We start from the raw sequence: 144,179 nt of genomic DNA, 5'->3' as shown, positions 1-144,179 counted from the left end.
TTACTTCTTTCTTCTTCTCTGTTATTTCGATGTTGGATCTCCTGACTGGGCTCCACTTTTCTTCTAATTTCTCTTCTATTTTCTTTCTTTTTTTTTTTTTTTTTTTTTTGCTCTATTTTCTGGAGAATTTTCTCGAATTTATATTCCACATTTCTAGTGACTTTTTTCATTGCTGTTATCACGTTTTCAATGTTTAAGAGCTCTTTTTTTGTTGTTTTTTGAATTTTTTCACAGCACTCTATGTGCAAGATCTTCTCTTGTCTTTCTGAGGATATTAATATACTTTTAAAAATATATAGTTTATTTTTCCTAAAAGGCTCTTTGTTCTAAGTTGTCTTTTTTCTATTTGTTTGTTGTGATGTTCATTTTCCATGTTAGGGTCTTTCCTCAGATGTCTGGTAATCCTTGGTTTTCTGTTCATGATTTAAAGTGAGGAACTAATTTTCTCGGGTGTTGGAAATGTTCCATATCCTGGTAGGGATGTGAGTTACATGGGTGTACACATTTGTCAAAACTGCTTAAACTGTATACTTACAATCTGTGCATTGCACTACTGTATAAATTATACCTTAAAAAACCCACCCAATTTAAAAAAAATAAAACTAAAAACAAGTGAGGAATGAAAACACTAGAAGCTCTGAGCAAGTGAGTGGGCCTTACCAATCTAGAAATTTACCTTTGGCCCATCTGGGTGAACCATTTGTTGGTACAGAACCCAGCCCTCAGTGGGGCCTGACATTCCCCTGTCCTAATACTCTCTTTTTCCTTCAAAATGAGTAAACATCCAGGCTATACTAGGATACAGGAGGACAGTTCCCCAGCAGTATCGAGTGGGGGAAGCAGCTTTAAGGGCTTCACTACTTCTCAATCATCTTTCACCCAATCCTCCTTATATCAGCATGATGCCCCTTCACCACAATTCCATTGTTACCTGGTATAAATAGTTGTTGAAACTTTTGAGACTTTTGCAATGTAAATTGATTTGTTTCTTTGCTTTCTTCACTGCCACTATCCAGCTTCTGAAATATTGTTGTTCTTGTCTCTACTCTTGTTCACCCAGTTCCAGAGGGATTACATCTTTTTTAGAAAATAAATCTCTTTATTGTACCTTGTGTAGGATTTCAAGAGGAAGAGAAATAAGATGTGTATCCAATCTACTACCTTAGAATTCAGGAAATCAGAAATGTGGTTTTAAGCTCTCCAGCTTCTGCAATACAGGAAGATCCTCTATAAGGAGTTTGGAATCAATGCTAAAAATGACCCACCAACACTAACATATTCCACTCCTTTGGCCAGTTAACATCTCTACATATCCTTCTGTCCATACTTTAATTTCTAAACAACAGTAGCAATCCAAACATGCTCTCACCTAACAAAATGCCATGATCCTTTGTGCAAATGAAAACATGCTCAGTATCTCTATTATTGGTTATTATCTATAATTATGTGTGTGTTGAGTGGTTTCTGCAACTGATCATGAGGCCACAATTTGTATTCATAACTTCCTTCCTTTGTACCAGCAATACTGCTGTTTGGGGTTCATTTTGTCTGTTAATTCAATTAGTGGTTGGACTAGACATTTTGAACTGCCAAGAAGAAAATTTCAAATAAGTCTTCCCTATCCTTCATTATTTTCAAATGCAGATCTCCAGCCTTCTGGCATTGCAGGGATAGTTTTGATATTACTGAAAAGAGAAAAGCAAAAAAGGGTCATGTGTTGCACTTTTCTGTGAAGATGAGGGTCCCAGGTGAAAATCACAGCTAGACACCTGAGCACTTTTAAAAAGTTAAGCAAATATGGATTCATTTACTGATATAAGGAAGATGGACATGCCTTGGATTCAAGGCCAGCAAGTGGTAAGGTTGCTATGTTTGTTATCCAAGTTAAGAAGCCTGACTGATATGGTTAGGCTTTGTGTCCCCACCTAAATCTCATCTTGAGTTGTAATCCCCATAATCCCCACGTGTCAAGGAAGAAACCAGGTGGAGGTAATTGAATCATGGGGCCGTTTCCCTCATGCTGTTCTCGTGATACTGAGTGAGTTCTCAGGAGATCCGATGGTTTTATAAGGGGCTCTTCCCGCTTCACTCGGCATTTCTTCCTGATGGCTTGTGAAGAAGGTGTCTTGCTTACCCTTCGCCCTTCTCCGTGATTGTAAATTTCCTGAGGCCTCCCCAGTCACGCTGAACTGTGAGTCAATTAAACCTCTTTCCTTCATAAATTACCCAGTCTTGGGCAGTCCTTTATAGCAGTGTGAAAACGAACTAATACACTGACTTTCTGTTCAAGAAAGCCATCAACCGTGATCCAGAGATGGTCAGCAGGGGTAATTGCAAGTAGAATTAAGTTGGTCCTCAACAAGCAGTTTTGTAAGGGTAACACATTTTTTTTCAGTGTCCTCCTTCCTCTCTCATCGGCCCCAGTTTTTCCTTCTCTCCCCAGCCTGTATTGCATTTGTACCTGTCTCTGCTCAAATACAAACTGTTTATAATGTCAACTGATAAAAGACTGGTATAACCCCTTTAAGAGTTATTTGCATTTCAATAGAGGATTCATCGAAACTGAAAAGGTTTCAAAATTAAAGAGTAGAACTTTACTGATAAAATAACAGATGGTGAAATTAATCTGCCCCACCTCCACCTGATTTTGAGCAGAAGGTCCCATTAGCCTACCATTCCACTGAATTGCTCTGTAATATAGATTATAATTAATGATGGGGCAGTATTATATTCACATCTCTTGACAGTCAGCCCATGTTCAGACTCTATTGTCATAGAGCTGAAAGGTGAGCTTTATTAATTTATATTTCTATTATTAAGCCTAGAATATGTGCATAGTGGTCAGCTTGTATGTTTATGATACAGAGCTCTAGTCTGTCAACACAGGTTACATCATCTGCCAAATTTATACCTGGTCACTAGGAAAACTGACTTGGGGAACTAATGGTAATTTTCCCAGGTCTCTTTCATCTGGCAATTTTAACCACTTTTTTTTTTAAATTTTTGTGGGTACATAGTAGGTATATATATTTATTGGGTACATGAGATGTTATGATACAGGTATGCAATGCATAATAATCACATCATGGAAGATGGGGTATCCATCCCCTCAAGCATTTATCCTTTGTGTTACAAACAATCCAATTATATTCTTTTAGTTATTTGGAAATGTACAATGAAATTATTATTGACTATCGTCACCCTGTTATGCTATTAAATACTAGGCCTTATTCATTCTAACTGTACTCATTAATCATTCTCACCTCCACCTCACTCTCCCACTACCCTTCCCAGTCTCTGGTAACCATCTTTTTACTCTCTATATCCTGATTTTTAGATCCCACATGTAAGAGAGAACATTCAATGTTTGTCTCTCTTTGCTTGGCTTATTTCACTTAACATAACGACCTTTAGTTCCATCCATGTTGTTGCAAATGACTGAATCTCGTTCTTTTTTATGGCTGAATAGTACTCCATTGTGGAAAAATGCCACATTTTCTTTATGCATCTGTTGATGGACATTTAGGTTGCTTCCAAATCTTGGCTATTGAGAACAGAGCTGCAATAAACATGGGAGTGCAGATATCTTTTTAATATATTGATTTCCTTCCTTTTGGGTATATGCCCAGCAGTGGGATTGCTGGATCACATGGTGGCTCTATTTTTAGTTTTTTGAGGAGACTCAAAGCTGTTCTCCATAGTGGTTGTACTAATTTACATTCCCATCAACAGTGTGATAGCAGTGTGAAAAGGGAATCCTTTTGATTCCCTTTTCGCCACATCCTTGCCAGCATTTGTTAAAACACTTCTTGGTGCCATTCTTGCTGTTGGGTCTGTGTGGCTATACATTAAAAATAACAATAATAATAATAAAGAAAAAAACACTTCTTGGTGCCATCTTCACACTGGGAAAATTTTCAGGAAGATTGACTTGAGAAGCCAGTACATTTTAGGTATGAAGTAGAGTTAAACAATAGGTATTTTCCATGAGAAAAAAGGGTAAATACTGAGTAATGCCCTAGACTCCAAGGCCCAGAACAAGAAGTGGTGAAGTGTAAAGTGATTACTTTAGGTCGCTTTAGGGATAGGATAGGGGGAAGCCTTTAGTGCTCTTTGTAAAAACTAAAATGCACACCTCATCTCTGCCTTGGGCAGTCAAAGGATGCCTCCAGCTTTTAGATTCAGAATCTGCTATTTTGGAGTTAGTGATCTTTTGACTTTGCCTTTGCACTAGTGATGAGAATAAAATTTATTAAATACAGTCATGCATTGCATAATGATGAGAATACATTCTGTTGTTAGGCTATTTTGTCATTTGGGAACATCATAGAATGTACTTATACAAACCTAGATGGTATAGCCTCCTACACACCTAGGTTACACGGCAGAGTCTATTGCTTCTAGGCTACAAACCTATACAGCGTGCCTACTAAATACTGGTAGGCAACTGTAATACAATGGTAAGTATTTGTATATCTAAACATAGAAAAGGTACAGTAAGATTAAAAACGGCACACCAGTATAGGACACTTACTATGAATAGCACTTGCAGGACTGGAAGTTGCTCTGGGTGAGTCAATGAGTGAGTGGTGAGTGAATGTGAAGGCCTGTGACACCACTGTACACTAGCGTAGATTTTATAAACACTGTACACTTAGGCCATATTAAATTTATTTTAAAAATTTATTTTTTCATGCTGGACATGGTGGTTCACATCTGTAATCCCAGTCTTTGGGAGGCCAAGGCGGGTGAATCACTTGAGCCCAGGAGTTTGACACCAACCTGGGCAACATGGAGAAACCCCATCTCTATGAAAAATACAAAAAGCCAGACATGGTGGCACATACCTGCAGTCCCAGCTACTCAGGAGGCCTAGAGGCTGCAGTGAGCCATGATCATGCCACTGTACTCCAGCTTGGGTGACACAGTGAGACTCTGTCTCTCAAAAAAAAAAAAATATATATATATATATATATATATTTCTTTAATAATAAATTTTGGCCGGATGTGGTGGCTCACACCTGTAATCCTAGCACTTTAGGAGGCCAAGGTGAGTGGATTGCTTGAGCCCAGGAGTTTGAGACCAGCCTGGGCAACATGGCGAAACCCTGTCTCTTACTAAAAATACAAAAACTGAGGTGGAGGATCACCTGAGCCTGGGGAGGCTGAGGCTGCAGTGAGCCATGATTGTACCACTGCACTCCAACCTGAGCAGCAGAGGGACACCCCATCTGAAAAATAAATTAATAACAATAAATTTACCTTAGCTTACTATAGCTTTTATTTTATAAACTTATAAAATGAAAAAAAACTTGTTGACTTTTTTGTTATAACACTTAGCTTAAAATGCAAACATATTGTACAGCTGTATAAAAATATTTTTTCTTTATAATCTGTATTTCTGTTTTCAAGGTTCTTATTTATTTATTTTACTTTTTAAACTTTTTTTGTTAAAAACTAAGATGCACACACATTAGCCTAGGCCTATGCAAAGTCAGCATCATCAGTATTCCTGTCTTCCACTTCCACAACTTCTCCCATTGGAAGGTCTGCAGGGGCATCACCATCCACACGTAAGTAATGAGTTGTGCTATGAAGTCCTGATGTCTACAGTGTCAGTAGGCAATAGGAGTTTTTCAGCTCCATTATAATCTTACAGGACCAGTGTCATATATACTGTCATTGACCCAAACATAAATTACGTAGCACATGACTGTAATTGACTAAAAGGAGAAGTTTTCAGAGGAAAATAAGAAAACCATTTTATTGTATTATTATTACTTTTTTTTGAGATGGAGTATTGCTCTTGTCGCCCAGGCTAGAGTGCAATGGCACGATCCTAGCTCACTGCAGCCTCCGTCTCCTGGGTTCAAGCAATTCTCCTGCTTCAGCCTCCCAAGTAGCTGGGATTACAGGTGCCCACCACCACACCTGGCTAATTTTTGTATTTTTAGTAGAGATGGGGTTTCACCATGTTGGCCAGGCTGGTCTTGAACTCTTGACTTTAGGTGATCCTCCTGCCTAGGCTTCCCAAAGTGCTGGGATTACAGGCATGAGCCACCGCACTTGGCCAGAAAACCATTTTAGAGAATGAACTCTTTTCGCAGAAACAAGTGACACACTAAATGAAATGAATGATGCTTACCTGTTAATTATAACAGGCCTAGAAGGCCCGTCCCTTGAAATGTTTTATTAACTTTAAACCCTGTTCTTCTAAGTGCTCACAATTATGTTACATAATTGTGTAACATAAACTCTGTAACTGAGTTTATAATTCATACTGTCCCCCAACCAGCAGTTCAAAAAGGGGAGTTTTACTAAGAGCTATTAACTGAGACTGAGTAGTGCAGAGTCCAGCTTGAAGAAAACCTTGGATCCTTGCTCAGGAAGAGAGACGTGAGCTCTCTGAAAGAGGGCGGTGGTCGCAGTAAAAAAAGCTTTCAATAGGAAGGAAGCAAATGACTTAGGTAAAATATTGGTATAGTCATCAAATAACAAACTAGAGGAAATTGTGGGGTGGGTCAGGAAAAAGGTTAACTGAAAAGACCTTCAAAGTGGATGTAAACAACCTGACTAGAGTAAATGAACTTGTGGGTCTGGGTTGCCATAAGCAAAAATCTGATGAGTATGAGAAAATGGACAGCACAAGTACTTAAAAGACCTGGTGATATTCACGCTTTTGATAGCTTTTGGTCATTTTGTAAGCTTTAAATCTTGCAGAGGAGGTTGGCCCCAGAGAAACTAAATACAGATATCTGGAGCAGGTTTACCCTGAAACTTGCAGATAGAATGGAGACACATTAACGTTAGCCTGGCCTCATAATGGGGTGGGAAACCTGTTTTACTATATGGCAGTTCTGCCAGTAAGTACCCCTGTTATCTTGGTCTAAAAGCATTTTATACTTCAATTAAAAAACACATATTTGCCGGGCACGGTGGCTCATGCCTGTAATCCTAGCACTTTGGGAGGCCAAGGCGGGTGAATTACTTGAGGTCAGGAGTTCGAGACCAGCCTGGCCAACATGGTGAAACCCCATCTCTACTAAAAATACAAAAAAAATTTAGCTGGGCATGGTGGTATGTGCCTGTAATCCCAGCTATCAGGTAAACAGAACTGGTATAGTTAATTATAGCAGTAAATAGGAGGCTGAGGCACAAGAATCCCTTGAACCCAGGAGGCGGAGGTTGTAGTGAGCCAAGATTGAGCCACTGCACTCCAGCCTGGGTGACAGAGTGAGACCTTGTCTCAAAAAACAAAACATAAATAAACAAAAAAACCACATATTTGCTTTAGTTCAGGTTGAAAATATATCTGTTAGCACCTTTAAGTAGAATTTTTGTTTTAAAAGATGAAGTCAAAACAAAACAAAATATTGTAATTTCTGTATTTATCCATAAACGCTTTGCTAATAGTCCATGAGCATGTAGATGTTTAGCTCCGTGCCAAGGAGGCCCACAAAGAAGAGATGGGGAAACCAGGGCACTTGCTTGTTAAAATGTTTACTCAAGAAATAATTTTAATAACCAAGTAAATAGGAGGCAGAAAAAGATTCCCTCTGTTTTTGTTCACTTTTCAGATCCAGGAGACTCTATTCATTTCTGTTACGGAAACAACCATTGATAATCCTGGAAATTAGCTCAATTATGCTAATTACATTTTTAAAAAGATTTAAAATGTGTGATTTTCCACTTGGGATGCTTTATTTTGGCCCTGAAATTTTATACCAGCCTGCTTGTTCGGTTGTTCACAAATGTCCACCGAGCTTCCGCACCCCCTCCAATCTCCCGCCTCCAAGCTAGACTGGAAGTTCTTTGGGTATAAATTTTCATCCTTGTAACCCTGGAGATGCTCTGCCCCCTCTCTTCCCTATAAATCAACCATGAGTATATTTGGACAGTGCTTTAATGCTGCCGGTTGTAAAGGCATTGTCTTGGTATTAGAAATTGCTGGAAGGCAGCCATAGTCCCAAATAGCAAAAATAAGCTGGTTTCTCAAGTTGTTACTTAGGCATTACCCTAGTCACATTAGAATGCTTGAACAACTTGCAAGAAATTATAAGAAAAGTGCAAAAGTAATCAAGTCTTCAGGGAAGCATGCCAAGGTGCAGATGAAAAGAAGGCCTTCTCTGCTGACTGCCCCACCACCCATAGCTTAGGACATCTGCTGATAGATGCCATAAACCTGGAAATGGTTACCCCCATGGGCTGTGTGTTTTGGAAAGCACTCTATTAACACTACTGTCTCTGGAACATCACAGAAAAAATGCATTTCAAAAACAGCCCATGAATAAATACAATCATGTACTCTTTTGACTACTTGAATGATTTTCAACTTGGACACAGAATCGATGGATGTCAGTAGAGAAAATTGCACTGTGTTCTGATCTGTAAATCAGATCAGGCACAAATCTAAAGAGCTTGAATGGCTTTCAGGTGCTCCAGCTGATGATCCTAGAGGAAGCCAGGACCATCTGAAAGCCCAAAGACAATCCTATCAGGCAAACAGAACTGGTATAGTTAATTATAGCAGTAAATAGAGCTCAGAGCACCTGACTTGTAGAAGCTATGCTGAATGGTACTTCATCTCTCTAACTGATGTCTGGCAAACCTGGCTGTGTGGCTGTTTCATTAGGAATGACAGTAATTTTATTTTCTCCCTCTGTAGCTGGAGATTGTTTAAACTGCAATTAAAAACTTTTTTTTTCCTGGTTAATTTTTTTTCTTTTTCTTTTTTTTTTTTTTTATTATACTTTAAGTTCTAGGGTACATGTGCACAACGTGCAGGTTTGTTACATATGTATACATGTGCCATGTTGGTGTGCTGCACCCATTAACTCGTCATTTACATTAGGTATATCTCCTAATGCTATCCCTCCCCCCTCCCCTCACCCCACAACAGGCCCCGGTGTGTGATGTTCCCCTTCCTGTGTCCAAGTGTTCTCACTGTTCAATTCCCACCTATGAGTGAGAACATGCGGTGTTTGGTTTTTTGTCCTTGCGATAGTTTGCTGAGAATGATGGTTTCCATCTTCATCCATGTCCCTACAAAGGACATGAACTCATCCTTTTTCATGGCTGCATAGTATTCCATGGTGTATATGTGCCACATTTTTTTAATCCAGTCTATCATCGATGGACATTTGGGTTGGTTCCAAGTCTTTACTATTGTGAACAGTGCCGCAATAAACATACATGTGCATGTGTCTTTATAGCAGCATGATTTATAATCCTTTGGGTATATATCCAGTAATGGGATGGCTGGGTCAAATGGTATTTCTAGTTCTAGATCCTTGAGGAATTGAAAAAAAAATTTTCTTTGAGACAGGGTCTCACTCTGTCACCCAGGCTGGAGTGTGGTGGCATGATCTCAGCTCACTGCAACATCCGCCTCCCAGGCTCAAGCAATCCCCCCACCTCAGCCTCCCAAGTAGCTGGGACTATGAGAATGTGCCACCACGCCTGGCTAATTTTTGTATTTTTTTGTATAAACAGGGTTTTGCTATATTGCCCAGGCTGGTCTCGAACTCTTGAGCTCAAGAGATCTGCCTGCCCCGGCCTCCCAAAGTGCTGGGATTATAGGCATGAGCCATTGCGCCTGGCCTAAACTGCAATATTTGGAGAACTGGTGAACTCAGCAAGCCCCTTCAATATTTCTTGTTTAATTTTCCTTGGCTGTGAAGTTCTTTGCTCCCCAGTACCACCACCTGGCTACCTGAGCAAGAGCTTCAAAACTGCCCCAAGTCTGTCTCCCTTCATTCAGCCTTGCTATCCTCTGATACATCAAGAATGGTCTGTATACACTATTCTCATGTCATCCCCCAGCAGAAAACTGTTGCTTAGTGTAGTGGTTTTCAAAGTGTGGTCTTTGGACCAGCAGCTTTGACATCACCTGGAAACCTCAGAAATGCAGGTTCTTTGTCGTCACCTCAGACCTACTGAATCAGAAACTCTGAAGATGGGCCCCAGTAATGAGTGGTTAAACCAAGCCCTTCCCTGTGGGTGATTCTGATTCATGCTGAGGTTGAGAACCTCTGGCCTATTGGATCCACTGGAATCTCTTTTTCTATCTTTCTGGGTTCTTTGTTCCCTCTGGTCTATCAACTCAGTTCTGCTTGTAGTTAGTAAGCACCTATTATGTGTTGGGGATGTACATTTGCTCTCTGGCTAGGTTTGAACTTGTCAAACTTTGTATTGCACACTAACTTTATTTACTGACAATATCAAGGAATAAGTTGTTCTACATGAATGAAAATCTCCTATGACCAAGACATTCTTTGATGTGCCAACATGTTAAAAACTAGTAAAATTTTTTTCACAAAGCCTTTTTGTATTATCCTTTGCTAGGTAACAAATTTAACCCCCAAAATTAGCAACCTAAAACAACGTTTATTATCTTATAGTTTCTGTAGAGCAGGAATTTAGTTGCAACTTAACTGAGTCTCTTACAAGGCCTCAATCAAGGTGTCATTTGGTGCTGTTGACTCATTTGCTTCCAAACACGCAAGCATTAGTGGCAGGATTTGGTTCCTTGTGAGTTGTTGGCCTGCGGGCCTCAGTTTGCAATGGCTGTTGGCCAGAGGCCTCCTTCAGTTCCTTGCCATGTGGGGCTCTCCGTAGGCGGCACAAACATGGCAGCATGCTTCCCCCAGAGTCAGCAAACAAGAATGAGCAAGCAAGGGTGAGCGAGACAGAGCCAGTCTTTTTGTAACCTAATCTCATAAGTAACATCCCATCATCTTTGCTGTATTCTTTTTGTTAGAACCAAGTCACTAGGTTCACCTGTTTCATTCTTAAAGTATTTGGACCTGCCCCTGAGGGTCTGTGGCAAATATCTTCTCTCTAAGTTTTTAACAGAAAACATGATTTTGAATTATGTGCGGTCCACTCATTATTATTATTATTATTGTTATTATTTTGAGTCAGAGTCTCCCACTGTCACACAGGCTGGAGTGTAGTGGCATGATCTTGGCTCACTGCAACCTCCATCTCCCAGGTTTCAAGTGATTCTCCTGACTCAGCCTCCCCATTAGCTGGGACTACAGGTGCGTACCACCACACTCAGCTAATTTTTGCATTTTTAGTAGAAATGGGTTTCACCATGTTGATCAGGAGGATCTCAAACTCCTGACCTCAAGTAATCTGCCCACTTCGGCCTCTCAAAGTGCTAGGATGACAGATGCGAGCCACTGTGCCCGGCCCCACTCCTTATTTTCATTTTTTTGAGACACGGTCTTGTTCTGTTGTCCAAGCTAGAGTGCAGTGACACAGTCTTGGCTAACTGCAGCCTCGACCTCCTGGGCTCAAGCCTTCCTTCTGCCTCAGTCCCACCCAAGCAGCTGGAACTACAGGCACACACCACCATCCCTGGTGAATTTTGGTGTTGGTGTTTTTTTTTTTTTTTTTTTTTTTTTTTTTTTGAGACGGAGTCTTGCTCTGTCGCCCAGGCTGGAGCACAGTGGCACGATCTCGGCTCACTGCAAGCTCCGCCTCCTGGGTTCACGCCGTTCTCCTGCCTCAGCCTCCTGAGTAGCTGGGACTACAGGCGCCTGCCACCACGCCTGGCTAATTTTTTGTATTTTTAGTAGAGACGGGGTTTCACCATGGTCTCAATCTCCTGACCTCATGATCCGCCCGCCTCGGCCTCCCAAAGTGCTGGGATTACAGGCATGAGCCACCATGCCCGGCCGAATTTTGGTATTTTTATAGAGACAGGGTTTCACCATGTTGCCCAGGCTAGTCTTGAACTCCTCGCCTCAAGTGATCCTCCCACCTCAGCCTCCCAAAGTGTTGGGATTACGGACATGAGCCACCACACCCAGTCCCTTATTTTTTAAAACACCCAAAGGGACTGTGATGTGGCAGGTCTGTGAACCAGCATTTGAGAAACCCCAGTTAAGAGCTGTGGTTTTGGAAATGTCAGTGTTCATAAGAATTACCTGGAAACCTGTTAACAATGTATATCCCCAGCCTTCAACCCGAGAAAGTCTGATTCGGAAGGGTTGGGTGGTGAATTGATGGCCTCTTGAGCACCACTTTACATCTTTACCTCCTCCAGCCACTGCCACAGAGTCCAGTTCCACAGCTTCCACAACTCTGTGCATGGTGACCTTGCACTGAGCCTGTGTACCTGTACCTCTTACTTTCTGCTCCGGGGTACCTCTAAACACCAATGTGAGGGATGCCCACAAGAACCCTTAGCACTCAACTGACCATAAAACTTTACTTGGTGCACACATTTGTGTGTTCATTATAAACTTTTTTTTTTTTTTTTTTTTTTTTCTTAATGAGACAGTGTCTTGCTCTGTTACCCAGGCTGGAGTGCAGTGGCATGATAATGGCTCACTGCAGCCTCAACCTCCTGGACTTAAGTGATCATCCCACCTCAGCCTCCCGAGTAGCTGGGACCACACGTGCATGCCACAATGCCCAGATAATTTTTTAGGGTTTGTTTTTTTGTTTTTGTAGAGACGGGGTCTTGCTATGTTGCCCAGACGAGTCTCAACCTCGCAGGCTCAAACAATCTTCCCACCTCAGCCTCCTGAATAGCTGAGACTGTATGCGCTTGCCACCCACAAATAATTAATATGCTCAGCTAATTATTTTAATTTTTGTAGAGATGGGGTCTTACCATGTTGCCCAGGTTGGTCTTGAACTCCTGGGCTCAAAGTGATCTTCCCACCTTGGCCTCCCAAAGTGCCGGGATTACAGACATGAGCCACTGTGCCTGGCCAATTTTTTATTTGGATAGTGAATTTTCATAAACATTTAAACCAGACTTTATATAAATATTTAGATTGCTAGAGTTCACATGGTAAGGGATCTCCATACCTGTGGAACCCTCCCATAATCCCAGGGCCTTGTGTGTCCTTGTATGACTGTCACTCCCCTTGGATTTTATTTTCTTGCTCTTCTCTTCCAACATGACCTCTTTAGCTATTTATTTTATCATTTAGTGTTATTTGTTTATAAGTATTCTTACATCTTATGTGGAATGAATAAAACAGAAAATTATTTTAAATAAATGGATGCTTCCATATTTAATCCCACTAAGCCCTGGGGTTGATATTACAGGTGGACTTTAGTAAATAATAAAAAGTGGAACTTAAGCAAACATAGCCATAGAGCTTGGAGAAGATAATTGGAGATCACTTGTGTGCCAAACACTATGTGTAAGAAGTTTTATGCCAAAGATTTCTTCTACTAATAATTATCCCTGGTAAATATTTGTCTTGCAGATGTTCAGAATCATATTTCTTAGTGAAGTCTGGTCCATCTCTGTGGTAGATACTGGGTCATTAGCCAGTACTCATCCTTACTCCCCTCCTTACTGATATGATCTTGATTTTGTTTAGGGTAGCCATGTGTATTAGTCCTTTCTCACACAGCAGTATAAAGATACTACCTGAGACTGGGTAATTTATAAACAAAAGAAGTTTAATTGACTTACAGTTCTGCGTGGCTGGGGAGGCCTCAGGAAACTTACAGTCATGGGGGAGGTGAAGGGGAAGCAAGGCATGTCTTATGCGGCGGTGGGGAGGGGAGAGAGGACCAGTCATTTATCAAAAAACCAGATTTTGTGAGAACTCCCCCATTCTCACTAGAACAGCATGGAAGAAACTGCTCCCATGATCCAATCACCTCCCACCAGGTCCTTCCCTGGACATGTGGGAATTACAATGCAAGATGAGATTTGGGTGGGGACACAGAGCCAAACCGTGTCATCAAATACGGTCCAGTTCTGGCTATTGAGTTGTAAGTGGAAATTGTTGGGTGAGGCTTTTGGGAAAACTGTTTAAAAGGAGGCAAACTGGCCAGGCGTGGTGGCTCACACCTGTAATCCCAGACGTTTGGGAGGTCAAGGCAGAAGGATTACTTTGAGCCCAGGAGTTCAAGTTCAAGACCAACTGGGGCAACATAGCAAGATCCTGTCTCTACAAAAAGTTAAAAAATAAGCCAGACATGGTGACACATGCCTGTATTCCCAGCTACTTGGGCAGCTGAGTTGGGAGGATTGTTTGAGCCCAGGAGTTCAAGGCTGCGGTGAGCCAAGATCACACCATTGTACTCCAGCTTGGGTGATATGGTAAGACTCTGTCTTAGAAGAAGAAAAAAAAGGAGGCAAGTTTTACCCCTTACTCTTTACGTCTGTCTACCTGAAACGTTCCCTCTTGCAACAATGAATCCACAAGTGTATGGTAAAGATGGTTGAGGGTGGCCTTCCCTGAGGCATTGTAGTGCCAGACTAGCCCGGGAGCAACTGGGTTTGGACTCCTGATTCATGAGAAAAATAAACCCCTTATTATTTTAGCCACTATTATTAGTATTTCTGCATTACATACAGCCAAACATATTTCCTCATTCTTTTTTTCTCCCTCCATTCTTCTCCATGGATGCTGTGTGTGCCCGACTGAACCCTCAATCCTTTCATTTAAGGTTTCCTATAGAGTCAGGCATGGTGGCTCACACTTGTAATCCCAGCAGTTTGGGGGACTGAGGCGGGAGGATCACTTGAGGCCAGGAGTTTGAGACTAGCCTGGGCAACATAGTAAGACCTTGTCTCTACTGAAAAAAAAAAAAATTAGCTGGATGTGGTGGCATGTGCTTGTGGTCCCAGCTACTTGCGGGCTGAGGCAGGAGGATCACTTGAGGCCAGGAGGTAGAAGCTGCAGTGAGCTGTGACTGCACCACTACACTGCAGCCTGGGTGAAGGAGCAAGACCTTGTCTCAAAAAAAAAAAAAAATCCTTTCATATTTACTATGATTATAATACTTCTATTTTTAAGAAGTACAAACTAATTTACAGGTATATTTGAGAGATAGATAGGCACTTAGTATTTGTCATTGCACCCTAATCTTCACAATAGTTCCATTTCACAGATTACAAGACTGAGTATCAGTGGGCTAAGTAGGTTTGCTTGAGGTTTCCCAGCTACTAAGTGTTAAGACTGGGCATATCTCATTGTAAAGTGTGTGCCCTTCTTAATGGAGCAAATACTACTTTAATGATTATAATTTGTAAAGCATTTAATACATGTAAATTATATTGCCTACAACTTGAATATAACTGACTTCATCAATCTCAGAAGCATAGTGATATTTATATCTAATAAAAAACACTCCTGCTACCTTAAAAATGAATCCACATTTTTAACTGTAGACAGATGCTCCTGGTTAGGCAATTTTCAAAGTTAGAATATGAAACATTATAAGGCAAGACATTTGAAAATTTTCTTCCGTTCCTGTTCGTGCATGAAATCTACAATTTCTTGACCACATAAGATTTGTACAGTCTGTACACTTGGGTAAGTTAGCTAGTGGTTTAGAAAAAAGAGAAGTGTGAATTCAGAAAAGCAGCTGCTCCTAAATGGAATGATATCACACGGTCTCAAAATAAAGCTTGGTTCAAGATTGCTTATTCTCCTGTGAATTGGTTGGTACTTCCTAAAACTTCCTCTCTTTGCAATGATTATATTAAATCACCTCTCTATTTCTGTAAGATTAGACTATCAGCGGTTTTAAACCTCTTTGTAGAAGTCATGCCACTTTTTCAAATGAAATCTTATGTGGAATATTACTATGTAAATCAGGCAAGAAGAAAAAAATCTCTGGCTATTGCAATGGGAGCCTAGAGGCATGTCAACTTCACTCCAGCTTGAGAGGAGGCTGCTGAGGTCCCCCTGAAGAATTCCTACCTAAGACAATCCCTGAGGTCCTTTCCAAGTCTAAAATTCTATGAACCAATGGCTCTTTTGGGTATGTGTAGGTTATCTTATTGCCATGAAAACCAGTCATATTCAACAAGGGGAAAATAACAATAACTGCCTTTCTCTGGGAACATCTGGTCTGGAAATTAGAATATTTTAGTTTTAGTCCCTGTTCTGCCATTATTTTGGTCTGTTACCTTGGATGCCGTTTGCCCATCTATGAAATGAGGATAAAACATGCCCTACCTACTTTATTTTTAAACACATTTGCTTGTGAGGTTAAAAATTTCCTTTGACAAAAATAAAATTAGAGTACAATTGTGAAGTATTACCTTCAGGAAGATGTACGACAAGAGGTGGGGATATTGACTTCTTATTCCAAAGTTGCTATTGTGCAGTTACTACCTCTGTTCATGATTATAGCAAAATCAAAATCTTGGGACATAATTTCTGTTAGTGCCTGGTTATGGAAGCAGGTATTCATTTTCATTTGTGCATAGTTATAAAACTTTTCCAGAAGAAAGTGGGAGAATTCCTTTGTTTAAAAAAAATTGGCTTTACAGAGTTGATCTATTTTATCAAAATAGTACATGATCCTTATTAAAACATGCAAACAAAAATAAATTCCACCATTCAGACTCACACAAAATGATGTTTGTTGAAGATCTGTCAAAACCTTCTACGTGCTTCTAAGATATAGACAGAAAGATGAGGAGGTAAGTAGGTAAATATAGGTAGAATGATAGATTGGCAGACAAAAATGAGAATCTTACTCTATATGCTATTTCAAAATAAGGTATAATAACTTTAGTTATACTTGCATTTAAGAAAGTCAAAGAAAATTGAAGTGAAACTGTAAGAATTACTGAACTTTAGAAAAATGCTTCTTCAGTATGGAAGTTCCAAGATATTTTTCAAAAAAATTATTTAAAAAACTAGGAATCATTTAAAAAAACTTTTAAAATTCAATTTTTAACTGTATTTATTGACCCAATGTGATGCAAGATGAAAAAATCAGCATATTCACCATTGTACCATACTCTCAATTTTATCACCTTTCGTCTGTAATCATAATTCTCATTTAATCTTAGTTTTATATTTAAGTAAATTAAATTTTCTTTATTAATACTTCCCTAATGGCTTCTATAGTCCCTATTTCTATATTATTTTGATTTGACTTTTTTTGGCTGAGTTTCATCATTTAATTTTCCTCCCAAATTTGAGAAGGCCTGTCCCTTAAATATATATATATATATATATTATATATATATATATATTTAGATGATATATATATATGATCTAAATGGCAGCCACTGTCATAATTATTGTATTTAATTTGGCTGATTATAAGGAGGCTTCCAACACTTACATACAGAGTTTAACAAGTTGGAAGTTTATTTACTCCTCACATAGAAGAAGTCCAGAACTGGCCTGATGCTTCCATGAATTCATCACAGACCTACAGCCCTTTCAGTTCACCGCTCCACCATTTCTTACAGAATGGTCCTTGTCCTTGTAGTCCAGAAGGCTGCTTGAGTACCAGCCGTCAGGCAGCAGGATAAAGGAAAAATAAATGGGCCTACCCCTTTATTAAGGAAACATCTCTGAAGTGACACACAAGATTTCTGCTTGTATGTTATTGGTTAAAAATTACATGGTTATGGAATATGTGATCTTTTTGCTGATGGCAATTTTCTAGTTAAAATCTTGGTTCTTTTTTAAGGAGTTTTTTTTTAAGGAGTTGAAGCTCCTTTGTATACTTTCTCTATCATTTATATATATTTTTTGTTTCATTCTGTCTGTCTAGCCTTTCCCTCATGTCTTAACCTGCTTTCTATCATACTTTCCTATTTTTGGTTGTTGCTAATGTAGCATTCATTTATAAGATGTTTTCATTTTTTCTTTAATTTATTCCTGTACCAATTTGCTTTATCTTCTTATGTTGTATTTTTAAAATCCCTGTAATATTCTTTAGGATCCATTTTTAGAGCAATGATTTATATCTAATACATTTTATTCCCCTGATCATTTATGTGTTTGTTTATTTGGTCAGTTACTTTTAAATAATGTAATAAACACTTGAAAATCCAAGATGAAAACTAGGTCCTTGTATCTTGTATACGGTAATCTGTATCTAATGGCACAGCTCCCTCATTGCATCCCAGTGTCTCTCCACATTAAAAAAAAAAAAGCATTATCTTAACTCCTGTGTTCATCATTCCTTTGTTTCTTAAATATTATGATATTATATCAACACATATTCCTTAAAATTATATATGTACACACACATATATATATCTTCTTAATGTTGGCTATTTCTAACTTTATAAAAAGGATACCATTCTGTATGTAAGAAACTTTTTAATTTCTGTTATATTGCAGATATCCATATTGCTGTATGGTAGTTCACCTGTTTTGGCTGCTGTATACTATTTTATAGCATGATTATACCATAGTTTATTATCTACTTTCCTGTTCATGGGCAGTGTGAATTATTTCCCATTATTGGTTATTGCTATTGTTTTTGTTTGTTTGTTTTTTGAGACAGCCTTGCTCTGTTGCCCAGGCTGGAGGGCAGTGGTGCAATCTCAGCTCACTGCAACCTCCACCTGCTAGGTTCAAGCGATTCTCCTGCCTCAGCCTCCTTAGTAGTTTGGATTACAGGTGCACACCATGATGCCCAGCTAACTTTTGTAATTTTGGTAGAGACAGGTTTTCACTATGTTGACCAGGCTGGTCTTGAACTCCTGGGCTCAAGCGATCCTCCTGCCTCAGCCTCCCAAAGTGCTGGGATTACAGGCATGAGCCACCATGCCTGGCCTGTTATTGCTATTGTGAATAATGTTACAATAAACCTTCTTCCATACATATCTTGTTGTACGGGTCCGAGAATTTCCTTGGGGTTTATGCCTTGGAGTGGAATCGTTGAAGTATAGAATATGTCCAAAACAGAACTTATTGTGTTACCCTCAAAACATGACTTCTTTCTACTTCTCTGTTTCTGTAACACCCCAATCACCAATCCTTTGACTCCCAGCCTCCCTTGTTGCCTATATCCAATTGATTGCTGAGCCTGAGAAGCTTTTGCTTTCCCATTATATCACCCATCTCTCCTGTTCAAGCTTCATTAATTCTCTCCCCTGTGCTTCCTATTCTTTCTAAATATCGTCGTTAATAATTTCAATCACATGCTTTTCTTGTTCAACTTCTTTCTGTGGCTGCCTATTGACTATGAGTTTAAGTAAACTCCATAATCCAACATTCAAAGCTCTCAACAGAGAAGGTGAGAGTTGGAAGGGACCTTAGAGATCATCTTGTCAGATACACTTACCTACAAATGAGGAAACTGAGGCGCAGATAGGGAAAAGGATTTTATCAAAGTCACAAGGTGATCTGTTTGAACAATTTTATGAGTTCTGCAAGCATTCCAGGAAGAAAGCGAAGAGATGCTTGTGATATTCCGTCTTGAATTAAGGACAGAGGAGTGGAACAGTTGTAGTTGGGACAATTAGCATGATTATATCACAGTGAGAAAAAATATTGAGACTATTGGACTGGTAGAAATGAACCATTAGAAAAATGGACTCTTTTGTTACTATGTTGAGTGTAACAATTGTTGCACTACATTAGGATGTAAGTGTTGTTTGGGACTGAAAGAGTAGAGCTGTGCTCTTTAGTCATTGTGCATGAGAGTCATGTTTTTAAAAGAAGAAACTAGAAAGAGGTGGTGGAGGTGCCCTAGATGAGTGGTATGGGTAGTAGGGTTAAAATTGAAATGTCTCTCTGTCTCTCTCTCCCTGTCCCTAACCCATTTTTTTTTTTTTTTGAGATGGAGTCTCACTGTGTCGCAAGGCTAGAGTGCAGTGGCGTGATCACTGCAACCTCCACCTCCCAGGTTCAAGCGATTCTCCTGCCTCAGCCTCCCGAGTAGCTGGGACTACAGGCATGCACCAGCATGCCCAGCTAATTTTTGTATTTTTGGTAGAGATTGGGTTTCACCACATTGGCCAGAATGGTCTTGATCTCTTGACCTTGTGATCCACCCGCCTCGGCCTCCCAAAGTGCTGGGATTACAGGCGTGAGCCACCACAGCTGGCCAAACCCACTCTTTTCTCAACCACAGGTCAGTTTTGTCAGTCTTGCTTGTGAAATAGTAATGAATAGTATTTACTGAATGCTTTCTGAATGCTAACTGCTATACCTGGATTACCTCATTCAATCCTCACATCAGCTTTATAACTATCCTCGTTTTATAGATGTGCCACATTGGGCAAATAGAGAGTGTAGGACATATGGCCAAAAAGGGAATAGTGGGTCATAAAATGTCACACTTCAGCCTGACACAATTTGGAGAATAGGAAACAAGACCCTGAGTATGCCTAAAATTTTTGCTGTCATTATTTGAGGATAGACTATAGACACTGTAGATGCCTTGTAAAATAGGACAAGTCCTGAGAACCTTGGGATTGAGTTCATGTTAGAAGGACTCAAAATTTATATTAGAGGAGTCTGTCTTTATTTTGTTTTTCTTTGCATTTGTTTCTCTTTTGGCCTCCCTTAGTGTCCAATAAAGCCTGTCTGTTTTGTGGGAAGGTGGTCCAAGGGAAGGCCTTTTGTGTTTGTTTACCTTGAGCCAGAGTGTTTAAGAGGCACCAGCATGCTCATGGAGGGAGAGGACATCTACAGATGAAAGGTGGAAGTCATGGAGATAGCCATCCTAGTACTACAAGAGCTTCCTTCTCTCTCTCTCCTGGAGTGTTCCCTTTCTGTGCAAAAACCTGGAATTCCACACAAGTTCCAACCAGAAAGAACAATGTTGGCTCTTCCAACTGGAATGGTTCATGATACAAAGCAAGTAGGGAAGGTTGTAAGAAAAGATGAAAGCAAAAAATTTTCCCCTTTAATTAAAAAAAAAAAAAATTTTGAGAGAGGATCTAGCATTGTTGCCCAGGTTGGAGTGCCCTGGGGTAATCTCGGCTCACTACAACCTCGACCTCCCAGGCTCAAGCAGTCCTCCTACCTCAGCCTCCAGAGTAGCTGGGACTATAGGCATGTGCCACTATGACCAGCTAATTTTTATATTTTTTTAGAGATGGGGTTTTGCTATGTTGTCCAGGCTGGTCTCGAACTCCTGGGCTCAAGCAATCCACCTGCCTCTGCCTCCCCAGGTTTTAGGATTACAGGCATGAGTCACTGAACTCTGCCTCCTCTTTAAACTGTCAATTAGTTGAAATTAGTAAGTATTGTGAGTCATGATGTGCTAATACAATGGTAGATATGATCCTTGACCTTAAAGTTAAACATCAAAGTTGAAAAGGTAAATATGTACATGAGCAGAATAGAAAACAAGTTAAAAATACATACAAAGCCTGTCATAAGACAACACGCCAAATGATGGGAGCAGATAGCAAATAGGTGATGCAAATATAGCAGGGAGGAAGAGCTCCCTGGCTCTGTAATCTTCCATTATGAGGGAGGAAGGACTTGAGCTAGGTGTTTAAAGAATTGTAACTGTTGGGTAAGTGGAAAGGAAGGAAAAATGACAGAAGCAGAGATGAGGATCAGGAAACATATAAGATATTTTGTAAAAGCAGTGATCGGATCTCTCTGGCTTGAACTATGAGTTCCTTTAGGAGACTAGTAGGCAATAAGACCTAACGGTGAAGGGCTTTGAATGCTAGGGTAAGGAATCTGACTTTACCCTGAAGACATGAGCACTCTTAAAGATTTTTTTTTTTTTAAATAGCAATGAGGTTTAATTTATTTTTATTTTCTTAGAGACAGAATGTCACTAAGTTGTCCAGGCTGGAGTGCAGTGGCTATTAACAGGCATGATCATTGCACACTACAGCCTCGAACTCCTGGGCTCAAGTGATTTTTCCTGCCTCAGCCTCCCAAGTAGCTGGGACTACCAGCATGTGCTACCACACCTGACATGTAAAGACGTCTGAGGCAGGAAGTTAAATAATGAAAGTTACTTTTATCTATTCTTTTCTTTTTTTTCTTTTTGAGATGGAGTCTCTCTTTGTCGCCCAGGCTGGAGTGCAGTGGAGCAATCTTGGCTACTGCAACCTCCGCCTCCCAGGTTCCAGCGATTCTCCCGACTCAACCTCCCAAGTAGCTGGGATTACAGGCACCTGCCACCATTCCCAGTTAATTTTTTTTGTATGTTTTCAGTAGAGACGGGGTTTCACCATGTTGGTCAGGGTGGTCTCAAACTTCTGACCTCAGGCGATCCACCTGCCTCGGCCTCCCAAAGTGCTGGGATTACAGGCATGTGCCACTGCGCCTAGCTGAAAGTTACTTTTTAAGATGACTGGTCAGGAGGGAGGTGTGTTAAGGAATTGTGGTAGAAAAACCTCAACATTTCAACAGCAAATGAGTTTTGAGACTTTTAATGTGTCAAATGTTTAGAAAATTCTGGATTCTTTTTTCTTATGCTAACTGCTGACTTGTGTTAGGGAGAAAGGAGAAAAAAGATCAGGTAGAATTTTATCTAAAGCAGAAGACAGCTACTTTGCTAGCATTTACCCACATTGCTGACATTTTGGGGACAACCAGGGCAGGGGCCACTTCCCCAGGAAAAGTAAAACACAGTTTTCAATACACAGATTGAATACAGGACCTTCAGAATTGGGGAAAAGTAAAGTCCTCAAAAGCCAGAGTGCTGTTCGTTCCTCTTTTAAAATAAATTTCTGTTTCTTTTTTAAAAAGAGAAACTGGTTTAAAATGTCTCATTGTAGTTATATGACCAGGACATTTCATATATAGAGAACTGGTTCTCTTTTCTTAGCTAGAAGTTTCTATAGGCCCAACATGCACCAAGATTCCCTTTGGAAATTAAACACCTCAGATGGGGGCCTCAGCTGCTAAGGACACATGCTATTTGCTCTCAGGAATGGAAGTGTTGCCAAGATCACTAATGGTGATTGCTTGTCAATAATCCCGGGAATGCTCCCTTACCAAGCAGATCTAAAGGGGCCAAATACCTACTCTAGGCCATCAAAGTCAGGTGGAGGACTGATGTAGAACAAACTTCTGCTTGCTAAATTGAAAGCAAGAAGACCCCACTGGGCAAGGTTTGGGATCAGGGTGGAGGTTTCTGGAATAAGGGACATAGAGAGGAGTTCAGGACCATACTCAGGTCTACATACCTAGTCAAGTGCTTTCTTCACTACACCAAGCTGCATATGTACCTACTATTAGGTTTAGAACCTTCTGCCACTCCCTTGCTCCCTCTTTAGCCACCTATAATTGTTTAGTTGAGTGAGAAGTTTTGAGCATAGTTCAATTCGGATCACATGCTGCCTTGGCAATGTGTGATCTGGGGCAGACTTTGCCTCAGAATCAGATTTATATATCACAGGACTCTGATTGCTTAACCTGACATATCCTTGATCTGTCCTAACCTCTGACAGTTGTTATCCATTAACCTACCTGCCCTCTTTTTCTGACATCTGATAACAGGGCCTGTACTTGTATTGGCCTGATACTGTCCAAATATTTGTACCATTGGTGTTCATTGCTCTGAATTAAATTTGCAACAATATGGTGATCCACTTTTTATGTGGTTTCAGGTTAGCTGTTTTCACAGACAAGTCACTCTAGGCAGAAACTGCTATCTAACTTGACATATGAATTTCATATAGCAACCAGCTTATGAGGCCCCATAGGGTGTGGTTCCCTTTGGTTAACAGTATTGACCTGGGAAGCTGGGATCTAGAGGCCAGAACAAATCAATGGGGGGAAGACTCACTGGAGAGCTGATAAAGTTGCAGCTGCTAGCAGTGAATCCAGTCCTGCAAAGGCATCCCAAAAATATGGCCACACAATGCTGGTTGTTGGAGGTACATGCATGTACTTCATGATTGGTGGGAATCGGAGGCCTTCAGAAATTTAGGCAGGGTGGTAGGCAGCTCAGGGAAGTCTGAGACTGGGTAGCAGGGGCCCAGCCACGTGATTCAGTTCAGGGCTGGGTATTGGTGATGGCAATCATGCTTGGAAAGCGAAGGAAGAACCAGGGATCTGGAATTTCCCCAACCAGTGGCTTGCTTACTGACTCTCCTTTAAAACATTCTTCAATTCTTTTGCCTCTGGGGACATCACTAGTTTACCTCCTCCAAACCTGCTCCTCTATCATCTCTGTACTTTGCTATCAACACAAACCTTAGGGCTCTGGTTTTACATTTAGCTCACCCCTTGGAACTGACCATTGAATTATTTTTCCTTCCCAGGATGTCCAGCTCAAAGGTAAGGAAGGAGCTGTTGGCCAGCTTTGTGCATGCTTAGGGCCATCCTGCTTCCAGATACCTTGACCTGGGACCCCTATATACCTGGAAGAAGAGATTGGATGTGATGGAACTAAGTAGTTTACTGAGACAAAAATGAGGTAATAGGGATAGGAACCTAATTATTAGAACTAAGGTACTAGGACTGGTAGACTTGGTTTGAAAACAAGATAAAATTCTATCTGTTGGAACTAGGGCAGCAGATCTCAAAAATGTTCCTCAAATTTTTTCTCCCTAAGGTTACTAAACTTCAGTAAGCTTCAGAACCAGTGCTTACACAAATTCTGCCTCAGTAGGTCTGGGGAAGGGATTGCAGTCTAGAAATCTTACATTTTTCTTGTATACCTTTCCAGAAATATTCTACGCATATTAAGCAAAAACTGCATTTCTCTTTTCATTCACATGGTAACATACCATATACACCATTCTCAGCCTTACTTTTTTCCTCTACTTAACAATGTTTCTTTGAGATTAAGCTGTACCAGTATATAAATTTTCCTCCTTTTGTTGATAACATATAGTATACTATTGTAGGAGTATACATAATTCATTTAACAATCCACTGCTGGTGAGCATGTAGGTTCTTTCTAATCTCTTCCAACTGTAAACAATGTAACAATGAGTAACCATGTATATATGTAATTTCACAAACTAGTGATTATATCTGGATAAATTATTAGAAGTGGAATTGCTGGGCTAAATGACAAGTGATTCTGTAACTTTGATAGATATTGCCAAATTGCCCTTCACAGAAGTTACATCAGTTTACACTCCTACAGGCATGAGTGCCGCTTTCCCACAAGCTTAAGCCAACAAAGCCAACAAAGTGCGTTATCAAACTTTTTATCTTTGCCAATATGGTCAAAAATAGTATTTCAGTGCTGTTTAAATTTACATTTCTTTTGTTATGAGAAAGGAGAATGAGCATTCTTTGATATGTTTAAGAGTAATTAATATTTTCTTTTTGTGAAATCTGTTCCATTTTCTTTTACCATTATTTTACTGAATCTTTCTTTTTTTTTTTTTTGCTCTTGTTGCCCAGGCTGGAGTGCAGTGGCACGATCTTGGGTCACTGCAACCTCTGCCTCCTGGGTTCCATCTATTCTCCTGCCTCAGCCCCCCGAGTAGCTGGGATTACAGGTGCGTGCCACCATACCCGACTAATTTTGTATTTTTAGTAGAGATAGGGTTTCACCATGTTGGTCAGGCTGGTCTCAAACTCCTGACCTCAGGTGATCCACCCACCTTGGCCTCCCAAAGTGCTGGGATTACAGGTGTGAGCCACTGCGCCCAGCCATATTTTACTGAATCTCTTGAGAGCTTGTTTGGAAGTTCTAGCAGGGGAGTACAGCTGCTCATACACCCTTGACCGAAGACTGTTCCTCCTCTATTGGTGATGGTCATTCTTTTTGACCGAGCGCGTAGCTTTGGGAGAGATGCACATGGAGCGGTGAGGGAGGAAGGGGACACCTGCCTAGCCAGCCAGATCAGCCAAATCAACCCTGGAGATCAATGGGGTGACGGATGTCACAGCCAGATCACCCTCACATCTATTTTACTGAATATTTTGATAGTATTTTATTGGCTTGTAGGAGCTCTTTATATATTAGGAAAATTAAGCCTTTGGCTGTGATATGAGATATTTTTCCTAGCTTGCCATTTATGTTTTCACTTACCTTTTGATGACTTCTGCAGGGCAGTTTTTTATAAAAAGTTTATTATTGAATTCATTAATATTTTATTGAATGACTTCTGGGTTTTATGTAATACTTAGAAAGGGCTTCCCCACTCTGAGATCACAAAAAGTTATCCTACAGATTCTTCTAATGCCTTTACAGATTTTTAAAAAATATTTAAAACTTCATACAGAATTCATTCTAGATATAGAATTTGTTTCCAACTTATTTTTTTGGCAGATGGCTACCCAGTTTCCCCAATAGCATTTATTGAATAATCTATTTCATACCACATTATTTTGCCCATGATTTGAATTGCCCCTTTAATCATATTCTAGATTTCTATGAGGATTGGGGTTTAATTCTGAACTTTCTCTCTGACTACTATGTCTATCTTTTCATGTACCAATACCACACTGTTTTTTTTTTGTTTTTTGTTTTTTGTTTTTTGAGATGGAGTCTCACTCTGTCACCCAGGCTGGAGTGCACTGGCCCAATCTCTGCTCACTGCAAGCTCCACCTCCTGGCTTCACGCCATTCTTCTTCCTCAGCCTCCCGAGTAGCTGGGGCTACAGGTGCCCATCATCACACCTGGCTAATTTTTTGTATTTTTAGTAGAGATGGGGTTTCACCATGTTAGCCAGGAGGGTCTCGATCTCGTGATCCACCCTCCTCGGCCTCCCGAAGTGCTGGGATTACAGGCCTGAGCCACCGTGCCCAGACTGTTTTAATTATAGTAGCTTTAAAAGGCAGTTCTGGTGCCAGTGATCCATGGAGCATACTTTGAGAAACACTGTTTTAGGAACTAGTACAGTATCAGTCCTGTGCAGAATAGCATTAATATAGTGAACAGTATTTGGAAAAAATGAAGATGTCATGATTCAAAAGGATCCATCTGTTTCACAAATCTGAGGCAACTCCTACATCTTGACAGCAGCAAGAGATATGTAAGGATAATGGATTATATCCTCCTTGGCCCTACTTTCCAAGTCAATTGTGTTGACTATTTATACAGACCAGAATCTACAGTTGAGTATTTGGCTGTGGTAGTGGCTATAAAGCACCTCTGGCATGACTGACCAAATTTTGACAGTTTCAGAGAGAATATAGAGAAGACGACAGATGCTTGCTTTTGTAAATCTTCATATTTTTCTATTAACAAGTATAAACCTATTCAGACATTTTTGGGAGCAATTTTCATCAGTTGTTAGCTTTGTTTATTTGTATAACTCCAGTTAATATAAGAAGTACATGTATGTGGTAGAAATTATGTATTAAGTCCACATGCACAGATTAATAGGTTCATGGACCCTTTGAAATAGTAAACAACTGAAATAGATTTAAAAAATACTCATATACTTCTACTGAAACAGATTGTACACATAATCAATTTACTTGTTTATTCAACATGTGTTAATTGAGCTCTTATTATGCTTCCAAGAACTCTGATAAGTGCTGGGAATGCAGTAGGTAGCAATACCAGGAATAAATGATTAATGCACATGAAAGTACTTGTATTAGTTTCCTAAGATAGCCATAACAAAGCACCACAAACTAATTGGCTTTAAAAAATAGAAATATATTCTCTTACAGTTCTGGAAGCTAGAAGTCCAAAATCAAGTTGTCAGAAGGGCCATGCTCCCTCTGAAGGATCCAGGGGAGAAGCCTTCTTTGCCTCTGTCTAGTTTCTAGTGGTTGTCTGCAATCTTTGGCTTTCCTCGGCTTATAGCTGCGTTGTCCCATTCTCTGCCTCCATCTTCGTATGGCTGTTTCTCTTCCCAGCCTTCTTTCAAGGACACCAGTCATTGGACTGAGGGCACACACTAATCTAGTAACACCTCATCTTAAATTAATTACATCTGCAAAGACCTTGTCTCCAAATAACGTCACGTTTACAGTTATTAGGGGTTAGGACTTCAACATATCCTTTTGGGGGACATGATGCAACCTACAACAGCACTTATCAAAATATGAGGCTGAAAAAATATGTTAATCAGAATGCATTAGCTGTGTTCTTAGCAAGTTCATTTTAAAATGTAATTTTAAAACAGTTGGCTAAATAAGTATTTAATTGAGTCAAATGGGAATGGAGACAATTGGAATAAGAGATGGTAGAGTCATCAAATTTATTGGACCCACCACTGACCCAGATTATAGTAGCACTGTGCACAGAAACTGCATTACATGAGTTGGTGGCTTGGGTTTTCAGGAGTAGTAGAAAAGTTTGGGGCCCCCAGGAGAGAAAGACGCCTGCTGGAAGGGGATCTGAAACTGTCTTTGGAAAATTGTGACTGAGACAGTGAACGAGATCTAACTTAACCAACTCCATCTTGCTTCTAACCTCCAAGCTGTCCTTGTTCATTCCTGGGTGTAAGCTGAACTAACTTTGGGAGAAACTTAGTTTATAGTTTATAGTTTAAAACAAAGGTGGTAACAGCCCTTTCCTAAAGCAAACCTCCTTCTTGCCTGGGGACTAGATTGCCTCTGTAGGACTAACATTAGCCACAAGATTAGAAATTATGGTTTCGGAGTCATGCAACTGGAGGCTACAAGATTCTGACCCTCCCTAAACTGCTCCACAGTCATTGCTTGAGATATTTTGCAGACCCTGCACTTGATGGATCAGCTGGCCCCACCCAGATCAATTAACTGGCTCATCTGATCTTGTGGCCCCCACCCAGGAACTGACTCAGTGCAAGAAAGCAGTTTTAACTCCCTGTGATTTCATTCCTGACCAATCAGCACTCCCCACTCATTGGCTTCCCCCCAACCCCCCCACCCACCAAGTTGTCCTTAAAAAGTCTGCTTCCTGAATGCTCAGGGAGAGTGATTTGAGTAATAAAACTCTGGTCTCCAGCACAGCTGGCTCTGCATGAATTACTCTTTCTCTATTGCGATTCCCTTGTCTTGAGAAATCAGCTCTATCTAGGCAGCGGGCAAGGTGAACCATTGGGTGGTTACAGATCTGGGATAGTGGCAACGGGAAACTTCATGTTTCAAGGAGGGCCTATTGTGACTAAGGCATACTACCACTTTTCTGTGGAGAAGACACGAACCCGGTCTGCTTTTTCCCTTGGAAGAGGTAGTAGAAACTAAAATATACCTCCCTCTGCTGCCCTGTTCCACTGTGACTGCAGAAAAAGAAACTACTCAGCTTTTCTCCCTTCTCTGCCCTTGAGAAACTTGGCCTTAGCCAACCTTCCCTAATGGGTGATCTGTTTTAAGCCAGGAACATGATTCTCAAAACGTATCTCTATGTCTTCGGTTTCTTACTAGGCTATCCCTTTTCCAGAGCCAATATTTTCATACAGATGGCAAAATGACTAGTTAGGATTCCATTTTATTGTATCTATTAACATTATTTTAAAAGTATAGTAACAGATTTAGAGTCAGGAGCTCCAGGTGGAGCCCATATTTCCCTACTGTGACATGAAAAGCTGTTACAGAAGTTTTATCTGGCAGTAGATTAAAATTTTTTTTTATTTTTATTTTTTGTGCTACATAGAAAGCTGGTCTGCAGCTAACCAGTGAAGTTGATTTAGTTTGCTTTCACCTGCACACAGCTGGTTTCTTTCCCCACTGCTCCTAAGCGGCTTAATATTCCATCTGTCTTCCCCCTCCAGCCCATGAAAACCCACTCGCAGAAAAGCATTTGATAATCTCATTTACACAGTTGTGTTAATGGTTGACAAATGGTAAAAGATAGTTAGTGGGATGCAGCTGGAAGTAAACTTGAGTAGGAACCGAAGGCCTGGCTCATTTGGATCCTACAAGAGACAGCCCCCAACTATGCTGGTGCAGCTTATGATGGTTTGACCTATGGTTTTGAACTTTACCATGATGCAAAAGTGATATGCATTCATGAGGCTCTTCAACTTATAATGGGGCCACATTTGTATAAACTCATCGTAAGTTGAAAATATCATAAGTTGATAACGCACTTTATCAGGTTCTCTCTTATTCCTAAGAACACATCTTTTCAAGGATTAAGTTAGGCCCTTTGCAAGGTGCTACTCCCCCTCTTCCATCCAGCCTCTACCATGGTCACTTTAATGCTATCATAAGTATTTTTTTAAGATTATCTGATCATCTTTCACTAAATTGGAGTCCTCCAAGAAAGAGAACTATGTATTTCATCATTGGTTTATTTGTTCATTCATTTATTTGTGTATCACTATAAGATTGATAGTCAACATTGAATTCTTCCTATATGGCAGGAAAGGTACTAAGATTTTCCCATATTATCTAATTTAATTATCCCAACACCTCTGTAATGTAGCTACTATTTCTATCTCATTTTTCACATGAGGAGACTAAGGCACATATATTTACTGTCCAGTCACATGGCCAGGAAATGGGAGAGTCGTGTTTCTATGGTTTGCCCACATATGTGCTAAGTAATCACTGAGTGGTATAAAAAATATACAAATGATACTTTTACACCTTCAGGAACTTAACACTTAGCTGGACACATAAGACATAAAGCAATTAAGGAGACTGATGGGGCAGCCTGAGGTTAAATATTAAGGTAAATATAATTGGGCAAAGGAAACAAGTGTAGGCTGCACCAGTAAAAGAACTAGGTACCAAAGAACAAAACGGGTTTGCAAAGGTACAGTATTCAGACCTCTGAGTGGTGGGGATGGGGAGGGAGCTAGACCTGTCACATGTGAACTCAGCAGATAGAGAAGGGAGACCATGCCTGCACAGCCAGAACATAGTGGCAGGACATAAGGCCTAGTCAGATTTGGGCAGGCCTTGAGTATTTGGGAGAAAAGGTTAGACTCTTCTATCAAACAGTCCAGGGGAAACTGAACATTTTTAAGTGAGTGTGACTTAATCTAAACTGTGCCTTAAGAGAATTAAGAAGTGTGAAGGAAAGAAGGTAGGCATTTAGAAAAGTAGTCAGGACATTCCTTGAGCAGTCTAGGAATGAAATAAGATTCTGAACTAAGCAAATGACAGTATAAAGTTCTTTCTAAGCTAGGAAGAAATGAGGATGAGATATTCCAAAGGAAGAGCTGATAGAACTTTGGGATTGACTAGGTTATAAGTGATGAGGAAGAAGATGGGATTTAAAGATGACTCCTAGGATCTGAACTGATGAGACAAGGAAAATGGTGGCAAAAAACCTGAAAAGTTAGGGGAGGAAGATGCATATAGTGTTAGACATTTTAAACTTAACGATTGAAGATATCTGGTTGAAATGTCCAAATGGAGCAGGAAATTTGTGATGATAGCTAGGAAGAGGGATTTGGATTGGAAAAGCAAAGTTGCCTGTCACCTGTGGAATAAACATGCCAGTGCCAGAACATGGGTGAACAGAGACTGCTGCTTAGCATTGAGACGGCTCCCCATAGATAACTTACGTCTCTGCACATCTCATGAGTGAGGTACTGACTGTCCTTCATTCAAGACTACCTTTTCAAGGATGTTTGTGATACAAATAGCCTCGGAAGATGGAGATAATACCCCCATCTAGAGAAAAAGCCAGCCATGCGTACTGTCTAATATAATAAAGAGAGTATCTCCTTCCAGAGCAAAGAGCAGGCATGTTTACTGCCCCTTATAAAAGATTTAGCTTCCCTAAGCTCAGAGCTCCTCTACTGTAACACAACCCGTAGCTTCTGCAGGCATTTGAGCTCACTGGCATTGTCCGCATGGGACTAGGGAGCAAGGGCAACTGATGCAAATAAGCTAACGTTCATGCTACTTGCTGTGCCGAGGGTCGCTGACCCAGGAATCTCATGTCTTTTGCCAGCATCAAGGAAACCATGTCAGAATAATTTTTTAGCTTGTATGGTAAAACCTTAGACCCCACTACAGTTCTTAATGGCTAGGTGAGGAGCTGGGATAAAAGGTACAACTAGACAGGGTTTGGGTTCTCAGATGACTCTTGTCAAGGGTGGACAATAATGAGAATAGAAAAATGTAGACACATAAGAGATTGGAGCATTGTACCAAAGAGCTCAATCATGAGGCCTACCCAGTCCCCTCCAAAGAGAAACTACCCCATCTACAGTTCTCCTGCTGAGGGAAGACGTCTGAAAGTGATGTTCTCCACTATATAATCTGTCAATCTGATTGGCCCATATAATCCTTTTGGTCAACACTTTTCCCACTGGGCTGCCCCATAGGTAAGGTCTAGCCCATGAATTGGCTGCCTTTGGAATAAGTACCTCCTTCTTATCTAAACACCATGGCCAGAGAGGTCACAAAGCATCTTGGACCCTTAGCCTTAGAAGCAGGCTGGGAGGAAGTGGGAACCAAGCAAGGACAGACCAGGGGAGTCTGGCCCAGCTGTAGGAGGATACCCAAGAAGGATATGCAGCACCAGGGGCATGATAAACTCAAGCTTGATTCTGTGTGAATAACAGGGGCCAATCAATCCTGTGAATGGAGGCCTTAAAGCAGGAATTGCAGGAGATATGCAAAGTGAGGCAGGCTGGGGCACTGCTGTCCTAAGAAGACAAGAACAGTTAGACTCTGACCAGGTTGGTATTGTGTTGTATTATTATAAACAGACAGGAGTGAATTCAGTTCAAGTCAGTTCATCCAACACTTATTAAGTCCCTACTATATGCTAGGGACTGTGAGTTACTGGGGGAAATGACAATATGAGGCATGGATCCTAATCTCAAGAATCTAAAGGGGGTGGAAAAACAAACACATAAGCAAAGAAATATGATAAAGCATAATACATGTAATAATAAAGGCATGCATAAGACACAGAGATGAGGAAGTCATTGAGTTTTGGGGGGGACAGAGGGAAGTAGCCAGAGAAAGATGGCTGAGGAACAGACTCCTGTAGAGCATCTTGGAAGATGAAGGAGATGAATGGAGCTTTTCTCAGGAGAATGGAGAACATGGAGGGCATGGCTCAGCCCAAGGTTTGGGGGAAAGAGGGAGAGTATAGCAGGAATTAAGCAGGTTACAGAGCCCTGGCCAAGCAGTCCAGTATTCAGGACCAGACCTCAAGATGAGCAGATAACTGATTTATTAAAGAGGAAACTGTGGCAGAACCCAGGCATATGACAGAGTGGAGAGGAATGAAGAATAACAAGGCCTGAGTGGCCATGAAGGTGCCATGGTTTAGCATTAGTGCATGGGGTGACAAGCCTCTGGTGTGCAGCTCATTTAAGATCTTCACAGGCAGGGTGCGGTGGCTCATGCCTGTAATCCCAGCCCTTTGGGAGGCCAAGGTGGGTGGATCACCTGAGGTCGGGAGTTCAAGACCAGCCTGGCCAACATAGTGAAACTCCATCTCTACTAAAAATACAAAAATTAGCTGGGTGTGATGGCGCATACCTGTAATCCCAGCTACTCGGGAAGCTGAGGCAGGAGAATCACTTAAACCCAGGAGGTGGAGGTTGCAGTGACAGAGCGAGACTCTGTCTCAAAAAAAAAAAAAAAAAAAAAAAAGACCTTCCCAGGTGGAGAACCTGATTTTGAAAGCATTTACCACCTGCTCAAGATGGGCTTTGAGGAAGAAAGACCAGACCTCCTGGGGCACCTATCCCCCCAGATGCTTTAGCTACATGAGGCTTCATCTACTCCTTCATGAACTCTGCCATGTTCAGGCTCTTGGCTCTCTTCTGGATTATTAAAATAGCTTTCTAATTGGCTTTTCTGTCACCTAACACAAACTTCTCTGATCTGTCTTCCAGACAGCCCTCAGAGTGCTTTTTCTAAAAAGCAAATCTGATGATGTCACTTTCCTGTCTGAGATCCTTCAGCAGCTCCTATTGTCTGCCAGGATGCCCCTGCTCTTTAGCAAGGCCCCTTACAGTCCTTACAGTGTGGCCCTGCCAAGGCAGATGTTTTAGATAATGAAGCTGAAATGTCTGGGCTCTTCAAATTCAGGGACTGGAAGGAAACCTGGTGATGTGTTTATGTGGGCATTTTGTATTTAGTTTTGTAAAGAGGGTCCCCAAGTTGTCAAAGCTTCTCTCCAGTCTCATCTTATGATAATGTTCTCTCTCTCACACTCCCACCAGCCCAAGGTTCTCTGGAAAGTTGCCCATGACACTGTGTTGTTCAGCACCCAGGCATTTCTCCTGGGGGAAAGGATTTCCTCATCCTCCCATGTTCCCCAAAAGCTCACAATCTCCTCCTCCATGCTACCCTGTACTGTGAGTATACTGCCCAATTCCTGCTTACATCACAGATCTCTGTTTATATATCTGCCCCTACTGAACTGGGACCTCCCCTCACCCAGGTATTCAGCACAAAAGCAGTGCCTGTGGTAAAAAGGAGGAGTCAAAAAATTTTTTTTGTTAAACTAACCTGGAATGAAATGCCACTGCAGCCTCTTATAATTCATAGCATGTCTACAGCAAATGGTGACTAACTTGTGTCATGGAATAAGTAAAGCATTTAAAATATCTTATCTTAGAGAACATGATAATGAGAAGGTGGTGTTAGGTTGAGTGGCATGAAATTGCCAATATTTAACCATCATTGGTGTATTAAAAACAGCAATTTTATTTAGTTCTACCTAATAGATTTAAACCAGGTCAGTCTGACTCCAAGGTCAGTATTGTTTCCCATAGGGAGGAAGAGTTAATCCTGACTAGCTGAAGTAAAGTGATGGCAAGAGCCTGGGAGGGTGAAGTCTGGATGGGTAGCAGGGCACACCTGCAGGGTGATGCATCAGGACACTTAGCTGAGGGTGCAGATGTGCTGAGAGCCACAGCTGGAGCTTCAAGCAGGTAAACCCTGAAAGCTCACTGTTCATTGTGTGGGGAGAACATGTGATAATTCTTTTATTTCTATTTTTTCTATAGGTCATATTTTAACAACCATAGTCAAACTTATCAAAACATTTGTTTCTTTTTGTTTGTTTTTCTCCTCTTCAGTTAAAAATAATCCAGGCCAGGCGCGGTGACTCATGCCTGTAATCCCAGCACTTTGGGAGGCCGAGGCAGGTGGATCACCTAAGGTCAGGGGTTCGAGACCAGCCTGGCCAACATGACAAAACCCCGTCTCTACTAAAAATACAAAAATTTGCCGGGCATGGTGGTGGGCGCCTGTAATTCCAGCTACTCAGGAGGCTGAGGCAGGAGAATCGCTTGAACCCGGGAGGCAGAGTTTGCAGTGAGCAGGTATTGTGCCATTGCACTCCAGCCTGGCCAACAGGGTGAGACTCTGTCTCAAAAAAACACAACCAAAACCCACAGGGAAGGATTCCACTTTTTTTCTTTTCTTTTCTTTTCTTTTCTTTTTTTTTTTCAGAATGATGAGGGGAAAAAAAAGAAAAGAAAACAGAATCCATAAGGATAGTTTTCTCTATTACGACTTTTAATAACTCCTTGCTGGTCTCATAAATAGGAGAACTTGCTATAGTTATTTTACAAGATCGTATTTTAAGTAACAGCAGCTTTTACATGACACTTCTTGCATAATGATTTTTTAAAAGAGGAAATTGTTTTTATGTTTTGGGATAGCACTTAATTGCCAGGAACATAAGTTAAAAAAAAAAAAAAAAAAAAAAACGAAGGCAGAATTACTACTGAAGCCTGAAAAAAATAGAAAGCTTCCAGTCCCATTCCTGCAGTCCAAGGCAAAGTCATAATTAACATAATTTATAAAAAAGTTATCATCAAAGAAGGTTTGTCAACAAGCTCCAGCAGCCCAAATCATTGATCTAATGTAGCTAATAACCACTTTGCCATAACCACTCCTATTTACATGCAGAAAAAAAAATCGATACATTCACATGGGCCACACCACAGAACCTTCATCAACTCTGCAAAGGCATTTTGCACATTGCCTGAGGAAGGATTTTGAGTTGATTGTCTAGAGCAGAGTGTGAGAAAACAAGAAACTAAAATGGAAATCTGCAATTACAGCTCAGAATATCTCTAGGGAAGCCAAGCCATTTCAAAGCGCGGGTCAGCAGCACTGGATGACAAATGAGAATGGCAAAGTACTTCTGACCGCTAGCACCTCTCACAATGCACAGAATGACTTTCATTTTTCCCTGATCCCTTTCTTATCTCCCTTCCATCTCACCCCAAATGACCATCCAGACTAGGCATTGTTCATTTTACCTTCAGATACATGCATCCAGTAAACCTTCCATAAATAGAAGCACTCCCAGATCTCTGTCCTACTTGGCCATAGGAATGTCTTCCTATCACTGTCAGCCCCCAAACATATTTAAATGTAGCATATTTGAATGCGAAAGACCAAGTTAGGTAGCTGCCACTCCTGCCTCCACGCTGAACAGAAGCTGAGGCACCACAGATTTGGTCTTAAGAGGAAAGATTTCCTCTTTTCCCTTTGCTGTCAATCTAACTCTATCCACAATTTTTCCTCCTATTCCTTTGAAGACTCCCAGGTCCAGGCAAAATTCCATTTAGAGCTGAAGGGGAAATTTTGGTTTACAAACAAAATCCAAACTCTGATGACTGTAAGTGTTGGGCCCAAAGCTTGGCAGTGAATGGGCGACATATCAGTGAGGATAGCTAGATCTAAGATACTCAATTATGTATTTAAGGATTTTCGGGGTTTGCATCTTCCCAGTTAACTTTAGTGGTGCAACACTGTGGTGCAAGTGGCTGAGTCCTGGGTTGGGCATTAGAAGACATGGGCTGTAATCTTCTCTCTGCTGCTAAGTGCCATAGTGGTCTTGGCCCTGCCACTTTGTTCCCTAAACTTCTATTCTATGTTCCTAGGTGAGACTAAGTGAGGAGACCACCCCTCATATTGTCTTATGCCCAATTTCTGCCTCCAAAGAAAGAAAAAGTAAAAACTAAAAGGCAGAAATGAAATCCACAAGCAGACAGCCTAGCGCCACACCCTGGGCCTGGTAGTTAAAGATCGACCCCTGACCTAATCGGTTATGTTATCTATAGATTACAGACATTGTATAGAAAGGCACTGTGAAAATCCCTATCCTGTTTTGTTCCAATCTAATTACCGGCGCATGCAGCCCCCAGTCACGTACCCCCTGCTTGCTCAGTCGATCACGACCCTCTCACCCGCACCCCCTTAGAGTTGTGAGCCCTTAAAAGGACAGGAATTGCTCACTCGGGGAGCTCGGCTCTTGAGACAGGAGTCTTGCCGATGCCCCCAGCCAAATAAACCCCTTCCTTCTTTAACTTGGTGTTTGAGGACTTTTGTCAGCAGCTCGTCCTTCTGCAAGACTAGATCAGTAATTCTCAAGGAGTCTTCCCTCAGTGACACATCATGACACATTCCCATAACAGTCCCATGATCATATCAGAATTTGAGATTACTCTTTTGGAATGAGACAGTGTTTCTAGTTTTTGTTCTTTTCATTTCCTGTTTCTTTCTTTCCTTTTTTTTAACCTATGCCCTTATGGGTTAAAAAATTATTATTCTGATTAGAAGACCATAATATAAAGCAGGATGACTTAAGACCTTTCCAGTATTAACTTTCTCTGATTCTAAGCAGAAATAGTGGATTTTTAAATTCATGTGTTTGTTTCTGTATCTGGGTACATCCTAGCCTGCCTCCTAAAAAGTATTCAAATATTCGTTGAACAGAATTAAATTGGGTGACTTAAATGTCATTCCCTCTTTGGGGTCAGGGAAGGTCCCCCTCTTTTCTCTCTCTTCTTCACTGCCTTTTGTCTCCCTTCTCCTCCTGTTCCTTCCGTAGCCCAAGAGGTCTTGGGCAGTAGGACAGGTGCAGTTTCGCATAGAACCTATACTCATAACTTTAATCCATGGCCCTGTGAAGCATATCTAACCCCCAAGAGATTTGAGCTTTGCTTCGAGAGAGAACCAAATGTCAGTTTTCCTTTCCCTTTCAGCAGGCAGCAAACAAGAATGTCCTGCAGAGGGCCAAAGCCAGATAGACTTACACGAAGCACACTGGAGTCTTTTTGTTTCTGTCCACCCTATATTTTGGAAGCTCCAGCAGGAATGTGGCCCGAATTTAAACACTGGGCTGTAACCATTAACAGTGGACACTTTTGTAGATTCATGCAGCCTCTCCTGCCTTTCCTCTCTCATGGCCTTGAATGGTCTGTTGTTTGTGGACAATTCGCTTGTTGTACTCCAGCGAGCAGGCTGATCCTGACTCTCCCATTGTCTCTTATATGGGCAAACAAAAGCAGTCTTCTTAGGCCAAAGAACCAAGCTGATAAAAGACTGATTAAAGCCTCTTTTGTGGTGAAATTTAATAGGTCTGGGTTGGGCATTATATTTGATTAACCCCAACCAGTCATTACATCGCATTATATATACAGTACAGCTATGCTCAACAGCTCTCAGCTGGGTGGAGCCTGTCTTTGAACTCTTGAATGGTGCTAAGACACCATAGGCAGAGCTGGTCATCAGCTATTAGAAGTCAATAAACTTATTTCTCGAACCTCAATTTTTCCTTTGAAAATCATGGAACTTGAAGGGATGAAGCCTCATGGTGGTGTCAGAACCTACCTGGTTCTTCAGCTCACACCCTCCCTTATTCCCATAATTGGGCCAGGTGGCTTCTCCCTGCAGGCTGTCCAGGACCAAACACTGGCTTCAGTTTGGACAGATTAAAGAAACTCTGGTTTGACCCTGGGGGACCCGCAGGGCTTCACTGCTGCCTGTCCTGCTTTGCTCAGTGCCCCATCTTAGTGACTGGATAGTGACTTTCCTTGAGTATCCAGTCTCTGCTTCATATTTCAACTCTGATACCTGGCCCACCCAGGATGCCAGGCCTTCTAAGAATAAGTTTATGCCTTGATGTTACCATTTCTGCCTCTATTCTCTCTAACCCACCTCCCTTTCCCACCACTGATATGAACCATGAGCTTTCCAGCCAGTTTCCTGGATTTCCAAGTTTTCCGTTCTCCCCATCCATCCTTTATCTCATGTTGGACATCCCTGAGGCTGGTCTCAGCCTGTCCTATAAACTGGCCACCCATTCAACTGGATTTCCTCCACTGCTCCAAGCCAATGAGAGTGATATTTCTAGGTCCTCGGCCCACCTGTCTCCCCTATAGTCAACTTTTTCTCCCCATCAGCATCATAAATATACTGGAGCTATGTGTCTGTAATCAATAGTAGAAGGCTAGCCTGGATTATCAGGGAAATGTATGCAATAGGAAAATGCATGGAATACCCTTCAAAATTCCACTCAAACACTACCTTGTTCTCACTGTGTTCTCCAGGCTCTATATGCATCCCTCTATCATGGCACTGACGGCACTGTGCTTTAATTGTTGTTGGTGGTATAGTTATGTATCTGTGTCCCCTACAAAATTACAAATTAAAGAATAAGGGCCTTTTTGGGGTTTTTTTAATGTGTGTGTTTTTTTAAGAGATGAGAAGGCTGAGATTGTGCCAGTGCACTCCAGCCCGGGCGACAGAGCAAGACCCTGTCTCAAAAAAAGGAAAAAAAGAGATGGGGTCTTTCTGTGTTGCCAGGCTGGAATGCACTGGCATAATCATAGCTCATTGCAGCCTTGAACTCCTTGGCTCAAGTGATCCTTCTGCCTTAGCCCTCTGAGTAGCTAGGACTATAGGGGCATGCCACTATGCCTGGGTAATTTTTTAATGTTTAAAATTTTTTGTATAACAGGGGTCTTGCTATGTTGCCCAGGCTAGTCTTGAACTCCTGGCCTCAACTGATCCTCCTGCTTTGGCCTCTCAGAGCTGGGATTACAGGCATGAGTCACCACCCATAGCCAAGGGCCATGTTTTGACTTTTTAGCTCAGCACACAGTCAGCTTTTATTTATTTTTTTAATAAGTTGATACCTTAAAAGTCTTTGCAGAGGTATCCTAATTGTCTTTTACTGGTAGGGGTGGGTGGAGGATGAAGTGATTGACAGTTGTTACTTATAATTATTCTTGTGAAGGAATATTATTTTTCACAGCTTTTGCTAATCTCAATTAGGACACTGGGTTTTAACCCAGCTTTCCCATTAATTTCCTATGTAACCCATGTTTCTAACTTTTGAAACTATTAATAAGAAGAGCAGAGCTGGAATCAGAGGTTTTCAAACTTTAACTTTTGAACTCTTACCTGGAATCCTAGTAAACATGTAACAGAGTAAGAAATTACTAATGTGCAAATGTTTCCAGACTTTCTTCCCTCCCTACTCTTAGCCTGATTAAAAGGATGTTTTTTCCTGCTGATATTCTCCAATTCAGCTCTGAAGTATTCATTTTTACCCAAGCAGATCTGGGACTTTTGTGATTCAAGGCTGGGGCTAGCGTGAGGGGAATAAGGCACTTGTTTCTGGTGCAAAATTTCAGGAAGCTCCAAAAAACTCAGTCATTAAGATAAATAATATTTAACGCAATACTTTTGAAAATAAAAGTTAATGCAAAAATGCCTGATAAATAAAGCATCGATTTTTTCTTTTCTTTTTTGTGAGACATGATCTTGCTGTATCACCCAGGCTAAAGTGCAGTGGTGCAATCATGGCTCACTGCAGCCTTGATCTCCTGGGCTCAAGTGATCCTCCCATCTCAGTCCTAAGTAGCTGGGACTACAGGCATGCACCACTACACCTGGCTAATGTTTTTTATTTTTTAATTTTTTGTAGAGATGAGGTCTCATTATGTTGCCCAGGCTGGTCTCCAACTCCTGGACTCAAGCAATCCTCCCGCTTCGGCCTCCAAAGTGCTGGGATTATAGGTGTGAGACACTGTGCCCAGCCCAAAATATCAAAATTTTAAATAAAGATAGAATCCAACGATGCTGGGCCAACTCATATTGGAGACTAAGGCAAAGAGAAAAATAGGCACCTTATGCTAGTTTTCATATATTTATTTTAATGGTTGATTTTTTTCCCCGAGCACTAAAATACTTGGAAAAAACAATGGAAAAGTTAAAAGTAGGTGTTGAAGGAATTCAGCAAATGCCACTCAAAAATTGTCCTGAATCCCCAAGATCTCCTCAACTATGGAAGATTGGGTGATATCATGGGAGACCAGAGGTGACACCACACCCAGAGAGACTTTGTCACTAGCTGTCACCTATTCTTCTCAGGACCCACTAATCTTTCTCCAATTAATTTACTTTCCCCTAAGTTGCCTATATCTCCCCTCCCCTGACCGCTTTGAAGAGGGTATATAGGCTTCTAGATCTCATGGAGTTTTTGAATATTGACTTTTCTTTCATGTGATGCCCCAGTGCATGTAATAAATTTGTATACCTTTTCTCCTGTTAATCTGCCTACTGTCAGTTTATTTCATGCACTCAATTGTTGAACCCTCAGAGGGTAGAGGGAAAGCTTCCCCTCCTCTACAATGCTAGAACAAAATATAAGTCACGGAGTTGGGTCTATTAAAATTGTGGGACAGGCACCTTGGGGCAAAAATGGATCAAGGTACGAAATAAAACTAGAGATAACAGGTGCTGAGGGAAGCATTTAGGAAAGAAAAAAAATTATAGCCAGGAAGTCAAATCAAAGACTTTTAGCTAAGAACAGAAAGGGCAGTTTAATTAACAGGGTGCTAACAGAATGCATGAGGAAGCATGACTTTAGACTGATTGGCATTTTTGGCATTCAATTGACCTAGGATGGGGCCTCAGAATTTGTATTTGTAAAAAACCTCCACAAACATTTAAATATGCAGCCAAGATTGCATAAAAGTTATGTTTTTGTACTGAAATTCCAATCACCCTAAGGTAAAGCAATTAAAAGACCTTGTCTTTTACCCAATGAGGATAAAGGGAATAGGATTAGGGAGGAGAAAAAGCTCAGTTTGCATTTTGTTTGATATGATTAAAATAAGGAGATAGCTGGGTGTGGTGGCTCATGTCCGTAATCCCAGCACTTTGGGAGGCCAAAATGGGAGGATCACTTGAGCCCAGGAGTTTGAGACCAGCCTGGGCAACATAGCAAGATCCCATCCCTACCAAAAATTTAAAAATTAGCTAAGTGTGGTGGCGCACACCTAATAGTCCCAGCTATTTGGGAGGCTGAGGTGGGAGAATCAATTAAGCCCAGGAGTTTGAGGCTGCAGTGAGCCATGGTTGTGCCACTGTACTCCAGCCTGGGCAACAGAGCAAGACCTTGTGTCTAAATAAATAAATAAATAAAGTAAGGAGATAAAGAATGTATGATTTCATAAATCACACAGTTTATTGCTATACAAAGATATTTTAAATTTATTTTCACAATGCTTGAAGAGGGGGAGGATAATGAGAACAAATCTCACAGGAATTTGTACCAATGGATGAGGTACATTGACCACATAGTGAGTGCGTCATTCATTATTAAAGTCTAGTTGCTCAATTAAGATGGAAGCAAGCCTCTGTGGATGTCAAGTCTGATGGAAGTTTGAGGAGGTTTCTATGAGAGGTTCTTGGAAGAGACACACAGCTCGACCAACACAGCAGAGATCCATGACTAATCACAGGGTTCCTGGACACTAGAGAGTGGTGCCAGGTTTGGCAGGCCAGGCTTCGGTGACAAGCTCAAGACTGGCAGAGAGTAGCCCTGACACAGCCTAAGCTCTCAATGTGTCTGTCAAAATCTTGGGTTTATATGTGTTTTGGAGTCTAGTTGTTGAAGCCAATAGCTCACATATGTGGTCTGATAAGGTATGATATAACATTCTTAAAGGGGTGGGGATTATACTCCATGTTTTTATCACGGTAAAACATATGTCACTCACATAGAAAACTATGTAAATGTTTAAAATCATTTCACAGCTACACAACAATGTGATGTAGGAAGTGAGCAGTTTCCATTTTAACTCAGAGGTTTTACCTGAGATAAGCCAGAAAGGACCTTGCTTTGGTCAAAAACCAGGAACAAAAAGAGAACAACTGACTGATTTTGGTGTGACTCACTAAGAAGCTGAGGGGGAAAGCATGACTTAATTTTTAAGGTAAGTAAAGCTGAATGCCATGACTAAAGTTGTGTATCCATATGTTTTTCTTTTCGCCTATTTGTATTTTACCTGCCCATCGAGATCTACTGTGGAGCTTTTAAAAATCAAATGCCCAGGCCCTACTCTTAGAGGTTCTTATTCAATTTTCCTAGGATGGGGCCTCAGAATTTGTATTTTTAAAAAACCTTCACAAACATTTAAATATGCAACCAAGATTGCATAAAAGTTATGCTTATGTACTGAAATTCCAATCACCCTAAGGTAAAGCAATTAAACACACTTTTGGTGTGAAACAATTTTTTTTTTTTTCACTCCACACATAGCATTTAGGTTTGACAATTTGGTCAGTGTCCAGTTTAGACCCCTAAAAATATGAACAAGTTGATGGCATTCCATGAGACTTTTCAAGAAGTTGGAAGGTCTAGAAGTAGAGACCAGATGAAATTCATTTTGTGCAATGAAGAACACCAATACTTTTAGATTCTTGTGATAAAATGGATGTTAGATTTTTAAGAAATAATAAATTTGATTGGGAAGGATCTTAGCATACAACTATGTAAGTAATCATGAGTGATTGTTTTGTCACATATGAAACCAAGATTATGCACAAAATATAAAGTCACTTAGATTATTTTCTTTTATATCAAAAAATAACTATTTTTTTTTTTAAAAGAACGAGGTCCTAAAACAATTGCATTTACCCAGTGGAACTTTCTTTTTTTTTTTTTTTTTTTGAGACAGAATTGTACTCTGTCACCCAGGCTGGAGTGCAGTGGCGTGATCTCAGCTCACTGCAACCTCCGCCTCCTGAGTTCAAGCGATTCTCCTGCCTCAGTCTCCCGAGTAGCTGGGATTACAGGCACATACCACCACACCCAGGTAATTTTCATATTTTAGTGGAGACGGGGTTTCACCATGTCGGCCAGGCTGGTCTTGAACTCCTGACCTCAAGTAATCCACCTGTCTCAGCCTCCCAAAGTGCTGGGATTAGAGGCGTAAGCCACCGCACCCAGCCCCCAGTGGAACTTTTTAAATCATACTCACTGAGAACAGCGGAGGAAGAAATGGAAATTATTAGTCCTAGGACTGAGGAGCAGGACCCATAGCCTGGAGCCAGCCTAAAACTAAAACTGGATGAGCACCAGCATCAGGGGAAGTAAATGCCAGGGAGCCGACCACTGCCCGGTGGGAAAGAAGTCCACCGCAAAGAATAGCTCACTGTGACAGAGTGGTAGAAAACAGGGAATGGGCTGCGGTGCTCCAGGAAACCCCTGGCCCTGAGACAGGTGCACAGCCTAAAGGGGTGGAGTCCGGAGGGACATGATAAATGCAGGCTTTATTCTGGGTGAATAATAGGGTCCAGTTAACTCTTTGGATGGAGCCCTTTAAGCAGGAAGTGTTGACAGCAGGAGATATGCAAAGTGAGGCAGGCTGGGGGCCAGAAGAAGGCCTCTAAGAAAGCAGACACAGCTAGACCAGACTGGAATTGTGTTGTATTATTATAAGCGGGGAGGAGTGAATTCTGTTCAAGTCAGTTCATTTAACGCTTATTAAGTGCATTATCTGCTAGGGACTGTGTGAGCTACTGGAGAAATGATGGTATGAGACATGGATCCTAGTCAAATACAGCCAGGGCAATCCAGGGACCGATGATGGTCAGGAGCCAGGGAGCAGGTAGCTGTGTCACCTCTGAAATTACCATCTTGTAGCAGGATCTTGGTCTGGAAAGAGCCAGGAAGGTCCTTGGATGGAGAGGATCAGAGTTTTGGATGGGTCCCCAAAGCAAGGATCAAACTCTGGGAGAATAAACTGGAGGTCCAGTTGTTAGATACAGATTACATATTTTTAAAAGGATTTGTACTTTTAATATGTCAAATAGACATATTTTAGACATGTTTTAGAAAGGTGTATTTTTTAATATCTAGGTATTAAAATGTATGCTATAATGTTACTGCAGTCACCCTGCCCTTTACAGCTGCACAAGATTGACTCATTCCTCAATTTGCTTAAAGTTCAGTGTCTTCCTCAATTTTTCTGGTAAAATCCCAAGGGCAAATTCATAGTCAATTTTAGTTCCCATTTTCTGCCTCTGCAGAATTAATTGTTGGGCATTATTTTGCCACTCCAGACATACTGCCTCTGTTACTGTAAGACTTGCAACCAGCCCCCATCCTTGGTTCCTATCACCTACCTACCACCACTGAGTTGTACAAAGCTATTTTTTTTTTTTTTTTGAGACGGAGTCTTCTTCTGTCATCCAGGCTGAAGTGCAGTGGTGCAATCTCGGCTCACTGTAACCTCTGCCTCTCAGGTTCAAGCCATTCTCTTGCCTCAGTCTCCCGAGTAGTGGGGATTACAGGCATGCACCACCATGCCTGGCTAATATTTGTATTTTTAGTAGAGATGGAGTTTTGCCATATTGGCCAGGCTGGTCTTGAACTCCTGACCTTAGGTGATCTGCCCACCTCAGCCACTCAGAGTGCTGGGATTACAGGCATGAGCCACCTCGCCTGGCCGGTACAAAGCTATTGTGTTTATAGCAGACCTTACTGAAGACTTGGGGTGACAAAGGGATTACATTGCAGCAGTGCATGTAACTCATGGTAAGAATATGTTATTCTTGTTTTTAAAAGTTCTTTACTACTCTGGCATGATGCTCAATCCCCTCCCTTCTCTGCTAACAACAAAATTGCTATTAATTTCTCATGCCTTCCAGGTTTGAGGCACTTTTCCACCACAAGAGGCTCATCCAGAAGCAGTACTACCCTTAGACCCAGAGAAGAGGGGCCCTACCTAGCTCTGGGCACTGTGCTCTAGAGGAGGCTGCTCTGACTGTCCTCCAGCTGTGCCCATGCCTATATGCTGAGGTGTCCAGCTGGCCAAGGATGCTTTGAGTTTGCCTGCCCAGAGCTTACCTTCCTCCCCACCTTCTAGACCAGAGAGTAATATTTTAAGCTTTGTGGCCCTACGGTCTCTATTGCAATTATTTAATTATCCCATTATACTATGAAAACAGCCCTAGACAATATAAAAATAAATGGGCATGGCTATCTTCCAATACAACTTTACTGATAAGAATAGGCAATGGGCCAGATTTGGCCCAGGGACTGTAGTTTCTGATCCCTGTTCTAGACCACATTCCAGGTACCTAGGACCCCACACTTTCCTGCTAGAATGGTCTGGGCCTACTGCCAGGGCCTGGTCTACCCTCTTTCCCAATCCTTGGTGCCTGTGTGCAGCCTCCTAAGCCAAGTGGCTGCAGTGGGCAGAAGTGTGTTCAGAGCTTGGCTGTGAAGGACGGGGTGTCCTCACATGTGTGCAAGAGGCTCCCTCTGTGTGGGTTGGAATTGGGGAAGAAAGCAGGGAGGCGGGGATTCCAGGGCCAGGAGCTCCCCGCAGGACACCATGTTCTGACTCAGAACTCTGAGGAGTTCATGCAGTTGAAATTCAAACCTGGCCTTTGAGGTTGTTAAGAATTTTAACCGTTTGTTAACTTATTTATACATTTAAATACTTATAACTATAGTATGTGGGCCTTCTTTGTAATTTTATCCAGACCACCCACTGACAAATATCAAGGGGTTATCCTAAGCAAAAATTTGGTTTCGTCTTTAAAAGGAATCCTGATTTTCTAAAAACAATTATTTACTCTGCTACAATAATATATTTCTTTTTCAGCTCTAAACACCAGCTGAGCAGCTAATATGATTTGATGTTAAATCCTGAGTATGGGCAAGAGCTTCTTTCATCCCTCCAAGTTCAAAGTCATTTTAGTGACAACCAGGAGGGCCAATTCAGCTGGTGGGGGTCCTGGAGTTTACCTGTGGAGAGAGATGATTGCCAAGGTCAGGTGCCAGGTAGGGTGTGGCAGACTTTTGCCCGCTGCAAGCATTGTTTGGTTTAGAAACCAAGTTTCCCAATAGCTAGGACTGCTAAGAATGGAACTATCAGGGCTTGTGCTTGCCCTGAGAATAAACGCCATGGAGAAAGACACAATGGAGATAATGAGCTTCATGTCAGCTCTGAAGCTGTTAGGTTAGGAGGCTGGAAAAGGGACACTACAGCTGGTTGGGAGGGCTTTTCCCTAGTGTTTCTCTTGGCCATCTGTTCTGAACTGCGCCATCGGCTTCTCATTGGAAAGGTCGGAATGGGTGTGTGGGTAAAGCCTAATGTTGGCTCCACATGCCACATTAGATGCAGCTGCTCTTGGCTTGGTCACGCCTGGGTTTGCACCCAGGACCCTCTAAAGCTCTGCGCATTATGGTAATCAGCCATCTGCTGCAGCCTTTCCAGGACCAGCTGATCACAAAAGGAAGCCAGGAAGCTCTCTGACAACAGCAGAAGTGGAGGTGTGAGGAGGTGCCTCAGGCCGCTGCCCTCCTCCCGGAGGCCCCTCCTGGATACTGTGGAGCCTTGCAGGAAACTGGCCCAGCACTGGCATGACCTCTTATCTCTTAGGACCCCAGGGGAAATAAGCAAAAGATCTCCCCACTAGTGAGCACGGCTGTCATCCCTTCAAAGAAAGGAGCTGAACAGGGGATCTGAGTCTGCTGAGACAATGAGAGAAATTTCTGTTCCACTGGGGAGACAGAAACACCATTTGTTTGAAAAGCAAATTTTCCTTTGGATACTGGGTGTCTAGAGATAGAATGATTGGCAATTTTTAGATTACTAGTTATTACTGGAACTCTAAAATTATACTTATGTATCTAGATATATTAGTAGTCACTGATTAGTAGTAGTGACTGAGATCCCAAAATTATGGTATATTCATATGGCAATAAATATGTAGTTACATATTAATGCAGTGATAACAATGTAAATATCTATTGGCAGAAGTGTTATCATATATAAACAACCTTCTAAGGATGGAACTTTCCTTTTATATATGTGGGTATACACACATGTAAGCTATAGAATCCCTCTAGAATACATTAATATATATTTATACATATCTATGCAGCATATGTATCAAGAGTTTTTTTAACTTTGAATATACATAAATGCATACATAAATATAGATCTACATCTGCATCTTGAGAGTAGAACTCAAGACGTGGGAATTTGTTCAAGTCCCAATTCTGCCACCCCACACGTACATGATTGTGCTCATGGAAGGATTGTACTCATTGCAGCAGGAAAAGTGGAATAAAACAAACCTCAGACCCTCAGTGGCATCAGCTGGACTTGAGCTTGGTTTGAGCTCCTGGGGAGTGCTAGAAATATGGGTGTGGTGTAATAGGAACACGCAGGGAGGCAGCAAAGGCTTGAGGCCTGTATTAGCAGGGGAGGGCATACAGTGGTGAAATGTGGTTACACTCACAATAGTAAGGGCAAGAACAGAGGCATGTGCAAGTGTGCTGGTGGCGTGGACTAACTGGCTAGGAAGGTCAGGGGAGGGGATGGAGTCACAGTGTCACTCCCTTGAGCCTGATCTTGAAGGATGCACAAATGATCACAGGGGTTAGGGGGGTTTTCAAGATTTAGAAATAGCATCCACGAAGGCATAAAAATGCAAAGTGTTTCCCCGAGATGGTGATTGTCTAGGGTGGCTGGTGTCTGGGATGATGGAGATGAGACCACAAAGGTGGTCAGGAGTCAGATGGAGAAGGGCCTGGGAGCCACCCTAATGAGTGAGGGCTTTGTCTCATGGCCATGAGGAGCCACAAAGGATTTTAAGCAGAGGAGTTATGGAATCAAACTGAGGTTTGGGAGAGGTTAGTCTGACAGCTGAGATGGGAGAAACTGGGGGCAGATGGCTGTAAAACGTTGTGGCAGGAGACCAGGCAGGAGATGACAGTGGCAGAGGCAGTGGGGATGGGGAAGAGCAGGTGAGTTCAGGAGTCAGGTGCAGGAAGAATTGGCAGGACTCTGGGGAGTGAGAGAGAAGAAAGATTCTAGCTTGTTTAGTTAGGTAGAAGTTTATGCTCTTAACAGAGAGGGAAAGTAGAGAAGGAAGGACAGTCCTTAATGTTGGAGAATTCTGTTTCACACACATTGCTTTGAGGTGACTGCAGGACATCAAGGTAATGTATCTAACGAGAAGGGAAAGGGATTTGCACACATGCACACGTGCGCCCACACACGCACACACACACCCATCTCCCAAGGCTAATTGGATAGGAAGTTTGAGGAACTCATACCTGGAAAAGGCCAAAAAATCCTCACATAATGTGGCCTCTGGTCCCTCTCGGACCCTTCTCCTGTTTGCCCTGGAAGCTCTCCCTGCTCCAGCCATGCTGGCCTCCTTTCTATTTCTTGAACATGCCAAGCACACTCTCATCTCAGGGCTTTGGCTCTAGCTGTTCCCCCTGCCTAGAATATGCCTCCCCCAGACAGTCACTTTCCTAACCTCATTTCACTCAAGCCATTCCTGAAATCTCAGTGCCTGCCCACATCACACTCCCATCCCTCTCATTCCCCTCTGTTTTCTTATTTTACACAACTATTTTATGTTGTTTGTTTCTCCTGTGAGAATGTATGTTGTTTGTTCCCCTGTGAGAATGTATGCTCCACACTGGCAGGGCTCCTTGTCTGTTTTGTTCACTGATACATCGCAAGCATTTAGAACAATGCCTGGTACATTGTAAGCTCTCAATAAATATTTGTTGAATACCCGAATCTAAGTTGAATCTACTTAAGATAAGCATCAAAATTTGATTGAGAATTTATCTTTAAAAAGAGAAAAATTTTAAGTGTATCTTAATATACATTTCATAAAATGTCATTTATAATTATAATTATTGTAATTATTAGAGCAAAGAATGAACCAAGTGTTTCTTATTTGGAAGAGTGTGTTCCTGACAAAATTTTTGTCAGAAAATTGTTTGATGGTGTGATATAACTTAGACCAATTTCTGTTCGACTTTCACAGTATAACCATGAAAAAGGGTTATCTTTTGCAAAAATATTTGAAGTTTTATCAATTTTTCTAAGTACTTCTCTTTCTCTCTTGGTATATGCTAAAAATAAACAAAATTTTAATTGAGATATAATTTATATACAGTGAAATGCTCAGATCTTAAATATACCATTCAATCGGTTTTCAGGAATTCATATTGAGACAGAACACTTCCATCATTCCAGGAAGCTTCTTGTTGCACCTTCTCAGTCAGCACCAAGCAATCATTGATCTGATTCCTATCACCATAGGTTAATTTTTCCTATTCTTGAATTGCAAATTGCAAATAAATGGATTCATGCAAAATATAGCTTTCTTGTGTTAGGCTTCATTCACTGAGCATAATGTATGTGAGATATATCTATGTTGTTGAGCTTTTGTAGCTCATTTCTTTTTATTCCTCAGTAGTATTCCAAGGATTTCTGTTATATTTTAAAAGGCTTATTTTGTTACTATCTTTGTGGATTGTATCAATTGCTACTTGCTTTAACAGTGGCTTTGCTTGTGTTTCAGGTAGTTGTTTTTCATTTTATTTCAGTTGATGGAGTTTTGTATCATCTATAAGATTGCCACTTCACTTTGCCATTGATTTCCATCATATTTGCAATGTATTGTCAAATCTGTATCTAACAACATGTGAGATACTGACCAAGAAAGGTTAGGCATTATTAGTACAAAAGGAAGGCTGTTTGGAATAGGAACTAATTTTATAAGTGGTCACTGTATTAGTGACTATTTCCAGGTTTTGATTACTTTTGCTTTACCAAGCAACCTCTGGATAATGAACACTCTTATACCAACAAACTTCTTCCCCTGTGTGTGCACACCAGTCTGTATGTGTAAGTATACATGACACATATAGGTCCACTGCCTAGGAATTGTTGAATCACTTATGTGGACACATTCATTAACTTGTTGTTATTGTCCAGTTGAGACTATAAACTTGTAGAATGCAAGAGCTATTTGTCTGATTCATAGACATTGATTTGATTCAACTGTGTGAAATTGTCAATATTTGAGTATTTCTAAAATATAAAACCAGCAATTTTATGTCACTCAACTTCATGGTCTTTACACTCATTAGTGGGTAATGAAATCAATTTAATAAATTGAGGGCCGGGCAAGGTGGCTCAAGCCTGTAATCCCAGCACTTTGGGAGGCTAAGGCAGGTGGATCACCTGAGGTCAGGATTTTGAGACCAGCCTGGCCAACATGGTGAAACCCCGCCTCTACTGAAAATACAAAAATTAGCCGGGCGTGGTGGCATGCACCTGTAATCTTAACTACTCGGGAGGCTGAGGCAGAAGAATCACTTGCACCTGGGAGGCAGAGGTTGCAATGAGCCAAGATCACGCCATTGCACTCCAGCCTGGGCGACAGAGCAAGACTCCGTCTCAAAAAAATAATAACAAAATAAAATAAAATAAATTGAGATCAGCATTTTTTATTTTTTGTGACAAAGTCTTGCTCTGTCACTCAGGCTGGAGTGCAGTGATGTGATCTCGGCTCGCTGTAACCTCTGCCTACTGGGTTTAAGTGATTCTCGTGCCTCAGTCTCCAGAATAGCTGGGATTACAGGCATGTGCTATGACACCCAGCTAATTTTTGTATTTTTAATAGAGATGACATTTTGCTATGTTGGCCAGCCTGGTCTCCAACTTCTGTCCTCAAGTGATCTGCCCGCCTCAGCCTCCCAAAGTGCTGGGGTTACTGGTGTGAACCACTGCACCCAGCTGAGATCAGTATTTTTTAAAAAAGAGATAGACTAGAATAGAAAATGTCAGAGGCATTTCAAATTACGAGAATAGATAATTTTTTATGAAACTTTTCTTTCAGTAATGTGTACATGTATCATATCAGTTAGGATATTGATTTAATGCTTTAACAGAGACCCAATAGTGGAGACTTAGATAATGATAGATTAATTTCACTTCCATGCGAGTCTGAGCTTGTAAGCATCTCTGTTTCATGCAGCCATGCAGACACCCAGGTCCTTTCTATCTGCTTGCTCCTCTTTCTTCTGGGTATTGTCCTCATCCGCTTAGTTGAAGCTAGCTCATGGTCACCGCATCTCTATTCCATTGTATGCATAGGAATAGAAACCAAGATGGGGGCAAGCAGCTTCCTTTGAAAGACATCAGGGGGTAAATGTCACTTCTGCTCAAAATCAATCACTTCAGCTCAGTTGTATGGCTACACCAAGATACAAATGGTATCAGAAAACACAGCCTTTAGCTGTGCATTATGTGAGCAAAGAGAAATCCAGACAGCCCTGGAGACTGACTTCTTTCCAATTTTGGTAACTGAGGAGACAATAGGCTCAGCAGGTCTGAATTAACTTGGTGGAAAAGCAGACTGCGATTAAGTGCTAAGCTCTAGAACTCCTTTCTCTCTTTCTCTCTCTCTCTCTCTTTTTTTTTTTTTTTTTTTTTTTTTGAGATGGAGTCTCACTCTGTTGCCCAGACTGGAGTGCGGTGGCGCCATCTCAGCCCACTGCAACCTCCACCTCCTGGGTTTAAGTGATTCTCCTATCTCCCTCCCAAGTAGCTAGGATTACATGTGCATGCCACCATGCCTGGCTAATTTTTGTATTTTTAGTAGAGACGGGGTTTCACCATGTTGGCCAAGCTGGTCTTGAACTCCTGACCTCAAGTGATCCACCTGCATCAGCCTCCCAAAGTGCTGGGATTACAGGCATGAGCCACCGCAGCTGGCCTAGAGCTCTTTTCTCACACGGCCACTTCTCTACCAGGGAACTTCCATTGTTACATACTCACAGAAATGTTCCCTGACCCTTGTCCCTATAAACAGATAGAGGATTGAGCTTGGAGGGGCTGGGGAAAGGGAGAAGATTCTCTGCTGGAAACTGACCCAGGGTATGTGGTCCAGCTGTGCCACCATTGCAAGCCTCTCTGTGGATAGATGAAGGCCTGGGAATTATGAGCTTTCTGCCACTTCTCTCTGTGTAAATTTGTGCTGAGTCCTAATATTGTACATTAGGGGTTACAAAAAAAAAAGTTGAAAACCTCTAGATGGGGATTCTAGCTGATGTCTGGTATTCAGGTGATAGAATCATTAATGCTTCATTCAAATATTTGTTTGACTTACCCTGCTAGAGAGTTATCTTTAACACAATAGTGGAGAAATAAAAATTAGCTCTTATCCTCTCGGTCAGTTCTATAAATTGTATAAACTGAGCAACTATTAATGTTTTGCCACATTTGCTTCACCACTATTTCCATATGTATGCATCATTTTTCCTGAACCACTTGAGAGTTGTGCATAATGCTCTTTTGAAACCACCTTTGCAAAGATGATGACAGTGAGAGAAGTCTAGCATGGCTGACTCCATCCTGCTTCTAGCCTCTCAGGCTGGCTGTCCTCACCCATTTCTGGGCATAGGCCAAGCTAACCATAGGAAGAATTTTATTTATAATTTAACTTTGAAGCAAAGATGATAATAGTCTCTCCCTAAAACTAACCCACTCCTTGTTCAGGGACCGAAACCCACCTTTGTAAAACTAATGAAAAGCCGCAGGATTAGGATTATGAGAGGGGCCCAAATTCTGCTAAAATGTAGGCATAATTTCTATAAACCCTTACTTCCCAGAAGTCATGTGGCCAGAGGTCACAAGATTTGTGACTTCCTCAATTGCCTCTATAGATAACTTCACTATTGTAGAACCTAAGATTGACCTTTTGATATGTATTTTAGATTTTTGCATTCTGGCAACCCACTGACCCCACCCAGACCCGTGACTCATGACTCCACTGGTGCTGTGGCCCTCACCCAGAGGCAGACTCAGTGCACATGGGCCGTTTTCCACACCTCTATGATTTCATCCCCAACGAATCAGCAGCACCTACTCTCTAGCCCCCTGCCCACTAAATTATCCATAAAAAACCTAGCATCTGAGTTCTTGAGGAGACTGATTTGAGTAATAAACTCTGTCTTCCATGCAGCTAACCTAGGTTTAAACTCTTTCTTTACCACAATATCATGGTCTCAGTGTGTTGGTTTTGTCTGTGCAGTGGGCAGGAAGAACTGAAAGGGCAACTACAGTTTTACCCCCAAATGCTTCAGTGTGCATTTCCTAAGAACAAGAACATTTTCCTATTAAGCACAATAAAAGTATCTAATTAAAACAATTTAACATCATTATAATACTACTATCTAACATACAATCTGTATTAAGAATTTGCTAGTGTCCTCATGTTCTTTATGCCAATATCTCTCAACCTCCATCACTTTACCCCCCCGCTCTCTGCTCCCATCTAAGATCCAATCCAAGATATACATTAGATCTAATTTTCATGTTTGGTGAAAATTAAACAAAAATTTCAGATCCTGCATGATTACATACAGCCTTTGGACTCCTCTTTTTCCTACTGGTGTCTTTGTAGTACTATTCTCTGACTCTTTGTTTTCTTTTCCTGGAGGTGGTCTGTAGAATGTCATTGGAAATTATAACCACACAGTCAGACCAAACCTTGAGATAGAGCCAGAATTCAATCAGATATTATTTTAATAAATTGTATAAAATGTGACTCCGTCAGATTGGAAACACAGGAAAATAAGTCAATGAAGTCCAAAGGTCTTTAGACTTGCCAGCAAGACATCTAAATATCTGAAGAACTGAAAAAAATGCAAAATGCAACAGACTTTCCGGGTAGATTGGAGAATTAGGTAATATGTAACCTTCTTGAAGGTTTAGATATAGGACTAGGCAAAGAGGCTCTGAATGTCAGTTGGGGCCATGAGAAAAATCATCCTGGAGCCTGTAGCTCTAGCTCTCAAACCTTAGCCACTATCTCTAGTCCATGAAAAACTCTCCTAAAATTTACAGGGAAGGGAAGCCCAAAATTGTTTAGGATATTTGTTTCTTTAGTAGATTAGAAATAGAGATTTATAATTATGTATAGATATATAGCTAATTAAAATATTAGAAATAATATGTACATTTGGTATTTTAAGTACTAATCATGTTTAAGAGAATTAGGGACTTCAGAGTATTTCACAGATTAACCTTATGGGTCTAATAAAAATATACAACTAAGGAATAATTTAGATGTGTAATTTTAGGTTGAAATTTTAGTGTTTGTTAATTGACTGTCATTTGACTGTTAACTGACTGTTATTGTAACAGTCAAAAAAAGATAAGATTCACCGTAAGTTTAATTTGTTATAAAATTTGTAAGACTTAAGTCTTGGGAAGGTCTATTTTTTAGTGAAAGAATTACAGCTTTTAAAAGAAAATACATTAATGTATAAATGCATTTGAAATATTTAAAGGAGTTTAATTTACCAAGTTTGTAAATAATATAAAACATTGCAATCAAAGACGTTTTCAGAGTGATTATTAAAATTTGCCCGAGTCTTACACTGAATATTATAATCCATAATCTGAATGTGAAAATTTAATAACTAGGTTTTTTATTTTGTAACTTTAATAACTTGAATATGAATTTTTAAAAATAAAGTAATTTTTGTGTGAGCTTTTCATGTTCGAAAGCCATCCTCAAGGGTACCGAAGCCCCACATTTATAGAGGCAGTCTCTATACTAATAACCAGTTGGTGCCATTGCCAGCGGGAAGCTTCCAGTGGTGGCTGCCAGTCCTGGCCTGGGTGCCATTTTGTCTATGTGGCAGAAACTGCTCTCTCCTCACAAAGAAGAGCCTATCAATGAAAAGAGTCAAACTCTGTAAAATGTTTGAAGATATTTATTCTGAGCCAAATATGAGCGACCAGTGGCCTATGCCACGGCCCTCAGGAGATCCTGAGAACACATGCCCAAGGTAGTTGGGCCACAACTTGGTTTTGTACATTTTAGAGAGACATAAGGCATCAATTAATACAGGTAAGATGTACATTGGTTCAGTCCAGAAAGGCAGAACAACTGGAAGCGGGGGCTTCCAAGTCACAGGCCAATTCAAAGATTTTCTCATTGGCAATTGGTTGAGTTATTATCAATAGAAAGGAATGTCTGGGTTACAATAAGGGATTGTGGAGACCAAGCTTTTATCATGCAGATGAAGCCTCCAGGTAGCAGGCTTTCTTATCAGACTTAAAGAGTCTGTTCTATCAGTAATTCCAAAAGGGAGGAGGGTGTAATGAGGCACTTTGCCAATGGACTGGACATTGTGGCAGGTTTCTCAAAAGTTCTGGGTACACTAAATAACCTCTTTGGAGTAAATCAGTTACAGCAAATATTTATTGAGCACCTACTGGGTGCAAGGTCATGTGCTTAACAAACTATATTATAATTTTAGAGTGGTATTTTCCTCATTCTCAATAAATGTTTAATGGTGTAACTTCCTGCCCGCTGCACAAACAAATTCAACTCACTGAGACTATGGCATTACCGTAAAGAAAGTGTTTAATTGACACAAGGCTGGCCACTCCACAAGGGAGACAAAGTTATCACTCAAACCAATCTTTCTGAAGTCTTGGAGGTTAGGGGTTTTTCAAAGATAGTTTGGTGGGCAGGGTGCTAGGATGGGGGCATGCTGATTGGTTGGGTCAGAGATGAAATCATAGAAAATTGAAGCTGTTCTCTTGTGCTGAATCAGTTCCTGGGTGGGGACCACAGGACTGATTGGTGGGTTGGGATGGGGAAGGGGGCATCAGATTGTCAGAAATGCAAAAACCTGAAAAGACATCTCAAAAGACCAATCTCAGATTTTACAAGGATGATGTTATCTGCAAGAGTAATTGGGGAAGTTGCAAATTTTAAGACCTCCGGAATAATAGCTGGTAGTTATTTAGGATTCAAGCCCCTCTCACCCTCCTAACTTGGTGGACTTTCATTAATTTTACAAAAACAGTTTAGTTTTGGGAAAAGGCTATTATGATTTAAACTATAAACTAAACTTCTCTCAAAGTTAGCTTGACCCATGCTCACGAATGAGGAAAGACAGCCAACTTGTGAGGCTAGAGACAAGATGGATTTAGCCATGTAAGATTTCTCTAACTGTCACACTTTTGAAAAGGCATTTTCAATAGAAGGTATATCTTAATATTTTCAATTAATTCATTTTGCGCATATCTCCTTAAAACTCTATCATATATGTCAAGTAATTACTTAAATATTTCTATGATTCAGAATATTTAAGCTGGCCTTGAGTTTGGGACAGTCAACTTTTGTACAATCTACCCTTTGATACCTTTTACACTGATACTCCTACACCACCTGTATGGTACATTAAATTCAAACCTTCCCTTGTTAGCTGGTGAATAAGCATTTACATTTCTGCATGCACTGCTAGCCTATCAATGTCTCAAGTCTGGCTGCGTCTCTGTCTTTGCTTGTCCAGCATTGTTTTGCAATTATTTAAATACCTTTTTTTGCATTTTGCTCTTATTTTATAAAAATGAGTACTAAAAGGGGGAAAAATGACAAGAAACAAAGATTTTAAAATCAGCATAATGGAGAAAAGATGGAAAGTATTAGAAATGCTAAAAGCAATATATTTTTGGTTTCAGTCTAATGTTCATTGAACTTAAGCCAGTATATTTTGTATTTGAATGGGAAGAACAAAATTAAAGAACATGCATGAAAGCTGGAAATAATTTGGAGACTGTATCTGAAGAAAGAGATGTAATTAAGCATTTTATCATTTTTCTGGCTTTCCGTAAACAGACCTTCCCTTATAACATATAAGATGATTCAACTTTCTAATATTTACCTTCTGTTTGTGCATATATATGGCATACATAGTGGACTGCTACAAAGAATCCTGGCTGTAAATCTTTTGTAAAGAAATCCTTTCAACAAAAAGAATAAGTTTTTTTTTGTTTGTTTGTTTGTTTGAGACATTATTGTTCTGTCTCCCCAGGCTGGAGTGCAATGGCGCAATCTTGGCTCACTGCAACCTCCCAGGTTCAAGCGATTCTCATGCCTCAGTCTCCCCAGTAGTGGGGATTACAGGTGCCCGCCACCACGCCTGGCTAATTTTTGTATCTTTTTTTAGTAGAGATGGGTTTTCACCATGTTGGCCAGGCTGGTCTCGAGCTCCTGACCTCAAGTGATCTGCCTGCCTCGGCCTCCCAAAGTGCTGGGATTGCAGGCATGAGCCACTGCACCTGGCCTCAACAAATAAAAATTCTTGATGGTGGAATAAGTACCAAGTTTGCTTCTAATTCCTCCCAAACCCCACTGAAATAAAACATGTTGTTACAAAAAGAAAAGAAAAAAAGAGACTAGGAGGGGCCGGTTGCCCACAGAGAGTTTTCAAGAGATTTCTGAAAGAAGAGAAGAGAGCTGAGACAGAAAACTTGTAGAGAAAGAAGGATGAAAAGCAGAAGCAGTTGTAGGACAAGAGCTCTTCCTGTCTTTTGTAACATTCTTAATTAACTGAAGAGACTGCAAAGTGCCTTTAATGGCAATAAGACAAGGAGGGTGGGGAGTAATTTCTTCCAGAATTAAGATGAAGTCAAGCTATCAAAGGTTAGATGTTTCAGCGATGGGAGAACAAAGGGTCTTGTGCACTGTTGCTGGCTAACCTTGAGGAGGAGCAAGGCAGGAAAGGAGGAGGGGGTTACTGGGTAGTACCGAAAAGGAGGCTGGGCCCCAGGTATCAGGGTCCTCATACTGATAAAGGTCCTGTACCTAGCATAGAAGCAGAAGCCACTGCAGCTCATAGGACCATGTTTCCAGCCAGGAGAGAGGTCTCCAGTGCTAATGCTTGCCCACTGTGAGTTGTGTCCAGAATCTGGTTTTATTGTATTAAAAGAAAATAAAGCATAGACATTGCTTTAACACATAAGCCTTTTGTTAAAATTCAGAACCTCTACATTAAGAGGAAGAGGAGGAGTTATAGCAGTACCTTGAATAATAGTAATATTGATTATCCTGGTACAACCACTGGAGAGACAGGTTTTTGGTCAAAGGGACATTTTGACACCTAAAATTAAAATAAATAATCATCTGTTATCTTAGGACTGGCTTGCCTTCCAGGAACTATTTCTCACTTTGCAAGCACCACCTGTCACTGATGGGTACAGATCACACCTATGGTTTTCTTTCTGAGATTCTGATATTCTATTTAAATATATATATTATATTTAACTATATATATATTTATATATACATTTAAGAGTCTCACTCTGTCATGCAGGCTGGAGTGCAGTGACACAATCACAGCTCACTGCCGCCCCAAACTCCTAGGCATAAGGGATCTTCCCACCTCAGCCTCTCGAGTAGCTGGGACCAAAGGTGCCTACCACCATGACTGGCTAATTATTTTATTTTATTTTGTAGAGATGGGGGTCTTGTTATGTTGTCCAGGCTGGTCTCGAACTCCTGGCCTCAAGTGATCCTCTAACCTTGGCCTCCTAAAGTGTTGGAATTACAGGTGTGAGCCACCATGCCTGTCCAAATCAAATATATTCTACCAAGCTACTAAGTACAAATCAACTTTTGCAGCCTCAGTGGGAATGGAAAGGGGCTACAGAAAGGATAGAGGGCAGCATCTGGCCTTCCTGAGAGGCAGATGGAGAGATCAGGGAGTTCTCCTTGACAGCTTTGCAGTCAGAATGTGAGGCCTGGGTTAACACATGCTTCCCATGAATGCCTTAGTTGGTCACTCATCCCATACTGCAGCTGCCACTGATGTGTGGTCTTAGTTGTTCTTTTTCTCAGGTGTCATTGTTTAGCCTGTGCTCCAAAAGGTCCCCAAAAGGAGCAGTGATGTCTTTCCTCACACCCAGGGTGGGAATGGCCTGCAATAAGGTGCTCAGGGAAAACACTCCAGAAATTTGATTTTGTAAAAGTAGTATTTGCATCTGGCTAAGAAATTGTCCACCCCTCAGATTCGTTCTTCAAGTGGTGATGCCTATGTCTCTAATTGTGCTTATACTACTGTTTGGCATTCAGGAGCCTCAGGTGTTGCCTGTTGACTCCTTGTCGTGTCAGAAGACTCAGCTCTCTTATATGCCCTGCCTTCATCCCACTGTTCCATACCCCTCCTCACGATTCTCAGTTTCCCCCCTGGCTGCATCTTCAGTTTCAAACAATGCACTTAGGCTTCCATTTGTTGTTCCACTTAGATAGTAGTTTGTGACCTCCTTGTTTTAACATGAGGTTAATTATGCCCAACTTTTCCCTCCTTTTCTCTACCTCCACCTCTTCCATTCCCCTATCTTGGCCAAGATTGGTAAGATTAACATTCTCAAGTTTGGGTAACATATTCATTCTGTCCTGCAACTAGATTGTCTTCAGTGATTTGCTGATTCATTCATTCATTCATTCATTTGATAGGTATTTATTGAGCACCTACTATGTGCCCAGCACTGTTTTAGGCACTGAGGATACAGAAGTGAATGCAATAGACAAGCATCCTTCACGGAGCCTTTTCCCTCTAGTTGGAGAAAAGTAGGTCAAATCTCTATTGTGTTAGATGACAATACATCCTAAGGAAGAAACCAAAGTAGGGAAAGGGAAAGGACTCACATGAGAACACAGCTGTACACACACCCAGTCACAGTGGCCTGAAGGAAGTGAGGGAATGAGCCATTTGGGTGTCTGGGGGCAGAAGGAGTAGGAAGTATAATGGCCTGAGCCGGGGGGCAGGCCTAGTTAGTTGAAGAAGCTGAAAGGAAATGTAGTGAGGTTGAGGGAGAGTAACAGGAGGTGAAGTTGGAGGGGTACTGGAGAACATATGTGAATGTGGTGTGTATATGTGTGTACCACATGGGTGCAGCTTGAGTGGAGCCATGTGGCCATCTGGGTGACAGGATATACTGCATTTTAACAGGGCCACTTGGGTTGCTGTGCCGAGAAGAGACTGTTGTGGACCATAGGTGGAGACCTTTGAGAACGCTACTACAAAAATCCCGGTGAAATATGACAATGGCATGAAGTCAGGGATAGCCATGGAGGTGGAAAGAAATGAATGGATTCTGGATATATTCAGAAGTTAAAGTGAGGCCGGGTGTGGTGGCTCACACCTGTAATTTCAGCACTTTGGGAGGCCAAAGCAGACGGATCACTTGGGGTCAGGAATTTGAGAGCAGCCTGACCAACATGGTGAAACCCTGTCTCTACTGAAAATACAAAAATTAGCCAGGTGTGGTGGCGTGCATTTGTAATCCCAGTTATTCAGGTGGCTGAAGAAGGAGAATTGCTTGAACTTGAGAAGGGGAGGTTGCCGTGAGCTGGGATCGCACCACTGCACTCTAGCCTGGGCAAAAGAGTGAGACCCTGTCTCAAAAAAAAAAAAAAAAAAAAAAAGGCCAGGCATAGTGGCTCATGCCTGTAATCCCAGCAGTTTGGGAGGCCCAGGCGAGCGGATCACTTGAGGTCAGGAGTTCAAGACCAGCCTGGAAAACATGGTGAGACCCCATCTCTTCTAAAAATACAAAAATTAGCTGGGCATGGTGGCGCACACTTGTAGTCCCAGCTACTCAGGAGGCTGAAGCAGGAGAATCACTTGAACCCTGGAGGTAGAGGTTGTAGTGAGCCGAGTTCGCACTGTTGCACTTCGGCCTGGGCAAGAGAGTGAGACTCTGCTTCAAACAAACAAAAGCAGTTAAAGCTGATGGTATTTCCTGACCAATTGGATGTGGAGTATGAGAAAAAGAGGAGTCAAAATGACTATAAGTGTTGTAACCTGAGCAGTGGGAAAGATTGATTGATTCTAATGGATTCTAATAAATTAATTCTAAAAGCCAACTACTAATACACAGCAAATGCATTATTCTAACCATGAAATCACTCTTCCCTGAAAGCCTATTTTTTCAATATCACTATCCTTTGGACCACTCAAAAGGGAAATTTCATAGTGAAAAGTTCATGTGGCTTCTTCTTTCTCAAAACCATCCCACCTTTAAGTTGGTTCAGATTGTTTTTTGAATAGGCAAAGCATTTATATGGCTCAAAATCCAAAATAATACAAATATTATATGGTAAAAAGTCTTTCACTCACACCCATCCATCTGCTCTATATTTAAACCAGCTTTGTTTTTTCTTTTTGGTACAGTTTTTGTTTTATTTTAGTTTTTGCTTTACTCCTGGAGTTTCTAAATAGCCTTTATTTTATGTAAAGAAGAAACACATGCCTACTTCACCATATTTCAAACATTTCCTAGCTTCTTCCTCCTTTTATCTATACCTTAGAATGTATTTCATTCTTCTCGAAGCTTGCTGCCTTCCCATCATGATTTGGATCAATTTCTTTATATTTTATCTATGACTTTCCCCTACAGCAGTTGGATTTGTACATATGTGTGTATTTGGCATTTTAAATTACCTTTCCCCCTCCCACTCATGCATTATTTGCTTTTATCACATCCTCAAATTTTTCCAAGTTTTTAATCATGCAACCTATTACATGGAGTTCCCTTTTATCCTAGAGCAGTGGTCAAAAAACTTTTCCTGTGAAGAACCAGATAGTAAATACGTTAGGCTTAGTTTACCATACAGGGTTGAGCAGCTACTCAGCTGCTGGAGCATGAAATTAGCCATAGACAATCAGTAAACAAGTGAGCATGGCTGTGTTCCAATAAGACTTTATAGACACTGAAATTTGAATTTCATGTAATTTTTGTGTATCATGAAATACTCTTATTTTTCTTGAAATTTTTTTTCAACCATTAAAAACTTCAGGGCCAGCCATAATGGCTCATGCCTGTAATCCCAGCACTTTGGGAGGCTGAGGCGGGTGTATCACTTGAGGCCAGGAGTTCGAGACTAGCCTGGCCAACATGGTGAAACCCTGTCTCTACAAAAAATGCAAAACTTAGTCGGGTGTGGTGGTGTGTGCCTGTAGTCCCAGCTACCCAGGGGGCTGAGGCAGGAGGATCGCTTGAGCCAGGGAGGTTGAGGCTGCAATGAGCCAAGATGTAACAGGCAGACCGTGTCTCAAAAAAACAAAAAAAAACAAAAAAAAAACCACCGTTCTTTGCTGGTAGGTCATACAGAAGCAGGCAGCAGGCTGAATTTGGCTCACAGGCTGACACCAGCTGACCCCTGTCCTAGTGTTCTCCTTCCTAATGCTTCAATCGAGTTTGCTTGCTGTCTGGGTTTGCTTCACAGTCATTATTCTGAGAGTTCCCTGGAGTCTCTCCGGGGCTGGATCCACTGCTTCCTGGAGCCCATGTCTTCCTCATTTTTGCATTAATCCCTCATTTTATTGGAAAATATTCTCAAGGAATTTATGAAGAAAAGCCACATTTCCTTATTCTTAATATTCTGGAAAATATCTTCATTCTACCATCATACTTTTAAAAAAATTTTTTTAATAATTTTTTTTTTTTTTTTTTTTTTTTTTTTTGAGACAGAGTCTTGCTTTCTCACCCAATCTGGAGTAGAGTGGTACAGTCTTGGCTCACTGCAACCTCCACTTCCCGGGTTCAAGCAATTCTCCTGCCTCAGCCTCCTGAGTAGCTGGGATTGCAGGCACCCACCAACATACCAGGTAATTTTTTTGTATTTTTAGTAGAGACAGGGTTTTGCCATGTTGGCCAGGCTGGTTTTGAATTCCTGACCTCAGGTGATCTGCCCACCTCGGCCTCCCAAAGTGCTAGGATTACAGGCATGAGCCACTGCGCCCGGCCTTTTTAAAATTTTTTTTGAAATGGAGTTTCGCTCTTGTCCCCCAGGCTAGAGTGCAATGGCACAATCTCAGCTCACTGCAACCTCTGCTTCCTGGGTTCAAGGGATTCTCCTGCCTCAGCCTCTGAAGTAGTTGGGATTACAGGCATCCTCTACCATGCCCAGTTAATTTTGTATTTTTAGTAGAGAAGGGGTTTCACTATCTTGGTCAGGCTAGTCTTGAACTCCTGACCTCAGGTGATCCATCTACCTTGGCCTCCCGAAGTGTTGGGATTACAGGCATAAGCCACCGCGCCCTGCCCCCTCATACTTTATTATCAGTTTGGCTACATCTCGAATTCAAGGGTCAAAGTATTTTCCCTAAAAACTTCTAGTCTTTCATTGTTGCTGATGAGAAGTTAGATGCCAGTGTGAGTCTTGTTCATTTTGTAGGTAGCCTATTCTCCCCAACACTAAACACTTTTAGAATTTTCTCTTTATCTTTGGTGTTATGAAATTTCATAACTATGAGTCTGAATTTTTATAGTTTTTTCACTTATTATATAAACTTTATTTTTCCTTTTTTGATTTCCACTCCTCATTTTTAAAAATATTGTCTCTTTCTGGAACTCCTGTTAGATGTTGAAACTCCTAGATTGATCCTCTACACATACATCTTATTTTAAATATTTTATATATTTCTTTTTGTTCCTTTTAATTCTATCATCTGTGAGAATTCCATATCTTTATCTTCCAAACTTTCTACTGAATTATTCATTTTAACAATGTTAATTCTATTTTTTAAGACACTTCTTGTTCTTTGTTTATTTTTAATAGCATTCTTGATTTCTATATATTCCACCTTCTCAAAACCCTCTGGGGGAACTGCTCCAGTTACTATTGCTGCATAACGAGCTATCCCCAAGCAACCATATTATACAACTCACAGATTCTGTGAGTCAAGGATTTGGAGGAGGATGGACTGCCTCTGCTCTGGCACATGTGAGGCATCTGCTGGGAAGACTCAAAGACCCAATGCGATTCCATGGCAGGGGCCTAGAATCATCTAGAGGCTTCTTCACTCACATATCTGGTGTCTGAGCTGGAGCATTGCTATTGTCCGAATGTTAGTGTCCCCCCAAAATTCATATACTGAAACATAATCCCTATTGTGTTGGTATTAAGAGGTGGGGCCTTTGGGAGGTAATTAGGTCACAAGAATGCCCCCCTCATGAATAAGATCAGATTAGTGCCCTTACAAAAGAGGCCTGAGGGAGCTTGTTTGCCCCTTCCACCATGTGAGGACATGTAGAGTGCACCGTTTATAAGGAACGATGCCTCAGCATACACCAATCTGCTGGTACCTTGATTTTTGACTTTCCTTCCCCTAGAACCATGAACAATAAATTTCTGTTGTTTATAAATTACCTGGCCTAAGGTATTTTGCTATAGCAACTGAACCAACTAACACAGCTGTTAACAGGAGCACCAGCACATGGCCTCTCCACGTGGTCTGGGCTTTCCTCAATACACTGTGGCCCCAGAGTAGCAAATCTCATACATGGTGGTGCAGGACTCCACAGGCAAGTTCTATAGTTTGAATATTTGACCCTCCAAACCTCATGTTAAAATTTGGTCCCCATTGTTGGTGGTGGGGTCTAGTGGGAGGTGTTTGGGCCATGGGGCAGATCCCTCATGGAATATATTAACGCCCTCCCTGAGCTGAGGGTGTGAGTTCTCATTCTGTTAGTTTGCATAAGAGTTGGTTGTTTAAAAGAGCCTCTCTTTCCTGCTTCCTTCCTGACCACTGCACATGGCAGCCCCTCTTTCCCTTTCTTAATGAATGAAAGCAACTTGAGGCCCTCAACAAATGCAGGTACTGGTGCCATTCTTCTTGTAAAGCCTGCAGAACCATGAGCCAAAAAAACTCTTTTTATTAAATAAATTACGAGCCTGAGGTATTTCTTTACAGCACCACAAATGAACAAAGCAACTTGGTAGTGGGGAGTGGGGTGTTGCTATAAAGATACCCAAAAATGTAGAAGCAGTTTTGGAACTGGGTAATGGGCAGAGGTTGGAAGAGTTTGGAGGGCAAGAAGACAAAAAGACAAAGCAAAATTGGAAACTTCTTAAAGACTGATGAAGAGGCTGTGACCAAAATGCTGATAGAAATGCAGACAGTAAAGGCCATGCCAAAGAGTTCACAGATGGAAATGAAGAACTTATTGGAAACTGGAGCAATTGTCACCCTTGTTACACTGTAGCAAAGAACTTGATTGTGTGTCCAGGTCCTAGGGCTTCGTGGAAGGCCAGACTTAACAGTCATGATCTAGGGTATCTGGTGGAAAAAATGTCTTTTTTTTTTTTTTTTTTTGAGACGAAGTTTCGCTCCTGTTGCCCAGGCTGGAATGCAATGGCGCAATCTCGGCTCACCGCAACCTCTGCCTTCCAGGTTCAAGCAATTATCCTGTCTCAGCCTCCCAAGTAGCTGGGATTACAGGCATGCACCACCACGCCCAGCTAATTTTGTATTTTTAGTAGAGATGGGGTTTCTCCATGTTGAGGCTGGTCTCGAACTCCTGACTTCAGGTGATCCGCCCACCTCGGCCTCCCAAAGTGCTGGGATTACAGGCGTGAGCCACCACGCCCGGCCTCTGGTGGAAAAAATTTCTAAGCTGCAAAGCATTCAAGAAGTGGCATGACCGCTTTTAACAGCTTGTGATCAGATACAATAGCAAAAGAATGACCTAAATGTGGAATTTATAATTAAAAAGGAATCAGAACATAAAAATCTGGAAAGTTCATAGCCTAGCCATGTGTTAGAGAAGAGTGTTTTCAGGTGAGGAATCTTAGGGTGCTGTGGAACAACCACTTGATGAAGAGATTAGTGTGACTAAAAAGGAGCCATGTGCTAATACACTTAGTTTTGTGTTGTGTGTGTGTGTCCTTTTTTTTTTTTTTTTTTCCTTTCTGTGGACACTAAGGTCTCACTACAGAGCCAGGGCAGGTCTCAAACACCTGGGCTCAAACTGTCCTCCCACTGCTACCTCCCTAAGAGCTGGGATTACAGGCATGAGCCGCCACACCCAGCAACCAGGTGCCAATAATCTAGACAATGGGGAAAAGGCTCCTAAGACATTTCAGAAATCTTCAGTGCTGCCCCTCCTATCATATCCCAGAGGCCTCAGAGGACAGACTGGTTTTGGGAGCCAGGCCTGGGACAATACTGTCCTGTGGTGCCACCTGAAGATGCTGTTCCTCACATCCAGCTGCTCTGATTGTAGCAGCACAGGGTCAAATGGCCCCAGATACTGCTCTGGCCACTGCCCTGGAGAGCGCAAACCTTAAGGCTTGGCATCTTCTATGTGGTGTTAAGTCTGCAAATATGCAGAATGCAAGACTAGCAAAGGTGTGGCAGCTTCTACCTAGATTTTAGAGATGTATCGGAAAGCCTGAGTGCCAGGGCAGAAGACTGCCACAGGGGTGGAGCCACTGCAGAGAGCCTCTACTAGTGCATTGCCTGGTGGAGCTGTGGCAGCAGAGCCACTGCCCTGGAGACCCCAGAATTATAGAGCCACTGGCAGCATGCCACTTCATCCTGGAAAAAGCCATAGGCATTCAACTCCAATCTGTGAGGGCAGCCATGTGAGCTATGCCCAGCAAAGCCATGGGATATGGCTGCATAAGGCTTTGGGAACCCATCCCTCACACTGGTGTACTCAGGATGCAGGATATGGAGTCAAAGATTATTCTGGAACTTTAAGGTTTTATATCTGCCCTGATGCATTGCAGATTTGTGTGGGGGCTTATTAGCCCTTTCTTTTGGCTGATATCTCCCTTTTGGGATGGAAATGTTTCCTCAATGCCTGTACCTCCATTGTATCTTGGCAGCAAATAACTTGTTCAACTTCACACACTTATAGCTGGAAGGAGCTTGCCTTGAGTCTCATATAAGACTTTGGACTTTTGAGTTAACGCTGGAACAGGTTGAGACTTTGGGGAAATATTGGGATGAAATTATTGTATTTTGTATGTGATAAGGACATGAAATTTTGGGGAATCAGGAGTGGAATGCTATGGTTTGGATACACTTCAAACATCATGTTGAAATTTGATCATCAGTGTTGGAAGTGTGACCTAGTAGGAGATGTTTGGGTCATGGGGGCAGATCCTCATGGATAGATTAATGCCCTCTCTGGAGGAGAAATGAGTGAGTTCTCACTCTGTTATTTCCAACAATAGCTGGTTGTTTAAAAGAGCTTGGCCAGGAGTGGTGGCTCACACCTGTAGTTCTAGCTACTTGGGAGGCTGAGGCAGGAGGATCACTTGAGCCCAGGAGTTGGAGGCTGCAGTGAGATATGCTCACTCCAGCCTGGGCAACACAGCAAGACCCCATCTCTTAAAAATAAACAAATAAGCCTGGTCCCTACCCCCTGCTTCCTCTCTCACTATGTGATCTTTGCAAATGCCAGCTCCCCTTTCCTATCCACCATGAGTAGAAGCAGCCTGAAACCCTCACCAGAAGCAGATGCTGATGCCATGCTTCTTGTACAGCCTGTGGAACTCTGAGCCAAATAAACCTCTTTCTTAAAAAATATTACCTAGCCTCAGATATTCCTTTATAGCAACACAAACTAAGACAGCAAGTATCCCACAAGAACCAAATAGATGCTATATGCCTTTTTCTGACCTAGCTTCAGAAGGCATGCAATGTCAACTTCACTGTGTTGGTTACAGATGAGTCATTAACGTTGGCCCAGATTTACGAAGAGACATAGATTCCACTTCTCGATGGGAAGAATGTGAAAAATTTGTAGACATGTTTTAAAACAGTCACGTTTTTGTTTGTTTGTATTTTGTGTTTGTTTTGTATTTGTTGCTGTTGATGTTTTTAAGGTCTGTTGTTCTCCAGATTCTGTTTTCCTGTTTGGGTATGTCTTTCATGTTGCAGATTTGCCTCAATTATATTGTGATTCTCTTGTTCACTCATATTTAAGGAAAAGGCAATAACAAAACTATGAGTGGGGAAGGCTTATCAAGGGGGTAGCTTTTGCTTTGGGGTATGGTTGAGATCTAGGCATTACCCGGAGAACATTGAATGCCAGAAGGAGGAAGAGGTTGCTCTGAACAACCAACACACACTCAAGTTTCCTTGATATTTTATTCACTTTCTTTAAAGAAAAGCCCTCTGATAATTTTTGCCTGGAATATAGATCCCTGCCATAAATTATTGAACTTGCAGTGAATAAGGAAGGGAGTAGAGGAAACCTACTACTTGGCAAACTGACTTTCAATTAATCTCTACTTTTCCCTGTATATTCTACCTCCCAATCCCAGAACATCTCAGAAATTCCACAAGGCAGAGCAGCACCCTTTGTAGCAGCAATCTCCTTCGTCCACATCAGGACTGCAGTAGCCTCTGCTTGGCTTCAATAGGCAGTATCCTTGCACCCACTTCCCATGTGCCAGTAACTTGCTGAGCAATGTCATCTGCTGTTGACCTGCTTCCCCTTCTCTTGGTCATTGTTTGCTGTTGTGAAATTGTCTCCTCCTCCTCCTCCTCCTCCTCCTTTCCCTCCTCTCTTTCGGCTTTTCATTTTCCTTCTTCTTTGATAAATTCATTTTAATGGGTTTTCCTGTTGTAAGGAGAAAGAAGACTGTGCTCAGAGCTCCATTTTGAAGAAGTCAGTGGAAGATTTCTGAATGAATTTTGTATTGAACCATTAGAGCATTCATATCAAATCAGAAATATGTTGAGTAACTCTAGGCTAGCAGTCTAAATCTTTCCCTCCCTCCCTCCCTCCCTTCCTATGTTTGTTTGCATTTAATGAGCATTTACTATGCACTAGCCTTGAGCTAAACATTGAATTTGCATTATCTCAATTATCACAAAAATTTCTACTAACTCTACTATGTTGTTACTATTTTCTAAATTTTACCAGTATTGAAACTGTAGCTCAGGGAGATTGTTACTTGTTCAAGGTCATATAACTAGTAATGGCCCAAACTTCAATTAGAACAAAGATCTAATCCAGAATCAAGACTTCTGACCATTCTGCTCTACTCATTTATAATTGTTTAATATTAATACTCATTTTCACTGTAGTAAAATATACATAACAAAATTTATCATTTTAACCTGTTTTTTTTTGTTTGTTTGTTTTTTTGAGATAGAATCTCTCTCTATCACCCCAGCTGGAGTGCAGTGGTACAATCACAGCTCACTGCAGCTTCAAACTCCTGAACACAAGCAGTCCTCCCACCTCAGCTTCCTGAGTACCTGGGACTACAGGCACATGCTACCACACTTGGCTAAGTTTTTGATTTTTTGTAGAGATGGGGTCTCCCTATGTTGCCCAGGCTGGTCTCGAACTCCTAGTCTCAAGCAATCCTCCCCCCTCGGCCTCCCAAAGTGCTGGGATTACAGTTATGAGACATCATGCCTGGCCTCATTTTAACCATGTTTAAGTGTGCAGTTCAGTGGCATTAAGCACATTGACATTGTTGTGCAACCATCACTGCTATCCATCTCCAGAAATTTTTCATCTTTCCAAAATGAAGTCCTGTACCCATTAAATAATAACTCCCCATTGGTCTCAGCCCTAAACCCCTGAAAATCACCATTCTACTTTCTGTCTCCATGAATTTGACTACTCTATGTACCTCATATAAGTGGAATTATACATTATTTGTCCTTTTGTGTCTGACTTATTTCACTTAGCGTAATGTCCTCAAGGTTCATCCATGTTGTAGCATGTAGAAGAATTTCATCCCATCTTAAGGCTTAATAACATTCCATTGTAAGTATATACCACATTTTATTCATTCATTTAGTCATTCATGCATTAATGAACATTTGGGTTGTTTCTGCCTTCTGGCTATTGTGACTAATAATGCCGTAGACATGGGTATACCCATATCTGCTTGAGTACTTGTTTTTCTTTTTGGGGTCATATAACCAGAAGTGGAGTTGCTAGATCATATGGTAATTCCATGTTTAATTTTTTGAGAAACCACTGTACCGTTCTCCATGGCTGCTGAACCATTTTATATTCCCACCTCTGTGTTTACATAGCAAACCCCAATAACTCATCACAAGAACCAAGTTTCCAGCTCTGACACGCAAGGCTTCAGTTCTAATACTTACCCAAGACACAAACAAACAGGCAAACAAACAACAGCGGCAATAAAAAGACCCATCACCCCAGGATTGGAAATACTGTTCTTTATTTCCCTTTTCTTCTCCTGGTGCTACTGAGGAGAAAAATAGTAGGTCATCAAAGCAGGCAGGCAGAGAGGCCCTTCTCTCCTGGGAACTGTGAAGAAAAGATCCCCTCCACTGAAAAAGGAGTTATAACTGCTGACAAGATAGTTGCTTTTGAATTGTTGTACTTGGATTTTTGTGTAGGCAATGTGTGCAACAACCTCAAAAAACATGCAGTGGGAAGTTTCCTGTCCATCCTCATCTTCCACACACATTTTCTCTGCCCATAGCAACCACCAGTATTATTTCCTTATGGAACTTTCCAAGGGCATGCTATACATATGCAAGAATGCATTTATGATTTATATTTATATACACACACATATACATATATATACACTTATAAATGCACACATAGATTATATATGCAAATTTATAAATGCATATATAATTTGTAAAACTTCGAAGAGTAACTATAACACACCCACTGATTTTTTTATTTAATAGTGTATCTTGGACTTAGTATTAGTATTGGCATAATACTCCTTTTCATGGGCATATTAATGTCAGCTTTTTAACAACAGACCATTTTGCTATAATAATAACATTTTGTTATAATTTAATGACAGTCTTACTGTAATAAACAATTCTACAATAGAATACCTCGTACATGTGTCTTTTCACATGTGAGTATATATTTGTAGAACACTTTTCTTTTTTTTTTTTTCTTGAGGTGGAGTTATACTCTTGTTGCCCAGGCTGGAGTGCAGTGGCACAATCTTAGCTCACTACAACCTCTGCCTCCTGGTTTCAAGCAATACTCCTGCCTCAGCCTCCCAAGTAGCTGGGATTATAGGCAACCGCCACCACGCCTGCCTAATTTTTTGTATTTTTAGTAGAGATGAAGTTTCACCATGTTGGCCAGGCTGGTCTTGAACTCCTGACCTCAGGTGATCCGCCTACATTGGCCTCCCAAAGTGCTGGGATTACAGACGAGAGCCCCTGCGCCGGGTAGTGGAATACTTTTCTAGAATGCAGTAATACATGACAGTGTCTATTTTCCACACATTAGCCAGCACAGTGTGTTGCCAACTTTTTTGTCAGTCTGATAATGAAATATGGTATCAGATTGCAGTTTTAATTTGCATTTCTTATTGTGCGTTCCCAAGCGTAAAAAGGCTCTTTGGGCTGTTTGTGAGGGGCAACTTAGAATTCGTGCTGCTTCTGCCCCTGGGTGTGATCCTGGTCATACACCATGTCTGCCTCTGGCCTTTGCCTTGGCCTTACCCTGTTAAGGGCCACAGCACACACACAAGTCTAGAAAGGGAGGGAGAGGATAATGAGAAGATTCTACCTGGGAAGAGCCCCCTTCTGAAAGGGAGAAGAATGAAAAAGGGCAATGGAAACAATGGGGCAGGGCAGGAACCCCAGGATGACAAGGCTCCATGTGGCTGCTGGAGAGGGCACAGAGAGAAATGCCTAATGACATGGAGAAACAGTATAGGCCTGAAGATGCCATTTTCTAAGGAAACCTCTCTGCCCAGCTGCGGATAGGCACACAAATCCTTGGCAGAGCAACAGTTCTAATCCAAGCTGTCTTGGGCTATACTATAAAGGCAGGGGAGACGGAGCAGGGGAATGTGTGGGCCAGCTGGTGAGGGAAGAAAGAGTAGCTTAAGTCCTTCAAAGAAATGTTTTAGGGCAGTAATTCTCTGATTTAAAAAATTTTACAGAGCAATAACATTTCAAAAAAATATTTAAAATTGGGAGGAGAAATGATAGCCAATTTTTAGGTTTGCTAAGTAAAGACAGTAATAAAGCAATTAGCATCTATAATTAACATCATTTCCTAAGAGAATGGACAAATTTTACTTTCTGAAAGATAGGAAATAATTCTCAAATAAAATGATATAGAAATAGCTGTATAGGCCGGGCGCAGTGGCTCACGCCTGTAATCCCAGCACTTTGTGGGGCCGAGGCGGGCAGATCCCCAGGTCAGGAGTTTGACACCAGCCTGGCCAACATGGTGAAACCACGTCTCTACTAAAAATACAAAAATGAGCCAGGCATGGTGGTGCATACCTGTAATTCCAGCTACTCAGAAGGCTGAGGCAGGAGAATCACTTGAACCTGGGAGGCAGAGGTTGCAGCGAGCCGAGATCGCACCGTTGCACTCCAGCCTGGGCAATAGAGTGAGACTTCGTCTAAAAAAAAAGAAAAAAGAAAAAGAAATAGCTGTATAGAAAAACTCATTCTGTTCCCTCCTTTTGTTTCCAATGGGTGAAAATTTTATTAGACTGGCCTGGATTTAAGGGCTGATTCCTGGGACACACTATTTAATAAAGTTTTAGGTCAGCATTTAAAATGATTTGAATATAATATTAGTAACAGCTAAAGTTTATTGAGCACTCACTGTGAACCAGATACTGTTTTAAATGAGGCAATTGAAATGCCGAGAGTTTCAGTCACTTGCCTAAGCACCCAGCTACTAAATGGAGGGAAGAACCAGGCTTGCATCAGGCAGCCTGATTCCAAAGCTTTGACTCTTAGCCACTACATTATACAAGTGGGCAGGGAAAGAGTCCTTCAAGCATTATTTGTTTACAACAATAAAAAACATCTCTAGTAGGCTGGGCACAGTGGCGCAAGCTTGTAATCCCAGCACTTTGGGAGGCCGAGGTGGGTGGATCATGAGGTCAGGAGTTCGAGACCAGCCTGGCCAACATAGCGAAACCCCATCTCTATTAAAAATACAAAAAATTACCTGGGCCTGGTGGTGGGCACCTGTAATCTGAGCTACTCGGGAGGCTGAGGTAGGAGAATCCCTTGAACCCAGGAGGCAGAGGTTGCAGTGAGCCAAGATCACGCCATTGTACTCCAGCCTGGGCAGCAAGAGCAAAACTGTCTCGAAAAAACAAACAAAAAACTCTAGTGATTTCTTAAGTTGTTTTTGGTAAAATATTACACATACCCAGAAAGGTACAAAAAATATAAATTATATAATGATGAATAATCATAAAGTGAATGTATTCGTCTGCCCAGGCTGCCATATAAAATACCACAGAGTAGGTAGCTTAAATAACAGATATTTATTTCTTGAATTTCTGGAGGCTGAGAAGTCCAAGATCAAGGTGCTGGCCAACTTGGCTTCTGGTGAGGGCTCTCTTCTTGGCTTGCAGACAGCCACCCTCTTGCTGTGTCCCATATGGTAAAGAGATAGAGGGAGATCTCTTTTTCCTCTTATAAAGCCAGTTGTATTAAATTAGGGCCCTGTCCTTATGACCTCATTTAACTTTAATTACCTTCTAAAGACCCTGTCTCCAAATATGGTCACAACAAGTGGATTTAGAGGAGTTAGGGTCTCAGCATGTGGATTTAGAGGAGGATTCAATTCAGTCCATAGCAGCAAATATTTATATAACCCAAGTTAAGTAATAGGGCACTGCCAGGCACAGGGTGACTACCCTAATGCTAGCCCCGCAGTGTGTTATTTCTCAATCACATCCTTCTCCCCACATGGAGGTTCCTACAGTCCTGACTTTTATGATAAGTACTTTCTTGCTTAAAAAAAAACAAAAAAAAAAAAACCTTTTTATACAACAGAACATTCTTCAGCCTTAAAAAGGAAGTACATTTGGGCACATGCTACAACTTGGAGGAACCTTGAAGACATTATGCTAAATGAAATAAACCAGTCACAAAAGGACAAATACTGCATAATTCCATTTACATGAGGTTTCTGGAGTAGTCACGTTCATAGAGACAGAAAGTAGAATAGTGGTTGCCTGAGTCTGAGAGGAGGGGGAATGGGGAATTGCTTAATGGGTATAGAGTTCCAGTTTTGCAAGATAAAAAAAGTTGTGAAGATTGATTGCCCAACATATTGTAGGAGTTTTTCCACAACTCCCATTGGTTCTTTGTTGGAATGGACCCCTGCTAGAAAAGACAGATGAAGAGAAAAACAAAGAGATATTCATTAACATGTATATTTTACATATACATGTGGCACACCAAGGGAATGAATAGTTCTCAAAGAGGTGGCTTTGAATTCCAGCTTATATAGCATCTTCAACAAAGAACAGTACATTTTTATTTTATTTTATTTTATTTATTTATTTATTTTTTGAGACAGCGCCTCACTCTGTCACCCAGGCTGGAGTGCAATGGTGTGATCCCAGCTCACTACAACCTCCACCTCCTAGGGTTCAAGCAATTCTCCTGCCTCAGACTCCCAAGTAGCTTGGATTACAGGTGTGCACCACCACACCCAGCTAATTTTGAGTTTTTAGAAAGAGACAGGGTCTCACCATGTCAGTCAGGCTGGTCTCAAACCCCTGACCTCAAGTGATCCACTGGATTTGGCCTCCCAAAGTGCTGGGATTACAGGCGTAAGCCACCACGCTCAGCCAAAGAACAGTAGGTTTTTAGGTAAGTGACAAGAGAAAGGAAAAGAACTTTGAGTTTCTATAGGCAGCAACTTGGGAAGAAGGCAAATAAATCACAGATAAAGGCAAGTTAGGAAAGCTTGCTAATGTCAATTCCTCTGGTATTATCATCTCCAGTCTGATGAGGGTATAAAGTTGTCTTCAGTGTTAACCTTTGCTCTCCCTGGTAGAGAAGGAGCCAGGATGCCCTTTGTCTTTCTAAATCTAAGTCCTGCTTTCAGATAGACAGAGGGAGGGCAGAGAGCTTTCCTGCACTCGCTTTTTCGTGATTGTCTTCAGCTCAACAATTATTCATATTTTGAGGTGGTGTATTTTGGTCTCCCACAATGTGAGTATGCTTAACACTCCTGAATTGTACACTTAAAAATTGTCACGATGGTAAATGTTGTGTTATGTGTATTTTACCACAAGTAAAAATAAAAAATTTAAAAACAAATAAGAAAAAAAACAACAAAAGTTTCATAGCTCCCACTAATTTTGATGCAAGTTAGGACTCTAGGTTTGAATAATAATTATGAAAAAGTTGCAGCTAGCTATTACTGCGCGTTTACTTAGGTACAGTGTTGCAGGAAGTCAGGGACCCCAAATGGAGGGACCAGCTGAAGCCATGGCAGAAGAACGTGGATTGTGAAGATTTCATGGACATTTATTAGTTCCCCAAATTAATACTTTTATAATTTCTTATGCCTGTCTTTACTGCAATCTGTAAACATAAATTGTAAAGATTTCATGGACACTTATCACTTCCCCAATCAATACCCTTGCGATTTCCTATGCCTGTCTTTACTTTAATCTCTTAATCCTGTCAGCTGAGGAGGATGTGTATAGCCTCAGGACCCTGTAATAATTGCATTGACTGAACAAATTGTACAGTATGTGTGTTCGAGCAATATGAAATCTGGGCACCTTGAAAAAAAGAATAGGATAACAGCAATGTTTAGGAAACAAGAGAGATAACCTTAAACTCTGACCACCGGTGAGCTGGGTGGAACACAGCCATATTTCTCTTCTTTCAAAAGCAAATGAGAGAAATATTGCTGAATTCTTTTTCTCAGCAAGGAACATCCCTGAGAAAGAGAATGCACACCTGGGGGTGGGTCTCTGAACTGGCCCCCCTGGGCATTCTGCAGGGGTAAAATAGACCCCAGTCTCCCATAGTGCTCCTAGGCTTATTAGGAAGAGGAAATTCCTACCTAATAAATTTTGGTCAGACCGGTTGCTCTCAAAACCCTGTCTTCTGATAAGATGTTATGGATGACAATGGTGCCCGAAACTTCATTAGCAATTTTAATTTCACCTGGGTCCTGTGGTCCTGTGATCTCGCCCTGCCTCCACTTGCCTTGTGATATTCTATTACCTTGTAAAGTACTTGATGTCTGTGACCCACACCTATTCGCACACTCACTCCCCTTTTGAAACTCCCTAATAAAAACTTGCTGGTTTTTGCGGCTTGTGGGGCATCACGGAACCTACCAACATGTGATGTCTCCCCTGGATGCCCGGCTTTAAAATTTCTCTCTTTTGTACTCTGTCCCTTTATTTCTCAAGCTGGCCAACGCTTAGGGAAAATAGAAAAGAACCTGCATGAATATCGGGGCAGGTTCCCCGATAGTACGGTATCTCATTCAATTCTTAAAAACTCCCTGTGGTAGGTATTATCAACCCCATTTTATAGATGAAATCATCGCAGATGTGCCAGGGTCACCAAATGGTCTCCTCGTACTTTCAGATGGCTTGCTGCTCTGGGTGGCAATAGGGAGCAGAAGAAAGAGGGCTAGATTAGTAATTAGGAGATTGTGACCTTGAGGATGTCCCTTAAATTCAATCCCTTTGATCCAGCCCCTCTGGATCAGAGATTCTTCTGTGCTCTGAGGAATCTTAGGGGTTTCAATAGAGACTCTCCCATTCCCACCCAAAAAGCTGCCTTGATGTGGGGTAGAGAGGTCAGAGGACGGCCTGCCATCCCTCCCCTCCAAACCAAAGCAGTTTGCATGTATCTGTTTTACAATTTGGACTTGTACCCTGGAGAACAGATTCTGCTGCTACAAAGGGTTTTGAAAAGCACTGGATTAGATGATCTCAAAGGTTTCTCTGAGCTCACACTATCTACCTCAAATGAATCTTCTTTTACATTGCATCTCTGGAACTTGTGGATGGGCAGATTCAGCTACATAATTTGCAAGGCCCAGTGCAAAATGAAAATGCAGCACCTCTCATTCATAAAGCAGTAAAAAAGTACCATTAAAAAAACTAAAATAAGCCAGGTGCAGTGGCTCATGCCTGTAATCCCAGCACTTTGGGAGGCTGAGGCAGGTGGATTACTCGAGGTCAGGAGTCTGAGACCAGCCTGGCCAACATGGTGAAACCCCATCTCTACTAAAAAAAAAAAAAATTTAGCCAGATGTGGTGTGCACACCTGTAATCCCAGCTACTCAGGAGGCTGAGGCAGGAGAATCACTTGAACCTGGGAGGTGGAGGTTGTAGTGAGCTGAGCTCGTGCCACTGCACTCCACCCTGGGAGACAGAGTGAGACTGTGTCTCAAAATAAAAAAAACCAAAAAAACTAAAATATAAAATGTCTTCCTTTCTTCTGTGGCCTTTCTTTCCATTTGTCATGGTATTTTATTTGCTGTTTAATGTCATCTAAGTAAAGGGAAAGTAGAATTTTCAATTATGAACATAAAATTTACCATTCATCTTTATAGTGTACAATAACAGTTACAAATGCAAATAAACATAAGAGCATTTAACTTATATGCAGAATCACCAAAGTTACACAATTCGTATTTCATAGTTTGTACATGCATATGTATTTTATTCTTAACCAGAACAGTGGAGTCTGCACAAAACTAAGTCAAGTGTCTTTACTTCATATCTTGATATGAACACATTCCACCAACACTCTCTTCCTTCAACTTACTGATGATAATTAAGAAAAGACTGAAAGAAAAAGGAACTATTGGTTGCCTTATCTTTCCTTTTCTTTCTATGTCATCATTTTCAGCATACGCAGTTAGCTAATTCAGGAAAGCAACAAGAGTTAGAAGGGATATGATAACATTCCTTGGTCATTGGTGTTTCTTTGGCAACCATTTCCTTCTTTCTAAGTTGAAGGCAAGTGCTGGAACCCCTTGGAGCTGTCAGCACCACTGCTTATTCAGTGGTAGACTCAGTGGAAGACAAAACTTACCTTGTACTCGCTGTGAGCTCCCACACATTAAGGGTCCACTAGAATTCTGTGATCATGAGATATGAATGCTATATGAAAATGGCATGTTAAGGAACAGCAGAGGAGATGCATATTGTGTGTATCTCCACTGTTCATGCGCATGCACCATTGGACTTCATTTACAGAACATGAGTTCAAAGATAAGATGATTAAGAATTTTAAAACAGCAACAGCAAACATTAAACCCCAATTGTGGGGCCCTTCTGAACAAAGATCACACACCCTGAAGCTGGTCCTATGGGTGGAGAATGGAGCATGAACATTTTGGTAGGCAATTGCTTTCTTCTTTGGATGTGTCAATGCTTCAAAAAGTAGAAAAGCCTACAAAAAATGCAAATAGTTATAGTAGGTATTACTACTGTTCACTAATACCCAGTTCTCTTCTACTTTCAGGCTCAGCTCATCATGAAGAATGTCCATGTGACTTTGGTTAATAAAATGTGAGTAAAGTTATATATGTCTCTTCTGCACAGAAGCACTTAAGAGCTGGTGCATAATTATTTATCTCCTTTTCCTCCACCACAGTGACTAACAATATCCAGATGGTGGGGTCTCCATCAGACTAGGTTCCTGAGTGAGAAAAATGTGAAACACAACCCCCCACCTTCCCACCTACCTGGAGTGGACATGCAGTAAAAGCAGAAAATAAACTTTTTTTGGTAAAGATTAGGGGGTTATTTGCTATTGCCTAAATTAGTACAGTGTTATTACTGCTTTTGTTCTCAGGAATGTAGCATTTAAAATAATACCACAGCTTTAAATTATCCTTAGAATAACCATAAAACATATATTTTAAAAAACAAAATCTGTAACTTTTTTTCAAAGGCGACTCTGTTTTTCTTGAAATAGTAGAAGCACCTTTGGTAAATTTCGTGGGTGTTTGTGGAATGTTGAATCATGATTAATTTTCATTTGTGTGTTGTTTGAAGGGTAAAACACAAGGATAAAGTTTTGAAGGTGGAACCGAATTTTCCTTTGTACACAGGAATCTCCACTGATATCCCAGAGTCACTGTAATATCCTAGAATCTATAATTCATGCTATTGGGCAAGGCCTTTTCCTTTTAGCAAACCTGATGAATAGAAAGTAGAATAATTCTGCTGTTTATTTTCCCTTGACTCATTTCCAGTAGTGAAGTAGTTAGAAGTATTTGTCTCAAAGAAGATACAAGGAAAAACAAAAGACCTGGATGACCTAGTCTATTTACTATACACACACACACACACACACACACACGTACACACACAATACATATACAACTCTGTATAACTGAAATTCTCTCAAAGAAGTCACAATATATGGTGATTTCACAATTCATATCAAACTCCTCCTCTTTCTCTGGTCTCTGGAAGGAAACAGACTTCATCAATGAAGAGGGCTATTTATAAGAAGGAAAGAATATGGAAAACTTGTTTGAAAAGCAGTCATGAAGTCTGGCATCAGAGATATTTGATGGATTCTTTTGTACTCAAAATTAATGCTCTGAGGAGAGGAAAAGCCAATGAATGCAAAGGTCTGAGCATCAAATAAACAATTCTCATGGTTGGTCTTGATATTTGATGTCAGATAACTTTCAATGAACTAAGCCTCCAATTTCTTTCTTAGAGCAAATAAAAAATCTGTTCTCTATAGACTTTAACAGATGGAAAGGAAATATACTGAGTTATGTAAAATGCTAACTCTAAAATCCAGTTATTCAAAGGCTCATAGAATTTCAAGTAAAATTCATACGTTTTGCGATACCTGATCATTGGCATTTACAGACTTAATGTTTTCTGCCTCAACTATCTTTGGGTGATCTTGAAGTTTCATGTAAGGTAAAACCTTATCATTTTGTGAGAGCACAAATTTGAATAAATTGTCATAATTTTGGGTATCCAGTCACTATAGAAATCCAGAAGGTATGCCTAGCCCACTGCCTTGCAGCCTCACCTCAATGTAATCTTGATATTCTCCATCAGTTGCATTTGTCGTATACAAATGCAGAGGTATACAAATTCTCTTTTGTTTTACAAAGGGTCCTGCAAAGAAAGACAACATCCAGTCCTAATGTTTTTGAAGAAAAGGTGAAAAATCTAAGAAAGTGATTGTTCTTAGCCAGACAATAACTCTGGGATAGAGCCCATTGTCAAATTCTCCCTTGTTTGAGGCTGATGTTGTAATAAGTTTCCCATATATGCTCTGAAGAAACAAAAAGAAAGAAGAAAGAGATTTATGAAACTGTTTTAGTAATTTTGGAGGCTAGGGCACAACTACTTTTCAAGTGAGAAATAAAACTTCAGAAATATACAAAAAGCCTTTAACTGGTAGTTGAGGAAATGAACTGGAAATAATCTCTTTTCTCAGAAGTGGGACTTAGAAGAAGGGCTGTACAAAATGCCTATGAAGCAATAGGCAATATAACTTCTACTGCTGCATTGAAGTACCAAAAGTAAAAGTTGGTTTAATAATCTGCAAAATATAATGGTAAGACAGAGGTGGCTTCAGTTAACCTTCATCACAAGCTGAAGAAATCCATACAGTAAACATGCCCTAGCATATAAAAAAGTGTTAAATTCACAAGTACTCTGTCTACTTTTTAGTCTGCCAAAGTAATTCAAAGATAATTACTTTGTTTGAGAAATACATTTAGTGTTATCTTTATGCTAGGAAATGGATAAACTTGCAAAGGAGACAAAAGACAGTTGTCAGTCATGGGTTTTGTTTGTTTTTTTTTTTTTTTAGTTAATACTTAACAATTACACATATATAGGGAGTAAGTGCAATATTTTGATACATGCATACAATGTGTTATGATCAAATCAGGGTAATTAGAATATCCATCACTCAGACATTTATCATTTTTTTGTGTGGGGAACATTTTAAATCTTTTCTTCTGGCTATGTTGAAATACACAATAACTTTTTGTCTATTCACGCTACTGTGCTGTCGAAAACAAGAACTTCTTATTTAACTTAGAACACATCTAATTGTACAGTTGTACCCATTAATCAAGATTTCTTCACCTCCTTCTCTTCTCAGACTCTGGTAACCATCATTCTACTCTCTACCTTTATGAAATCAGCATTTTTAGCTGCCACATATGGGTGAGAACATGTAATATTTGTCTTTCTGTGCCTGGCTTATTTCACCTAACACAATGACCTCCGGTTCCATCTCTCTTGCTGCAGATGACAGGATTTTGTTATTTTTACGGCTGCATAGTATTTCATTGTGTATATATACCACATTTTCTTTATCCATTCATCTACTGATGGACATGTAGGCTGATACCATAACTAATATTGTAAATAGTGCTGCTGTAAACATGGGGGTGCAGGTATCCCTTGGATATACTAATTTTCTTTCCTTTGAATAAATACCCAGTAGTGGGATTGCTGGATCATATGGTAGTTCTATTTTTGCTTTTTTGAGAAACCATACTGTTTTCTTTAGTGGCAGTACTAACTTACATTACCACAAACAAGATATAAGAGTTCCCTTTTTCTGCATCTTTGCCAGCATTTTTCATTTTTTCTCGTTTTTGATGATAGCCTTTCTGACAGATGTGAGATGATATCTCATTGTGGTTTTGATTTTCATGTCACTGATGACTCGTGATGTAGAACATGTTTTTTCATATACCTGTTGGCCATTTGTATGTCTAGTTTTGAGAAAAGTCTGTTCAAATCATTGGATCACTTATTTAGTTGTTTTTAGAGACAGGGTCTCACTTTGTAACCCAGGCTGGAGTGCAGTGGTGCAATCATAGCTCACTGCAGTCTCAATTTCCTGGGCTCAAATAATCCTCCTGCCTCAGCCTCACAAGTATCAGGGAAAGCAGACATATACCACCATGCCTGGCTAATTTAAAAAAATTTTTTGTAGAGATGGGGTCTCCCTGTATTGTCCAGGTTGGTCTCAAACTCCTGGCCTCAAGCAGTCCTCCTGCCTTGGCCACCAAAATTGTTGAGATCACAGGCATGAGCCACCATGCCCACTTTTTAATGGGATTATTTGTGTTTTTGCTATTGAGTTGTTTGACCTCCTTATATATTCTGAATGTTAGTCACTTGTTGGAGAAATAGTTTATAAATATTTTCTCCCATTCTATAGATTGTCTCTTCACTCTGTTGGTTGTTTCCTTTACTGTGCAGAAGTTTTTTAGTTTAACATGGTCCCATTTGTCTATTTTTGTTTCCGTTGCCTATGCTTTTGAAGTCTTAGCCATAAATGACTTACCTAGACCAATGTCCTAACACGTTTCTCCTATGTTTATTTCTAGTAGCAGTTGAGTTTTGAATCTTATGATTTAATAAGATTTAATAAGTCTTTAATCCATTTTTGAGTTGATTTTTGTATACGGTGAGAGATACAGGTCTATTTGATTTTTCTGCATATGAATATCCAGTTTTCCTAGCACCATTTAAAAAGGATGTCCTTTCCCATTGTATACTCTTGGCACCTTTGTCAAAAGTCAGTTGGCTGTAAATATGTGGATTTATTTTTGGGTTCTCTGTTTCATTTTCATACCAATGCCATGCTATTTTGATTGTTACAACTTTGTAGTATATTTTGAAGTCAGATAGTGTGATACCTCCAGCTTTATTCTTTTTGCTTAGTATTGTTTTTGCTATTCAGGGTGTTTTGTGGCTCCATATGAATTTTAGGATTGTTTTTTCTATTTCTGTGAAGAATGTCATTGGTATTTTGATAGGGATTGCATTGAGTCTGTAGATTGCTTCAGGTAGTATGGTCATTTTAACAATATTAATTCTTCCAGTCCATGAGCAAGGGATGTTTTTCAATTTGTTTGTGTTCTCTTCAATTTCTTTCATCAATATTTTTTAATTTTCATTGTAAAGTTTTTTGCCACCTTAGTTAAATTTATTCCTAGGTAATCTTTTTAGCTGTTATAAATGGGATTGCTTTCTTGATTTCTTTTTTCAGTTAGTTCATTATTGGTATATAGAAAGTCTACTGATTTTGTATGTTAATTTTGTATCCTGCAACTTTACTGAATTCATTTATCAGTTCTAAGAGTTTTTTGGTGGAGTCTTTAGGTTTTTCTCTATATGAGATTATGTCATTTGCAAAGAGGGCCAATTTGACTTCTTCTTTTCCAACTTGAATGTTTTTTATTTATTTTTCTTGCTTGATTGCTCTGACTAGAATTTCCAGTACTATGTCAAATAGGAGTGGTAAACGTGGGCATTCTTACCTAGTTTCAGTTCTTAGAGGAAAGGCTTTCAGATTTTCCCCATTCAGTATGATGGTAGCTGTGGGTTGGTCGTATATAATCTTTATTATGTTGAAGTATGTTGATTCTATGCATGATTTGTTGAGAGTTTTTATAATGAAGGGATGTTGAATTTAATCAAATGCTTTTCTGCATCTATTGAGATGACCATATGGTTTTTGTCCTTCATTTTATTAGTGTAATGTATCATGTTTATTGATTTGCATATGTTGAAACATCCTTGCATCCTTGGGATAAATCCCACTTAATCGTGGTGCACTATCTTTTTGATGTGTTGTTGGATTCATTTCCTAGCATTTTGTTGGTGATTTTTGCATCTGTGTTCATTAGAGATACTGGCCTGTAGTTTTCTTTCTTTTGCTGTGTCCATGTCTGGTTTTCATATTGGAATAATGCTAGCCTTAGAAAATGGGTTGGGGAGAATTTTCTCCTGTTCAATTTTTTGGAGTAATTTGAGAAGAATCAGTGTTAGTTCTTCTTTATAACTTTTGTAGAATTCAGCAGTAAAGCCATCTGGTCCTGGGTTTTTCTTTGTTGGGAGACTTATTATTGATTCAACTTTGTTACTCATTATTGGTCTGTTCAAGTTTTCTATTTCTTCTTCGCTCATTCTTGATAGGTTGTATGTGTCCAGGAATTTATCCATTTCCTCTAGGTCTTCCAATTTGTTAGTGCAGAGTTTTTCATATTACTTTTAAAAGATCATTTGTATTTCTGTGGAATCAATTGTGATTTCTTCTTATTCACTTCTGATTTTTTTTATTTGGATATTCTTTCTTTTTTCTTGGTTAGTCTCGCTAGCAGTTTACCAATTTTATTTATCTTTTCCAAAAACTAACTCTTCATTGCATTGATTCTTTGTATTTTTAGGCTCTATTTTATTTAGTTTTGCTCTGGTCTTTATTATTTCTTTCCTTCTACTAATTTTGTGTTTGGTCTGTTTTTACTATTCAAGTTTCTTAAGGTGCATCATTAGGTTGTTTATTTGAAATCTTTCCACTTTTTTGATATAGGCATTTGTTACTGTAAACTTCCCTTTCAGCACTGTTTTTGCCGTATCTTATAGATTTTGGTGTGTTGTGTTTCTATTTTTATATTTTCATGGAATGTTTAAATTTCCTTCTTAATTTCTTTATTGACCCAGTGGTGTTTCAGGAGCATGTTACTTAATTTGTATGTATTTATACAGTTTCAAAGTTCTCCTTGTTATGGATTTCTAGTTTTAGAAATTGTGATCTGAGAAGATACTTTATATAATTTTGATTTTTAAAAATTTGTTAAGACTTGTAGTCTAACAAATGGTCTACACTAAAGAATGTTTCATGGGCTGATGAGGGGAACATTTATTCTATAGCTATTGGATAAAATGTTCCATAAATGTCTATAAGATCTATTTGGTCCACAGTGCAGATTAAATTCAATGTTTCTTTGTTGATTTTCTGTCTAGATGATCTGTCTAATGCTGAAAATGGGGTACAGAACTCCCCAACTATTATTGTATTTGGGTCCATCTTGCTCTTTAGCTCTAATAATATTGGCTTTATATATATGTTTAGAATTGTTGCATCCTCTTGCTGAATTAATATCTTTATCATTATATAATCACCTTCTTTGTCTCTTTTTATGTTTTTAGATTTAAGTCTATTTTATCTGACATAAGTATAGCTACTCCTGCATGCTTTTGGTTTCTGTTTGCATGGAATTTTTTTTTCCATCCCTTCATGATCAATCTATGTGTGTCTTTACAGATGAAGTGAGTTACTTGTAGGCAGCTATAGTTGGGTCTTGTTTTGTTATCAGTTCAGTAGTCTGTATATTTTAATTGGGAATTTTAAACCATTTACAGTCAAGGCTGTTATTGATAGGTGAGGACTTACTCCTGGTATTTTAATTGTTTTCTGATTTTTTGGTATGTTTTTTGTTCCTTTTTTCCTCTTTTATTATTTACCTTTACAATTTGGTGGTTTTTTGTAGCAATCATGTTTGAGTCCTTTTTCTTTCTCTTTTGTGAGTCTGTTGTGCCAGTGAGTTTTATACTTTTGTGTGTTTTTAGGATGGCAGATATCATCCTTTTGCTTCCAGATGTATGACTCTAAGCATTTATTGTAGAGCCAGTCTAGTGGTGATGAATTCCCTCCATTTGTGCTTGCCTGGGAAAGACTTTATTTGTCCTTCATATTTGAAGAATAGCTTTGCCGGATATAATATTCTTGGCTAACAGGTTTTTTGTTTTCTTTTTTTTTTTTTTTTTTTTTTTTTTTTTAGCACTTTGAATATATCACTCTATTCTGTCCTGGCCTGGAAGGTTTCTGCTGAGAAATTCTCTGTGACTGTAATGGGGATTTCCTTATATGTGACATGATGATTTTCTCTCACGGTTTATAGAATTCTCTCTTTGTCTTTGACTTTGACGTTTTAACTATAGGGAGCCTTGGAGAATCTTTTTGGGTTGAATCTATTGGGAGATCTCTGAGCTTCCTCTCTGGATCTCTATATCTCTTACAAGGCTTGGGAACTTTTCATCTATTATTTTGTTAAATAGGTTTTCTATGCCTTTGCCCATCTCTTCTTCCTCTGAAAATCCCAAAATTTGAATATTTGGTCACTTTATAGTATTGCTTTATATGTCATTAGGCTTTCTTCATTTTTAAAATTCTTTTTTTTTTCTTCCTTCCTTCCTTTCTTTCTTTGTTTCTGTTGTTGTTGTTGTTTGTTTGACTGGATTGTTTCTAAGTTCTTCCTGAACTTAAATTTCTGAATTCTTAATAAACTTGATCTAGTTTATTGTTGAAGCTCTTAATTATATTTTTATATCATTCATTAAATTCTTCAGTTCCACAATTTCTGTTTGGTTCTTTTTTTATAACATCTATCTCTTCATTAAATTTCTCATTTAGATCATGAATTGTTTTTTTTTAATTTCTTTGTAGTATTTATCTGTACTCACTGAGTTTCTTCAATATTATCATTTTAAATTCTTTTTCAGGCATGTGAAAGATTGTCTTTTCCTTGGGATCAGTTACTAGAGAATTGTTTGTTCCTTTGGATGTGTCATGTTTGCATTCTTTTCATGTTTCTTGTGTTCTTACATTGATATCTGCTCATCTGGTTTAATAGTCACTATTTTCAATTTTATGGGCTGGCTTTCTTAGGGAAGTGCTTTTTCTGTAGATACATTTACTACAGAAAACAAGGTCCTTTTGCTTTGGTTTTGGGTGGGTGCAGTAGTGTAGTTTCCATATGATTTCTTTGGCTGTAATCAGCATCAGTGGCATCTGTGAATTCCTCAATGGCTCAGGCTGCCAGTTGTTAGTAGAGGCTGTGGTAAGGCTTTTCTGGGGATGGGAATGCCAGGAGAGCCAGTCCTTAGGCATCAGTGGTGGTGGTGGGTTGGGCATACCAGGCTTCAGGTCCTCAAGTGGCATATGCTGGCATCACTGGAGGTGGATCCAGGCAGGTTGGTCCTTGGGCCTTCGGGTTGCGCCAAGTGGTGTATGTTGGTGGCAGCAGTAGCAGGGCAAGTGGCTGGGTTGTTGGGTCTTTCGGTGGCATTTGTGGTGCTGGTGGTAGCAGTAGCAGTGGTGAGCCAACTCTCAATCCCGTAAGCAGCATGCATGGGCACCAGTGATGGCAGTGACTGGCTGGGTGGGCTGATGCCCAGGTCCCCAAGTGGCACAAACAGGTAGGTACTGGTGACAGTGATGGCAAGTTGGGCAGGCTGGCTACTGGGCCTCTGGTACAGCACATGAATGCTGGTGGTGGGCTGGGTGGGCTCATCCTTAGGCCCCTGTATGATATGCATGGGTGTCAGTAGCAGTGGGCAAGGCAGGCTGATCCCCAACCCCCAGACAACATGCATGGGTGGCAGCGGCAGTTGAAGTGGATCAGGCCCCTGAACCATGTGTGTGCATGCCAGCAGTGGCAGACATGGTGGATCAATTTACAGGCCCCTGGATGACATGCATGGTTGGTGGTGGTGGGAGCAGCAGTGCGAGGGGTGGACCTGTCCTCAGTCTCCTTGGTGTGTGCAGGCACCAGCAGCAGGCAGGGTGTGTTGATTCCCAGGCCCCTGCACAATGCACTCAAGTTCTGGCAATGGTGGTAGTGGACAGGGTGGGCCTTTCCTCAGGCCCTGGGATGGTGCATGGGCACGCCAGTCATCAGGCTTCCTGAAGGTGCATGCAGGTGCATGATATCCCTGTTGCTAGAGGGAGTCAGGTTTTTTTCAGTTGTAGTGGCCCTGGGAAGGTGACTTTCAGGTTCTGGTGTGGGCACACTTTGGATCCCTTTGTCCCAGGAGCAGCTCCCTGGTGCACTGCACCATCCATTCCCCAGGGTGTGAGACATTGCATGGGCTAGAGTGCCGGGGACCCAGCTACACTTCTGGATCCATTCAGCATTGCAATGCTGCAGTCCTGTGAGTAGATGTGGGGAGATGTCAGCAGGACTTCAGGGATGTACAGATGCAGGGCTGTTAGGCCCCAGGGCAGGATACAGTCTGGTGGGGGTTGGGCTCTCAAAATGGCACCATGCTGCAGCTGCTTGCATCTCTGGAGTATATGGGACCCAGCATGAGCTCCCTTTCTGGAACAGCGCTGTCTTGTGGACTCCAGTCTCAGGGCCCACAAGGGCCAATGGGCTCTCCTATAGCTAGGACTGCAGGAATCCATGGTGGGAGTGTGGCCCACTGGGGCTTTCTCGCTTTCCTTTTACCTGCCTTGGAGAATTCCTCCTAGCTCTGAGCCAATCCTGGCTAGGCTGGCTGCTTTTCTTCCCTCTCCTTCCTTGCCTCAGAAGTTCCCTGCAACTTCCCTGATGAATTCCAGTATTCTCTCTTAGACACTCTATTTGAAGTATGATTATCGACTCATTGGTTTGGTCCTTCCTTGTGAAGGTGGTGAGTGCAGCATGCTTCTAGTCAGCCATCTTGAAAGCCCCTCATTTAATTAATCACATGCTAATCCTATGAGGGCAGCAGTATCCTCTGTTTACAGTCAATGAAATGGTGGCTTAGCAATATTAACCCCTTCCCCAAAGTTATTCAAAGTATTGGAGGCAGCTAGGACACAAAGCAAGGACTAGTGGGAGGTGAGGGTCTGGCCAGTCATGTTGTTCTTTAAGGAAGCACTTAAAACATAAGAATGCCTTTTGAGGAGGGTCTTTTGCTTTCTGCTGTAATATTGTATCTCCCAAAACAATCCCCTTCCCATACTTCTTCCAAGTCTGATGCTGGATAATCACCCAGAAGGCCAGGAGGACCCCACCGATCTAGAACTTGTCATGGTCCCCTATGCAGAGAACTGTTGTGCAACAGCAATTAGTATGTTATCAGCATAGACTGGATTTTGCAGTTTCAGATCATGTTTACAGTTAATACTATTTCAGTAATTATGTAAGGTAGAATAGGTTGATATCCTGTGGTGGTTTTTAGAAATCTGGTTGTTCACAACCAATTCATGACTTTAGGTATCCTAACAGATATCAAGGACCCATGTTTTCTCTTTTACAATTAACTATCTACACATAATTTTTTGTTCCATTCTGCATATTTTAAAAGCCATTATTTCTCAGTTTAAATAATCTGTATTGTTCAAGTAACAAAAAGATTTACAAAGATGCCAAGGACAGCAGAGTTGATATAAGTCATCTGTAACTCCTGCCGCTGTGTGCCCTAAGCCTTTCAGTCAGAACATGAGGGGACTTGGAAATTAAGTCACTCCTTGAGAGTTAACCCTATAAGCAAAACACATATTAGAATGGAATTCTGAAGAAGTGATGTAAAAGACAGACTATCTCCCAAGTCAAAAGCAGGAAATACCTGGAAATCTAATAATGATTTACCTGAAAGTAAAAAAAAAAAAAAAAAGCTGCAGTTCAATTACTAATGTTAATGTATGTACAGAAAAGGTGTCCATTTCCAGCAGTATGGCAAACTAAGTAACCTGGCCAACTCTCAGGTGAAAATAAAACATGGCAAAATTTAAGATCATCTCTTTAAATGCATTAGAAAGTAGCAAGAAAATGGAATACTATACCTAGCAAGAAAATAGAGAATACTCAGTCCAAAAACTAGGTGAATGGGTAGGGGTCATCTATTATGCGACCTAACGACACTGGGACCTAGTGTAAGAGTGAACTAGCAATAAACCTATTCTTTCCTCCTCTTCCATTAGGAAACTGCAGAGAGAATGATCCACCTCAAACCTTACTACAGAGTAGAAAAGAAAAACGAAATCTTAGCTGAGAATTTCAAACAAAACAAGTAGGCTTATAGTCTGAATTCACATTATCTAGATGGTCAAGCTAACAATAATTTAGTTTAAAGTGTTCTTGGACAAAATGCACCCTCAGACACCTGGCAGAAGGAAATCTACCTTCATTACAGGCCTCAAAAAACTCCCATAGATAAAATTCAATAGAAAATAATATGTAAACAAAATCACAAAATATGAAAGAAAACAAGATGCCATGATTAAAAGCCAGCAAAAGCTAGAGTTAACATAACCAGATCATCAAAGACTTCAGATACAGGAATTATCAGAAACAGAATATGAACTTAAAGAAAGAAAAAATAAGTAAAGAACAATAGTATAAAGAATGACTGGCCGGGCACAGTGGCTCACGCTTATAATCCCAGCACTTTGGGAGGCCGAGGTGGGCGGATCACCTGAGGTCAGGAGTTTGAGACCAGCCTGGCCAACATGGTGAAACCCCGCCTCTACTAAAAATATAAAAATTAGCTGGGCGTGGTGGCACGCGCCTTTAATCCCAGCTACTCGGGAGGCTGAGGCAGGAGAATCACTTGAACCTGGGAGCGGAGGTTGCAGTGAGCCGAGATGGCGCCATTGCACTCCAGCCTGGGTGACAGAGCAAGATTCCGTGTTAAAGAAAAAAAAAAAAAAGAATGACTGACTATGTAAGAAAAAGAACCAAGTAAAACCTGTAGAAGGAAAACTTAGCAGCTAAAACTATAAATCAATGATGGATTTGACAACTGATTAGATACAAAGAGAATTACTGACATAAATAAATTATAAAAGTTGTCTAAAATTTTGCATAAAGAAACAAAGATATGGAAATTATAAAAAAGAGAAAAGGACATGGATTAAGACAAAGTGAGGTTGAAATTGCACCCAGAGTTTCACAAAATGATGGTACATTGTATTTAACAACTTGGTTAGGCCATGGTATCCATATATTTGGTCAAACATTATTCTAGATGTTTCTTTTTTTTTTTTTTTTTTTTTGAGACAGAGTCTTGCTCTTTCACCCAGGCTGGAGTGCAGTGGTATGATCTCAGCTCATTGCAACCTCTGCCTCCTGGCTTCAAGCAATTCTCCTGCCTCAGCCTCCCAAGTAGCTGGGACTACAGGCGCCTGCCACCATGCCCAGCTAATTTTTTGTATTTTTAGTAGAGATGGGGTTTCACCATGTTAGCCAGGATGGTCTCGATCTCCTGACCTCGTGATTCACCCGCCTCGGCCTCTCAAAGTGCTGGGATTACAGGCGTGAGCCACCATGCCCGGCCTATTCTAGATGTTTCTGTAAAGGTATTTCTTAGATTATATTAACATTTAAATCAGTACACTTTGAATAAAAGGGATTTCCCTCCATAATATAGGTGGGCCTTATCTAATCAGTAGAAGGCATGAATAAGGGGGAAAAAAAAAAACCAACCTCCCAAAGCAAGAAGAAATTCTGCCAAAAGACTGCCTTTGAAATGAACTGCAACTCTTTCCTAGGTCTCCAAACTGTAAGCCTACCTTGCAGATTGTAAACTTGCCAAGCCTCTACAATCACATGTATAAAGAAATCTATCTATATCTATATCTACATATGATTTTGGTTCTGTTTCTCTGAACAACCCAAACTAATATACACAAGCAGACGAAATAAAAACACTCTCTGGAACAGAGAACACAGAAAAGCAATACTGAAGAGGTAATGCCTAAGAATTTTTCAGAACTGATCAAAGAAACCAGCACACAGATTCAACAATATTAATGAATCCCAAGCATAATAAATACAAAGAAATGTATAACTAGATACAACACAGTGAAACTGAAGTACACCAGAAGCAAAAATAAATTAATAAAAGTATCCAGAAAAGACAGGTTACCTTCAAAGGAGTGATAGTGGAGCTGACAGTATAGTTTTCATCAGCAACACTGAAAGTCAGAAGAGAATGAAATATCTTCAATGCATAGGAAAAATAATTAACCTAGAATTCTATGCTCAGGAAAAAAGTCTTTTAACAATTATGGAGAAAAACATATATTTTCAGATAAACAAACAGTGAAAGAATTTACCATAAGAAGGATCTTAGAAAATGAAGTTCTAAAGGATATATTTCAGGTAGAAGGAAGGTGATCTCATATGGCAAGCGTGGGGTACAAGAAGAATGAAAAGCAATGAAAGTAATAAATATGCAGGTAAAAAAATAAGCATTCACTGCATAAAATGGTAACAATGACATATTATTGAAAACCTGAAAACAAGAAGACTACAAATAAACAAAATCAAGATATCTTATTTTTAAAATTTCTTCCAGTTTCATGAAGACACATTCTCTATACCACTTTGTAAAATTTTTATTTTTGCTCTCATAATTGCATGTTTAATTCACCTGGAATTTATTTTTGTATAAAGTGTGAAGTAGATGTCTTTATTAGTCAGCTTTGCTGTAGTAACAAACAACTCTGCCTTCCAAATCTTTGTAGCTTGCACCAGCATATGTTATTTTTTATTCATATCAGTGTCAACAACTGCAATTTGGCAGCTTCAGCTCCACCCTAAGTGTATTCTCATTCCAGGACCCCCATGTCTTCTCATCCTGGGACCCAGACTGAAAGAATGGCCCTTTTTTGGGACATGCCATCCTTGTGACAGAAAGAAAGAGCAACATCCTACTACACAATGACTCTTAAATAATCTGTTCACATGTGGTACATACCAGTTTAAGCCAGACTCAGTGGAACAGAAGCATATACTCCTCCGACAGACAGGCACTGCAAATTATATGGCAATGGGTAGGAGTGTATAAGCCTCTAAAAGGAAAGGAAGAAAATATCATTTACAAATTCCCTAATTTCATTTTTTTGCATAATACCCCTGAAGTCTATTCTTTCTTCAGAGATCATAATTCAAGCTTTGTTCAAAAATTAAGTTTTCACACATATATGTGTCTGTTTCTGTGCTTTCTATTCTCACCCATTTCTTTTGTCCTGTTCAAAAACCACATTATCTTATTATTATAATTTTATAGTAAGTCTTGACAGCTGGTAAATCAAGTCTACCTACTTTGTTCAAAAGTGTCTTGATTATTCTTGGATCTTTGCCCTTCCATACATATTTATTGATTTCTGCAAAAACTTGTTGGGATCTTGAATTGATTTACATTACATCTATAGATCAATTCAGAAAGAATTGACATCTTGAATCTACCAGCTCATAAACTTGGCTATTTCAATCATCTTTAATTTTTTCAGTAATGTTTTATAGTTTCCTGAGTAGAGGTCTTCATATCTTGTCTTAGATTTATTCCTAAGTGTTACACTTTTGATGCTTCTGTAAATAATATATTTTAATTTTGTTTTTATTAGTGCTTTTATTTATTAATTTTTAATTTATGTATTAGATCTTCTGGATTTTCTTTTGGTGTAAAGAATGAGTCATTGGTTTAACTTTACATTGTATACAATATTAAGCCATTCAAACCAACATTACTTATTGAAAAGTACATCTGCTTTTTAATGTGGAATGCCATCTTTATCATACACTAAATTTCCATGAATGCTTGAATTTTTTTTCTCTATTCAGTTTCATGTATTTGGCCCATCTACCAATGATATTTAGTTATATATAGTTTTCCAGGTGCTATCTATTTCTTTGCTAATAGATAGGGTTTTTATTCCATCTCTTACCTTTATCTTTTCCCAGGTTAAGTAAAATTTTTTACTCTAATTGCTGATGCATAGACATGTAATTGATTTTTGTATATTGATATATTCAGTAACTTTGCTAAATCCTCTTAATTCTAATAACTTATTAGAATTTCATTTGGATTCTCTACAAGGCAATAATACTGTGCAGATTTCAGTTTTTTTCTTCCCTTTTAACTTTTATATTTTGTATTTCTTATTCTTCTCACTCCACTGACTAGGATTTCCAGTACAATGCTCAGTAAAAGTAGTATTAATGAGCATCTTCATTTAATTATCAATCTTGAAGAGAATGCTTTCAGTGTCTCAAAGTTAAGCAGCATGTTTGTTGGAGGGATTTCTTTTGGACACTCTTTATCACTGCGGGAGATAATATTTTTCAAACATGGCTGCAAGAATATTTCCAGTCCCACAGGCTCTTCCAGAATGTTGCCACTTCTCCATGAAGAGGTGAATTCTATATACCCTACCCTTCAAACCTGGATGGGCATTTGTACCTGAATTGGCTAACAGTGTACAATAAATGTGAAGTTCTATTACTTCTGAGCCTACATCATAAAAACTGATACAACTTCCTAATTCTCTTTTTTGGGACATGTGCCACTGAAGCCCTATACTACCATGGGAAGCCCAGATACCTTGAAGTCACAATGCTGGAGAGACCATGTAAAGAAACCAGATAGAGATGAGTGTGCCCAAATAACCCCAGTCGTTCTAGGTTCCAGATGTTCAGGCCTTCCCAGCTCAGGCACCAAACATATAAGAAGCCTCGAGATGATCCCATCCATCACTGTGATGGCAACATTATGAAACCCCAAGCTACAGCCACCCAAATGAGGTGTTTCTGAATTTCTTGACCTACAGAATTCATGAGAAAAAAGAAATAATTGTTGTTTCAAGCCAGTAAGTTTTTGGGTGATTTGTTAACACAACAGTAGTTATAATAAAAACAAACAGACCATATGGAGAGATCTCATACAGATAGGGATGCCTGAAGTGCCCCAGCTGTTCCAGCACCCTGATGTCTGAGTCTTTCCAGCCCAGGAACCAAACATGTGAGTGAAGAAGACTTAGCAATGAACCCAGCCTCAGCCACCGACTGACTGCAACATCATGATAACCAGAGCCAGAACCACTCAGCTGAACCACACCCAAATTCTTGAGCCATAGAAGGTACAGAAGATAATAAATAATTATTATAGTGATAAGCCACTACATTTTGGCTTGATTTGTTCTACAGCAATAAACAGAAGAGTCAAATTAAGAAAATGACTTTCTATTCCTATTTTGTTTGAGAGGCTTTTAAAAAATCCATAAATGGATATTTAATTTTATCAAGTTATTTTCCTGCATCTTTTTAGATAATCACATAATTTTTCTCCTTTAATGTGTTATCATGGTGAATTACACTAATTGATTTTTCACTGTTTAAGCCAATCTTTCTTTGCTGGGATAAACCAACTTGCTCATGATGCATTACCTTTTTAAGAAATCATTTCACAGACATTTATTTATGATTAAAACTATGAAATGCACTTATAATAAAACAACATGCTCACAAAGAATAACAAAAACAAATTAAAAGAACTGTATTTGTTCATTTAACAACTCTTAAGAAAATCCATACAATTCCATATAAAATATTGTACTTTCATTTTCACTTCTTTCTTTTAAAGAGAGAAAAATACCTATTACTTTATGTTGATTTTGCACAAATAAAATGTTTCTTCCCTTTTTAGTGTCTAAAATCGTATGCCCAAAAACATACTAAATTTTTGGTATAAATTTTGTTTTTTTCAAATTCTATAATTAATGTTGATTTAAAATATACCTACTTTGGTGTAATAACACTGTTTAAAGATCACATGTATTGATCCAATTCCATTTACACTGGGGTCAAATTAAATTCTTCCCAAAATATTCATAGGATCTTAAGTTTCTAATGGCTTTTTTTCTATTAGTAATGGAAATTTAACCTTACTAAGAAAAATTAGCAGTCTGTTTTTCTTTGTGTGATTTTGTTTTTCTTTGGTCTTTTTAATACATTGCTTGATTCAATTTCCTAAAATTTTGTTTAGAATTCTGAATCAAAGCCCATTAGTGGAATTGATCTGTAATTTCTATTCTCATACTTACCTTGTCAGATTTTGGCATACAGTTTATACAAGCCTCACAAAATTAGCTCTGGAATGTTCCCTCTTTGGGTAAGCTCTAGAATAATTTGTGTAACACTGAACAAATGTGTTCTTCAAATATTTGATAGAACTTGCCAGTAGAACTGCCTGGGCCTAGAGTTTTCTTTATGAGAATATTTTTAACTACTGATAGAATAACTCTTATGATTGTAGGGCTATTTGTATATTCTGATTATTCTTGAAACAATTTTAACAAATTTTATATGTTTCTATTTTAGAAATTTGTTTACTTAATGTAGATTTTCAAATTTATTTAAATAAGGTTAATTCTAAAACTCTTTTAATATCTTTTAAATATCTGTTATATCTGGAACTGTATCCCTTTCTTCATTTGTAATGCTTCCTCTTCTTGGCCAGTTGTGCCAAAGCATTGTCAATTTGATTATTTTTTTCCTAAGAAGCAATTTATGGCTTTATCAGTTCTGTAGGATATTACTTACTGTTACTTTAAATTCTATCTTATTTCCTTTTCTTTTCTTCTCTTTTTTTGGGGGGGCAGGGGGATGGAGTCTTGCTCTGCTGCCCACGCTGGAGTGCAATGGCATAATCTCGGCTCACTGCAACCTCTGCTTCCTGGGTTCAAGTGATTCTCATGTCTCAGCCTCCATAGTAGCTGGGATTACAGGTGCCCACCACCATGCCTGGCTAATTTTTTTTTATTTTCAGTGGATACGGGGTTTCACCATGTTGGCCAGGCTGGTGTTGAACTCCTGACCTCAAGTGATCCACTCGCCTCGGCCTCCCAAAGTGCTGGGATGACAGGTATGAGCCACCGTGCCCGGCCATTTCCATTACTTGGGCTTATCCTGCTACTCTTTTGGGGATTTCTTAAATTAGAAGATTCAGTCATTAATTTTTGACCTTTCTTCTTCTTTAATATTCTTTAATATATGCATTCTAAGGCTGTAGATTTCTCTCTAACATCTGTCTTTAGCTTCCCTCCACAGATTTTGATCTGGAGTATTTTCATTATTGTTTAGTTCAAAATACTGTCTAATCTCAGTTATTTCTACTTCTGTCTAGGATGTAGAAAGCTGTAAAGAGTGTTACTTTCACTCTAACCAGAAGAAAAAAACAGATACAGTCAGCGCAGTAGCTCACCCCTGTAATCCCAACACTTGGGGAGGCCGAGATGGGTGGATCGCTTGAGGTCAGGAGTCTCAGACCAGGTTGGGCAACATAGTGAAACCCCATGTCTACAAAACATACAAAAAATTAGCTGGGCGTCGTGTCTGGCACCTGTGGTCCCAGCTACTCAGGAAGCAAGGCTGAGGCAAGCGGATAGCTTGAGCCTGGGAGTTGAAGGCTGCAGTAAGCCATTATTGTACCACTGCACTCCAGCTTAGGGGACAGAGCAAGACCCTGTCTCAAAAAAAAAAAAAAAAAAAAAAGAAAGGAAAATTTAAAAAAGGAAAAAGCTAGATACACTACAAAATTATAACTTTTTTAAACCCATCAGAAAACTGGTCAGTCTGAATTCCAGAAATGAATGGGCCTTTCCAAGGAGAGAAAGGACAAGTGTACTGGTTCACTGGTGGCAGAGCATGGGAGGGAGCGCAGGTAATAGGTAAGGAGAAATCAACTAAGGGCCAGGTGGGTCTGGGATGTTAGTCTGGAATAGCTGGGGGCCCCAGGCATAGTAGGAGCTTGCACTCACTCACAGGCTCTTTTCCATGAGCCTTCACTGGGTACTAAAGAGAAAGATTGGGCCCCTTTATGTTATCTACTCTCATTGAGTGTGGGTGGGACTTGTGGCTTGCCGCTTTAGAACACTGCAAAGCTGATGAAATTCCTTTCTGTGATTACATTACACAAGGTTGTTGTCTCCCTTTTGCTAGCGGACTTGACAGACTCTCTTGCTGGCTTTGAAGAAGGAAGCAGCCATGTTGTGAGCTGCCCTGTGGAAAGGCCCGTGTAGCAAGGAACTGAGGGCAGCTTCCAGTGGACAGTGAGCAAAATGAGACCCACAGTGCTAAGGCTGCCAAAAATGGAACGCTGCCATTATGCACACAAGTGAGCTTGGAAGCTAATTCCAAACTCCCAAGTCACTTCTAGTCTAGAACTCGTGGTTTAAAGCTTTTGGGATTACCAAAAGGGCTGGCTTTTGTTTATCAATTATCAGTGATGATATTTTCTCTCCACTTCTTCTGTGCCATGCAACATTCCCTAAAGTCCTCTCTGTGTGTTTGCATATGTGTTGGGATGGTGTGTTTATTTTTTTCTCCCTACAGTGAGGCCATAGCCCTACAGCGAGGAATCCCCAATGTAATGGGCTGATTCTCCCATTGATTTACCAGTTTTAGAGTCCTTTACGCTTCATCTTCTGTCTCCAACTTCAGCAAGCTGTGAAAACCAACTTAAGCTTAAGTTTGCCAAGTTAGGCAAATGTTCTTGGGAGAGATGTGATTTTAATAGTCTTTGAGTCCCTTCTTTCACTTTCATATTTGGCCTAGTAATTCTTCACTATTTTAGCATCATTGAATACTTCTTAGAATAAATTTTAAATTGTATTTTATTCTGTCTTTCACTTATTTTCTTCTCTTTTGTTTTCAGGACTATTTGTGGGTCTAGTAAATACCTAGACAACCATGCTATTGGAGATAGAAATCTAGTCTCTTGTTTTCATTCTTTTTTTCATAAAATAAGATAGGTGTGTAAAGTTATGAGTTTTCCTTTGAATGCAACTTTAGCCATTTCCCAAAAGTTTTGCTATAAATTGCTCTCCTTTTGTTAATGTCTAAATAAATTGTGACCTCTGGTTTTATTTCCTCGTTGATTCAGGGGATATTTTGGGAAGCATTCTTTAATTTTAAAGTGGTTATGAGAGAATACTTGCCGTGGCCAACTTAGGATAAGCTGAGACTACTACCCCCCCACCCCACTACTACTGTGGCTGGTGCTCTCTAAAACCTGGCTGGAAGCCAACCAACTCAGGCCATTACAAATACTCATGACAGAATAACCCTGCTCTCAGGAAGAAGAAAACAACAGCTTATTCCACTGACTGCCACATCCTGGCTAACCAGAGGTCCTGAGTCTGTGCACGTGACAACTTCACTGCTAGCATCACCAGCATTTGAGAAAGTCAGCACACTAAACCTGTCTTCAACCAAGGACTCTCACAGAGTCTACTTCACTCCCCTGCCACCTCCACCAGAGCAGGTGCTGGCATCCACAGCTGGGAGACCTGAAGACAGCTCACATCACAGGACTCTTTGCAGACATTCCCCAGCACCAGCCCAGAGCCTGGTAGTCCTGCTGGGTGCCTAGACCCAGAAGAGTAAAAAGAATCGCTACAGGGATTACTCAGGAAGTCCTACCCCTAGGGGAATGGGGAGAGCACCCAATGGAGGAAAAACCCTGTGGGACAAAAGAATCTGAACAGCAGGCCTTGAGTTCCAGAACTTTCCACTGATATAGTCTACCCAAATGAAAAGGAACCAGAAAAGCAATTCAGGTAACATGACAAAAGGTTTCTATAACACCCACCAAACGATCACATTGCTGATTTGGACCCCAGCAATGGATCCAAATCAAGAAGAAATTTCTGAATTGCCAGATAAAGAATTCACAAGGTTGATTATTAAGCTACTCAAGGAGATACCAGAGAAAGGTGAGAACCAACTTAAAGAAATTTTTAAAAAATACAAGATATGGATGAAAAATTCTCCAGGAAAATAGATATCATAAAGAAAAAACAATCACAACTTCTGGAAATGAAAGGCACACGTAGAGAAACACAAGATGCACTGGGAAGTTTCAACAATAGATTAGACAGGTAGTGGAAAGAACGTCAGAGCTCAAAGACAGGGCTTTTGAATTAACTCAATCAGACAAAGACAAAGTAATTTAAATAAATGAGCAAGGCCTCTGAGAAATTTGGAATTATGCAGTTTTTTGTTTTTTGTTTTTGTTTTGTTTTGTTTTTTTGTTTTTTTTGAGACAGAGTTTCGCTCTTGGTGCCCAAGCTGGAGTGCAATGGTGCGATCTCAGCTCACTGCAACCTCCACCTCCTGGGTTCAAGCAATTCTTCTGCCTAGTCTCCCTAGTAGCTGGGATTACAGGCGGGTGCCATGACACCCAGATAACTTTTGTATTTTTAGTAGAGATGGGGTTTCACCATGTTGGTCAGGCTGGTTTTGAACTCCTGACCTCAGGTAATCCACCCGCCTTGGCCTCCCAAAGTGCTGGGATTACAGGCATGAGCCACCCTCCCCCGGTGGTTTTGTTGTTGATGTTGTTTGTTTTTGAGATAGAGTCTTGCTTTATCACCCAGGCTGGAGTGCAGTGGCATGATTTTGGCTCACTGCAACTCGGCCTCTCAGGTTCAAGCAATTCTCATGCATGAGCCTTCCAAGTAGCTGGGATTACAGATGTGCACCACCACGTCCAGCTAATTTTTGTATTTATAGTAGAGATGGGGTTTTACCATGTTGGCCAGGCTGGTCTCAAACTCCTGGCCTCAAGCGATCCTCCTGCCTTGGACTCCCAAAGTGCTGGGATTACAGGTGTGAGCCACTGTGTTTGGCCCTGGAATTATGTTAAATGGCCAAACCTATGAATAATTGGTGTTTCTGAGGAAGAAGAGAAATCTAAAAGTTTGGAAAACTTATTTGATGGAATAATTGAGGAAAACTTCCCTGGCCTTGCTATAGATCTAGACATGCAAATAAAAGAAGCTCAAAGAACACTTGGGAAATTCATCACAAGAAGATCATCACCTAGGCACATAGTCATCAGGTTATCTTAAGTCAAGACAAAGGAAAGAATCAGCTGTGAGACAAAAGCATCAGGTAACCTATAAAGGAAAATCTATCAGATTAACAGCAGATTTCTCAGCAGTAACCTTACAAGCCAGAAGGGATTGGAGTCATATTTTTAGCCTCCTAAAAAAAAAATTGTCAGATTTTGTAAAATTTTGAAAAGAAGGGAGAAGGTCCAAATAAACTCAATTAGAAATGAAACAGGAGATATTACAACCAATATCACAGAAATAAAAAAGATCATTGAAGCCTACTATGAACACCTTTACATGCACAAACTAGAAAATCTAGAGGAGATGGATAAATTGGTGGAAATATATAACCCTCCTAGATTATATCAGAAAAAAATAGAAACTCTAAATAGACCAATAACAAGTAGCAAGATTGAAACAGGAATTTAAAAATTGCCACCAAAAAAAAAGTCTAGGACCAGATGGATTCACAGCTGAATTCTATCAGAAATTCAAAGAATTGATATCAATTTTACTGAAACCATTCCAAAAGATAGAGAAAGAGGGAATCCTCCCTTAATCATTCTATAAAGCCAGTATCACCCTAATACCAAAACCAGGAAAGGACATAACAAAAAAGGGAATCTACAGACCAATACCCCCAATGAACATAGATGCAAAAATCTTCAACAAAATACTAGCTAACTGAATCCAACAGCATATCAAAAAGATAATATACCACAATCAAGTGGGTTTCATACCAGGAATGCAGAAATGGTTTAACATGCACAAGTCAATAAATATGATGCATCATATAAACAGAATTAAAAACAAAAAATCATATGATCATCTCAATAGATGCAGAAAAAGCATTTGACAAAGTCCAATATCCCTTTGTGATTAAAACCCTCAGCAAAACCAGCATAGAAGGGACATATCTCAAGGTAATAAAAGCCATCTATTACAAATCCACAGCCAACATTATACTGAACAGGGAAAAGTTGAAAGCATTCCCCCTGCTAACTGGAACAAGACAAAGATGTCCACTTTCACCACTTCTATTCAACATAGTACTGGAAGTCCTAGCCACAACAATCAGATGAGAAAAAAATAAAGGGCATCCAAATTGGTAAAGAGGAAGTTAAACAGTTGTTGTTCACCAATGATATGATTGTATACCTAGAAAACCCTAAAGACTCATCCAAAAAGCTCCTAGATCTGATAAATTAATTCAGTAAAGTTTCAGGATACACAAATCAGTAGCACTGCTATACACCAACAATGACTGAGATCAAAGCTGAGAATCAAATCAATAACTCAATCCCTTTTACAATAGCTGCAAAAACATAAAACACTTAGGGATATACCTAACCAAGGAGGTGAAAGACCTCTACAGGGAAAACTACAAAACACTGCTAAAAGAAATCATAGTTGACACAAACAAATGGAAAAACATCCCATGCTCATGGATGGGTAGAATCAATATTGCGAAAATGACCATACCACCAAAAGCAATCTACAGATTTAATGCAATTCCCATCAAAATGCCATCATCGTTCTTCACAGTACTAGGAAAAACAGTGGTAAAATTTATACCCAAAAAGAGCCCAGATAGCCAAAGCAAGGCTAAGCAAAAAGAACAAATCTGGAGACATCACACAATTTGACTTCAAACTATATTACCAGGCTGTAATTCCCAAAATAGCATGGTATTGATACAAAAATAGGCATGTAGACCAGTGGAACAGAATAGTAAACCCGGAAATAAAGCCAAATATTTATAGCCAACTGATCTTCAATGAAGCAAACAAAAACAAAGTGGGGAAAGGACACTATTCAACAAATGGTGCTGGGATAATTGGCTAGCAACATGTAGAAGAATGAAACTGGATCCTCATCTCTCACCTTATACAAAAATCAAACTCAAGATGATCAAAGATTTTAAGATCTGAAGCCATAAAAAGTCTAGAAAATCACATCAGAAAAACTCTTCTAGACATTGGCCTAGGCCGGGAGTTCATGACCAATAACCCAAAAGCAAATGCAACAAAAGCAAAAATAAATAGATAGGACCTAATTAAACTAAAAAGCTTCTGCACAGCAAAATAAATAATCAGTAGAATAAACAGACAACCCTCAGAGTGGGAGAAAATATTCACAAATTATGCATCTGACAAAGGACTAATATCCAGAATCTACAAGGAACTCAAATAAATCAGCAAGAAAAACAAAGAATCCCATAAAAAGTGGCCAAATGATATGAAAAGATAATTCAAAATAAGATATACAAATGGCCAATAAACACATGAAAAAATGTTCAACATCACTCATTATCAGGGAAATACAAATTAAAACCATAATGAGCTACCACCTTATTTATGATTTTAAATTATGGCAAGAATGGCCACATTTTAATAAATTAATAAATAAATTAATTAATTTTTATTAATTAATAATTAATTAATTAATAATTAATAAAAAGGATGTTGGCATGGATGTGATAAAAAGGGAACACTTTTTTACACAGCTTATGGGAATGTAAACTAGTACAAACACTATGGAAAACAGTATGGAGACTTCTTAAGGAACTAAAAATAGAACTACCATTTGATCCAGCAATCCCACTACTGGGTATCTACCCAGAGAAAAAGAAGTCATAAGACTCTCGCATACACGTGTTTATAGCAGAACAATTCACAGTTGCAAAAATATGGAACCAGTCTAAATGTCCATCAACCAACGAACAGACTAAAGAACATGTGATATATATATGTATATATATATATATATATATACACCATGGAATACTACTCGGCCATAAAAAGGAACAAAATAATGGCATTTACTGCAACCTGGATGGAGTTGGAGACCATCACTCTAAGTGAAGTAACTCAGGAATGGAAAACCAAATATCGTGTGTTCTCACTTCTAAGTGGGAGCTAAGCTATGAGGACACAAACGCGTAAGAATGATATAATGGACTGTGGGGAAATGACAGAAAGAGTGGGAGGGAGGTGAGAGATAAAAGGACTACACATTGAGTACAGTGTACGCTGCTCAAGTGATGGGTGCACCCAAATCTCAGAAATCACCACTGAAGAACTTATCCGTGTAACCAAAAACCACCTGTTTTCCAAAAACTATTGAAATAAAATAAAATTTAAACAAAAATTTAAAATAAAGTGGTTGTGTTTTTGTTTATGTTATGTTTCTATATTCTTCAGTTGATTTCTCGCTTAATTGAACTTGGGGCAGAGATGTGGCCTGTAAAACATTTAAGTTCTGGAATTTATTAAAATTTTATTTGAGCCATTTTTTATGGATATTCCATAAGCAATTTAAAGTAAATGTGTGTTTGTTTTTAGAAACATATGTAAACAGGGATAGCACTTATGGCGTAAATACTTTAAATGAACGTGCTTTTCTCTTTTACATTTCCATATGTGTGCTCTTCTTCCACTCCCCAGAGTAATCCATTGCCTTAGGTAGGTATTTGGATAGTTAAAATAGGGATAAAAAGAAAAAATGATAGTTTATGCTCAGCTTTTCATCACCAAAATGGTATTTTTTTGAATCTAAGTTAATACAATATTCTTTACGTATGAGGTTTTGACCAAAGAGAAAAGGATTTTCCGAATTCCTTATGCTTCAATAGCATATCCAAAGCCAGGTCCAGGGGATTTTCATGCTGCCTTTGCAGTTGGCCGTGGGTAGATAGAACTCAATTGTGAAGTCTTGGCTAGGAGAATTTTTTTTTTCTGTCTTGTCTCATCTTGTGTTTTAGAAGGAGGATAAGATGTGTATTCTAACAACTTTTCTTCAGGCTGAAATCTAGGACAGAGTGGTTTTGAGGCTGATACTGGTACTGCTGATAGGGTATGGGAGTAGCAGGATATCAGGAAAACTGGAATCAGTGATCCTGCATCTGTCTCTCCATCTGGAACTCTTGGAGGTATCTGTCACAAAGTTTGGCCTCCTCCTCATCATGCAGGGAAGAGTTGGACTGCCACAAGTGTAAGTATTGTTCCATGGTGAAGGTAGGCAGAGAAACAGCATGAGTTAGAAACAGTGCCTCTCTCAACTTCTGTGTGGTATGGAAGGGAGTGAGAAGTTCTGTGCACCCTCAGGATGGCTGGCTTCCAGAGTGAGTGTTGAGCTGACCGCACCACAGAGGCTGCAGGTGGACAGCTACACTAGGGTACTGGTGTTGGTTTGACTGAAAGAATGTGCACTCAATGACTGCCTGCTATGGTCTAATATTTGTCTTTCCCCAAAGGTGACAGGAGGAGGGACAGTATTAGGGAACCAGGGACTGGTTCCTCCTCTGGGGAGGTCATGAGGGTGGAGCCCTCATGAATGGTATTAATGCCCTTATGATATAGGCTCACTAATTCTTTCTCCTGCTTGATCGATTCTGCTATTAAAGGACTCTGATGCATTCTTCAGTGTGCCAATTGCATTTTTCAACCTCAGAATTTCTCCTTGATTCTTTTTAATTATTTCAATCTGTTAAATTTATCTGATAGAATTCTGAATTCCTTCTCTGTGTTATCTTGAATTTGAGTTTCCTCAAAACAGCTATTTTGAATTATCTGTCTGAAAGGTCACATATCTCTGTTTCTCCATGATTGGTCCCTGTTTCCTTATTTAGTTCATTTGGTAACGTAATGTTTTCCCTGGGTTGTCTTCATACTTGTAGATGTTTGTCTGTGTCTGGGCATTGAAGAGTTAGTCTTCACAGTCTGGGCTTATTTGTACCTGTCCTTCTTGGGAAAGCTTTCCAGATGTTTGAAAGGACTTGGGTGTTGTGATCTAAGCTGTATCTGCTTTAGGGGGTACACCAAGCCTAGTTACACTGTGATTCTTGCAGACTCTTAGAGGTACAACCTTGATGGTCTTGGACAAGATGTGGGAGAATTACCAGGCCGATAATTGCTCTCTTCCCCTTACTTTTTCCCAAAGTCTCTCTCACTCTCTCTTTCTCTCTCTCTCTTCCTCTCTCCCTCTCTCTCTCTTCCTCTCTCCACCCCCCCTCTCTTTCCTTCTCTCTCTCTCTCTCTGTTCTAAGCTACCTGAAGCTGGAGGTGGAGTGATGCAAACACCCCTGTGGCCACCACCACTATGACTGCTCTAGGTCAGACCTGAAGCCAGCACAGCACTAGGTCTTGCCCAAGACCTGCTGTATCTACTCCCTGGCCACAGCCTGTGTTTGCTCAAGGCCCTGGGACTCTACAATCAGCAGGTGGCAAAGCCATCCAGGCCTATGTCCTTCCCTTCAGGGTGGCAAGTTCAGCCAGTCCCTGGTTGCTCCAATCCCTGCTTGGGTCCAGAGGTGCCATCTGCCTGGTACTTCATGAGCCTTTTTAATCTGAAAACGTTTTTGGTTCAGGAAAGTTTTTTCTTCTTCTTCTTTTATAATTGCATCTTCTCTATCATTCTTTTTTCCATCTGGAATTTTTATTATTCCCATGTAGGACTTTTGGATATGCCTTCCATGTCTCAACCTTTCTAATTTCCCTTTTTGGGGTAATTTTTCTTAGGGATGTGAGATAGTGTCTCCTTTCTATGTTCGATCACTAATATCCTTTCAGCATTGTCCATTTTTAAAGTACAGAAAAGTCGTGAGAATAGTACCAGATATTCCTTTACCCAGTTTCACCATTTGCTTACATTTTACCACATTTTCTGTGACCTTTTAAATGGGGAATCATGTTTTTAATTTCTGTTTATTCATAGGTAGCTTTTAGTATTTGTTGCTATCATGAATGAGATTTTTTTTTTAATTTTCTAATTTGTCATGTTTCACATATGTGAAAGTTGTGGGGAAATAATTATCTAGTAACCTGACTTTTTATTAAACTTTCTTATTAATCCTAGGTTTTCCAGTTGATTCTTTTGTATTTTCTCAATAGATGATCATATCATCTGCAAATAATGACAATTTTAAATTTTTCTTTCCTGTAATTGAACCCCCTATTTCTTTTTCTTATGTTATTCTTTCAGTGAGGGCCTTCAGAATAGTGCTGAATAACACCACTGATCCTTCTGGTTTTGTTCTTGATCTTAATGGGCTTTTCCAAGAAATTGAGAAATGTCACTAGTTTTTCATCATAAAACATGATATTTAGTATTAGTTTTTGAAAGATGTTCCTTCTCAAGTCAAGAAAATTTCATGTCCTACCTTAGAGGTTTTGGTCAATAATAGATGTTAAATTTTATCAAATCTCATTTTTGTATGCATCAGAATAAGCACATAGTTTTTTCTCATATAATTTATTAATGTAGTGAGTATATTAATACATTTCCTAAATTTTAGCCATCTTGAAATAATGCTAATTGCTCAAAGCATATTCATCTTTTAACATACTATTACACTTAACTTGCTGTAATTATATCTATATCATATGTGATGTTGAACCACTACCTTTCTTCCCCCAACTCTCCTGATTTTAGTGTCACAGTTAGGTAAACTTCCATTTACTATGGCCTTAAACATATTTTAAATAAAATAAAAATATAAAAGGATAAAGTTTTGAGGGGTTAACGAAGCTCACGAAGGCTATATCTAGAGAGTTAAATGAAAAGTGATGATAATGAAAGGCATATATCTCCTCTTCTGTTCTCACTTTGTTAAAACAGAATCTTTAAACATACCAGCCTATTTTAAGACATCAGTTACTCAGGGCTTCATAGATGTTGAGCTTAAGGATAAAGAATTGTCATTTCAGAAGTGTCAAAGCCTTAGATTTGCAAAGTACTTAAAAATTTATATAGCTTATAAAGTCAAATAGGGCTAAAAGTGATATGTAAAAAATAGTAATCACCACCCTTGCTGCCCCTGCCTCCGCACCCCTCAAAGGCATCTGCTTAATGTTTCTTCTGTTACTTATCACCATATTTCCAAATGATAAATGTGTACTGCCCTGTCTTGAGTCATCAATTTCTGGATTACCTGTTGTTTTCCTATTATGGCAGCTGAGGATTTTAACTTTCTAATATATTCTACTCTTCTCCCTATTCTCTCAAAATAGTTAATTTTTTGTGTTAAATTCTTAATTGTTTTATGTTCAGTATATCTTGCACACTGCTGAGTTGAGTGGTTACTATAATTACATTTTCTTTCCTTTAAGATACTTTGATTTTCTTGTAGTTATTCATTGCCTCATTTTTTCATTTGTTTAGTTTTTACTGAACCTATTGCTAAGTCTTCCAGTATTTCCTAAGAGCTTTGTACAATGCCTCAGGATAATTTCCTACATAGTCAAACCTGTTGAATAGCCTTCCCTTTCTACATGTCTCCTGCAGATCCACTCTTGCTTTTCTAGCCTGCAGCATAGCTCTCATCCTAGGAATCCCCTGGCTACTTTTCTGTGCTGGAAGCGCTCTTTCCCAGTTTCATGTTTTCTTTCTTGGCTTAGTCCCTCTTTTTGATGGAGCAAATACAACAGTAGCTTCTTGAGAAAGGACACTTGGTAAGAAAAAAGTTTTGAGACTTTACGTAAATATGTTTATTATGTCCTCACGCATGATTTGCCAGGGCATATCATTCTAAGTAGAAGTTAATTTTGTGGGCATTGTTGCTTTTTCTCCTGGCTTCCAATGTTACTGTTGATATGTCACTGTCATTATTTTCTTATTCTCAATGCTTTGTGTAAATGTTGTTTCTCTCTGGAAATTTTTAGGATCCTCTTCTTCTCTGGTAAGAATAAGTAATTTTGCGAATGATAATTATGTGAATTATACGTCCAATAGCTGTTCTCCTCTTTTTGTAGATTATTCAGTTATTTGTTCCTCAAACAGCTCATGAGGTTGTTGATGCTATAATTATCCCCACTTTATAGAAGTAGAAACCACAGCACAGAGAGATCAGGTTATTTTCCTAGGGAAACACAGCTAGCAGGTGATGTACCCAGAATTTATATCCAGTCAATCTGACTCCATGCTCTTAACTATAATTCTTAGCTTCTCCAAGAGGGCAAAGTAACCAAAGGAACTTCCCAAGAATGCAGTTTCAGACACCCAGTACAGTTGGTAGGGATTAATACCTTACAGGGAGTTTAGGTTCTTGACTTATGCACAAGGTCAGTACTAATGATGAAGCAGTTTCTCTCTGTACTACAGGGCCTTGGACATTTCCTAACAGAAACAGGCCATCAGTGCTTTTTATGGACAGCAAGCAAGCAGCTTCCCAAAGCAGAAGAGGTATAACTTTCAGCATGGTCTTGAGCCATTTGCAGCCAAAGAGACAACTTGCAGAGGGTGACTGGTCATCTGCAAGGCTGACCCAGCTTGACTCTTATCAACAACAAGCACTCCTCTTTATGAAATCTTGAGGGTGTCTGGGACCTAGATGCTGCCAGATGTTCAGGCCTTTGTCTTCTGTATTTTTGCAGTCATAGCAACTTTCCTCTTCTTACCTCCTAGAATACCGCTGTGGATACCAATTATTGGGATGTGATCAATATCTACTGAGTGATAGTCAGTAGATATTGTAATTTTTTTTGTTAACTTTCCACACATTTACATCTTCCTAGTTAGACTGTGGGCAGAACTATCTAAAACATCTTCTTACCCTTCGTGGTGACAAATAAATGACATGCAGCTATGTATGTATGCATACACACAGCGTGTGCGACACTGTTCAAAAGCTCTTGATCATAAAGGTAATATATCTTCATGTTTAACAAAGTTAAAACAGTGCAAAAGGAAAATGAAAGTTAAATTTTCTCAATTATTTTGAGTCTCCCAACCCATTCCTTTCATTCCTTACCCTCTCACTGTCTGTTCCCACTCCACAGAAGGAACAATAATTATTTATGTGGGTCTTTCAAGAAATTTTCTATGCATATAATAACATATATATTATAAAATATATTTTAACACAAATGAGATTATGTTATGTATACAGTCCTGAAACTTGATAATTTTATTTGTTTTTTTGTTTTTTTGTTTTGAGACAGAGTCTTGCTCTACCACCCAGGCTGGAGTACGGTGGTGTGATCTCTGCTCACTGAAACCTCTGCCTCCCTGGTTCAAGAGATTCTCATGCCTCAGCCTCCCAAGTAGCTGGGATTACAGGCACGTGCCATCATGCCCTACTAATTTTTTGTATTTTTAGTAGAAATGGGGTTTCACCATGTTGACCAGGATGGTTTTGAACTCCTGACATCAGGTGATCCGCCTGCCTTGGCCTCCCAAAGTGCTAGGATTACAGGCGTGAGCCACTGCACCCGGCCTTCTTGTTATATTCTTAACATCTTTCTGTAGTTGTAAATTCCTGTTTTAACAGCTGGGTAGTAGTCCATTGTATAAATCTGTTTTATTAACCAGTCATCTACTGATGGGCATTTACATTCTGTCGAGGGTTTTTTTTCTATTACAATTAATGTTACAATGAAAGTCATTGTGAAACCATCTTTAATCACTTATGTGAGTATATTCATAAATAAATTCATTGAAGTGGAGCTGCTGCGTTAACAAGTATATGCATTTAACATTTTGATAAGTAAAGCCACATTTACTTCCATGAAAGTTAGGCCAAACTATACTAATATAAACAGTGTCTGAGAGGGTCTGTTTTTTTCCCTAACATATTCAGCTCCAAATCATGTAGCTACTTAATGCTTCTTCATCTAGCATGAGGAAAATTTGCGTCTCTTTGCTCTTTTAATTTCTTTAATAGCTGTTGAAATTGAGCATATTTTCAGATATTTGATGACCATTGGTCTCACTTTTGCAATGAGCTGACATTACATATCCTCTGTCCACTTTATAATGGGTTGTCCATTGGTTAGTTTGTATGTTTTAGTTTTTTGTTTGATTTGTAAGAAGTTTGTGTGTTTTTTGGTTTTTGGTTTTTAGTACATTAATAAAATTAGCCCATTCCTTGCTATATCTGTTGCCAATGTTTTTCTTGGTTTGTTGTCTTTTTTTTTTTTTTTTTTTTTTTTTTTTTGAGACAAGGTCTCACTCTGTCTCCTAAGAGTGCAGTGGCATGGTCTTGGCTCACTGCAACTTCCACCTCCCTGGCTCAGGTGATCCTCCAGTCTCAGCCTCCCGAGTACAGCTGGGACTACAGGTGCACATCACCATGCCTGGCTAATTTTTGTATTTTTAGTAGAGACAGGGTTTCACCATGTTGCCCAGGATGGTCTCAAACTCCTCGGCTCAAGCGATCCACCCTCATCAGCCTCCCAAAGTGCTAGGATTACAGGCATGAGCCACCACACCTAGCCCTTTGTCTTTTTTTTTTTTTTTTTTTTTTTTTTCTGAGACGGAGTCACACTCTGTCACCCAGGCTGGAGTGCAGTGGCGCAATCTCGGCTAACTGCAACCTCCGCCTCCCGGCTTCAAATAATTCTCCTGCCTCAGCCTCCCGAGTAGCTGGGATTACAGGGGTGCACCACCATGCCCAGCTAATTTTTTTTTTTTTTTTAGTAAAGGCGGGGTTTCACCATGTTGGCCAGGCTGGTCTTGAACTCTTGACCTCATGATCCACCCGCCTCGGCCTCCCAAAGTGCTGGGATTACAGGCATGAGCCACTGCTCCCGGCCGCCTATTGTCTTTTAACCCAGTTTCTTGTTTGTCTTTTAACTTTGTTGGGGTGTGTGTGTGTGTGTGTGTGTGTTTGTGTGTGTGCACGCGCGCGCACGCATAGGTGGGGATGTATATGAATTTAAGCGGCTGAAAAGAGTAGAGGGATTGTTTAAAGCCCCTAAACACATTGGAATGAAGAGAATAAGGGAGCAGGAAAAGAAACAAGGAAACTTTCCAAGCTCTATTGCTCCTGTGCCTTTTCTCTTTCCTCAAGAGTCCTAAGACTAAGGGAGCAGCCAGGAAGCAATCGATGTCCTGTTGCTGAAACTCCTGTCTACATAGTTTTTAGTGAAAAAAAGACAGTAAAAATAATCTTTTAAGAAGAAAAGAAAAGGGGATACCTTTTTTCTTAAAAAGAAAAAAAGACAAGGGGATACCAAGAATTGGATGACAAATTAACATGCAACTTGTCCATGCCAACTCTTCCAGCCAGCTTAATTCTCATCAGCCAATATAATTTATTAACAGTGAGGTGAGAAAAGACATGAATCAGCTTAATGTAATATAAGTAGGGCGTTGCCATAGCAACAAGATGCAGTCTGTTTTCTACTATTTATGTACGGTTTATTTTCTCCAGAGCCTCTGAGTTATTGCTTGAAACAAATGGAATGAGAAACATCTTGTTCTGCACACCCCCACCTGGCCCCTCAGCATGTAATATGTATATAAAACCACATTTTTTTGATAAGAGAAAAAACAAAAGCACTTGAATTTTTAAAAATTGTATTTATAGCAAAAAGGCTAACTACATAGTTTCCAATCCACTGTGGTTTTGCAGAACTCAAATGTTTTTTATTTTTGTTTTTTATTTTCACCTCTGAGACACACGATCCCTCATTGAAACCTCTGGGAAAAGACCCAAAACGCATGCTGGAAGCAAACATGAGGCTAATACTGCTTCTCAAAGGAAACATTCATGTTCTCTACCCAGACTTTATGACTGGGTAGAACCAACTCCCCACAAAGGAGTGAGCAGACTAAGCCTGGTGACAATTTTTTATTTTACTCACTCTCAAATATTCAGAAGAAAAGCCCCATCCAGGCAGGAAACGAGGGCCTGAGTTTGTGACGCTGTCTCCTTGTGGAGGGTACTACCAATACTTACAAAATCATACCCACCAATAAGCAGCCCCAGTCCTTTCCTGAGGCCCCCGGATGGAAGAGCCACATGCCATGAAGGATTCCCATAATTTTTCCAATTCTGCACTTTGCTCTGAGGATGTAGAATTTAGAGTTTTTAGTTCAAAGATGGGCGTGGTCATCACTAGGTCACAGAAAACATCAAGGTTTCAGTTGTGCAGGAAAGGAAACAGCAGAGACCCTCAGCCGCTCTCTTTCCTCATTCCAACTGCCAATTCTTATCATCATTGCTCCCATGCTTTAAAAGGACAGGAGGAAACATACAACGAAGGGGAAATTTAACTCTCAGTACCTTCACTCTGTACAAATTTGGTGTTTATTTGGATCTTGACATTACACTGATCAGATCTGCATAGTCCCATTAGCCATCTACCCCATGGCTGCGGGCTGGAGTTGGAGATGCCTGGAAATGACCAGCAGTTCTCACCTCCCATGAAAGTGGCCTCCAGACCCCAGATTCTAACATGCTCACCTTGAAGATCCCAAGAGCCCATACCTATTCAGATGCTCCTCCACTGCACAGGTCTGAGAAGAAGGGAAATGGAGGGGAGAGTATTATGACCACTTCTGGGCCACCTTTGTATCCAGGAAAGACCCTTACCCTACCCCATCTTCTACTGGAGAGAGTGGGTAGGATGCAGGCTGTCATAGGAAGTGAATTGGAGCAGTTTGAGATCACTCAGCCTCAGGAGTCCATAGGACCTAGACATCACCCTGCGATGCTTCCATCATTGATAACCACTAAGATCTATCAATAAACAGGGCATCTTATTCAACCTACACTGGAATCTTTGAATCATTTCCTTCCTCTAATGCATTGAAGCAGTGGAGTAATTTCATTGTTTTTTATTTTTTAGGTATAACTTACAGTAAAGTGCACAAATCTTACGTGTTCAGCTTGAAGAATTTTTACTCAGGTATATAGCCATAACCACCTATCAGACCAAGATATAGAACATTTTCAACACTTCAAAAGATTCCTTTGTGCTTCTTTCCAGTCTACACCCCTCCAAAGGTACATACAATTCTTTTTTTTTTTTTTTTTTTTTGAGACAGGGGTCTCACTCTCACTGCCTAGGCTGGAGTACAGTGGTACAATCATGGCTCACTGCTTTGGCTTCCTGATCTCAGGTGATCTTCTCATCTCAGCCTCCTAAGCAGCTGGGACTATAGGCATGCACCACTATGCCTGGCTAATTTTTTTGTATTTTTAGTAGGGATGAGTTTTCACCATGTTGCCCAGGGTGGTATCCAACCCCTGGACTCAAGCGATCTGCCTGCTTCAGCCTCCCAAAGTGCTGGGATTACCAGCGTGAACCACTGCACCCAGCCACGGGTACAAAATATTCTAATTTATATCATCAGTTAGTTTGTTTTTCTTAAACCTCATATAAATAAAATCATATAGTACAAACTTTTTTGTATCTGGCTTCTTTTGCTCAGCATAGTATCTGCGAGTAACATCCATGAATGATATTATGTAAGTGATTTATTCATTTTTAGGTTCATAGTACTCTATGCATATTCTATGTTATATTTATCCATTCCCTATTGATGAATAGTTGAGGGTTTCCAGTTTGGGGCTATTGTGAATAAAATTCTATAAATATTCTTATACATCTCTCTTGATAAGCATGTGCAATTATATAGAGTTAAATTTTTGAATCATAAGGTAGGTTTAGTAGCTACTGTCCAAGTTTCCAAAGTGATTGAACCAATTTATACTCCCAACACATGCTTGCCAACACTTGGTATGGTTAGTCTTTCTAATTTTAGCCATTCTAGTGGGTGAGTAGTAATATCTCATTGTAGCTTTAATCTGCATTTTCCTGATGAATAATCATGTTGAGAACTTTTTCCAAATAGAGGGCCCTGGACTCCCTGTGAGGCCTGCACTTCCCCAGCAAGTATCCCCATTCCTGAGAGAGTGACACATTTAATAACAAATAAAAACCACAATGACATATGGAGAAAGAGACCACAGAATAAAGGCAAAGGCATTTTTCCCATAAAGGAAAATAAAACAGGAGGCCTGCATTTTCATTTTGCACAGGACCCCACTAATTGTGTTCCTGGACTCCACCCTCCAACAGCTGGTTGGGTAGGGTCTGGGATTCTGCATGCTTATCAAGATGCCAAAATGATTAGTATGCCCATTCTTCATACTCTCCAATCAGCATATAAATATGTTCAATTCGTATGAGCTCAGAAAACAAACAAGCAAACCAACAAACGAAACCTTCAATACCAGCTCTCTCCCATGCCCTTCACAGCACACTTGATAGAGTCATCTCTATGCACTATCTTCCTTTCTCCTCCATTCAGTCCTCAGCCCACAGCAAACCAACTTTAGCTGATACCATTCCATAGAAACTTATCTTGTTAACGGGTGTGGTGGCTCAAATCTGCAATCCCAGTACTTCAGGAGGCCGAGGCGGATGGATCACTTGAGGCCAGGAGTTCGAGACCAGCCTGGCCAACATGGTGAAACCTTGTCTCTACTAAAAATACAAAAATTAGCTGGGTGTGGTGGCACATGACTGTAGTCCCAGCTGCTTGGGAGGCTGAGGCACAGGAATTGCTTGAACCCAGGAGGTGGAGGTTGCAGTGAGCCGAGTTTGCAACACTGCACTCCAACCTGGGCCACAGAGTGAGACCCAGTCTCAGAAAAAAAAAAAAAAAACAGCAACTGCTTTTGCCAAGGTCGGCATGTACATTTTAGCCACAAAATCTCAGGGATATGTTTTAGTTCTTGTAATAGAAAGCTTAATTTAAAGTATTTGCTTATTTATTAATATCTCCTTTCACAGCTCCCTTTCCCAATCAGGATCAACTCCTAGTGGCCCAGTTTATACTTGAGATCTTCCCCTCTGGCTATAGATGATTGGACCAGCCATGGCCACCTGAATTTATTCCAGGGAAATCACTTTCTCTCCCTTTTTCTAGCTCTCTTTGTCTTCCCCTTTCTCTTTCTCTCTTTCTACCTTCCTCCTCCCCCATTTCCTCCTCACTTTTCTTCCCTCCATCTCTTTCCTTTCCTCTTTTCTTCTCTTCTTCTTTCCTACCCGTGCTCTGGAATTGGGATTCTAGTTTAATCTGAGCAAGTCTTTTAAACAGAAAAGCAATACCGCCAGAACTATAGGTGCCATTTTCCAGTTCCTATGTACCCTCATGAACCAAGGAAAGATGCCTGCAGAAAGAAGAGAATACAGCAGATATATAGAGAAAAGCTTCAAGGTGCTAAGAGCCTTCAGTTCTTGTTTGTAGTCCTTGCTTTTGGGTCCATGAGATATTTCTGTACCCTTATAATCTATTCTTTCCTTTTCCTTAAGTTTACCCGTTAGTTTCTGTTACCTGCAACCAAACAATCCTAATTGATACCATCCTTATTTTTCTCAGCTTCTTGGAAGGGTTGGCTCCTGCTGGGTACCCCTTCCTTCTTGACTGCTTTGTTCTCTTTACTTGGATGACTCAACCGTCCTGAGTTTCCTACAGCTGCAGTCACACCTTCATAGACTGCTGTACTGTATCCTGCTTCTCCCCTAAGTGTAGTTTCTCAAGTGCTGTTTCTGCTGCCTTTTCTTTGTCATTTTAACACCTCCACTGGCAGCCATTGCATTTGTCACCTCTCTGTTGAGAAGCCCAGCAATCATCAATCTTCTAAGTTCCAGATCTCCCTGCCTACTGCTTGCATGTTCCACACGTGCCTCAGATTCACTAAGTCCAAAACCAGAGTCATTATCTCTCTCCCCTCAAGCCTCCTCCTCCTCCTGTGTTCTCTATCTCGGAATGGTACCACCCAACTATTCAACAAAACATCAGGCCATCATCCCCAACCCCTCCCTCTCCCTCCTTCACATCCACCATCCCCTAGCCAGCAAGATTCCCAGTCCTGTCCATTCAATTTCCTAAATATCTCCTGAAAACATCAGCTTTCCTCCATTGTCACTGCCTCTAGGCTAGTTTAGGTTCCATTCTTTTTCCCCACCTCATAATTGGTCATCTGCCTCTAGTGTTGCCGTCATTTTCCCCACCAAGCTCAACCCACTGTCTACATCCAGTGATCTATCAAGAACAAAAATTGGACCCACTCTTTCCATGCTTCCAATGTCTCCATTTACCTTGCATTAAAGCCTAGCCTTCTTCATATGGTTTACAAAGCCCTGCATGAGCTGCCCCTGCCTACTCTCCAGCCTCAGCTCTCTCCATTCTCAGCATTTGATCACAGGAGGAACTGTATACTTTGGAGTGCACATGCTATTCCCCCCTGTCCCCATCACTGTTCTTATTCTGACCTCCCTCCTCCCTGCTTAACGTGGTTAACTCTTAATCATTATTCAGATCTCAGCTTAAAGTCTCTTTCTGTGGAAGTCTTCCTTGGCCTTCACACCTTATATAGCCCTATCACCCAACCATGCTGCATTATAATTGCCTGTTGACTTATGTCATCCCCATTAAATCTTAAGATCAATGAAGGCAGGGCCATACTCTTCCCTTCCAGCACAGTGTCTGACACATAGTAGGGATTAATATTTGTTGATTGAATAAATGAATGCTAGGGCTCTTCAAGTTCTTTAACATGGATGGAAGGCAGTTTTAGAGATGGGAGAGGGGAAATGAGAATAAGGAATAAGCAAGGGGCAGATATGGAGAAGATCATATTTTAGGCAAAACAACTTTGATTTTGATTCTGTCAGTGAGGGGAAGTGGTTGATGAATTTTATTCCCCAAATATACACTCACTCGAGATGGTCAGTTGCTTTATCTCTTTGCTCCACATCATCTCTGTACTTTGTTTTATGCTGACCTTCTCTATAAAATTCCATTCCTGGCTGGGTGGGGTGGCTCATGCCTATAATCCCAACACTTTTGGAGGCCAATGAGGGAGGATCACTTGAGCCCAGGAGTTCAAGACCAGCCTGGGAAACATAGGGAGATCCCTTCTCTTCAAAAAAGTACAAAATTTTTACTTTAGTAGCTGAGTAGTCCCAGCTACTCAGAAAGCTGAGGTGGGAGGATGGCTTGAGCCCAGGAGTCCAAGACTGCAGTGAGTTGTGATTGCGTCACCGCACTCCAGGCTGGGAAACAGAGCAAGACGCTGTCTCAAAAAATAAAATTCCTTGTTTCAATCACATTTCCCCTGCTTTCTGAAGCTTTCTGTGACTCATCCAGACTCCCCCTTTCTGCCTAGGATTCTACAATATTCTGAGCTGACACTACACAGTCTGTTACTTGATTGCATTCTGTTTCACTGCATGCTGTCATTTACTGTGGGTCACATCATACTTCTGTAAACCAGCATATAGGGGAGAGTGACTATTAACAAAATAAGCTGGTTGCAGTGGCTCATGCCTGTAATCCCAGCACTTAGGGAGGCTGAGGGGGTTGGATCACCTGAGGTCAGGAGTTCGAGGCTAGCCTGGCCAACATGGTGAAACCCCGTCTCTACTAAAAATACAAAAATTAGCCAGGCATGGTAGTGGGCACCTGTAATCGCAGCTACTTGGGAGGTTGAGGCAGGAGAATTGCTTGAACCCAGAAGAAAGAGGTTGCAGTGAGCTAAGATTACGCCATTGCACTCCAGCCTGGGTGACAAGAGCAAAACTTCCTCTCAAAAAATAAATAAATAAATAAATAAACAAACAAACAAAATAGAGAACCTGTAAATAAACATTGCAAAGTTGTGTCCAAATAAACATTTTCATTCCGGATAGTCCTCATTCAAAATAATTTTGTAACTCTTCTTTGGAAATGGCCTTCAGATCTCATTCATGAACTGTAGAAGAAAGATTTGTTGTTTATTGTGACCCTGAGTTTTCAGCCCCAAACAGTATTTACTCAGCTACCTTATTTTTCAGACTTGATTCCAAATGCTTTTTTTTTTTTTTTGAGACAAAGTTTAGCTCTTGTTGCCCAAGCTGGAGTGCAGTGGTGCAATCTTGGCTCACTGCAACCTCCGCCTCCCGGGTTCAAGCGATTCTCCTGCCTCAGCCTCTCAAGTAGCTGGGATTACAGGCACCCGCCTTATTCTCCTGCCTCAGCCTCTCAAGTAGCTGGGATTACAGGCGCCCGCCACCACACCCAGCTAATTTTTGGTACTTTTAGTAGAGACGGGGTTTTGCCATGTTGGCCAGGCTGGTCTTGAACTCCCACAGCAATGTTCAGTCAGAAAATCAGAGCCACTGTAAGTGAAATAGAACAAGGGCTTTATATATGGATTAGACTTTACACAATTACGGAATCTGGTAAAGATGCTCATTGCCTCTGCATCTAGTATGGGTCTGAGGTCTCTTTAGACCAGTAGGATCAACAGTCAGCAAGAAAATCTAACATGAAGTTGGGGAGCATGAGGACAAACTGGACCCCATGTGGGTCTCTCACGGCCTCCTTCCTTGATAATGTGCATGACCTACAGAAACAGCTTTGCTACAGAGCTGCACCTGTGTCTGGATTCTGGCCCTGTATTCAGGGAAGCTGGAACAGGTAATGCAGTATCTCCTTTGAGCCGCGCTGCTGCCCCAGGCCCACAGGAAGAGCCCCCGGACCAATAATGCATGCAGCCTGCAGAGACAGCTAGCACCCTCCACTAACCTTCAGAACATTATGCTGCTGGTTCAATTCCACATTCCAAATCCTGCCTGCAAATTTCTCTCATAATCAACCCTAACCTGGCACTACATATGGAAGAGCATTCTGGGACATGTAGTTCAACTTGGTAGGTTGATGCAGTATAGTACTAGTACAGTTACTAAAATGCAAGCTGACCTCTAAGGGATGAAGGCTTGCCAACACTGAAAGTAGTCAAAAGCAAATGCCACAGCTTTTGAAGAAACTTTCAGTGTAAGAGTTCCTAAAAATGTTGGACACAAGGGTAGAATCTTTGGAGTAAGTAGCAATTGCTTCCAAGAAGGTAAGGTTGACTGACCTCTTTAAAAAAGGAAAATGTTCACTTGGACATACAATATTCTGGTGTCTTCATGAAGGGAATGAACTGAATCTTATTACTTTTTAGCATTCCTTATATTTTTGTCATTTTTCTCCTCTGATTCTCAAGTTTACAGATCTTTTTTATTGTTGTTGTTATTGGTTATGTTTTAGCTCAGCTGAGTTTTATGACTCATTCATGAGTTGTTCAAAAATCATACAGAGGCCAGGCACGGTGGCTCACGCCTGTAATCCCAGCACTTTGGGAGGCCAAGGTGGGCGGATCATGAGGTCAGGAGATTAAGACCATCCTGGCCATGGTGAAACCCCGTCTCTACTAAAAATACAAAAAAATTAGCTGGGCATGGTAGTGCACGCCTGTAGTCCCAGCTACTTGGGAGGCTGAGGCAGGAGAATTGCTTGAACCCAGGAGGTGGAGGTTACAGTGAACTGAGATCGCACCACTGTACTCCAGCCTGGTGACAGAGCGAGACTCCGTCTCAAAAAAAAAAAAAAAAAAAAATCATACAGAGCAGGGGTCCCCAACCCCCAGGCAGTGGACCAATGCCATCAGGAACCAGGCTGCACAACAGGAAGTGAGTGGCCAATGAGCACTACTGTCTGAGCTCCACGTCCTGTTAGATCAGTGGCGCCATTAGATTTTCATGGGAGTGCAAACCCTAGTGTGAACTGTGTATGTGAGGGATTTAGGTTGTGCACTCCTTATGAGAATCTAATGCCTAATGATCTGAAATGGAACAGTTTCATCCTGAAACAATCCCACCCCTGCTGGTCCATGGAAAAACTGTCTTCCATGAAACCAGTCCCTGGTGCCAAAAAAGGTTGGGGACTGCTAATTCAGAGGAATAGGAAGTGTCCTAGAGCTAGGTAATTCACTTTCCCTTCCCAGGGTGGATATTCTTGACATTTTTTCTTATTATGGGATATAATTCTTAGCTATAGATTTTAGAGTCCATTTTTTCTCTGAGGTCATTGACCTTCTGGCCTTTCACCACAACTAAGCAGGTCTTTTCTTACCCTTTTTTTTTTTTTTTTTTTTTAAGACAAGGTCTCACTTTGTCGCCCAGGCTGGAGTGCAATGGCATGATCAGCACTCACTGCAACCTCTACCTTCCAGGCTCACGTGATCCTCCTACCTCAACCTCCCAAGTAGCTGGGACTACAGATGTGCACCACCACGCCCAGATGATTTTTTATTTTTAGTAGAAACAAGGTTTCCCCATGTTGGCCAGGCTGGTCTTAAATTCCTGACCTCAAGTGATCTGCCCACCTCAGTTTCCCAAAGTGCTGGGATTAGAGGTGTGAGCCACTGCACCCAGCCAGATCTTTTCCTATTATACAGCATGTCCTACTGCTTATTTTAGCTGTTTCTAAAGGCCTTCTCCGTTAATCTTGATGTCTTATAGCAGTCTGTCGAGGCTGCCATAACATAATAGTATGGCCTGGGTGGCTTATGAACAACACGAATTTATTTCTCTTCCTTCTAGAGGCTGGAAAGTCTGACATCAAGATGCCCAGCAGGTTCAGTGTCTAGTAAGGCCCACTTCCTAGTTCATAGACAGCATCTTCTCACTGTGTTCTCACTTGCTGGAAGGGGCAAGGGAGCTCTCTGGGGCCTCTTTTATAAAGCCATTAATCCCATTCATAAGGGTTACACTCTCATGATCTAATCACCTCTCAGAGGCTCCACCTCCAAATACCATCACATTGAGGATTAGGATTTCAACACGTAAACTTGGGGGGGACATAAACATTCAGTATATAGCACTTGACAATTTAATGTGAATGATTCTATTCTTGTCATTCTAGGCAAATCTAGAGGCTGGCAAAAATGTTCTATGGATGTAAAATACCTAAATTACAAATGGTATGGTTAATGAATTACATTTCAGTCAGTTTGCTCTTGATTTCTTTTTTTCATTTTTTGAACAAAGCCCAAAGGCCTTCGGTCCCTAATATGATTCTTAATATATCTGCCACCTTGACCATTGTTGCCTAATTTATGTATTTGTGTTAAAATACATATAGCATAAAATTTACTATCCTAATTATTTTTAAGTGTATGGTTCAGTAGTGTTAAGTGCATTCACTTTGGTGTACAACCAATCTCCAGAACTCTTTTCATCTTGCAAAACCGAAACTCTGTGCTGAAAAACAATCCCCCATTTCTCCCTCCCCCTAGTCCCAGGTAACCACTATTCTACTTTCTGTCTATGAATATGACTACCGTAGTTACCTCATATAAGTGGAATACTACAGAATTTGTTACTTCATGTCTGGCTTATTTCACTTAGCATAACGTCCTCAAGGTTCATGCATGTTGCAGCATGCGTCAGAATTTTCTTCCTTTTTAAGACTAGATAATATTCCATTGTATGTATATATCACATTTTGTTTATCCATTCATCCATTGATGGACACTTGGTTTGCGTCCATCTTTTGGTTATTATGAGTAATGCTGCTATGGATGTAGGTATACAACTATCTCTTTGAGACCTTGCTTTTAATTGTAATTATTTTGGGTATATACCCAGAGGTGCAATTACAAGGTCATATGGCAATTTATTTTTAATTTTTTGAGGATCCACATACTGTTTTTCACAACAGCTGTACCATTTTACATTCCCACCAACAATGCTGAGTCTTCTGACCTTACACCAGTATTGTCTCCATTGTGCCACCTGCAGTGAGCTTAACATTTGGATATAGGCTATTTTGGCCTATTCCCTGTTTCCTGTATGTTCACCTTATCTTCCCAGCTAGATATAACTCGTTGGGCATAAATTCTGTCTTCTCCTGCTCCTATTATACTTCCCAAGTATCTTAAAACATGCTGAACACAAGCACAAATTCAACGTATACTTGTAGGATGAATGATTGAATGAATGAATGAATGAGCACAATTATTTCTTCTTTCCTATCTCTCTCTCTCTTAATCCAATTGTTTCATCTCTTTCTTCCACCAGTTCCCATTGCTAGCCAACTCAAGTCATAGACTCTACTTTCTAGTTCAGAATCTTGGTCTTAGCAGGAAAATTAAGTGTTATTTAGTTCTTTATGGTACATGATGAAGGGAGAAACACTGGATTTGAATCTCAGCAAGTCACTGAACTGCCAAGGTACTACAAAATAATGTAAAACACATGCCCATTATTGAGAATCACATACCATGAAGCACTATGCATGCAGCTAATATAGTGTCTGATACTTCATACATATTCAATAAATGTTAACCTACTTCTTACACTTTTTATTCAGGTTTCGAATAGGCACACTAGAATGTAAACTCCTTTAAATGCTGGAACTATGCTTTACATATCTTTCTATCTTCTTTAATGCTTTTGCTTAGTACATGCCCAAAGACATTTATTATATAAACAAACAAATGAATCAAACATCCAATCTATACTGCAGTTCTACCAGAGTTGTTTTTCGGTGGTTCCTTCACAAATTTATCAGTTTGGATCAGCTAGATATGATGCAATGTCAAAAAGAGAACCACAATGGCTTGCAACAGGGTTTATTTCTTGTTCATGACACTTATCCATCATGAGTCAGCAAATGGTCTTCTAGTCACTCAGGGGCCAGGCTGATGGAGGTGCCATTTCTTCACATATCTCCACAATTGCAGAAACAGGGAAAAGAGAGTATGGCAACCACAGGCTGGCTCTCACAGTTTCTGTCTAGGAGTGGTACACATCAATTCCACTCACATTTTATGGGCCAAACAAGTGACATGGCCACATCTGAGTTCAACAGGGTAGGGATACACAGTGCTCCCACAGAGAGGGGCACTGAAAATTTGTGAAGGGCCGGATGTATGGCTCCTGCTTGTAATTCCAGCACTTTGGGAGGCCAAGGTGGATGGATCACCTGAGGTCAGGAGTTCGAGACCAGCCTGGCCAACATGGTGAAACCCTGTCTCCACTAAAAATACAAAAATTAGCCAGGCGTGGTGGTGCACACCTGTAATCCCAGCTACTTGGGAGGCTGAGGCAGAAGAATCGCTTGAAACCTGGAGGCGGAGGTTGCAGTGAGCCAAGATCACACCACTGCACTCCAGCCTGGGCAACAGAATGAGACTCTGTCTCAAAAAAAAAAAAAGAAAAAAGAAAAGAAAATTTACGAAGAATAACATAATCTACCATCACAGCTTAGAAGGCTCTTTATGATTTGATTCCTGCCTTATCTACATAACCTTGAACTCTGGCCATGGTGGACTGATTACAGCTGCTCAAACACAGCATGCCCTTTACACTTGGGTGCTTTAGATATACTGTTTCCTTTGTCTGGAGCATCCTGTCGTTCATCTATTCATCCATCCATTCATCCACTCATTCCTTCATCTTTTTATCCCTTCATTCAACAAATACGTGTTGAGTGCATTTTGTGTAATAGATCTGTCCCAGTAGAAACCTCCTTTTCATCTTCAGGCTAAGTGCTCACGTTAAAATTACTCTAAAACCTTCCATCTGGCTACCATAGTTCTAACATATGGTTAGATGCTCTCTCTTATGCTCATGGCACTTTCTACACACCCACATCATAGAATTTTACACCCTAGCATTGTGGTGGTGCCTTCAGAATTTCTCTATTGAAGGAGATTAGGAGTGACAATCTGGTTGGGGTTTGTAATGGAACTTCTTTTGAAGCTACAGTTGCCTATCTTTTTCACATAAGATTGAGAAGAGTAAGTTTTTTTTTCAAATAATGGAGGTAGAAGTAGATGAGATTATGCCCACTTCTTCCCCTAAGCTACCCTCTGGAGCTCCCACTGCGGTATTGAAATATGTGTGTCGACGTCTCTCTGGAAGACAATGACTGCTTCTTATTCATTGTTATATTGTAAGAAGTATAGAGAGTACAAGAGTATGTGCTCACTATTTGTGGAATAAATAAATAAGTAAAACAGCCACTGATACTGTTACAGGAAAGGGATCTTGATCCAGACCCCAACAGAGGGTCCTTGGATCTCCCACAAGAAAGAATTCAGGGCGAGTCCATAGACTAAAAGGAAAGCAAGTTTATTAGGAAAGTAAAGGAACAAAAGAATAGCTACTCAATAGAGCCCTGAGGGCTGCTGGTTGCCCATTTTTATGGTTATTTCTTGATTATATGCTAAATAAGGGGTGGATTATTCCTGCCTCCTCTTTTTAGACCACATAGGGTAACTCCCTGATGTTGGCAAATGCCATGGCACTGGTGGGAGTGTAGCAGTGAGGACAGCCAAAGGTCACTCTCATGGCCATTTTGGTTTTGGTGGGTTTTAGCCGGCTTCTTTGCTGCAACCTGTTTTATCAGCAAGGTCTTTATGACCTGTATCTTGTGCTGACCTCGTATCTCATTCTGTGACTTAGAATGCCTTAACCCTCTGGGAATGCAGCCCAGTAGGTTTCAGCCTTATTTTACCCGCCTCCTATTCAAGATGGAGTTGCTCTGGTTCAAACGCCTCTCACAATACTACCACTTTTTGGAGCCATCCCCCATAGTCATCAGCAATCTCTGTGGCAGTGGTTCTTGTCCTTGGCTGCACATTGGAACCACCTGGGAACTGTAAAAATGGAGACACCTTGGCCTCAGGCTTAGAAGTTCTGATGTAGACGATCTAGGATAGGGTCTAGACATGAGCAATTTTAAAACATAACCAAGTGATGATAACGTGCAGCCCAGACTAAACCATATGAGGGAGCAACAGAATGACCTGGTGGGCTCGTTAAAACAGAATTATGTGTCCAGGCACAGTGGCTCACACCTGTAATCCCAGCACTTTTGGAGGCTGACGTGGGTGGATCGCTTGAGCCCAGGAGTTTGAGACCAGCCTGGCAACTTGGCAAGAACCTGTCTCTACAAAAAATACAAAAATTAGCTGGGTGTGGTGGTGCACTCATGTAGTTCCAGCTCCCCGGGTTGGTCAGGGAAGCCGGAGGCAGGGGGCTAGTGAGGTGAGAGGATGTCTTGAGCCAGGGAAGTAGAAGTTGCGTGAGCCCAGACTGCGCCACTGCACTCCAGCCTGGGTGACAGAGCAAGAGTCTGTCTCAAAAACAAACAAACAAAAACAGAATGATGAGCTCCATCTCCAGAGTTTCTTATTTACTAGGGTTAGGGGTGGGGCTTGATAATTTGCATTTCTAGCAAGCCCCCAGGTGATTCTGATAGTTGATGTTGCTAGCCCAGAACTACAGCTCTATGGAAACAGAAATCTCAGTCCGCTGAACTATGAACTCCACCCCACCCCAGTCCACCCCTACTCCCGTATTAACTTCATAATTAGCTCCAGGAATGAACTTATAAGTAAGTGTACTACTAGATTTTTTTTTTTTTTTTGAGACAGGGTCTTGCTCTGTCACCTACGCTGGAGTGCAGTGGCACAATCATAGCTCACTGCAGCCTCAAACTCCCAGGCTCAAGCAATCCTCCCACCTCAGCCTCCTGATTAGAGGGAACTACAGGCATGTGCTGCCATGCCCGGCTAATTTTTAAATTTTTTTGTAGAGACAGGATCTCACTAATGTTGCCCAGGCTGCTCTTGAGCTCCTGGGCTCAAGCAATCCTCCTGCCTTGGCCTCCCAAAGTGCTGGGACTACAGGTGTGAGCCACCATGCCTGGCCTACTACTAGATTTTTAAAAAAATATTTTAATATATACCTTCCTACTTTCCCAATAAGAAGTTGAGGTAGAAGTGATTTGAGAGGAAATTGAAATCGTTTTCTGGTAATTACTGATTCACACCTTTGGCTACTAAAAAAGTTTATCAAGACTTTTAATTACAAATAATACATATAATATAAAAAGCGCAAATTTCCTCCTTGGAGGAAATAGACTGTGAGTTCAGTGCGAGGTAGAAGGTAGTGAAGGTGTTTAGGATAAGCCACTGTGGCATAAAAATATTTTGAGCTGAAAGCATTTGAGTTCCTGAGATCCCTTAACTGCCTAAAAGCAGGACTTTTGAATAGACCTCAATTGTCATAAATCAACCAGGGAAGAATGACTTTTATCATCAGAGACAATGAGAAATCAGACAATGAGAAGTAGGCACCACACCAACAGTCATTGTCACAAACGTATTATAGCTCCCATTTATTCTGCTAAGCATCCATTTAGCTTTCCTAAAAGTCATTTGCTTTCCCATAAGCACTCTTTTACTCACTCTCCTTTACCTATTAAGATATATTTAAACCTCGAATTCTAACTGCCTTTTTGAGTCACATTTCTTTGTGAACTCCCTTTCATATATACATAATTAAAATCTGTCTTTTCTTGCTAATCTATCATCTGTCTAATTTGCAGGCCCCCCAAAACTGGACATAAGAGGGTAGAGGAACAGTTTTTCCTCTCTGAGTTGGGAATGCAGACGGGGGTACTGCAAAGTCACCTACTTATTCACTTACAGCTGCCTGGGTTTGACCTTCAAGTTGTCCATTGAACACCGATATCCCAGGAATCCTGTCTTCAGTCATTGGCTGTTCTGTTCTTTATCTTCTCTTTTCCCTAACTCTTGCACTCACAATCTGCTAACCCACCAAATGGAGCATGTACTCTCTTGTTCTCCTGTTCAGGTTCCTCTGTGATCAATACTTTGCCTTTCTGGATGGGGAACAACTCAAAAAGGCCAACTTGGATATTTGCACACTGTGATTTCTATGCTATTTCCATCACTTTTGAGCAGAGCAAAACAGGTTGGCAAACCTCAGCTCTCATATGGAACTCAGCCTTGGGAAGAGATTGAAGGAAAAGTCAGTTGGCTCTTCTGCACTGGCATTGTAGGGCAACTTGGCATAGAGAAAAGAGCCCTGGGTTGAGGATTAGGAGACCTGAGTGTGGTCCCAGTTCTACTTTGTGTCATTTTAACTGCCATGGGCTTTCATTTCCTCATTTATTAAATGGGGTTTCCCACCACATGGGACTGTTTGGAAGATCATATAGGAAAATGGAAGAGAAAGCATATGGCACTCAGGAAAATACTTGTATTCTATTGGGGCTCAGCAGAGCATCCTACTTCCAGCACTTTGTAACTGAGAAGGGACACCACCATGCTTGTATCCCCATCTCATTCTATAAACATCATCAAATGCTGTAGAACATATCCAAACAAACCAGAGTGCATGTGTACTCATAAAGGAAGGTATGGCAGAAGCCCAGTTGGAAATTCAATCTAGATTGGCCCCAGAAACAATTTTCTATTGCACTTTGCATCCATGACTTCTCCTACTCCTCATATCCATTCCACCTTCCAACCTGGTCCCCGGGCCTCATTCTTCTTTTCTAGCTTATAGTCTCCAAACTCAAGAGAAAATATTCTTTCTGACTCTCGAAAGGAAGAGATTCCCAGTGGCTTAGAAAGGACAATGCCTAGCTAGCCCCTGAACAGACGCTGGCACCTTATAAAGGAAGTTTTTTTAAACAAGCTTTTTGTGAACTAGGATGTTTTATGAGCAGTAGCCCTTGGCCAAACCAGGAGAACAGAGGTGCTCTCTTCCCTTTGTTGGACATTTAGAAACATATTGTAGATTGTTTGTTCACTTGTTTTACCAGAAGTATGCATAACTTCAGTAAGCAGGGGAACCAAGGATCTTTTTTTAACTATAAAAATAAATTTTCTTGGCCAGAACTATTACTATATTTTGTCTTTGTTGATTGTTATATTCAACTATATATATATATATAGTTGAAGGCAACCATATAGTTGATATATATAATTGAATATAACAAATATATATAGTTGAAGGCAACTATATATATAGTTGAATATAACAATCAACTTATATTATTGAATATAATATTCAATATATATTGAATATAAAATATATTGAATATATGTGTATGTATGTGTGTATATATATGTGTGTGTATATAGATATATATATAAAGGGGGCAATAGTTTGAGAGTACTAACCCAATGTATTTTTATCCTCAGTAACTCATAATGCCCAGTTTTACTGAGGCTCCCATATCAACTCAGACCAAAGCTTCTTCCACAGCATAAAGAGGATTCTTCTTAGCCATTTAGCCAGGAAGCCTGGTGCCCCCAGGAGGAAGGAGGCTATGGTGAGGGTTGTTCATTCTGAAGAGGTAAAAGCATGAGAAAGGAAAACATAGGCAGATCCAGAAGAAGACAGAGTTGGTTAGATGCCACTGCCAGGGTTCTAGCCAGCCTTCCCTTGCTGAACCTCAAGGAGACGAAGGTGTAGAGATACCCAGCTGGGCATCAGGGAGCCCAGGTTAACTGGATGTGGTGGCTCCATTCCCAGGCATGGTCTGGGGAGTCCACAGGCTTCTAGGAGGAGCCTAGCTTTTAGCTTCACTACACCCAACAGTGAGGGGCAGTGACGGGTAGTCTCAAAGAAGGCAGAAGCAGCAGAGGCAGCATCCCTGGGTCCCTATAGCCTACGTGTAGTGTACAGAGTACCTGAAAGTTCCCAAGTGTCCTATTTGGATGACATGAAGGGGTTGAGGCCTGACCAGATAGCCAAAATCTGGGGTCAGGATTAAGAAGCCTCAGCATGTAGTGTTGTTTTGTTTTGTTTTGCTTTTACATCAGAAAGACATGTCTGAGAATCCGGTATTTGTGTCAGGAAGAGACAAAAAACTAGATGATCAGGCAAGAGAAGAGGGAGAAGGCAGAGGACATGTGAATCTGAGGCCTCCTCCCTGTGCCATAAGATCATATACACTCCCACATACCCTAGAATGTGACCCTGGAAAGGAGCAGGGAGAGGAGATTGGGAAGACTGAGCATTGGCGCACACTCTAAGTCATTCCAAAGAGGTTACTTAAATGGCAGAAATGGAGATCCTAGTGATTTTGCAAGTTTAAAGACTGTTTCCTTCTCAAGGTGCTCAGTGGGTTGACATCTTGAGGGAAAAGTTTAGCCAGTTATGGAAAACTACAGTTTTATTTCCTTTGTACAACTGAGTAGATTTTCATGTAAAAGTTCAACCCTGCCCCACATCTGTGGTATTAGTTGAATTACATAAATTGTTTGCCCTTTGGGTTTATGTGCTTTCTTGGTTTGCACAATATTCAGTCTCAGAATCCTTGAAGAACAAAGTATCCACACACACGCCTTGTGACATCATAATCCAGTCACTGATATGACTGCCTCTCTGATTCTGAGTCATCAGGCTCCACCCATGCTCTGAGGTCATCCTGGGTTCTAAAAGCACCTGGAACACCTCTGTGAGCCATCATTAAAATGCTTTGCCTACTTTCATCATCCTGACTTCACTTCCTTCAGTGGAAACGTCTAGAAACTATGTTATGGTCTCAAATTTTTAAAAGTAATTTTCAGAGTGTTTTACTTATATTGTTTCATATTATCCAAACAGCTCTATTAGAAGAAATGGTAGTAATTCCATTTCAGAGCCCAAAAATAGATGCTCAGAAGCTGAGGTGTTATCAATCAGGGCCCAGTCCTGAAAACAGAAATGAAACTAGGTACTTCAACACAGACATTTTAATATAGGGGATATTGGTTGCCAGCATTTGTATCCTGGATCTGCTCACACCAGCTTGTGAAATTCAGGGATGCCATGTTGATAATTTAAAACTATCCATGGTGAATGATTTATATTATGGGAATTGGCACACATTACAAATTGGTTTCTTTGTGGTTTTTGTTTTTCTAGAGAATTGGTTGTTAAATATTTACAAGCATACCACTCGTTATAGATATTGAAGGGCTGGAAAACAGTGAACATTGTGGTAACACAGAGATAGTCCCTGTAGAAAGCAGCTACCACACCAGGGCTGGGAAACAAAGGGGAAAAGGTTAGGCTATGAAAACCTAGGAGATCAGAGGAGGGGACCCCAGAGCCTGGGCTCAGACTGGAGAGGAGGGGTGGCTGCTCCTCCCGGTGCTGAAACATTTGAGGGGGCATGATGACATGACAACACTGGACAGGGAGTGCTGAAGAAAACCGGAGGCCAGAACCTACTGCTGATGCTAGGGTGAAGCTGACAGGGATAGCAAGGCAACAGAAATAAGAGTGTCCTCTTCCTCTCCTTCCTTGAGTCTCCCTCTATCTAGCACCCTGGCAGAGCTTCACAGGGACTAGCGGCAAAGGAGAAATGTGGTTTGCAGAGTCTTAGATGCACCATCTCAAAGCCACATACAGAAGGCAAGTTGGTGTGAAAGTCAATTGCTTAATAACTAGCACATTTGGTGATTTGCTCAGGTCACATAGCTTAGTAAGTGTGGTCTGTTTTGCTTCCTAGGATTTCTCAATGTCTAGATAAGCCCTTGGTATACAGCATGCACTCATAAACATTTGTTGAAGGAAGGAAAGAAGGCAGACTAGACTAGCCCAGTTCTCCGGCCCACATTTAAAAGCCCATGTTGATGTTTAAGCACCCCACTGCACCCAGTATTTCTTTATATAACCCAGTTGTCTCACACTGGGGATGTAGGAACTACATAAGGAGGTACCAAGCACAGCTTGGTGCTTTGGAGAAAAGCAGATCTGGATTCAAATCCCAGCCCCACTATTTAAGAGTTGTATGGCCTTGGGCTACTCAACATCTGAAGCCTTGGTTGTTTCATCTGTAAAAGGGAGATAGCAGTGGTACGAAGCTTAAATAAGGTAATCGTATCTGGCATGTTCAACCCATGGTCTTTGCTACTTTTTTTTTTTTTTTTTTTTTGAGGTGGAGTCTCGCTCTGTCGGCTGGAGTGCAGTGGTGTGATCTTGGCTCACTGCAACCTCTTCCTCCCGGGTTCAAGTGATTCTCCTGCCTCAGCCTCCTGACTCGCTGGGCTTACAAGCATGGACGACCACGCCTGGCTAATTTTTGTATTTTTAGTAGAGACGGGGTTTCACTATGTTGGTCAGGCTGATCTCGAACTCCTGACCTCGTGATCCACCCGCCTCGGCCTCCAAAGTGCTAGGATTACAGGCGTGAGCCACCGCGCCCGGGCTTTTTGTTTTGTTTGTTTGTTTTGAGATAGAGTCTTGCTCTGTCGCCCAGGCTGGAGTGCAGTGGCGTGGTCTCGGCTCACTGCAACTCCGCCTCCCGGGTTCAAGCGATTCTCCTGCCTCAGCCTCCCAAGTAGCTGTGATTACAGGCGCCCGCCACCACGCCCCGCTAATTTTTGTATTTTTAGTAGATACAGGGTTTCACCATGTTAACCAGGCTGGTCAAACTCGTGATTTCAGGTAATCCGCCTGCCTCGACCTCCCAAAGTGCTGGGATTACACGGGTGAGCCACCGCCGCCTGGCTGATCTTTGCTACTATTATTCTTACCCCACAGCCCAGAAGGGAGGGCAGATAAGAGCCCGCTAAGCCCAGGCTGGGGCCAGTGACCCCGCTCTTCTGGGCTTCCCTCTCCTATCCCGGGTGCTAGCCAAGACCCGGGCTGGAGGAGCAAGGATCTGCCCAGGGCTGCGATAGTCCGGCCAAGAGTTGAACAATGGAGGCCAGTCTGGCCAGGGCCCAGGGCTGCAGCCCAGTATGGTCTCATAAACTGCATTTGGAACCTCTAGATGGGAATCTGTGTTTCCTAACACTTTGTTCCAAAGCAAGTTTGCACCAGCCTGAATGAAACAAACGCGGGTGTGGTGGTTCCTCATGTTCAAAACGAAACAAAAATAAGACAAAGAGAACTCCGGCCCCCAAGCCACAGACAACCTCTAGATCTTTCCCCAGGCAAACTGTGCGGCAGGAGAGGAGGAAGCGCCTTTGTAGTTGCCACTGGGACTCAGGGCCTCGGAGCGCTGCGGTCTCGGGTGTTCAGGTCCATGGTCCTGAACCCCAAAGGCTCCAGGGCTCCAGGGGTGGGGCTGGTGGGGTTCGCCCTGCCCAGCCGGGGGCGCCGGCCGGGGAGGGAGGGGAGGGCGCATGGCCGGGCTCAGCCTGGCCGCGCCCCGCCCCGGGAAGCTCCCACTCCCCCTGCCGGAATCCTGGGAATGTCACCGCCCCGGGAAGCATCTGGCCGGCCTCTGGGCAGAGGGTGGGGTCAAACCTGGAATTTCTCGGGTGCTTTTGCACAAAATCCCTGCAAAGGGGAATCAGCTGCATGAAGCTGAAGCCCATGGAATTGAGAAGGAGGCTGCCCACTTCTCCAGGCAGCCTTTGTCAGCACCTCTTCCAATCTCCGCCGGGAGGGCGACCGCACGCTCCTTTCCCGTTCGGAAGATTCCTTCTTTGTGTCGGCGGGGGCAGTCCTTCCGGAGCTGGAAACCGAGGGACCCCGGCAGGCGTTTCCAGCTGGACTGTCGCCATCTTGTGGCAGGACTGGGTGGCCACACTGGCCCAACGGCCAGATCCGCATGCCCACAACTTTCTTGGGTTCCAAACGTACCTTTCCTTCTTTCCCCAACCTGCTAGGAACTGGATTTTAAAATCACGTTCCCTGAAGATACCTCGGTTCTGTCCTCTCCCAATTGCACGGGCGTTGTCTTCCTAAAAGCTACCCTGCTCTTTGGAGAGTCCAGTGCAAGCCTCACTGAGGGGCTCTGTGTTAAATCCATCAAAACCAACTCGTACGAGGCGTCAATCCTCCACCAATTTCCCATGAGACAAACCAATGATTAAGAGCACAGAGACGCACTCTGGTTAGTGATGTTATTATACTTGATGAGTATTATTAAAGGACCCCTGTTATTAAAGACTCCCCATTATTATTGTTATTATTTAGCACTTATAATATATTCTGTATTTTCAAAGCACTCAAAGTCTATTATCTCCCTGGACTTTCTAAACACTACAGAGAGGCGGGCAAGTGACAGCCTCATTTTATAAAATAGGGAAACTGAGGCATTGTAATTAGTGCAGAGTGCATGGATTCATGAGTCAACAGTACTCATTTCCTTCTAGCCTTTTATTGTCTTACTCCAAACTGTCATAGATTCCAGTAGGTGGTAAATAGACATCCTAACCTGGGAAACGAGTTTCTCTCACCCACTTTACAACCCATTGTAATCACATTAGAAACCCAAGCGTAGAAGTTTTCAAACTTAGAGTCGTGTGCCATTACACTGAGCATATGGGTGATGTTATTTGTATTTTATTTTATTTTTACAAGTCAAACACAATCCTTTTTTTTTTAAGTAGGGATTCTATAATCAGTAAACCAGGCACATCTTGATTTGAAAAATGAATTGGTTTTTAAGACAAATCCTCCTTCATTTGATACAGCATGCAGAAAAAAAATACCGATAAAAAAACCATGTTATTTTAAAGTCTATTATCATCCTGGAGACAAGAAAAACTATTTTCTGCTTTCAGACTTTGTTTCTTGTTTTCAAAAGAGTTTTCACGCTTATCAGTGGGTGCGCTCATATTACCACAGTACCTTAAGTTCCTTTGATAACTTAGTTTTCTCTCCGAAAGCAACAACAAAATATGTAATTTTGTTCTGTCCATAGAAAGCAATGACATGACACACTCCTCTCACCTAGCCTCCCCAAAAAGAAAAACATCCAGTCATTTTGGATGTCTTGAGTGGAAAGGTTTGGGTTTAAATTTGGAGCCGGGTCAGAGTTGAGACAAAGGAAGTTTTTGAGAGGCCTGTCCTAGCTGCTAAGATCAGCCTAGGCCCTGAACTTAGCAAAGCTAGAAAAATTGAGGAAGTTTGTCTTTGGACTCTTCCCATACAACTTTAAGTGAGCGTGTCTTTTTACTCAGTTCTCACCAAAAAAAAAAAAAAAAAAAAAAAAATTCTAAATGTCCATGTTTAAGAAAGTTGTTGGTTTGGGGAGTCAGGTTAGCTGTCTCAACTTCTTCTTATATTTATTCATATCATTCATTCACTCGGAATGTATTTATAAATTGTATTAATCAATGGCTACTTCTATGGGCCTATGACAAGCAAGGCACTTTAGATTTATTATTCCTATGCTGCAATCCTTCGAAGTAGATTCTCATTATTCCCACTTTACAGGTGAGGAATCCAAAGTTCAAGAAAAGTTCAAATAACCCACTCACAGTTGCACAGCTAGAGGGAGAGCTGGGATAGATCTATAAAGCTGCAACTCCTGTGCACACAGAAATATGAAGCCACTTTCACCCTCTGGAATCCTTCAGGTAGGAAAACAAGACTGAGAAGTGTGTATGGTAAATAGAAAATTTGGAGTTAAAAAATATTACAAAGTGATAAAACATTGTCAGTAGTAGGGAAAGGGCCCTGTGTGTACAGCCAACATTTATTATGTCTGTAGAGTGGACTCTTACTGGGCCAGCCCGGCTCAGTTTGTCAGCCAGCCCTTGAGCCTCATCTTTTTGTCCTCTGACTTTAGGCCAGCCAGCCAAGGTGGGAGAGGGTGACTAGCTGATGGAGAAGCTCATGACTTCCTAAACTCTTTCAGATTCCTTCAACTTCCAGCTAATGGAGAAACAGGTTCTTCAGGAAGACCCCAGCCTTTGCTGCATACAAAGAGAGCCCAAAGCCCTAGGCAGTCCTAGTTGGAAAACAGAACTGTAGATGCTTACTAATATGGTAAGCAGAAATTTTTCAGGGCAGTGCAGTATACACTGAATAAGAAAAGGGTGAAACAACAAGGGAAGAGGCAATTTCCACTCAACTATAAGATTAAGAAATTAGAAGGAAATTGATAGACAATATGAAATAGTGTTTGAGACTATCTCTCTGGAGCCAGGCCATCAGGATTGCCATCCCAGTTCCATCACTTCATATTAATAGCTGTGTGACTTGGGTCAGTCATTTGCCCCTTCTGTGACTCAGTTTCTTCATCTGTAAATGGGGGTGATCCTACCTCATAAGATTGATGTGAGGATTACATGAATTAATGCATTATGCTTAGAGCAATGTCTGATCCGTGGTAAACACAATGCAAATGCTAGTATTTATTATCATTGTATTTCTTGAATTGAATTTGTTGACTAAAAATAACTTTTCAATCAAATATATATATGGGCTCCTATCCCTACTGTGTGGTCCTGGGTAATTTACCCAATCTCCCTGAGCTTCAGTTTTCTGCATCTGTAAATAAGGTAATAACACCACCTTACAGGAGCATTGTGAAGATTAAATAACATGCATGGAGATACTCACCATAATATTGGTCATATAGTAATGGCTCAATAAATTCCCATTTCCTTCTTTTCTTAATTTAGCATTAGTGAACATTTTTGGTGTGTTCAGTGGTAGGAAAAGAATAGTACAAATGAAAATATGAGGCCGGGTGCAGTGGCATGCCTGTAATCCCAGCACTTTGGGAGGCCAAGGTGGGTGGATCACCTGAGGTCAGGAGTTCGAGACCAGCCTGGCTAACATGGTAAAACCCCATCTCTACTAAACACACAAAAATTAGCTGGGTGTGGTGGCGTGCTTCTGTAGTCCCAGCTACTCGGGAGGCTGAGGCAGGAGAATTGCTTAAACCTGGGAGGCAGAGGTTGCAGTGAGCTGAGATCACGCCACTGCACTCCAGCCTGGGCGACAGAGTGAGACTCTGTCTCAAAAAAAAAAAAAAAAGAAAAATAAAAGAAAAGAAAGAAAAGAAAAGAAAAGAAAGAAAAGAAAAGAAAAAGAAAATGTGAATAAACGTACCTTATAATTAAACTGTATAAATTAAAGTACATTTTATAATTAAAAAGAGAAGCCTGTGGTTTATGGGGATGTCATGAGTACCTAATTATAAAATGGCAACCAAGCAGGGCTGTTCCTCAGGAACACTGTGAGGCACATCAGCAGCAAGTCTACCTCTCCTTTTCTGTGCCATTTTTGTTCAGTTTCAATCTTGCCTTCCCTTCAGACTGCCTGAGGGCAGGAGCTTCCGGACAGTGGATATGGTGAGGAAAGAGACTTGGGATGACTCACCGAGGGGTCACAGTGCTCACAGTTGCTTTAGTGCCTTTCTTTTCCCCTGAAGCCAGGTCAGAGGGGCTGCAGCAGGGGCTGAGGTGGGCTCTCTCAAAAGCAGTTGTCTGGGGTGGAGGTAGTTATCTGCATCTTTGCTCCTCAAAGTGCACTTCCCAGCTTTGGCAGCAAGGGTAGCCTCAACAGCCTCGAGGAACTTGTTAGAAATGGAGAATCTCAGGTCCCACCCCAGACCGATGGAACCAGAATATGTGTTGGAACAAGATTCCCAGGAGATTTAGATGCATGTGAAAGTTTAAGAAGCGCTGAGCTGAAGCTTACGAAGCCCACTGTAGCCACTTGATCTGAACGGATGCTGGGATTGAGATACTTTAAATTGTGTGTCTCGTCTTCATTTCGTCTTTCCTGAATCTACAGTGTGCTTTATAAATGAAAAAGACAATGGCCTACTATGGAGAGAGTGCCCACTTTAATTGATCGGAACTCCCAAGAGGCTGAGAAGTAAGAGATGACCCAGATAACAAGTGAAACTCACTTCAGTGGCAAGCATAGAAGACTATGAACTATCAGTCAGGCATGTCTATAGGGGACCTTCTGTGTGCCAGGCACCTACTGTGTGCAGGCACTGTGGATGATGCAAGGGAATGGCATGGTGCCACGGGAAGCCCCGCCCTGGGAGTGCTCAGGAGACGCGGGTTCTTGTCCAAACCTCACTTTTCAGCAGCTGGGAATTCCCCTCACCCCTCGGCATCTGCATTTCCCATCTGAAAAACAAGTAGGTCATCAACTCTAAAGAGATGTGATTCTAATAGCCCTAGCCTCATATCCTTGGTATAATTGGGTAGATAAAATGATTTTAAATGATTACACATGAAACCGAGGGCAACTCAGGACAGGATGTGATTAAGAGCTGAGCTGTGCGGAGTTGGCAACGTGGGGAGCTCTGACTCCTGGAAGCTGTATGTGAAGTGCAGAAGTGTCTGGAATCCATAAACTCCTCCTCCCCTGGCTTCCAGAGCCTCTATGGAGGAGGGGGGGCCGGATGGACTTTCACACTTGGCCACTAGGTGTCGCTGTGATGATGTGAAATCTACGGCTAGCAGGGAGGCTTACAGGGAAAATCATCTTAGCCGCTCCGGGTAAAGAAACAAGGCTGGCTTCCAGACAGGAAAACACAAGTTTCTGAGTGCTGAGGGGCTCAGAGCACAAAGTTGGCTTGGGTCTAAACAGGAACCAGTGCATACATTCCACCCTGCCCAGGCTGGCTCAGATGACGTGAAAGTAAGAATGTCAGCAGAGGGCACACAACAGACCCCACCTACACACACACACACACACACACACACACACACACACACTTTTCGGACATCAGAGTGTCAGGGACCTTCCTTATCACACTGGGTCTCTCCACCGTGTTCTGGACTCTGCTCCTCTACTCCTCACTTGCCCTATAGATAGTAAGGAATTTGAACCCAAATCAGAAGCGCTTCCTCCACAGACCTGATCCCAGTAGAGTTTTGCTCCGGCAGTCAAGTTAGGAGGCTTCAGTACAAGCCTGAGGCCCTAGCCTGGTCACTCTGTCTGGAGGTGAGCAGTGTTTGTTCCAGACCTACCAGTGCTGTTCAACGTTCCGACCCATGCAATTTCCCTGGAAAAGGGATTGCGTGGAGGGAGAAAAGTGGCGCTGATTAAGGCTGCACTGTGCCACGCTCAGGGCTATGCACCTTACACGTATTGCTCATGAGCTAGCTTCCCCCGCACTGCTTCCTACTATCCCCAGCTCTGCTGCTGAAGAACAGCGTAGACAAACCAAAAGCCTTCCTTCTCCTAAGGAAATAACCAGCATTTACTAGCATAGAACGTAGAGCCCCCACGCCTTGGTCATTCTCAGTTCTGTTTCTTGACGACCATGTGATAATATGTGTGTGTCATTTCATCTTTCTGAGGCTCAATTTCCACATCTGTAAAATACAGGTATTAACTTCATACCTTACAAAGTTGTTTAAGCATGCCTTGCAGCTTGTAAGATGCTATACAAGAATTACATAGAAGTCAATTTTTTATTTTTAGATTTCTTATAGTTTTAACTTTTTATTGAAGTATAAGTTACACACTGAAACATGCACATTGTCATCAATGTATAGCCCATTGAATTTTGAGACTGAACATACCAGCACCCAGACTGAGAACAGAATACTACCAGCAGCCCAGGGACCCTGCCTGCCCCTTCCAGGCACTCACCTACTCGCCTCTCACCCTGGGCTTATATTATCCTGACTTGTAAGAGCACAAATTAGTTTTTAATTTTTATACTTAATATAAATAGAATTATACAATATGTGCTCTTTTGTCTTTGGCTCTTTCACTAAGCTTCCATGTTTTTACATATAATAGTTCATTCATTCTACTTGTTATAAGGTATTCCATTGAGTGAATAGACAACAATTTATCCGTTCTAGAGCTGATGGATATTTGGGTAATTGTCTGTTGGGGGAAGCTATTATAAATAGGGCATATTTGATGGTTCTAGTACATATCTAGTACACATCGATACTCATTTCTGCTGGACACAAGACTGATTTCTACTATTTTCTTTTTTGTGTCTCTTTCAAGTAAATTTGGATTTGCACATGTGAAAGCCTCTGTATCTTGATGTGACAAGCACACCCACTTTCTGGTAGACTGGCTAGAAAGGAATTTGAGAAAGTTAGGACTGGCAAAATTTCATTAGCTCCTAAAGGTGCTTCCTTTTTTTCTTTTTCTTTTTTCCCACACTACCTTACCAATGTAAGGGTGTTTCCTTGAACAGATGTGTAGCTGTATTTCAGCTCTGTACAGCCACCACAGCCCCGTTTCGTATGTTTTAGTCCTGTCTCCAAAATTATGTTGTCAGATCATTCAACATAAAGGACCATACTTTTTCCTTGTCTTATACCACCCACTGAGCTGACCAGGAGTTGGAAACAAGGTGGCTGGATGTTCAACTGTTTATTTTCTTATTCAGTTCATTGGCTTGGACCACCCTAGACTGGACTAGACTAGCCAGTAAAGGAAGAATTGTCCCTATAGAAGCTCCAGACCATTCTGGAGTGGGAAAAAATAGTGAAAAAGGGCAAAAGTTTCTTTTCTAGAAGTCTTGGAAAAAGACTGGTGTTTCATTGGCTCTGATTTGGTCACATGCCTGGCCCTGAAAAAAAAAAATTAATCCAGCCAGAGTCCTGCAATGCACATTTGCCTGGTTTTTAAAACCATGTGCATATATATTTTAATTAACTTTTAAAATCATAAAATAAAGAAAAGTACATAAAGCACACAGATGGAATATAGTGAACAACTATGTAATCACTATGCAGATCAAGAGCAAAAACATCGCTGGGATCCCAGAAGTCCTTACTTCATGTGTCTCTTCCCCATCATAACTCCCTCCTTCCTTCCCTCTAGAGATAATTATTATCCTGACTTTTATAGTAATTACTTCCATTTCTTTACAGTTCTGCCAAATGAACATCCCTTAAAAATATAATTTAGTTTTGCTTGTTTTGAACTTTATATAAATACCATGTGTATTCCTTTGTGTCTTACTTCTTTCACTCAACATTGTTTTATGATCGATCCATGTTGTTCTGTGTAGCTGTAGTTCATTCATTTTTATTCTTATATAGTATTTAAGTGTGTAAATATACCACAATTCACTTATTCATTTTATTGTTGTTGGATATTTTGGGCTGATTTCAGTTTGGGCTGATTATGAATAATGGCCATTATTCACATGGCCATTTCTGTACACATTTCCTGATACATATGTATATACATTTCTGTAGGGTATAAATTTAGAAGTGAAATTACTGGTTCATGGTATATACATATCTTCAGCTTTGCTAGATCCTATCAAATTGTTTTTAAAGTTGTGTCAATTTACGCTCCCATACTTTTGCTGTGTGTGAAATTTCTTGTTATTTCACATCTTTGAAAATACTTTGTATTGTCAGATTTCTTAATTTTTGTCAAATTGATGCTTTTACATGGGTTTTCATTGTGGTTTGAATTTGTATCTCCTTGTTTATTTATGCAATGAATGCCTTTTAATATATTTATTAACAATTTGTACTTCCACTTGTGAGACATGTCAAAGTCCTTTCACCTTTCTGGATCCAAGTCTTTTTTTTTTTTTTTTTGAGACGGAGTCTTGCTCTGTCACCCAGGCTGGAGTGCAGTGGCGCGATCTCAGCTCACTGCAACCTCTGCCTCTTGGGTTCAAGCAATTCTCCTGCCTCAGCCTCCCAGATAGCTGGAATTACAGGCACTTGCCACCGCGCCTGGTTGATTTTTGTATTTTTAGTAGAGACAGGGTTTCCCATGTTGGCCAGGCTGGTCTTGAACTCCTGACCTCGTGATCTGCCTGCCTTGGCCTCCCAAAGTGTTGGGATTACAGGTGTGAGCCACTGAGCCCGGCCTCTGGATCCAAGTCTTTTGTCAGTTGAATATGTTGGGAATATCTTCTCTCACTCTATTGTTTCCATTTCTTTCTAGTATATTTTGATAAACAGAAGTCCCTAATTTTAATGTAGTCTGATGTTTTAATCTTTTCTTATATGATTGGTGCTTTTGTTTCTTATTTAATATACCTTATTTAAGATATGTTCAAAGTCATGAAGATATTCTTCCCTATTATATTACTCTGTATTATCTCCCACAAATTCTGTTGGCTTTCCTTTCATATATCAACCAGTCTCAGTTGTTCTGAGATTAGCTTTTGTGTATGATGTGAGGTAAGGATTCAATTTAAAACTTTTTCACATGGATACTGATATGGTTTGGCTGTGTCCCCATCCAAATATCAACTTCAATTGTATCTACCAGAATTCCCACATGTCGTGGGAGGGACCCTGGGGAAGGTAACTGAATCATGGGTTGGTCTTTCCTGTGCTGTTCTCGTGATAGTAAGTCTTACGAGACCTGATGGGTTTATCAGGGGTTTCCACTTTTTTTCTTCCTCATTTTTCTCCTGCCACCACCATGTAGGAAGTGACATTTGCCCCCGCCATAATTCTGAGGCCTCTCCAGCCATGTGGAACTGTAAGTCCAATTAAACCTCTTTTTGTTCCCAGTTTCAGGTATGTCTTTATCAGCAATGTGAAAATGAACTAATACAGATACCTAACAACCAGTGTTGAAAAGGCTGTTCTCTTACCAATGCTCTGCAGAGCTCCCTTTTAAATAAATTCCATGATGATATGTGTCTGGATTGGCGACTGCACTCTCTATTTCTTCCAATGGTTATGTGTCTATCCCTACATAAATACCACATTACTTATTTATTATAACTTCGTAATACATTGTGGTATCTGGAAGAGCATTTCCTCCCAGCTGGTTCTTTTTCAAGAGTATATTGGCTATTTTTGATCTTTTGTATTTTTGTATAAATGTTAGAATCAGCTCATGAAGTTTCAAAAAATTGTTAGAATTTTTATTGTGGTTCCATTCAATCTATGGACTATAGATGCATTTCCAGATAATTGATATCCAATCCGTGAGTCTTACAATCCATCAAGATGGACGGTATCTCTGCATTTATTTAAGTCTTCCTTAATGACTATTAATGAGGTTTTAAAAATAATCTCAAAGGGCTTTTACACCTGTTTTATTATTAGAGTTATTCTTAGGTACTTGATACTGTTAATGCACTTGTATACAGCTTTTTGGGGGTAATTTTCTTATCTAACTGTTGTTTCTTTTCATTAAACTTTTTATTTCAGATCATTGTAGAATCATATATAGCCTTAAGACGTAATACAAAGAGATTCCACGTATCCTTTACCCAGTTTACTCTGATGGTAACATCTTGCAAAAGTAGCTTATGATATCACAACCAATAACAATATTGTTATTAACACTGATACACTCAAGATGAAGAACACTTTTATTACCACGAGGATTCCTCACCCATTTTACTCCCAACCTCACCTCTTCCTAAATCCCTGGCAACCACTAATTCATTCATTCTATAATTTTGTCATTTAAAAATGGAAGCATATAGTATGTAACCTTTAGGGATTGGCATTTTTACTCAGCATAGTTCTCAAGATTTTCATTCAGATTGTCATGTACCAATAATTTGTTCCTTTTTCCTTAAACATTAGGTGAAATTCTCCAGTGGAACCATCTACACCTGGAGATTTCTTTTTCTGGGATTTTAAAAATTATAATTTACATTTACTTAATACTTATAGGGCAATTCAAAATATCTCCTTCATATTGGGTTAGTTGTAATAGTTGGTTTTTCTCAAGGAATTGGCTCATTTCATCTAAGTTGTTAAATTTTATGAGTGTTTATCCTTTGAAGTCTGTGGGGTCTGTAGAAATATCCCGTTTCATTCTTGATAGTGGAATTTGTGTCTTTCTTTTTTTCTTTGCCAGTCTTGTTAGAGGTTTATCTCTTTTATTGATCATTTCAAAGAATAACCTCTTTGCTGCATTGATTTTGTCTACTTTTTTGTTTCAATTTCATTGCTTTCTACTTTTTATTATTAGCTTCTTTCCTCTTGCTTTGACTTTATTTTCCTTTGCTTTTCTACATACTTGACATGGAAGCTTAGATTATTGATTCGAGATTTTCCTTCTTTCTAATATATGCTTTGTGCCATGAATTTCCCTTGAAGTACTGTTTTAGCTTCTTTCATTTGTTGTATTTTTATTTTCATTTGGTTCCATGAGGTTTTTTATTTCCCCTGAGTGGAGTATAGAAACATTCCTTTGAAGCTCTTTACTCTTTGCCATTTGTAATATAACTGTTTTAAATACTCCCTCTACATACATTGAAGAACACAGGAGAGAATGTTATAATTTTTGCTTTGACCCTTGAACATAATTTAGAAGACTCAAAGGAAGAGGGAAAGTCAATTTTATTTACCCATATTTTTGCTTACTATATTTTTTTCTTCCATCTCGATGGTCCAAGATTCCTGCTTTTATTATTTCCTTAGAGAATATTTCCTTAGAGAATATCCTTGAACTGGTCTTTGAGGGTCTACTGCGACAATTTTTTTTAATAGAAACAGGGTCTCAGAAAGGGTACTCTATATTGTAAAACCTGCCTAATTTTTCTGACTCTTATGAAAACTATTGCCCATGCATACTTCTACTTTTAAATAAACAACTTTGATGATGTAACTTGACTTGCCAGAGTTACAGAAGTTTTGTCCTCACTTAATGAATAAATTGTACGTATTTTTTTCTAAAACAATAAAGAGAAACAGGGTCTCGTTCTGTCATTCAAGTGGAGTACAATGGTGTGATCACAGCTCACTGCAGCCTCAGACTCCTGGGCTCAAGTGGTCTTCCTGCCTCAGACTCTCAAGTAGCTAGGGCTACAGGTGCATGCCACCATGCCCAGCTACTTTTTTTATTTTTCTTTTTGTAGAGACAGTCTCACTATGTTGCCCAGGCTGGTCTTGAACTCCTGGCCTCAAGCAATCTTTTAACCTGGGCCTCCTAGAGCACTGGGATTACAGGCAAAGCCACAATACCAACCAATTTCTTTTAGTTTTCCTTCATCTGAGAATATTTTTTGGTTTCCCATTTATTTCTGAATGATATTTTCACTGGGTATAGGATTCTCAGTTGACAGTTCTTTCTTTCAGCACTTGAAAAATATTGCACCACTTTCTTCTGGCATCCATAATCTCTGTCATTGGAATTGTTTTTCCCCTTTTGGTAAAGTGTCAATTCTCTTTTATAGCTTTCAAGATTTTTCTTTCTCTAGCTCCCCAAAGTGTGACTCCTTGTGAATTTCTTTGACTTTATCCTGTTTAGGATTTGCTCGGCTTCCTGAATCTATAGCCTAAGCCTCTTGCCAAATTTGGAGAGTTTTCAGCCATTACTTCTTCATGTCCTTTTCCAGCTTTGTCCTCTTTCTCCTCTCCTTCTGGAACACTAATGACATAAATATCATTAGTGTCTTTTGTCCTATAGGTCTCTGAGGTGCTATTCATTTTTTTCTATTTTTTTCTCTGCTATCCAGATTAGGTAATTTATATTGTTCTACTTCAAGTTCACTGATCTTCTCTTCTGTTCCTGCCATTCTGTGATTGAACCCATCTGTTGAGTGTTTTATTCTATTACTCTATTTGTCAGTTCTAAAATCTCTATTTGGTTCTTCCTTATATCTTCTATTTTCTTGATGAGGCTTTCTCTTTCTTTGTGGAGACAGTAAAGCTTTAAAAGCTTTGTCAAATAATAATAGCTCTGTCATCTCAGTGTTGCCATAATTTTTTTTCATTCAATTTGAGATTTTCCTGGTTCTTTGTATGATAAGTGATTTTTGGCAGAAATCTAGAAATTTTGAGTATTACATTATGAGACTCTGATTCTTACTTAAATAAGATTTAGCCAACTCTCTATGACATCACTGTGGAAAGAGAAGAATGGGTACCACCTAATTTCTGCCAGGTTGGGGTAGAAGTCTAGGTTCACCACTCAACCTCTGTTGATACTCAAGGAGAAGGGGTGGCTCCTCAATATAGTTGATTGGGGTTGAGAGTTCCTGTTCCTCAGTAGGCTTCCACTGATAACTTCCTGGCTAGGAAGAATAGGGTTACTTTGTTACTGCTGGGTGGGAGTGGAAGTCACAGCTCCCTACATAGTCTCCACTAATGCCATGTGTGAGGGGGAAGGGGGTTATTTATTATCACCTGGTGGGGATGAAAGCCCTGCTTGGGTTTCACTGAAACTACACCAGCAGGTGACTGGTGAGGGTGGAACTCTAAGTGCTCCACTTATCTTTGCTGGTATGGGTAGGGATGGAGTCAAAGTTTTTTCTATGGTATACGGCTGAAGTAGAACCA

At 40.6% G+C, this 144,179-nt stretch overlaps 1 long non-coding RNA gene and 1 pseudogene across 2 annotated transcripts, besides 6 other annotated features; one reads left to right on the top strand and one right to left on the bottom strand.

Annotated features, from left to right (window-relative positions):
• Nucleotides 25,305–25,543, bottom strand: RN7SKP224 (RN7SK pseudogene 224; annotated as a pseudogene).
• Nucleotides 55,150–55,685: an enhancer, noted in NCBI's record as "OCT4 hESC enhancer chr2:48414573-48415108 (GRCh37/hg19 assembly coordinates)". NCBI's record gives its function as "activates a minimal SCP1, AML or CMV promoter by ChIP-STARR-seq in primed H9 embryonic stem cells {active_cell/tissue: H9 hESC(primed)}" and the evidence as "EXISTENCE:reporter gene assay evidence [ECO:0000049][PMID:30033119]".
• On the top strand, nt 77,709–134,417 carry LOC105374593 (uncharacterized). Of its 2 annotated transcripts, XR_001739456.2 has the most exons (4): nt 77,709–78,058; nt 78,185–78,231; nt 133,441–133,583; nt 133,865–134,417. It is a non-coding gene; the product is annotated as an uncharacterized LOC105374593 (long non-coding RNA). The 2 variants fall into 2 exon arrangements; XR_001739455.2 differs by lacking the exons at nt 133,441–133,583; nt 133,865–134,417 and adding an exon at nt 78,317–78,449.
• Nucleotides 86,340–86,839: an enhancer, noted in NCBI's record as "H3K4me1 hESC enhancer chr2:48383419-48383918 (GRCh37/hg19 assembly coordinates)". NCBI's record gives its function as "activates a minimal SCP1, AML or CMV promoter by ChIP-STARR-seq in naive H9 embryonic stem cells {active_cell/tissue: H9 hESC(naive)}" and the evidence as "EXISTENCE:reporter gene assay evidence [ECO:0000049][PMID:30033119]".
• Nucleotides 121,955–122,249: an enhancer, noted in NCBI's record as "tiled region #12235; K562 Activating DNase matched - State 5:Enh". NCBI's record gives its function as "activates a minimal TATA promoter and a strong SV40 promoter by Sharpr-MPRA in K562 cells {active_cell/tissue: K562}" and the evidence as "EXISTENCE:reporter gene assay evidence [ECO:0000049][PMID:27701403]".
• Nucleotides 131,290–131,399: a silencer, noted in NCBI's record as "silent region_11475". NCBI's record gives its function as "represses an Ori minimal core promoter by ATAC-STARR-seq in GM12878 lymphoblastoid cells {active_cell/tissue: GM12878}" and the evidence as "EXISTENCE:reporter gene assay evidence [ECO:0000049][PMID:35858748]".
• Nucleotides 131,420–131,499: a silencer, noted in NCBI's record as "silent region_11474". NCBI's record gives its function as "represses an Ori minimal core promoter by ATAC-STARR-seq in GM12878 lymphoblastoid cells {active_cell/tissue: GM12878}" and the evidence as "EXISTENCE:reporter gene assay evidence [ECO:0000049][PMID:35858748]".
• Nucleotides 135,389–136,588: an enhancer, noted in NCBI's record as "BRD4-independent group 4 enhancer chr2:48333670-48334869 (GRCh37/hg19 assembly coordinates)". NCBI's record gives its function as "activates an origin of replication core promoter dependent on BRD2, P300/CBP, MED14 and CDK7 cofactors, and independent of BRD4, by STARR-seq in HCT116 cells {active_cell/tissue: HCT116}" and the evidence as "EXISTENCE:reporter gene assay evidence [ECO:0000049][PMID:35650434]".

Source organism: Homo sapiens, chromosome 2 (genome assembly GCF_000001405.40).
Source record: "Homo sapiens chromosome 2, GRCh38.p14 Primary Assembly".
Classification (NCBI taxonomy): Eukaryota; Metazoa; Chordata; class Mammalia; order Primates; family Hominidae; genus Homo; species Homo sapiens.
This window is presented reverse-complemented; position numbering and strand designations above follow the sequence as displayed.